The 124,605-nt window shown below is 54.9% G+C and overlaps 1 protein-coding gene across 8 annotated transcripts; it reads left to right on the top strand.

The window, feature by feature from the left end:
• Positions 1 to 40,651: 40,651 nt before the first annotated feature.
• COL13A1 (collagen type XIII alpha 1 chain) lies at positions 40,652 to 124,267 on the top strand. Of its 8 annotated transcripts, none has more exons than XM_059170051.1 (40): positions 40,652 to 40,656; positions 45,107 to 45,133; positions 47,873 to 47,908; positions 50,329 to 50,355; positions 52,672 to 52,722; positions 59,277 to 59,312; positions 60,136 to 60,162; positions 61,190 to 61,216; positions 65,132 to 65,158; positions 65,259 to 65,285; positions 66,114 to 66,140; positions 69,150 to 69,215; positions 72,674 to 72,781; positions 74,896 to 74,922; positions 75,739 to 75,774; positions 84,943 to 84,987; positions 85,833 to 85,865; positions 86,562 to 86,588; positions 89,125 to 89,178; positions 89,956 to 90,042; positions 91,543 to 91,596; positions 92,403 to 92,447; positions 92,847 to 92,915; positions 93,895 to 93,918; positions 96,096 to 96,158; positions 97,187 to 97,231; positions 97,597 to 97,749; positions 98,363 to 98,461; positions 99,726 to 99,770; positions 102,194 to 102,235; positions 103,152 to 103,178; positions 104,127 to 104,207; positions 107,452 to 107,487; positions 110,195 to 110,248; positions 111,351 to 111,404; positions 112,418 to 112,453; positions 118,025 to 118,111; positions 119,034 to 119,111; positions 121,844 to 121,882; positions 123,807 to 124,267. In XM_059170051.1, exons 3-40 carry the CDS (start codon positions 47,894 to 47,896, stop codon positions 123,807 to 123,809), a joined length of 1,881 nt encoding a protein of 626 aa, XP_059026034.1. In that variant the 5' UTR covers positions 40,652 to 40,656; positions 45,107 to 45,133; positions 47,873 to 47,893; the 3' UTR covers positions 123,810 to 124,267. The 8 variants fall into 8 exon arrangements, with proteins under 8 accessions (XP_059026034.1, XP_059026031.1, XP_059026038.1 ...); XM_059170048.1 differs by having other exon boundaries at positions 52,591 to 52,722; XM_059170055.1 differs by lacking the exon at positions 50,329 to 50,355.
• The last annotated feature ends 338 nt before the right edge of the window (positions 124,268 to 124,605 follow it).

The following is a 124,605-nucleotide window of genomic DNA, read 5'->3' as shown; positions in this document are numbered from 1 at the left end:
GGAGGGGTGTCCCGAGTGTTTGAGAATCACCCAAAGGGCAGTTTGGTCCAAATTAGAGGTCAGAGCCAGGTGGGTAGCACCAGGAGAATTTAATCAGAGGACCTAAAATTGAGACAAGATTGGAAGAAGACTAAGATGTTCTCCCAGGTTCTTGGAGAGGCAGCAGGAAGGGACTGGAAGGGCTGCACAGAGAGGCATCTCAGACCGTGGAAGCATGGAGTCAAGTGCATCTGCTGGGATGGCCTAGGTCCCATTGGGTGGATCCCTGCACCTGCCCCTTCTGCCTAAGCTGAGGGTTCTCACTACACCGTGTACTTACCTCCTTCACACGGAAGGCTGCCCACCACGGGGCTGCCGAGCCATCATGAATAATCGTGCTCACCACCATAGCCCCTAACCCAGCTCCTGCTGCATGCCAGAAACAGTACCGCGTACTTCCCGTTGGATGACCTTCTAGAACACTCCAAACAGGCAGAGTGGGTTTTTGATGTTCTAAAATAGTAGCAAATCTCCAAACCCAGGAGTGGAACGCCTTTCTCCCTCTTGGGTCCAAATGATGCCTCTCAGATTATTTCCTTAAGGTCAGAATTTATAAACCACTTTAGAAACCACTTTGAGGTTCCCGATATTTGCAGAAGAACTTATACAACTGGAAAGTGCTACCCACAAAGTCAAAGCATTATCATTTTTGTATTGCCAGCATCTGATTAGACGCCTGCACATAGTAGATGCTCAATGCATCTCGGGTAAAGGATCATCAGCTAACCTTCCTGAGTGATTATATTCTTTCCTGTGTTCCCCCTTCGCCCTCTGGCTGGTTTCTGATACCCTGCCTTCCCATACCACACACCCCACCCCACCCTACCTCAAGCCTGCCCTGCATCTTGCCTGATGTAGATCTTTCACGGCTGCTGGGACACAACACATAAACACGCAATTTTTTTCTGCCTTCTGTGGCCACTGGGATCCGAGCCTAAGATCTTGAGCCCGTGCCTGCCCCAGTCCACCGCTGCGGCTGGCTGGGCTAAGGCTGGGTCGTGGGTGTGTTCTTCCTAGTGGCAGCCTTGGGCCCCTGGATAGCCTCCAGAGGGTTCAGGACACATAATCATGGGCAGAAAACCCACCTCCTTCCCTTCCAACTCTGACCTCGCCAGCATCCTCCCAGGATCCTCCCTGTCCCAAAATAGCCATGCCCTCGCTGAGGTCTGGCTGCTCCTGGGACACATGGCCTGAGTTCCACGGTTGTGCTGGGCCTGCAGGGTGCTGAGGGGTGGCGCTGGGCAGGACAGTCACAGCCTCCACAAGTTCAGAGGAGTAAGCGTTGGCCATTCCTTAAAGCATACAAACTGGTGGGATGGGAGAAGAGCCTTGGGAACCAATACAGGCACCGTGAGACTTCCCAGGCCACTTGAGAAGAAGAATACAAAGATTAGGGAAACTCCCGTTTTGTCCCCGTTCTCAGTAACAAATGGGGAGCAGGACAATAGAGCCTCCAGCCAGCAAGGAAGCAGCTCCTTCAGGCCCGCCACTCTGGGGCTGGCAGTGTGAGGGGTTTCACACGGAAGGAGTCACAGGAGTAGGTGGCTCCGCGGAGTGTCCTCATTTCCGAGCGGAGAGAGGAGCCCGGAGTCCCAGAGGTTCGGACTACAACAGCGGGGGCGAGGGCGTGGCCTGCTGGGGTCTGTGCATTAGCACCTTAGCCGGCTGCGGTGCGGAGGATGGATGAGCGGGAGAGAAGTTGCCCTAGCCTGGCTTGAGGGAGAGACCATGGCCATCCCCTGGCTCACGTGTGCGAATGAGAGGTGTGCGGCGTGACAGGGATCCCAGGGGAGCCTGGGACTCGGGGAGAACTTCACTGAGGAGGTGGCCCTGGAGGCTGGCGGAAGGGCATCCGCTCAGGGTACAGACTCAGCTACCACCGCAACAACAGAGTTCGGACTACAAGGGACTCCAGCGAGGCGGAGGGGACGTCTCTTCCTTAGCGGGTCAGAGGACAGTGGTGTTGCGCTGGGAAGGTGGCCTTGCTATCTCCTTCATGTGGCACGATGGTGGCATTGCTCTGTTCTCGCCATCCCTGGCTAGTGTGGAAGAGGAATGAGACTGGGGGAATATAAGCCCAAACCCTTAAGAGCAAGGGTATGGGTGGGGGGGGAATCCTGACACGCATCACTTCTGCTGGTATCCCAATGGCCAGCACTTAGTCACGTGGTTACCAACCCCCGGGGAGGTGGGGCAGCCATATGCCCTGATATAGGTCTGTCTCTGTTGGAAGCTGAAGAACAGATAACAGAGAAGCAGCTAATAGTCTGCATAGACGTCATGCCCGGCTGAGGCACCTGCGTGGACAGAGGCTCTGAGAAGAAGAAAAAGGCAGCATATTTAGGAATGACCAACAGTTGGAGGAACTTGGAGCATAGAAGCAGTGATCTGAAATGAGGGTGGGAAAAGGTGGCAAGAAGTCAGGCTGAGGAGTTCCAGCTCTCCCCCTTTAAGACAGGGAAACGGTTTCTATCCTGAGGGTGATTGATTGATTAGTAATGGCTGCCCGGGGTGTGCAGAGTCTGATTCAGAGGCTACATCCAGGCTCGGTGGAAGACATGGTAATCGTTTGATGATGTCTGTTGTGGGTGCAGGTCCGGGGAGCTGTTATACCGGTGTCCTCTGGAGGTGATGTGGCATCAGAGAAGGGTTGGGGAGCAGGGATCTGACCTCATCCAGTTCGTATTCTAGAGTAATAACTAACAATAACGTGGAAGTTGGCTTGAGGGCAGAGAAGCCCCTTCCAGCAGCGAAAGTTGGGGATTAGTTTTCAAGTTGGAACTGCCTCTCTGGGCTTGGTTATTTTCCATAGGTGGTAATAGCCGGTGTCCACCTGTCCTGAAGCCCTTTCTTTGTCTAGCCTTGCCTTGTTTGCCCTGGTGGCAGATTCCCCCCTCCCCAACAGCCTCAGGGCATTTTCACAGGCAGGGACTACGGCCAGAATTTCCATCCTAGACTGGGCCGCCCCACCTCTGTTGGACTGCAGCAGAACAGACCCACAGCTGTCCTCCCCTGCGGTTCTCCTCATTTTAGACTCAGCTAACCCAGAAAAGGGAGAATTTAGACCAAAGTGTCCCTGGGTGCCATTAATAAAGCAAAAAACTGCTGAGCTGATGGTCATTAAGCAGAACATTTACACTAAAGAAATACCGTTTTCAGGTAAACTCTGCTTTATAGGCAAATAATTGATGGGTTAATTCTGAGTCATTCCTAGCTAATCCTTAAAGCACATCCCTGAGGGCCAGCCTGATGAGCCCCTCCTATTGGATTCCAACTCACTCTCTTTTCTGCCTTGGCCAGGCTTCTGTGCTGTCCGCTCCCTCCCCCCTCTGTCACCCCACCGCCTCCTCTGCCTTTGCAGTCCCATCTCATGTCCCATGTGACCTCCCAGACTCCCAGGCTCCAACCCAGTGGCAGCATCAATGCCTCCTTCTTCACCCACATACTCCGTCATCGCTGGGTCCTATCAATTCCACTTGACTGCTCAGAAACCATCCATGGCTCCCTAGTGCCCATACACCCCCCTCCCCTCCCCCTTCAAGTAATAAGGTCATTTGTTTCTCAAGCCTGGGCTCTGACCGGTCTCTTATTATGCTGTACTCCTTGTCTTTCAGTAAAACCGACCTGCTCGTCTGCCTGTCCCGTTCACATCTGCTTATGCTGTTCTGACAGCTTTGTTCTGTTTCTACCTGCGGACTCTTAACCCCTCCAGGCCTGCTACCGCATCCCCACAGCTCCTTCCATCCTTCTCTCCTTCCAGATCCTTGCTCCTTCTCTCTGCTGTTTGGCTACATGCTAACAGAATGCCTAATGTGTGCTCAGTGTGGAATCTGGGCGCAACCACCTACTGGGACAAGTAATGTGTCTTCGGATGGGAAGTGAAAACAGACCAGGAGGTATACACCTGTGAAGGTTTCTCTTGGGCTGTGATCACTGATCATTTGATTTAGATTCTACAGGTATTTGACAGCAAAACTCAGCATGAGCCTCTTATACACTGAGAGGAGACTCTGTGGGTTTTCAGGCAGGAAGAACCTTCAAACTCACGTACACACCACACCAGGCAGCCTCCGTGACATCTGCCCCAGGACGTGGCACAGGTCGCCCGTCCTCGAAGCACACACCACTGAAGCCAAAATCTTTCTCCCAAACCTGGCCCATAGCCAACATCCCCAGTCCCATCCCCAGTCCCAGGGAATGGGGCCGCCACCACACAGGCTTGCACTTGGGCTGGAACCCAGGCTTTTCCTTCTATATCCCGCGCACCACCAAGTCCCACTGATCCCACCCCACCCATTGCCTCCAGCCCCCGCAGCAGCCCACCTGTTCCAGCTGCCAGGACCTCTCTCCTCGCTCCCTGCAGGAGCCCGTCACAGCTCCCTGAATGGTCTTTGATAAACGAAATGCACAACTCTACTTAAAGCCTGTCCTTTCATTCACCCTTAGGCTAAAGTTCCCAATTCCTAATGTGGCCTGCGGCCCCCTCAGGCCTCCCTGCCTGCCAGTGTCCCTGCAGCAGGCTCCCTGATGACACCCAGGTGCCAAAGCAGAGGCTGGAGGGAAAGGGAGGCAGGGCCGAACCAGAGCCATGATGTTGTGCCTTAGAAATCAGACAGCCAGTCAATAAAGCTGAGACCCTGGGCTCCAGACACAGGCACTTCCTGTGGCCTTTTGGCTCTGTTTCAGGCAAGCAGCTTGCCCAGTGGGAGGCCGGCTGTTACCTCCGGGAGGTAAGGAAGTCCCCAGCCAGGGGAACCAGCGTGGGAAGGGCCCCTCCTCCCAAGGCTGCCCTCTCAGCACTTGGGAGACGCCTGGGGCATTCTCCAAAGTTCATTTCTTCCCTGTTTCCTCCTGAAAGCACTGCCAGATCCCCAGCCCTCCTGGACAGCACTGATAATGTGTTTCTCCTAGATCGGCTCTGATAAGGCCCGCTGGGTGGTCGCTGGGATTCGCAGCAAAATAAAAATCAGGAAATGGAGGGTTCTGGAAAGGCAGTGTGCTGTGGCTCGAAGAGCCCTGGACTGGGCATCGGTCCCAGACCCTGAGGGACTCTGAGCAGGTCACATCCTCTCTCTGGTCCTCAGTTTCCTCACACGTAAGGAGAGGCAAATAATGGACAGTATCTGATGAACTGTGGGTTGGACCCCACAGAGCTGCCCCTCCTGAGAAACCCTTACTCCCGCATAAGGGAGGAAAGGGCGTTCCCTACAGCCCTGTGTGCACTGCAGGGAAAAGGGAAAAGAAAGCCTAAATATTTGTCAGAAGCATAGTGGAGACACACATTGTGGGATGTGGGACTATGGGACTTTCACCAACAAAATATCATATACAGGGAGCGTGGATGAACTTGACCTCCAGGCCAAGCAATGCCAAGGATGAACCTCATCCTATCGAGGGAAAAAAAGCAAATTACAAGACAGTAGGTACAATGCAACTCATTTATATAAAGTTGAAAAACATATAAAACAATAGGACACATCGTTCAGGGAATATATGCCTACGTCTTAAGGGTATAGGGAAATGCACCCGAACGATAAGCATCCCATTCTGCGGGGAGGAGGGACGGGGGGCGGGGGGGCTGCGGTCCCGCAGGGTTTGGCTATATTGGTAACTCTTTTTTATTTCTTTGTAAATATTTTATTTATTTATTTAGAGAGCATAAATGGGGGAAGGGCAAAGGGAGAGGGAGAGACAGTCTCAAGCAGACTCCACATTGATCACGGAGCCTAACGTGGGCCTCCATCTCACGATCCTGAGATCACCACACAAGCTAAAATCGAGTCGGCCACTTAACCCACGGAACCACCCAGGACCCTCAATATTGGGAACATTTAAGCCGGATGGAGGACATGCCAGGCTCATGTTACTGCTTGGTAACACCTTCATTGAGATACAATTTTTCTATAAAATTTATCCATTCGAAGTGGGTACCGAAGTGTGGTTTTCAGTCCATTCACAGAGCTGTGCAACCCTCACCACAATCATGTTTAGAACATTTCATGACCCCAGAAGAAACCCTGGACCTTTTGTCTGCCATCCTCACATCCCCACTCATCTGCTTCCTAGTTCTATGGATTTAGTGTAATGTTTGCAAGGTTCATCCATGCCGTGACATGTAACACTCCTTCATTCCTTTTTATTGCCCAATAATAGATTATATCATGTTTATAGTTCTTTGTCTGAAATATTTCAAGATAAAACATTATTTATCATAAGGCTGAATGAATAGAGGCTGTGGATAGAGGAAGTGGGAGGAGCCCTTTGGGCTTAACTCTAACTAACTGGCATTCTCCGCTAATAAGGATGCAATGCTGCTTGGGGCTTAGATCCCGTGTGTCGCCAGCCCTACCAGGACCCACGTCCATGGGGCCAAACCCGGCTCAGCTGGACTCTAATACCCAACACCCTCCCCTCCCTAATGCTGTGCTGCCCCCTTTCCCCTCCTCTGCCCCACTCTCTGTCCCCACCTCTCTGACGTCTCCTGTGACTCTCCCAGGCACAGCTGGTGGCCTTTCCTTTTGAGCATCCCCCAGAGTTGTGCTCCCACAGCAATTTGGCCCCACTGCAAAGGGACAGCTGCCAGCCCTGCAGGGTCCTCAGCTTTTCTGGGCATCTGCTTCTGCCATCGTAGCCTTAAGGTGCCCATGCCTGCCTGCTGGGCTGGAGATGCAAGTTCCCTGGAATAAGTCACATGTCCGTTGTGCCTCGTCCTGTCTAGTTCAGGACAGGCTTTCCCCACTCTGACTCCCGCATCATGGGGACTGGTCCTGGCAGTGCTGTGCCATCTGTCAGGAAGAGTGCTCACCGTGTTCAGTGGCCACGGTACCCCCGGGGAGCCGCCCGAGGAGAGGCGGGCTAACCCAGCAGCTACAAGTGTGGGCTCTGACTTCTGGGCAACCTGGGTTCAAATCCCAGTCATCCTCTTCTATTCCTTATGAGTCACGGGAGCCATGGATGAGTTAGCCCTTCACATCACGTAAAGTGGGAGTGAGGCTAGCACCCACCTCGCCAGGATGCACACAGGACCTGACGCATACATGGCTCGAAACGATTGTTAGTTGCCGTGATGGGGATGGTTGTGTTGAGTGGGAAAGGGTTCTGGTGAAATGAGGTCACGAGGAGAAGTTACAGCCTCCACACAGCTGCACCCAGCCACGTGAGGTCCTGGAGGAGAGTGCCACGTCATGCCACTAAATGTGGTGGGGAAACGTGGCTCAGGTTGCCAAAGGCATCAGCTTGCTCCTACTTCCCTCTCTGCCCTGCTGGAGACAAAGTCATTCTAACACGGTGGAAAATTCTGGATGTTTCTATCCACAGGACAGCATGCAGTGCTCTGCAGAGGTTGCAAAATGGGTGAGACACAGGCCTGCCCTCAGAGAGGGCGATGGCAGTCTTTTCCGTGGGGCAGGAGACCCCCGTGTGAACCCCAGCTCCCTGTGCCTCGCTCTTCAGCATTAGACAAGCCATTAACGCTTCTGAGTTTCCATTAGCTCATCTCTTACATATAAATAATGATCTCACAGGGTTACTCCAAGAATGCTCGGTCAACTCTGGAGTCCTACACCATGAAAGATACTGGAGGAGAGCAGCAAAGCTTGCCCACAATGTAGTTACTGAGTGGGATGTAGGCTGTGTGAGGGCTGGGGGACACAGAGAGCCATGGACTGTGGCAGAGGGAGGGGTAGTCGCAAGTCGGGTGACGGTTGGATCCTCGGACAGTGTGTTTGAGATCACTGCCGCTACCATGGGTCAGAGACCTTGCAAATAGAGTTTATGATGAGACTCACGCTCCCAGCACGTCACTGTGTCCAGCCACAGCCTGGAGCGGGAAACAGTGGGCAGTGGGACTTTTCTGAAAGGTCATGTTCCTGCTCCTTATCCATACAGAGGCAGGCTAACAGTTTTACTCTGTGTCCTGAGAGGGAAATGAGCCACATTTGCAGCAGCTGTTGCTTGGGGGTGTGGCTGAATCTGGAATTTTGCAGAAACTCCAAAGAATCAGGGATGGCTGTCTGGCGGGGGAGGGGCGGACTCACAGGTGAGCAGCAGTATCTGCTGTGTGTCCATTTCTCCCTGTCTGTCTACCTCCCTGTGTCCGAGAGGCCAACAGAGGAGAGCAGGAGAAAGAAGAAACTATACTTCCTGGGGTCCAAGAGAGCCATCCATGCCTATGATGATTCCACATGTTTGCAGCAGACACTCAGCTATCAATCTTTCCCTTAGGACCTGCCCTTTGAGAGCAGACACCATGGCCAGAGGTATTAAGTGAACCCCCACCTTCTATCTCCTAACCCCAGCCCAGCAGAGACAGGCCACACCCCAGCGGCCAGACTTCTGGGCTGACTATATACCCATGACGGATCTGGGCTGCCTGTGGGCTACATCAGCAAGTGACCTTGACCCACAGAGGGCTATCAGCTGCTCAGTGCCCTGGGGACACCCAGTGAATCACAGTCCCTCATGTCCAGGGTTGGGTAAATGCTAAACAGGGCTGGAGAGTGCAAGAGAAGGAGAGTGCAAGAGACGACTTTTAAAGGGAGGAATCAAGAAAGGCTTCGCAGAAAAAGCGGCGTTTGAAGCAAGCCCTGAAAGATGAGTAAATCGTCAGTAAATAAAAATGCATATAAAGACATTGTGAGCTGAAGGAACAATGTAGTACAAGTGCAGGGACCTAAGGAAGAGGATTTTCTGCTCCCTGCCCACTCTGGGAAGGGAGGAATGATCCAGAATGACAGTAGCAAGCTTCCACGGAGGGATAGAGTGAGAGATAAGGCTGGAAAGAAAAGTTGGGGCGGGGGAGGTAGCCCCGGAGGGGGTTGAACATCACCCTGAAAAGGCTGTGAGGGTCTCCAGGAAAGGAAGGAACATGATCCACCTGTGCAAAGCTGTAGCTGAGAATGAGCTAGAATCAGGGAAGGAGCCAGGAAGAGGCCGCATGGCCCTACTAAGAGAAGACATGGAGTAGCATGCAGAAGGGGCCAGGGGGCGGAGGGGGGGGGGGTAAAATCGCAGAAGGAAGATGGGCACGTGTTGACTATTTGGTATACTTGGGCAAGGGACAGCATAAGGCAGGGGTGAGCCTATGAGCCCAGGTAACTGTGAATGACCCCGCAGGTATTTACATTAGGAGAAAGCGTCATACAACAGAGAGCAGAGAACGTCTGCAACCCGGTACAGCTTGCAAGCGGTCTGGGGGGTGGGGCTGCCATTCTCTCCCGTTCCAAGCTGAGACCACTGAGCCTCCGATGTCTAGGGATCACACAGGGGCGTTGGCTGGGAAACGGAGCCAGGACTCAAGCCCAAGGCTTCGTGGGCTAGTGCCCTTACCCACAGGGAGAGAGCCGAGGGCCGGCAGGGGCAGAGGAAGGATGCAGAGCTCTATTCTGGAGCATCTGGGGGTGGGGCGGTGGGGGAGGCAGGACATCCCTTGTGGAAGTGCTGAGGGCCCTGGGAGAGCTCATCCCAGGGACAGTGGGGTAGGAAAGCTCTGATCCTTTGGCCTGGAAGAAACGCCGTCTGGCTGGCTGCTGAGGCCGCTGCTCAGGGCACAGAGGGGGCAGGGGCGCAGGGGCTGGAGAGTCACTCCTCCCATGCCAGCTCCGGCCCCATGTGTGCCGAGCCAGGGTCTTGTGCCAGGCTGCTGAGGGCGGAGGAGCTCCCAGCCTCAGACTCCGTCGAGGGTCCCCAAGTCTAGCCTCTGCCCATTCTGCCCTGCCCTGCCCTGCCCTAGTGTCACCAGTAGAATATCAGGGCCACTTTACAGAAAAGGGGCAGTCAACAGGAAAAGCCTGTGGCCCTTAGAAGGAACTAGAAGGTGGGATATGCTGGGCACCTGGCTGCAGCCCCCAATTCCTCGTCCCGATGCTCTCCGGTGCCCACACCGTCCCAGGCTGCCCCCATGCCCGGACACAGCCCAGCCAGCCTCCCACCTCGGAGACTACCTGGCGGGTTCCTGCTCCCCCATTGGGGCGACCTGGGTGGTCTCTGATCCAGCCAGTGTGGTGGCCCTCATCGTGCCTTGTACACCACAAGTCCTCCTCCCCACGCCTCTCTGAGGTACAGGCTCTCGTGGCCATGATTTCCAGAGGAGGGCCCTGAAGAGGGCAGAGTGTTCCCATCAAGGATCCAGGGTCAGGCAGCCACAGGTCTGGGACTGAAAACCAAGTCCCAAGTATCCAAAGATGCGTGCTTCTGACGCATGTCCTCCAGGGTCCGTCCCACCACTGGCGGAGCATTGCCCTGGGCCGCGGCAAGCAGATGAGGACTTGGCAATGGCCAGCACGCTTGTCTCAGAGATTTTGAGTGTCCCCACAAGGGACAGCAGTGCCCGATGAGGCTGGAGGACATTCGTTAATAGAGGCGATGATGCGCGTCTGTGCCTGGCGCCGTTCTAAGTACCGTATCCCATTATCTCGTGGAAGTCTCTTGTACATACGCTACACAGCAGATACAATGGCTATCTTCATTTTACATGGAAGAAGGACCGAGGCCCAGGGAGGTGTGTCAGGCGGCCAAGGCGCCAGAGCTGGTATGTGCTGGAGCCATGGCGATTCTGCACAGAGAGAACCAGAGGTCAGAGGCAGGCTTCCTTTCCCTGCCTCTCTGTCTCCGTGTCTTTCCATCACTCTCTTGACAAACAGCTCTTGAGCACAAGCTCTGTGCCCTACCCTGTCCTCTCCCAGTCCGGCTAGAGAGATGCACAGGTTGAGCAGTGGCTGCAGAGACCTAGGGCACAGATGGGGCAGGTCCGCTGGTGGGGGCAGGTGCGTGCCTTGCGAGCCGCCCAGCTGCTGTCCTGGCCCCAGCCCTGGGGATCCCAGCCCCTGGGAGATGGGCCATGGGCCGGGCAGACACCCACATGGCTGATGGTGGCCTGCACAGCTGGCCTTTCTTCTTAAGGCCCCAGGGCCCTGGGCACTCAGCCCCCAGATGAAAAACAGGGGAGGCCCCCAGCACAGAGGGGAGTTGGCTGGGCATGCAGGGGTGTGGCAGAGGTTGTGGGGGGGTGGGGTACAGGGCAGACAAGAAAGGAGGCGAGGATTACAAAAGGCTCAGACCCTCCAGAAGCTGAGTGACAGCAGGGCTGGCTGTGGGCTTGCCTCTCATTCTTTCCAGCTCGCTTCACAAACTTGTTTTCGGACTTACTGCCATACCCTCCAGCCTCTGCCATCTGTCTGTGTGAGACAGGTAGGACAGGGCCGGGGACTGTGGGTGTATCTCGGGATGGGGGACAGGGACGCAACTGAAAGAGCCACAGGTGGCTTAGCTGGGGACTCCTCCACCCAGCGGAGGCCTAGGGAGGTTCCGGGAGCCGGGGGTGGGGGTCGAGCCAGCCCGCCACCTCAACCGCCCAAGTGGGGAGGAAACGTGATGAGCCCAGCCTGGCGGAGAGCCCTAAGAAAACGCCCAGCAAGAGACGGGTATATAAGTGGCTACTGTCTCTCCGCATAGTTATGCGAGCCGTCACGGCTGCGTGGTGTGGCCGGCTCCCCACAACAAGCCAGCAGGGAGGGCGGGGCAGGCCCCTGACGTCCTAGGAGCAGTGTGGCCATGTGCCTGCGCGTGGGCACGGCGGGCTGAGCTGTCTCCGTCCCCAAGGCTCCGGGCTGCCCGGGGCTCGAGAGCTTTGGCAGCCCAAATTGCTCCCCTTGTTGCCCTTTAGGCCTGGAACCTGGTGCCAGTCCTTCTCAAATGAAGAATTTCCGTTACCGCATGGTGCTCCTGAGTCTGGGCATGACAGCCGTACGCATTCATCACAGCTGGCGTTGGTTTGGGTTGACGGGTCCCGCGTTCTTAGAGTTCCAGACGCTTGACAGCATCACCCCTGGCTCTCTTGTTCTTTGCTCCTTGGCACTCAGAGGCAACGACCAGCACGTGATGCTCTGTTTTTACCTTAAGGAACAGGGGGGTGAGAAAGGGGTTGATGTTTCCCGGGACTAAATGTGCACTGAGTCTGAGACGCCGCACTAGAAGTCCACAGAGATCTTTCTTGCATTGCTATTATGTTATAATATGTTATTATATGTAATATAATATATATAATATGTTGTTATTCTTGCATTGCTATCATGTTATAATATGTTGTATATTATGTTGTTGTTATGAAGTTAGGTGCCCCTTTCTCCTACAAGGGCCATGTTTGGGATAATTGAGTTTCCTTTCTGCTTCATCAAGGTTGTGTGCCTCCATGATGCCCACCATGCCTCATTTTTGATGGGTATAGGTTATTCATTTCCTGTTTCCACTCCAGCCCTCTGTTTCTCCTCCACCGACCGTGCGCGAGGACTTGACTTTGGAGAGTCTGTTCAATTCTAGAAGAATGCAGCTCCCAACATGTACAGTTACAATACTGGTATCTGCTAATGTGCTCCCCAGCTTAGCTGAGAGAGATACGGGGAGACCAAGCCACGGGTTAGGAAACTTTTCTCTGGGGTTAGGATTGGCATCAGTGTGAGGGATACAAAACAGTCCCAGCAAGCCCTCCGACCCAGTATGGAGCGGGTGTGTCCCCCCCCACACTCCTGCCAATGCCCTGTGCCACCCAAGGTGCCCCCTGCCATCCCTCTGGTGAGCGTGGGGTAGCTGTACAAGGGACACGCATTCATCTGTGAATGATGTGACCATCATTCAAATAGGGTGACCATTCGTTCATCTTGCAGTGGGAGAGAAGGAGGCCCCAAGAGGGCAAAAGGAGCTCCCCCTAACCTACACAGCCACCTGGGGACTGGAGACGGCCCCCATTCCTGCTGAACTCATTCCACCGCATCTTGTCCCCCAGATGGTCCCCAGAACCACTGCTGGGGTCACAGGGAGGTGGGAGTTTTACGAAAATGAAGACAAGGCTGAGGGATAGAAAACAGCCCATGGCCAGTATCAGCCAGCACCACAGAGCCTTGCTGCCTCCCAAAGCCAAGAGCTCCAGCCAAGTTGGGTGTCTGGTTCCGGATGCCAGCAGACAGCCTGTTCTTCCTGACAGAACAAAACACACTGCCACAGCCCTGAAACCCACGGGCCCCTGACGCCCCCACCCACCGCACAACTATTTCTAGGAATGAAGTCAGGTCCAGCCTCCTCTGCTGTCCCTGGGGCACTTGCTCACTCATCCTTCTATGGGCTTCTGCGCAGGGTAACGGATCCCACAAGAGTTAGGAATTGGCCTTGGCTCTCAGCTCTCCATCCGCCATGCCCATCCCCCTCGGGGGGTGGACAATCAAGGCTGTGCAATCATGTTTTTGTAGAAAAAACAGACTCAAAATCTCTGAGAAAGGAGGGAGGGAAGGAAGGAAAGAAGGAAGGAAGAAAGGCAGGCAGGCTGGGAGGCTGGGAGCCCATTTCTGATGTTCATTTCCGTGGTTCTGTAACGGCGTGCAATCCTCGTAGCATTTGCCCACTTTAACTACCCCTCGGCCTGCCCCCGTGGATATGATGAGTCACTTTCTTGGTAGCTCCAAGGTCTTCCAGCCCGTGTCCACTCCCGCATGCCCCTGGTCTCTGTCTTCCAGCCAGCACCAGAGGATGGGGCCCTGGGGATGGATTGTTCCTGGAAGCTCCAGAGTACCGTCTGCCCCTGCCCCAAGGCAACCAGGTAGGCCTTTCCTGAGGTTCCGGGGGCCAAAGGACACAGCAGTGGTCACACACCCGTGTGTGTCGACAGGCCTAGACAAGATCTTGTGTGAGCCGGGGCTTTATAGGTAGGCTCTTAAACTCAAAGAGGACAAAAGGCTCTTTCAGGGTCACCCAGCCACTTCTGGAAGTGCCCCAACTAGCCAGTGGCACAACTGTCTGCTGGCTGAGTTGCGGGATCCAACTCTGTGACCACGGGAAAGTGACACAAGCTCTCAGAGCCTCAGCCTTCTCGTCCATGAAATGCGGGCAAGGACAACATTTACCCTGCACTGTTGCGGGCATTTAGGAAATGTGTGCAAAGCACTGGGTACTGTGCCTGGCACAGGGAGGTGCCTAGTAAATGGTCTTGAGCTGCTGTCACCCTGCTCTCCTGAACCCCAGCCCAGCGTCCTTCTAAGTGCTCACATTGCCTCTCTTCCCAAGTGCCCTGAGGATGGGCCCTTGCAGCAGACTGTGAGTAGGAGCCCCTCCAAGGAGCCCCAGGCTAGGTACAGAGCACCCCTGCTCCGGCGGACCCAGCCCTTTGTAAAGGCTTGAGATTGGCGCTGGGAGATGGGGGCAAGTCCTGGCTTCTCACGTGCATACCACCTGGCCGTGACTCCCTGGGCCTCAGCTCCCACATCTGTAAAATGGGGCTCTGAGAGCCTCACTGAGTAGCTGGGAGAGGCCCAGGAATTCACATCGGGGAAGATCCTTTGAAAGCGCGACAGTGGATTGCCATCCACTCTGAACTTATCAGTCGTTGTTTCTGTAGTTATTATGAAGGTGGACAAGACCTGACTCGCTCCTTCAAGAAGCCCAGCCCCTCCCTGGGTCTCCAAGCAGTATCCACAGGAAACATTTCCCACTGAGATCCTGCAATTTGTACATGCCAGCTGTGGGGCTTAGAAAGCACGGTGGTCTTAGAAGCCTCTTGGGGAGAGGGGACCCCTCCATTCATTCCTTCTCACAGCAGACACGGTGCTAGGCTCTAGGGATCTGTCCTCCTGGAGTTTCATTCTATTGGAAGACATAGCCAGTATGCACTTAAAGCAATAAATAAGAAAATACCATTGATGTTATGATGAAAGTGAATTGAGACGTATTTTCTATAGGGTCTGGTTGGCTTGGAACAGCTTATCTGTATTTGATGGTGATCATGAGGAGGGGGCATTTGACCTGACAAGAGGGAACCAGTTGTACAAAGAATTAAGAAAGGAATCCGAACTCAAAATGTGCTGAGAGCAAGCCTGCCATAGAATAAAGCACAATGAAAGTGCCAATTGAATGAACAAACTAAATAGTTAAATCAGAGACTGGGGAGTGAGCATTCTGAGCAGGAACAGCATGGGCAAAGGCCCTGAGGTAGAAATGAGCTTGAAGTGTCTAAAGAAGAAAAAGGTCAGAGTGGCCTGCTGGGATGAGGGAAAAGGAGGGAGAAGTCAGGGAGCTCCAAGGGGTCGTGAGACTAACCCTGTGGCACCTTGCATACCTCTGGCGGTGGGTTTGTAAGTTTTGCCCTCAACGAGCCAGGAAGCTACTAGAGGGTTTTAAGAAGGGGAGTCACACACTCAGGTTTACATTTTACCTTCCTCTTGACCCGCATGGAGAATGGATTACAGAGGTAGAAAAGCAGGGAGAGGAGAGCTCGTTGTGGGTGCCCAGGTGAGAGGCGACAGTGACGTTTTGGATGATGCTGGCCCGCCTTGTTGACGGTTTGCCTGTGGGGATGGGAGAGGGAAGCGTGCAGCTGGGCTGTGAAGGGCAATGAAGAGGGGTTGCAGCCCTGAGGTGTCCTGGAGGGATGGGACAGGACTGGAAGAACAGGAGAGTCTGTGGGATTGAAAGAGTCTGGTTGCCTGGGGGTCCAGTAACAGACATGCCCCTCTGCAGTGGGGTCCACGTGCTAGAGCAAGAAGTCAGCCGAATGGCCTGATTTCACCTCTGGTTCAGCAGGCTGGCCTGGCTTCGAACCCCGCAGAGAGGGCCTGGGCTTGGGGGGCAGGGAGAGCCGGGGGGCCCGTCCTTATCATTGTGGAAGTGCAGCATGTTGGTTGATGAGATGCAGAGGGCTCCAGAGTCAAAGATGTCCTGAGTTCCCCTTCCTGCCTTTCCTCCCCCACTGACTCTCGAAATTCTAGGACATTGGGCCCCCTTTGAAACTTGAGTGAGGTAAGTTTAGGACAAATTAAAGGAAGTCCTGCTTCTCACAGTGACTCAAGAGCTCAGGGGACTGGTTACCCCACAAGGTGGTCCAGGCTGGGAATGTCACCGGATCCCAAAGGGATCTGGATAACAAGACAAATTGAAGCCCTAAGTGGCCGCTTAGAAGAGACCTGGGATCTGTGTGACCTTTACGTTGACGTCAGAGAAGAAACCGGTCCCCTGAGGTTTCTGCTGGCAGTGACTCCAGAGCCTTCCCAACCTAGCCCCATGGGCCTCATACCATGGGCGCCAGAGCTGGAGGTCCCCCAAATTGCCCGCTCAGTCCTCTCCTTTGACGCAGGACCCTCCCCGCTCACTCCTCTGCTTGAAACCCCACGATGGCGCCAGGGCCTTTCCAACAAAGGCTCATTCGGCTGTCTGGCCCCTTCTGTCCCCACGGCCCCCCATCCACTTGTGGCCTCACTGGCGCTCAGGTTCCTTGGGCTCTCTCCCCTCCAGGCCTTTGCCCCTGCTCTGCCCTTGGCCAGAGGGTCCTCCCACAGAAACTTATCTAGGGAAGCCCTCCCCGATTCCCAGTCTCCCCGCCGCCAAATGCCTCTCTTAAATGCTTGTGTGTCTTCTAAGCAAAACCTTACTGTGCTGTGTCATCATGGCTTGTCTGCATGTCTGTCTCCTCTCTAAGCAGTCAGACTGCACCCTTCCCAGCATCTGGCATGGAACAGATTCTCAACAAGTCGTCACTGAAGGTATCAGGCCCAGAGATCAAATTGCCTTGTACCTCCCAATAGCATCCTTCCATCCACGCTTACATCCATGCATTCAAGTCCTGCTCTTGAGCGCCCACCCTGTGCCAGGCCTCGGGTGGGTGCTGGGGACCCAAGGGTGAGCAAGCCATGACACATGCGAGACCTTACGGAACTAATGGTTTCGTGGGGGCGGGGGACTTCCATCAATTGCACCAGCAAATGTAAAATTGCCATGGTAACCAGCCCTACTGAAGGGATATACAGGGTTTCATGAAAAACTAGAAAAAGTCCTTAAGGTCAGAGAGGTGTAGGAAGGCTCCCTTGAGGCAGTGATCCTTAAGGAGTAGAAATTGAGGACACCTGGGTGGCTCAGTCAGTTAAGTGGCTGCCTTCAGCTCAGGTCATGATCGTAAGGTCCTGGGATGGAGTCCTGTCGGGCTCCCTCCTTAGCCAGGAGACTGTTTCTCTCTCTGCCTCTCCCTTCTGTTCTGCTCTCACTTGTTCTCTCTCTCTCTCTCTTTCTCTCTCATAAATAAATGAAATCTTAAAAAAAAAAAAAAAAAGGAGTAGAAATTGAACAGACAAAGAGGAACAGCTTATGCAAGGGCCCTGGGGTGAGAAGGAATATAGCAAGAATGAGGAAAGGAAAGAAGAGCAGGGTGGCCAGAGCAGGGAGTTTGGGAGACAGAGAGGTATGAGACAGGTGCAGAAGGTCAGCGGTAGCTGGAGTGTATGAGGCTTTGTAGGCCATGTTAAAGTTTTGGTCTTTATCTTAAGGGCAACAGGGAGCCAATGAAGTGTAGTGAGCAGAACCATGACTGATCAGGTTGGTGTCATGAAAAGCTCCCCAACTTCTGTGCAGAGCGGGGACGAGAACAGGTATCCTCGTACCCAGCCCCATGTGATGTTCATGTTCTGTAGCACTCCCTTCCCCCCAGGTCATGGCGTCTCTAAAGGATTGCATCCGCCCCCTGTAGCATTCATCTGTCCAGGCTCTCGGGGCACTAACCTGATCCCTAGCCCAAACACTGGCTTTCGATAATGCCATAGTCTTTTCTATGCCCTTGTTTCCAGCAGCCAGCACAGGCTATGGGCGCCAAGATGCTGACCCCCACGCAGTGAGAGTAAAGTGTCTACGATCCCTGGCTTCAGAGCGAGTGACCAAAGTCCTCTTGCAAAACAAAACAAAAACAAAAACAAAAAAACAACCTATGGTTTGTGGGATGTCACCGTGGGAGGATGTGGGATCGTCTCCTCCAGTGCCCAATGTCAGAGCAGGAAGGGGGCCCAGGGAGGTCCAGAATCTCATGGAGGTTGACCACAATACACAATACACAGGAGTCCCCTGGGGACTGCAGAGGTTGCCCCCCTGCATTGGAACTCGTGTGGTGATGCTAACTCTTCCCCACTGCACCCACGGTCTAGGGCAGAGGTGAGAAGATGGAGTTACAGCGCAGGGGTGGGGGGTTCAAGCCTGGGGGACAGAGTCCGACACCCCTGACCATGAGTCCCACCTTTATCATCCATCAGATGCGGGCTCTTAGACGAATTAGCTAACCTCTTGGCTCTTCCTTCATCCACACTGTCAGGTCCATCGTGACTGCCACTAGCTACATGGGAGCCTATATTTAAATTAATTAAAATTAAATAAGATTGACAATTTAGTTCCTGGGTCACACCTGCCCTATTCCAGGTACTCGTGTGGCTCTTGGAAATTGTATGGGACAAGCACAGGTGTAGAGCATTACATTATTTCCTAAGGTTCTGTTGGACAGCTTGGATCTGGAAAGGCAATGAGAAGGCTCGCTCTGGGGATCATGACAAGATTAAATGAGCCAGCGAGTGCACAGCCAGCTGCACGGCCCCAAGCATATAGTAAATGCTCAGCTAATGTTGACTGGGATGGCAAGGTGGTGATGAGGTTGGGAGCGGTGGGGTCACGTCCACGTTCGCTCTCCGCTTCCTGCTGCAGCCAGGGAGAGGTGTCCCCGACTGATAAGAACATGCACCCCGTGAAGGGAGGTGAGTAGGTCCTGCCGTCGAGCTCTGTCCCGCCACAAATACAAGGTCCCTTGGTCCTTGTCTGTAAAACAGAGAAATAACAGTAGCCCCTCCATTGTGGTGTTGTGCGGATCAAGTGGGTTAATGTGTGTGGCGTGCTTAGCACGGTAGAGGGCACAGTGTGAACGCTATGGAAGGGTCAGTGTCATCATGGGCATGGGGATGACAGAGATTGTCATGCTCGTCTTGGAGAAGAGAAGTGTTGGCCAACCTCTTCGATCATTTGAGCAGGACTTGAAGATTCCTAGAATCATGGCTGGCCATGCCTCATCTAGTTTAAAGGCGTTTGAAACCATAAAGTACTCCTGTCAGGTGCAGGCACACAGGACAGAGGAGGGAGCCACCCTGTCAGTTATGGCCATGCTGGGAAAGCATGTGGGACTGATCCCAGTTCCTGAGCTGACATACTGGTTTTGTTCTGAAGGGCCTGGTTCCTTCTGGGGAATCCCAGGGAAGGTGACTTCCTGTGGGTGTTGAGGGATGAGTAGGAGTTTGCTGGAGACAACTGCAAGAGAACCGTGTCACTAATTACTCTCCTAATTAGTCATTCAATTCTCTGTCCCTCAGTTTCTTTATTTGAAAAATAAGATGTTTGGTTAGACAGTGCCAAAAATCCTTTCTGAGTCACATCTTCTGATTTGTTCCGTGGAAGGTTTGGTGCTTCTCTGGAGGTCGTGTCCCAGAAGGTGCCACACTGGAGCAAGCCACAGGCACTCTCCCACTGCCCATAACTAATATATCTAGTGGTGTGCGGGCATCGGGGAGGATGGAAGTCACGGGATGGGCAGTCTGAGCCTGAGTTGCAAAGGATGTGGCTGATGCAGAAGGGGCCATTGGCCAGGTCTTTGGGGCTGGGCAGTCTCTGAGCCAACAACCACCTCCAGTCTCCAGCTCCCCCACTGTACCCCAGAACTACTGTCCTAGAAGGTCTATGGGAAGTGGATGGTGGGCCTCCCCAAGCTCCTGATAGAGTCTTTTCTGTGTCATGGCCAAGCTCACTCCTCCTCACTCCTCGGGCCTTAGTAGACATGTCCCGTGCAAGGAGAGCCATCTCAAACCCTCACCCCAATTAGTTTAGGTGCCCCTAGGTTCTGGGCCTGGCACAGGGTCTGGCACATAGTAGGCCCTCAGCACATGATAAGAGCCTCAGCTGCAGGGACAAAGGCTCTTCCCCCTGAATCAGCTCAGCCCTCTTGTAGCTCCAACCTCGGGGAAAAGCAGCCCTTTCCACCCAGCTCCAAGACTAGAAACTGGGGAATCTCTGCACCTCTTTCCTGGCATCCCCTCCATCTTCCAGGCACCATGTTCTGTGGGCTCAGCCCCCTTGACATTCGCGATGACTGTCCGCTCCTCCCCACCTCCCACCACCACCTTACTGCGCCCTACCATCGGGCCTCACTGAGATTCCTGCCATGGCCTCCTAATGCCTGGCCCCTGCTCCATTCTGGTCCCCTCCACCCATTCAACTTGGCAGCTAGAAAGGTCTCTCTAAACTGCAAACCCAAGCAAGACCTCCTTTGCCAAAGACATGACCCTCCCCTGGGGGTCCTTCGGTGATTTTACCTCTGGCTCAGCCTGGTCTTTTTTCCTGTGTTCCAGCCACACCACCCTCAGCCTCAGCCAGGCTGGTTCACCTTTCCTCTCCCTCAGCCTGCCCCCCACCTCCCCACAATCAGCTCAGGCCACCAGACCTGGAGAGTTCTTCCCGCCTCCTACACCCGCCCCTACATGCCTTCCTGGCACCACCCCCAACCCCTACATGTCAGCGTTCTTCCCGGTCAATACCGACATCTCCTTGCAGCAGAATCACCCATGCTTAAAAATGCAGATGCCCAGGTCCCACACCAGACCTACAGCTTCAGAATCTCCAAGGGTGTGGCCTAGAAATCTGCATTTGGATAAGACTTCCCTAGCGATCCTTTTCCTGTTGAGCTCTGGAAGCCACTGTTCTATACACATTTCATTTGAGCGAATTCTTTATGCTCTTCTCTGCCCACCGCTCCCCCCACCCCACCCCGCCGTGGGATGGCAAGGTCCTGAGGCAGGGATAGACACAGGGCCTCGCTATCCATTTCCCAGTGCCAGGCATAAGCCCTGGCACAGAGCCGTGCCCAAGCAGTTCTGAATGAACCATTCCTGGACGTGGCATGGATCCAACACCCCCCCTCCCGCCAGGCCCCAGCCTGGGCAGGAAGTAACCTTTTATGAAGGCTTTCCTGAGTGGTTTGCAATCTCTCTGGGAGGCCGGGCACGTTTCCCTTGGTTACAGGGGAACCTAGATGAAGAGTGGCCCAGCCCTGGGTGACAAGGGCCCGGAGGGGGTGTCCCCAGGACAGGGAGCCTGGATGAGGAGGGGGTCTGGTCAGGCTGGAGGGGGGGGTTGGGAGAAGGCGTCCTGGTTCCTAATCAACAGGAAGGGCCTTCTTCCTCCAGGATCACTTTTCAGCCCAGCTGCTTGGACATAACCTGAGCTGGGGTTGGGGCAGTGGGGGAGGGGCGACGACAGACAGACAGGCTGATGGGAAGGCCAGCATCTGGACACACAGCCCAGGGCCCCGCACGCCTGCCCGGCTCCCACACACCCCCAGTGCCCAGGAAGGCCTGTCCAGGGAGAAGGCTCAGCTGGTAAACACTTACTGCTCTCCTGTTCCCCTCCCCCAGCGCTCTCCTCCCGTCCTCTGCTCTCTCCAAGCCCAGGGACATTCAATCCTTCCTTTGATGGACAGCCAAGAAAAGACTTCTTCCACATCCTAAATTTGTTAGCACCAGCTAATCATCTTAACCTTCCTCCCTCCTGTGCTCCCAACAGGCGCCTCCTTAAAGACACAGGGAGCTTTTCTGATTCTCAGCAAGGAGCACCCCCCCCGACCCCCACCCCCGGGGTGGAGAGGGGATGGGGGGGCACCAAATTCCCACCCCCTGAGCTCCCTCTGCAATGAGCAAGCTGTGCAGGAATTTGGGGTGGGGGTCATGGTGGCTCAGAACCCTCGAGTTCCCCCTCCATCATGGTGGCTCAGAACCCTCGCGTTCCCCCTCCATAGTTCTTAGCTGGGCCTTCCCAGCAGGAGCTGCCATCTGCCCTCCTCCCTCCACCATCCTCCAGCCCATCCTCCAGCCTTTCGGGGTTTTCTCCCCATGATGCTGGAAAACAGAAGCTGGCCACTCCCAGGTGGAGACAGGCGATGAGCTCTCATGCTCAGACATTCCATCTTACCCTCCTTTCACCTTTTCTACTCCCCCCCCAATCTTTCCTGGCCCCTCTCCCTCCTCCCCATGACGGCCACCATCTCCTGCAGGTGGCTTGACCCCAGCTTCTCTAGAATTCTGGCAACCAGAAATGCTCATACCCATTCTCCAGATGACAAAACAAAGGCTCAGAGAGGTGCAGGAAAGTGTCTGTATATAAGGACATCCTTTAAGAGTCAAGGCTGGTGCTTGGACCACAGCCTGGCTGCAGGGCCACACCGTTGACCAGGACCCCATCCTATCTCCCAGCACACGGCCACCCTGCATATGCAGGCACGCTGATTAGAGACCCACCGACCGCCATCTCTTCAGGGTAAACACCTGCAAACATCTCCTCCAAGACTAGGTGCAGAGAAGGCCCTCTGCTGAGGAGTGCCCCTTCCCCCCATCTGTCCTTTCATCCCTCTGTCTCTCTCTCTGCCCTTTTTCCTTCTCTCCCTGCTTAAAACCCAGGTGAGAAGAGCCAGGACAGAAGAGAATGTGGCCACAATCTCATTCTGGCCCTCAGCCTCCCAATAAATAATGGGTCTGTGTATAAACCACTGGGTCTGCAGCATCTCAGCCTGGGAGGACAGGAGTTTGCAGGGGAGGGATTAGGAGCCCTTCGAGGGAGGGACTGGGACCTTTGGCCAAGGTGGGGGAGGGGCTCTTATTCCCCTTTACCCTCCCCATCTGTGAGCCACCAAAGCCATATGGCAGGCCCCACGAAATCAGCCAAGAATCTGAAAGAACGTTCGATAGATTTTCCCCATCAAGGTCCTCAGCGGGGGCAGGGCTGGCCCAGGGGGAGAGGAGGAGGGCAGGGAGGGGGGCCCTGTCCTTGCACAAGGCTAGAGCCTCACCCAGAGGGATGAGCGTCAGCGGGCTCCGGAGTCAGCGTTCAGGAAACACCGCCCTTCACCCTCCTTCCTCTGCCCACTTGTCTGGATCCTGTAGTGGGTTTGGGTCCCTTGCTCAAGCCCTCTAGGTCAAGGCTGGGGAGGGACTGGAACAGCTGAGATGAGGGGCTCTGGAGGGGCATGTTCCCAAGCAGATGGGATCAGACAGCTGCCCGAGTGTCCACGGCTACTGACAAAGCAGGAGCAGACCATGCCTGAGATACATCAAAAGCACCCACGGCAGATATCTTCAACCCCCGGGATGGCTCCCTAGCAAAAGGCAAAGCTGGAGTTGATTGAGTGTTTATGAAGTGCAAGGCCTTTCTGTCCCTCTCCCCGACCCTCTCCGGCCCTCTCTCTGGCCCACTCAGTAACCTTGCAAGCTGGTACTATTCGCTCCATTTTATAGATAATGAGAGGGAGGCTCAGAGACAAGAAATTTGCCGGGGGCTCCACAGGTACTGAGAGGTCCTGGGATTTGAACCCAGGTCTGTTGGGCTCCAAAGCTCAGGGAGCCCCAGGGAAAGGTCCAATCTGGTGTTGTCAGGACATCAGGAGTATAAACAGATCAGGCTCCGTGAAGGAGAGTTCAGCCCGCAGGCGTACACTGACCTTCCGTGTCCCCTAGATGCCGTCTGCCTCACCTGTCTTCTCTGCTCCAGAATTCTGTTGTGTCTTTCTGGAGACATGCGGACGAGGACGTTGCATTGGACCAGAAAGGGACACCCCCCATCCCCTTATGAAAACAGAACACAGCATCGCCCACAGAAGAAACAGCATGGGATTTCCTGCTGTCCAAGATACCCTGACCCCCCTTCTCCGTCTGAGCCATGAGGGGGGTTGTCTCCATGTCCCCTTCCAGCCGAGATGAACTGCAATTGCCAGAACAGTTTTACCAAAAACAAAGAGAAATACCCCAGATGGGTTTTGTTTGTTTGACCGTATCTTAGAATTTTAGACGTATTTTGAATCACCGTGCTTATAAGCAATATGTTCTCGCATCCAGGTACTAACCAGGCCACACCCTGCTTAGCTCATCAGATCAGGTGTGTTCCAGGTGATATGACCATAGACTCGAGCAATAGGCTTCTAGCCCTGAACCAAAGGAAGGTCTTTTCCAGGCGTCAGCCACATTCTCTGGTCTCGCCAGAGACAAGATAAGAGTTTCTCTCCCCGTGGAATCCCTTTCCCACTTCCTCCAGGAGGGCAGCTGGTCGCTGGCAGAGATGTCCGGGTGCCCTAGCTGGGCCCCTTGCCCTGTCCCATGGAGGTCCACAGTGGGGATCAGACTCAGTGGCCAGGTCAGCCCTCCTCTCTGTTCTTGGGATTATTCCCTCCTGTTAACAACTTTCTATTCTTATTTCTTTATAATGAGAGGAGAAGCTGTTGTTTCTTTTTTTCTTTTTTTTTTTTTCCACATCTCCATTTGATCCAGGCCCCAACCCTCCCCAACCCTGGCCCCCCCATCCGGAGGAACTTTCTGGCCCTAGTAACATAGGGGAACTGGCTTTTCAGAAGCCTTATGTAGCCTTGTATTGTCTTGTGCCATGTTCAGGGGCTGGCAACAAGAAGGGTATCTCCTGACATCTTCCCAGGCTGCCTCAGCTTGTCCCCAGAGAGGGTCACCGCTGTCATCCCCAAGTGACTCTTTTATGGGTGTTTTTTCCCATCTGCTGAAGTCAAAATGTTCCTGGCCTCCTTCCAGGCCTTGCCCACTGTGGGCTGCCTAGCGGACTGCAGCTTCCCTGAATTGTCCTGCCTCCATGCCTGGGATACACACAGGTCCCACAGCCAGCCTCGTCAGGAGACGAGGTCAGAGGTCAGGAGAGCAGCCTGGCTTGACCATCCTGGGTTCCACTGAATGATTTATAGCCACTGTCTCCATTAGGGGCAGTTAGCACATCAAAGCCATGTTTGTAGAGCCTGGAAAAGTAGAGAGACCATGACAGATGACAGACAGTAGCTGTGGCCACACCATCAAGCGCACTCGGTGAGCAGGGGGTGGAGGGAGAGGGGGTCACTTTGGTTCTTGACTCCAGCACAGGTGAGATGAGAGCCAAATCTCCATGCTCCTTAACATGGATTTGTCCTGAGATGCACGAATACTTGGGTGGGGAACTCTAGGGGTCCAGGCTACACGGTGCAGTGCAGGCAAAAAGAGTGGATTCTGGAATCTAAGACCAGAGCTCAAATCCCAGCTCTGGCCTCTGGGAACTGTGGGAAATGGGGCTCATCATGGACTCTCTCAGAGCCTAGGCCTTGCTTCCAGCAGGATGCTGATTACAACACTGCTCTTGGAGGCCTGGGGAGAGGCCTGGGGAGGGGACATGGGCCCACATGTGTGAACTATGTGGCTGGGGGAGCTTGGCAGATAGGCTCTCTCAACACAGGGCTCTGTGGCGACCTCCCAGTGGCCACCCTCACTCAGGGGAGGACACTGCCTCTGGTCAGGGCTGTGTTGTCTGGCTTCTCAGCTGTCTACCCCCACCCCCACCCCCACCCCCATGCGCTAACAGACAGGCCGTTCTCCTGTGAGCCGAGGGGCTGAGGCGGAGTGTGGGCTCCAGGAAGCTGATGTCCAACATGGGAGGGGAAGAAAGGAAGCAGGAGTGGGCGAAAGGAAGGGGAACTGTGGCATGGTCTCAAGGAGGGCCTCGGCCCCCTCAGGTAGCTCTGGAGCTGGGAATCCCTTCAGTGCTATCCCACGTCAGGCGTGGGGGCCAGGCCCCTGAGGGGCCCTAAGACAAGGTGGTGCTCGTCAGCCAAGGCAGCTCCAGAAGAGAACTCATGACGGCAGCGTTTTCAGCATCTGGGGGACAGTCCTTCAGCCTCTGAAGGGGAACCAGGGTGCACAGTGCAGGACCCACGCTTGGGGCCTTTGTCTAGGACCAGAAGCTCCTCCCCGGCCTTCAGGACAAGGAGCCACGCATCCCTTGGGAAAGTGCCAGGTCCCTGGAGGTTTCTGTGGCATTCCTGTTTACTCTTCAGAACTGGGAGGTTTATCAGACTCAGTGAGCCCATCTGTTCCCCTTCAGCTCTGACTATTGAGGACTCCTCTGCCTCAGATGAGTGGAAGAATCTGAAGGTTCTCCTTCTCTACCCTTAAGCCAAAGTCTGGACACCCCAAAGTTCTCCTAGTGCACTGGGGACAATACCAAACTCCTCAGCATGGCCTCCTAGATCCTTTGAGGTCTGGCCTCTGCCTGGTCTTCCTGCCAAATCTTGTGTCAATCTCTTCTTTTCTCCCAAAGCTCTAAGATAGAGCCTCTCATTGGAACTTTCTACAATGTGAAAATATTTTATACCTGTGATGTCCGTTAGTCACATGTGGCTAATTAATTTTTTTTTTTTTAGAGATTTTATTTATTTATTTGACAGAGAGAGATGACAAGCAGGCAGAGAGGCAGGCAGAGAGAGAGAGAGAGGAGGAAGCAGGCTGCCCGCTGAGCAGAGAGCCCTATGCGGGGCTCGATCCCAGGACCCTGAGATCATGACCTTAGCCGAAGGCAGCGGCTTAACCCACTGAGCCACCCAGGCGCCCCCACAAGTGGCTCATTAATACTTGAAGTGGAGTTAGTGCGACTGAGGAACTGAAATTTAATTTTATTTAACTTTAACATAAATGGTCACAGGTAGCTACTGGCTATTTCCCAGAGACATAAGCTAGTTCCTACCTCAGGGCCTTTATACTTATTACAGTTTGTGTGGCGTGATCAGACCTTGGATCCTCTCACACCGGCTTCTTTTCATTTTTTAAGTTTCAACTCAAGTCACTTCCTCAGAAAAGCGTTTTTCTACCCCTGAGGATGAAGCATTTTCCCCAGTCCCAGCCTCCTCCGGTGTGTTACCATGTACCTCTTCGCAGCCATTATCAATGTCTGAATTTTCTCGCTTAATTATTTCTGTTCAATGTTTGTTGCTTGCAACAAGAAAGAATAGTAACAATGCAAAATGTAATAATTTATGTGGACGCCCCGTGTGTTGGGTCCTAGTTTGAGCACCTCACACACGTTGTCTCGTGGAATTCTCACAGGTACCCCTGCGAGGTAGGTGCTGCTTCATCCCCATTTTACAGATGAGACCACCAGGTTCAGAGGTTGACTTACCCAAGGTCACACGCCAGGACTCACTCTTTTTTTTGGTTCTGTAAACCCAGCAGCACCTTTGGACAGTGCTGGACACGGAGGGCAAGGTCTCCAGAAGTGACTGTTGACTCTGGGCTGGCTAGCACTCAGCTGGATGAGGAGGCTGGGCCTACGTGGCCCCAGGAAGGCCCTGGCCCTAGGTGTGGGCACTGGCTCTGCAGCTCTGAGGAGCCCCAGGCTGCAACAGCGAGCTAGGGGCAAGGTCCCGAGGTGGCACTGAGTATGACCTAGAGTCACACCCATTCAATCCTATGAGACTCCAGTGGGCTGAGTGTGGAGAAGGGTGGGCCTGGCTAGGCTAAACGGACAGATCCTTCTCCTGGGCAGTGAGGCATGTTCTCAGCCAAGGTGGGCTCTCAGTAGCTAAGGCTTGGCTGGGGTTGGGGCTGGGGCAGAGGGAGGCCTGGGGCAGGGCTAGGGCTGGGGCTGGGGCAGAGGCTGGGGCTGGGCTGAGGCTGGGCTGGGGAAGAGGTTGTTCAGTCTGTGTTTATTGTGCTTTCCTGGTGCCTCGGGCAGAAAAGGACCAGAACTCTGGAGACCACCCAGCTTTTTCCTCTGCAGAGAGCTCTCCCACTCTCCTGCTCTCCCCACCAGAGCCCAAGCCTGGGGCTGTCCAGCTGCAGGAAGGTGGAGTGGAGGGCTCTGTGCAAAGGCTCAGTGGGGAGATGCTTCCCTGCTGTGAGCTCCTTCATGGGAATCAGTGCCCGGTAACACAACCTGGTGTCCTGGGGGACCTGCCTGCCCCACCCGCCCATGCCCAAATGGCATCTTCTCATTTTTAAAGAGTCGGACAGGGCCTCCTGTGGGGAAGGGACATTCCACAAGGAGGGGAAGCTGGTGGGCACAATTGAGGGAGACTTCACCCTCCTCTTGATGCTGTGGTTCTGTCCCCATTTCCTGTGTCCCCTCCCCCTGAACAGCCCCCTACCTCCACCCCCGCCACTGCACATGTCCCTCAGGTGTGCAGGAACTTTGGACAAAGAGCCTGAGCGACATGAGCTGGTTCCAGTGGAGCCTCTTTTCTGCTGGGCGACCTGGAGTAAGAAGCTTGAAGTACAATGCTACAAACACTCTCGGGAGTTTATACCTGTGATGTCAGAAACAAGCGCAAAAGTCGTAACGATGTCCATGCAAAATTTCTGTGTTGACCCAACAATCCCACTTCCTTAGCCTACGAAAAAATCAAGGGTGCTAAATGCACAAAGGTATTCACTGTAGCATAAAATAGGAAAAAAAAAAAAAATAGAAACTTCCAGATCTAGCAGCCAACAAATCTAGGTAAATCATGATCTATCATCCAGCTCTTTGAAAAACGGCATTTGGAAGGCTGTGCGATGTGGGAATGTGTTTACCTTGTCACTTTCAGGGAAAGAGGCAGTGAGCCGCGGTCCATGCACTCCCCTTCCCACTCTGCAAACGTAGGGCTGCATGTGGGGGAGGATCAGAGGCAAGAAGAGAAACTGGAAACAGTTGTGGGAGAGCAGGGGTCTGGGGGGTGAGGGATGATGCTTTTCTTTCACAAAATGTCCTTTAATGTTCTTAAAGAGCTGTTTTAACAATAAATAAATGTCAGAAAAACAAACCAAACTTTTTTTAGAAAGCAAAGCCAAATGTAAGATCCAAAGTGCTTTCACTCTTTTCAGCTCAGATGTCTCCAGTTCCTTGGCTCCTCCTTCACCCCCAGCACCCTATGGCCCCGCCATGTACTTGCAAGGTCCCCTGCCAGCCCTGCCCCCAGCCTGTCCAGCCTGGCTCACAGCCCACGGGACCTCACCTCATCTTCTCCTTTTCCTCCTGTCCCTTCTCCTGTCACAAGGCTAAGATAGTGGTTTCCACTATCTCTGCTGGCCGCCAGACTGGCTAGCGCTTCTACAACCTCTGCTATGGAAGTTCTTTGACTTGCAGCTGCACTGAGACGCTGGTCAAGGAAGGCAGCTCTGTTTTCTCACAGGTGCCAGCTGCAATGGATTGATCGTGCCTGCCAGAAGTGCATGAAGCTGCTCTGAAATCAACTAGTTATGTCTGCCATGGGCCCTGGCTAGAGCATAACAGTATATGTCTCAGGTATTTGCTTTCCCAGAGTCACCTGGTACTAAAAATAGGGCTCTGACTTCTGGGTTTCATCTCAACCCTGCCAGTGGTTCCTTGGAGAATGTTGGCAGCTGTACCCCTTTGTCGTGTGTAAGGAAGAGTGGATGCACACAGTGCTCCAGGCAGTGCAATGGTATGGAAAGAGGAAGGGCTTTGCAGTCTGAGAGACCCAGGTGAGAATCCCAGCCCTGTTGTTTATTAGCTATTTGATCTTAGACAATCAAGTCAACTTCATAGAACTATCCTGTTTCTGCCTGGAAGTGAACATATTTGCAGAAAAGTTGTGTTATGAAAATTAGAAGTCATGACTGGAACATGCTCGGTCTGCTGTCTGGCACAGACAGTTTTCATGGCCATCCTGGGGTTCAGGAGGGTAGTGTGACAGCAGGCTCCCATGCAGGGGCTCCAGACATTTGCCTGTGCGTCCACATATTTCTTTCTGGTTCCCTGGCCCACAGCTATACCCACGAGCCTTCACCACGGCCTTGTGGGCAAAAAACACAGCTGCTTGAGACATAACTAATTGAAAGACAGAGACAAGCAAATTTTTCACTTGATCATGCCATTATTAATGAAAACACTCTGTACTCTGACCATGACTTAACATTTATTCATTACTGATCACGGTGTATGGTTTTAATTGTGTAAAAATTAAAGTAAAATTTAAGAAAAATAGATAGCTGGAGGCAGTTAAGTACCTCACAGACTATTAATTTATCCCGGTCACTGCTCCATGTAACCCTGCTTCCCGTCCAGGCCTGAGTAAAGCTCTCCTTTCTTACCCACCTGACATCCTGAGGTTTGGGCCTTAATCACTGCTAGGCCCCGACTCTGGGCTTCCATGCCTCGTGGAAGGAGGGAGGCAAGTGGAAGAGATGTAAGGACTCCGGAAGGCAGCAAAACCAAATAATTCCATGCTGGGAGAGAGCTCCCTCTCCAACACAAGTCAGTTTCCAAACGCTGTGATGACATTGTTCCTTCATAGATCCTTAGTTCAGGTGCTAGACGGTGACCTGCCACATACGCATCGCGAATTCGGCAGGGATTTATCCAGCACACGTTCCGGGCCGGCAGCTCCGGGCTGTAGAATTGGAACACATCATGCCTAGAAGGCGCCCCAGAGACCGCGAATTGCAAATTGGTGACTTGCGCTCCAAATGTAGCTTCTCTTTCGGCTTGCAGAGTCGTTTTTTATATTTTCGTCAATTAATTTCAACTTTAGAAACGGGAAGGTTTTGTGTAGAATATCCATTTTTCTTGAGTATTTTCAAGATCCAACAACCATGAGCTAGCAGTATTTGGTTGGGACTGATGAGTGGTCATTCCATTGTAGACTCACAAGCTAGCCCTTAGCACTTTGCCCCAGTCTCTCTCCCACCCTATTGCCTGGCCTGCTTCATTCATCTGTTACTTATCTGACTCCCTGCAGGCATTGGGGTGTGCAACATCTGAGCTCCCTAACCTCCTCTTGGACTAGTGACTAAAAAGTAAATGCGCACACCCATCAGAAAGCTTACATTCTAACAGAAAAGCTGAGGAAGGAAAACAGGGAATTAGCATCCCTATGAGAAGAAACTGAATATTTGGAGGACTTGGAAGAGAATCGAGCATGGTACCCTGTGGTTGTGGTAAATCAAGGCCAGCTGCTTGGAAGAGGTGGTGTGCAGCAGCTGTATTTATACTGTGACCTTTGCTGGAGAACCTTTTACACATTTTAGATGTGGCAAAGTCCAGTTTGCTGGACTGCTTGAGTGCCTCCCTGGCTTACTTCCTGGGAAGGACCTGAGGGGAGGGGTAGGGGTTGGGTACTTACTCTCCTTGCAAGCTATCTCCAGGTCACATGGGAGGACCTCACTGTTCTCGGAGATTCAGCCTAAGGTGACAAGATCAGGTGAGACTCCAGATCCATATGAAAATAGAGTTGGGGGTCAGACCCAGCAGAGCTTGATGGGTGCCCTATCCTTTTTTTATTTTTTTTTAAAGATTTTATTTATTTATTTGTCAGAGACAGAGGGAGAGAGAGCGAGCGAGCACAGGCAGACAGAGAGGCAGGCAGAGGCAAAGGAAGAAGCAGGCTCCCTGCCAAGCAAGGAGCCCGATGTGGGACTCAATCCCAGGACCCTGGGATCATGACCCGAGCCAAAGGCAGCTGCTTAACCAACTGAGCCACCCAGGCATCCCGATGAGTGCCCCATCCTTGATGGGTCTCCACTCCGACTATACAGGGGGATGACTTGATAGAGAACTTCTCCCCAGCCCCCCAGCCCACTGCCCTCCTCTGTGCTCCGGCAGCCCAGCCCCTCTGACCTGAACCTGAGGCTGTTCCGGGAAGCCCGGCTGCCGGAGAACAATGCCAACTGTCCTTGGCCTGGATCTACAGAATTGGGCCTGTAATCTCCACCAGCAAGACATACCCCCCACCCCAGACTTCCTCACTCGGGACTTCTGATTCTGACCCCAACAGGGAAGTGTCAGGGGCCCAAGGAAGCAAGAAAATGCGTAATCTGTCCCACTGGTTCAAAGCTGAAAACTTTAATCTGTACTATTTTAGTCAAATGTTCACCCGGCCCCATCCTGTTCTGCTGATCTCCGCTCACTCTGACCCCTGTCTGTATGGTCTCCGGGCTTTCAGGGGCTCATCTGAGAGTCAGTACAGTGGAGAGATTAATACCAGGGGCCTTGGAGTCAGCCTGTCCCACCCTGGGACCCCAAGCAGGGACGTACCACCTCACTGTGCCTCTGTTTCCTTGTCTGTAGAATGTGAGTGGTAAAGACCACCATCCTATAAGGCTTAGGAAGGGCTGACTACAGTAATATTCCTAAAATGTGAAGAACGATGCTTGATGCATGGAAATAGCTGAGAGTTAGCCATCCTTCTGGTTAGAACACAAAGGAAGGTAGCAAACCCTTCCGGGAGAGAACATCATCATTCAGAACCAGAAGAACTGTCAGAGCTCTCATCTACCGAGGGCTTCCTCTAAGCCAGGAACTGAGCTAAAACACTTTGCCTGTATTCTCGCATTTAATCCTTGAAATTCAATGAGGTTGATACTATCATTACCCCATTTCACAGAAGAGGACCCTGGACCTCAGAGAAGAGAAGTGACAGGCTCAGTGTCACACAGCTAGCAAGTCACAAAACTCTGATTTGACCCAGTGGCTTATTGTCTCCCAAACCAATGCTCTTACCCACAGTTCTGGGCAGGAGCCCAGTGTGATAAGCAAAAGACCCACGTGGTGGAGTCACGTGTCGTATTCCAGTTTTTTTCCGTAAAGGAGGGAACAACGAAACCCCGCATCCATGGGGCAGGTGGCTGGCTGGGGTTCCTGCTCAGACGTGCAATGTCTGCATGGGGTTAGCAGCAGGCCTCAGTGGGGGCCGCTCAGAGCACTGGCTTTAAGAGAGGGATGACGGAGGTCTAAAGTAAGCCTGTGGATGAGATCGCGCCGCCCTCAGAGGAACCAGAAAGGGCTTGCTGTGGATTTTCTCTTCTCCACCATCTGACCCTCTCACCCCCCCATCTACGTTTTATGGACTCTTCTTTGCTTCCACGGTTGAAGCCATATGTGCAGGTATTAAAAAGAAGAGCTTTAGGGTGTAGCTAGTTCCAGATGTCAGCTCGGCCACTTACCAGCTGTGTGGCCTTGGATCCATTCTGTAACTTTTCCATGCCTCGAGAGCCCCATCTGTAAAATGGAACAAGTATTCCATGCCTGTCGGGGTGGTTGTGGCTCTTTGGTGAGGTACCGCATAACTCTGGGGCTACAGATACACTTGGGTGCCCCTGTCTGACTGTGGGCTGTAACTTGGCCTGTGTGCCTCAGTTCCTTATCTGTTAGGTGTGGATAATCAGAGTGTTACCCGTAAGACTAGCATTAGTGAGATGATGTATGACACACTTGGCTCATGTTGGGAGTTGGTAAGTACTCAGGACCTATTAGTGTTGATGGCAACTCTGAGGTAGAAGATTCGGGATGCCAGCCCCTACTGGGTCATCAATAAATGTGACTTGAAAATAAAAAAGCCCTTCCTCAGGAGGTAGAGGCTTGTGTCTAAAGATATGACTCCAAAGCCTCTGGTCTGGCCCGGGCCTCTGAGGGAGAATGTCCTGTGTGGGTCTGACCCGGGCCACAACCTCTGGCTGGCTGACCCCACCTCTCTCCTTCTAGCAGTTGCCCCTTGGGACTCTGCCCACGGGGCAGTGACGTGTGAGCTGCCCCAAGCAGGGCCTTCCACAGGAACATCAGATACGGGCGTCCAGATCCGGCGTCAGGAAGAAAGACCAGGGTCAGAGGTGTGGTCCTCCTGCAGGGACCGATGTGACAGTCCAGGGAAGAAAGGAAAGCCTGGCTGGGGGTCTGAGAGTGGCAGTGGAGGGTCTCGTGAGGACCACCTGTCCCTAAGGGCGCAGTCCCTGTCAGTGAGCTCCGGTCTGCAGGTAGGAGCTGCCCAGAGGGCTGGAGCCAGAGGAGAGGCTCTCTGGCTGGGCAGTCCCCAAGAGGCGGTGGGCAGCATGTCCCCAACCCCTGTCATGGTTCTCCCCCCATAAGTACTCCCAGCACTAACTCCCTTTCAGGGTTTTTTTTGGTGGCTCAAATGAGGAAAGGTGAAACAAAATCCTCGAGAGGGCCAAATCCAGCCACGGGCACCCCAGGCAGGAGCGCCCTGGGGAGTGGGCACCCAGGTGGCTGAGGGCCCCGAAAAAGAGGAGAGAGCAAGACTCACAGCAGATCTGGCCCAGATGACACTCGGGTCTGGGGCTGAGCCAGGGGGGCATGTGGGGGTCCTGGGCTCATTCGGGGGTCTGGGAGTTCCCAGCTGGATGGAGAAGCTGGCCGGAAGCTCAGGCTCAGGGACAGAGTGTCAGGGTGGGGGTCACTTGGGGTGGGGAGGCATCTCCTGACCTGGAGAAGAAGCGTCCAAGAACAGCAACAGTGGGTGATTTTCACCATCTGGCATAGCTGGCCATTGGGCTGGCATTGAACGGACGTTCACGGTAAGAAACATGTGCCGGGAGCATGGTGGGAACTCAGCTCAAGTGTGCCAAGACACACTTCTTCACCATCCTAAACCTGCACCCAGCACTGCCTTCAAGCCCCAGCCTCCGCTGAGGGTGAGCAGGCTAGACTGGGCTAACCCAGACACTTCCTGCCCACCACTTAGCCCTCCAGGCCCCCTTGCTCCCAGGGCTGCTATGGCTAAGGGGACATGGGCGACTGGTGACCATCCCTGGTCTGAACTGTTATCCATCCTGCCTGGGCCTGGGCAGGTCCCCACGCTCCTCTCCTCCCTGCCTATAGGAGCCCTCCCAGCACCCTCCAGCTACTTCCCGGGGCCTGAGGACTGCTGCCCCGGGGGATAGAGCCTATGGGGGTTTGGGGTGGAGGCAACTGCAGTTCTTCCTTGGGAAACAGATCCCCCATCCCTTGGTGTCTTCATCTGTGGGCTTTCCCCCTTGGTCTGCTCAACCCTCACCCCTTCTTAGCTGGGCCTGGGGTGGGTTCCTATGTAGAACTGGAGCCATCTGGAGAATGGTGGAGACCCAAGGAAACTGGGGGTCACATTAGGAAGGAGACGGGGAGAAGAAGCACTGGGGAGGCAGCCGACAGAGAGCCCAAGTGGCAGGCAAGGCATGGATCCTGTTCTCGTCCCTCTACCCTCTGCCTGTCCCCAGGCACTCACCGAAGAAGATGGGTCCCCGAAAAGGGACAGGCTCCAGACTGGAGGGAAGGGTTTGCCAAGGGAAGAATGCTCTAGAAACCCCTGGAGCTGGCCTGAGGCCCCTCCAGGGATGAAGTCCACCTCTGTGGTGTCTGCAGGAACTTAAGACTCCATCTCTGCTGTGCCCTAAGTTTAGACTAGTTCACCCGATAAGTCAGAAAAGGACCCTCATGCTTCTCCTACTTGCTTCCCCATGTCTTGGCCCCCAAGTAGCTCTAGTTCCAAGATGACTAATAGGTTCCATCTCACTTGCCATTTCCTGCTGATTTATAGTGGCTGTGTTGGAAAGAATGATGAAACCTTGTCAAGTCTCATTGGGGAAAGACTAGCTGTGATTGATTAGCAATGTCTGCAATGAGTGCAGAATGAGAGCATGTGGTGTGTGTGATTTTAACTGCTGCCCACTCCTCTCAGGACGTGTTACTCTCCACCAGTCACACTGGAAAGGTCTGTGGATGTCTTGCGGCCAAGAGACATCATCATGGGACAGATCTAAGCTGCACTGTGTTGGGAAATGATTAACAGATGGCTCTTGGCGGGGGGTGGGGCAGGTCTACTTTGTAGCTTTTGCCAATTTCTGTGGTGTGAGTACTCTCATAATGGCCAATTTCCAGCTGCCAATGCAGAGTCACTGAACATGGAGCTGGAAAGAGATGCGTACAGTTGGCTTTCTCAAGACTATAGGATGAGCTGGCTTCTGGCATACCACTGTCTGAGTAGTTGTGTATTTATTCCTCAGAAATGTAAAACCCCCTCCCCACTTTAGCACTCTGCCAATGATAGCCTACTCTGGGAAGAGGACTAGACTAGGATTCAGGATCACTTACCCGCCATGAACCATAGGCAAGTACATCCCTTCCGAGCTCATTGTCCTCATCTGCAAAATGGGAGTTGGGTTGTGGTGAAGCTCAATGAATATTCTGTAGGTCATAAAGTAGGATTTGTCAGGCACGCTCCCAGAGCATCACGTCTAGGGGGCCTGCCCAGAAATCGGCCTTGGCCCTCCCTTGAAAGCCAGTGCTCCTGCCATGGGGCTGGAAGGGAGAAGGGCTTCTTTTTCTCTTGGATGTCAACCTCAAAAGACCGAGGCTGCCTGGGAGCTCCTTCAGTTTCCCTTAACAGGCCATATCACACTTGTCACTGATGAGTTTCTTAAGATTTTTGTTTGTTTGTTTGTTTGTTTTGGTTTTTAAAAATTTATTTATTTATTTGACAGACAGAGATCACAAGATCATAAGCAGGCAGAGAGGCAGGCAGAGAGAGAGGAAGGGAAGCAGGCTCTCTGCTGAGCAGAGAGCCAGATGCGGGGCTTGATCCCAGGACCCTGAGATCATGACCTGAGCCGAAGGCAGAGGCTTAACCCACTGAGCCACCCAGGCGCCCCTCTTAAGATTGTTTTTGAAGCTACTTGTGTTTCTGTCCTTTATCATTCCTTAAGTCAGAAGTGGTTCCATGTACTTCCCATGTACGCACATTCTTCAAACTTCAGGGAGCCCACAGTCCCAGAAGGCTGGGCCACGCTGCATTCATACTCCGTGGCATCAGGCAGATCTGGGTTCAAGTGCCAGCTCGGGCATGCGTGAGCTGTGGACTGTGAACATATGTCTTAAACTCTTCCTGGGCCAGAGCATTTTCATCCGTAGAATGGGAATAATAATAATGAATAATAATAATAATAAAGCTACTTCACTGGGTTGTTGGGTGGATGGAGTGACATAAAATACCTAAAGTTCTTTGCATCATTCCAGGCACAGAATAAATGCTCAATATAAGAATTATTATTTTTCCTAACAAGGACTTGAGTGGAGGTAGAACAGGCCAACCTATAGAAGAATGGGATCCCCAAAGCTGGCGAACTACAAGGTTGAGTGAAGACTGGGGCTTCAATGTAGGGACCCAGGACTGTAGGCGCACAGGGAACTCCCAGGAAGGACTGGTCCTATTAGTCTGGGGCAGGGTTTCTCACCCTCATCAGGGTGAACATTTGGGGTCACCTCATTTTTTTTGTAAGAAGCTGCCTGTGCTTCTTGGGACATTCAGCAGCGTCCCTGATCTCTACCTACCGGAAACTGGAAGAAGCCTCCCTGTTGTAATAATCAAGAAGTTTTCTAAAGATTGCCAACGAACTATCCCCTAGAGTGCAAAATTGCCTCTGCTTGAGAAACCCGGCTCCAGCAGACACAGTGACCAGCACTGTTGGTCTCCCCAGCTCCAAGGAGAGCCTGGAAGCAAAGTATTTGTCCTGGCAGAATGGGTGGGTCGGCACGTGGCAGAGGCAAGGGCAGGTGGTCAGCTGCGGGTGGCTGGCAACAGGCAGCAGGAGGCGTGGGTTGAGGCTAGGACCCCAGCTGCCAGGAGATCTGCTGTCAAGAAGGGTCAGATCTTGGCTCATATGACGTGGAACCTGGGCACACCCTGTGGCTCTCTGCTTCCCCCTCCAGGACCAGGAGAGGATCCAGGGTCAGGGCAGAGCCAAACCCTCAGAGGAGGGGGAAGATCCTTACCTGTCCCCATTAGAAGCATATGAGGTTGAAGGCCAGGCCTCCCCTCCCATCCCTCATGACTTTCATGACCTCTAGCTCAAGAGCACAGGCTTCTCGGTAAGAGAGACCCGGTTCAAGTCCAGGCTGTGCTGTGTGGAAATTCAGCCTAAAAAAAACCACACACGCACACATAAAAGCCAGACACCACCACTTAAGACAAGGAGATCACCTTAGGCTGGTCGCTTAGCCTCTAAGCCTCAGGTTCCTCGTGTATGTCGTGAGGATGTCAGTGGCCGCCTCACATAGCTGTTGTAAGCATTAAGTGTGTATTCTAAGTGTGCTCAGCAGGATGCATGGCACATAGTAGGCACTCAGTAAATGTTGTTGATTGAATGGATACGTCCTCCTGCGGCAAACCTGTCTCCCTAAACCCTTTTGTTCATTTCAGTTCTCTTCTCTGGAATGTCTCCAGCTTTCTAAGTAGGAGACTACTGCCTTACCAAGGGGAGGAGATGAATTATTTATCTCTGTATCACTAGAGCTTAGCCTGGGGCCTGGTAGGTATTAGGTGCTTAAATAATAAAGTTTTGCCTCCTCGAAGGGCAACGATTGTGCCTTATCCCTCTCCACATAGCCACAGTCCAGCACAGTGAATGACACATGGCAGGCAATTGTCAAATGTTTGTTGAATGAATGAATGAATGAATGAATAAATGAACATACAAAAAATGGTTGAAGAAAGGCACATCCCAGAACACTACCTCAGGATTCTTCTTAGAAGCCCATTCCTACATATCCATTCAAGAGGAATGTTGCCGTTTACCTGAAGGAGGTCAGCCAGACCCTGAAGAGGATAGTGGCATCCTCACTGAGGTAGTAGGTGACAGATATCCGGCAGAACCTCTGCTGTGGACCCTGCCCCGGGGGCCTCACTGCAGATGCTCTGCTCATCCCCAGGGCACTGCCACAGTTGGTCAGGCCCAGGGGTGGAGTCAGGTGTCTTCCTCCTCCCTCTGGCTATGACAGTATGGGTGTGGGCTTGGTAGGAAGACCCAGAGCTTGGTAGGAAGACCCAGAGCTAGGAAGACCAATCAGGAGCCCTGGGTTCTGCTCCCGTCCCTATGCCCACCTACAGAGTGACTGTATGTCACTCTCCAGGCTCTGTCACTCTCCGTACAATCAGGACTTGGTATTGCCTTGTTGTGCGCCTATCCTTCGGTGTCTGGTTGTGGGATAGGTCAGTCAGTGGCCACGTTACTGAGGATGGCCAAGTGGCCACACAGGAGACCCAGCTGTAACTTCAAGGCCCTCGTGGACTTCACAAGCCACCTTTCAGCTGCTGGGCATGGAATAGGTATGCTTCTAATGGGGAAGCATAGGTAATGGGAACAGCATTAGGTGATGTCCAGTGCTGGAGAGGGGACAGGACAGCAGTTAGGTTTTCCAAGGGCCTGACGATTTTCCAGGGGAACACTTAAAGTCTGGGTAGGGGGTGTGGTGGCCTGGAAGAGACTGACACAGCCAAATTATAACCAAGAGATGGAAGGATCTAGAGAGAGAAGACAGGTTGAAAAACTGGGCATGCAGGTGAGGAAGAAGTGTGGAGAGGGGGCAGATCTGTGAGCAGCTTGGGGGTAGGTGTGGAGAGAGGCACTGTAGTGAAGGGCCTAGGGACCGTAGCTCAGATTTTCTGTGCCTTGGTGTCTTCATCTACAAAGTGGGTATATAACAGAACCTTTCCCCAAATGCGAAACACATCGAATCATGCCGAGCATCTAATAAGGACCATGGATGATAGAAAAACCCTTGAAATCTCCAGTAGAAGTTCTGTTCTGCCCACTCTGGGGTGGACCCAACAAAGAGCTCTCTTGGGAGCCGGCTAAGTGCCAGAGTCCCGGGTCAGCGGCCTGGCTGCTTCCAGCATACACACACACAGCAGTGGGGGCTAACAGCAGGCTGGGCCATTGCCGAAGCAAGGCTCTGTCACCAGAGATTCCTCCAGAGCCTGCGGTCCTGGCAGCTGGGGTCCCGGCAGGCGCGGACGGTGCAGGATGCCTGCTCTCCATGTGGCTCAACCATCCCAAACACGCCGCGCACTGAACTTTGGCACCAGCCTGCTTCCCACGAGATCGCTTCCCTTAGCCAGGAGGTCCGGACTTTCTGGTCGGACTGGCCCCTCCGGCAAGCTGCACTCAGGGGATATTTTCGGATTCTGGGTGACACCGCCTTGCCCCTCCATCTAATAGGTCCCAGATGCTCCCCTCTTCCCGCCATCCCCCTCCCTCTGGCTGTTCGGCAACCATGCCGAGCTGCCCCGGGGCCTCCCCACCCAGTCACTACTCCTCTTGACTTATTATTTTTGTAATTTAAAACATTTTGTTCCCCCTTAACGTGACAGCTTGACAGGGGCCAGCATGAAAGAGGCTGTTTCCTCCTGGCTGGACAGGAGAAGCAGGCAGATGGAGGCAGAGAGAAGGAGGCCGGCTTGGGGAATGCGAGGGGGGAACAGAAGGAGCCTTTCTTGGCGGAGCATGAAAGAAACAACAGGAGTAGCAGCTGTGTTAACGTAGCCAGGTCCCTAGGGCCCCCCCCCCCTCCCCGGCAGACACACCAGGCAGGCCCAGCTGGGAATCCCACTGGCCCTGGGGGTTTCATGACTCACGTTGGTGCCGAAATGCCTTCAGTTCACCGTCCGGCAGCGGCTCCTTCTCCCCCTTCCCTCCGCACCCATCCTCCTGCCCCCTTCCTGGAACACAGGAATTTGTGATTCTTGGCTGTCAGGGTCAATGAGATGGGGCTAATGCTGAAGGCTTCCAGGGGACGGGGGATGGGGGCAGGGTGGACAGAAGCAGGAGAGAAGAAAGAGAGAGGCACAGAGGGAGGGGACCACTGGGCACAGGAGGCCAGGGAGGAGGAGGGTGTGGGCAGCAGACCCAGGAGGGGAGAAACGCCCGACTCATGGTTTAACAGAAACCAGGACAGGCCAGATAGACATGAGGCGGGGAAGCCAGTGAGGAATGTTCTCCCGAGCTGCTTGCTTCCTGCTCGTTCTCCGGGCACTTGACGGAAGCATGGAGAGGACAGCAAGCAAGCTCGTAACCCTCGTCTCCTGAGGTTCTGTCACACCCTCGATGTTTTGCAATGTCGCCTCGGTTTCCAGGGCCCTGTGTTCTGCAAAGCAACTGTGTCCCCGGGGTTGAGGCGGGCCCCAAGGAGCCCATCTTCTGGGATGGGAAGTTAGGGCCCCGCTGGGGCCCAGACCTCTGGATTTCTCATCCAATAATGAAAATATGGAGATGAAATAGAGGGGGAGAGATTATATTGGGGAAGGCGGGCCAGGAAAATACAAACGTCGCAGACCAGATGGAAACCCCCAGCCAAAGGCTTTTTGGACACTGCTTCTGAGGCGGCTCTGCCTGTCCTCCCAGTGTGACACTGACCCTGGCATTTTCTCTGTCTCTTTCAGGACCTCCTGTAAGTAACTCCGGCCACATTCCAGGCTTGCACATCTCAAAGGCCTCGCTCCCTGCTGGTAACCGGGCCCTGGGAGGGGGGACTGACAGCTGGGCCCACCGTCTTCCAGGGGAGCCCCTGTACTGTCCGTATGCACCGGAGTGTGCAGGATCCCTTGATGGAGATGGAGGCCTCCATTTCGCTTTTTAACCACCACCACTGCACCTCTCCAGGGCCCTACAATGGCTGCCCCCAGGCCCAGCTGGTCCCAATTTCAATCTGAAAGGCAGGCTTGCCCCATTGTTAGGCCGCTCCTTGGTCCCCAGAGGAAGCAATTGGACTCAAAGAAGCTCCAGGTATGAGAAAGAAGAAAGATAATCTGTACTCAGCCCTGGTCCTGAGAGGTCTCCTGGTCTTTCAGGAAACAGGTCAGCGCGTGGCTCTGCGTGGACTGCTTCCTAGGACCTGCTGTGCACGCTGCCTTGTATGTGGGCCGCTCCCTTCTGGCCAACTTAGGTGGTTAGCAGGTGGTCGTTGTCGGTGGTGGTGGTATTTTGATGGGACAGATCAGTTTCAGTGGGCAGACAGTGCGAGACAGCACAGATCACTGCGGGTCTGGCTCCTTCCCCTGGCGTCACCCTAAGGCCCAGGGCGGGGCCAGGAGCCCAGTTGCTTCCAGAGAACCTGAGAAGAGCCCAAGGAGACTGTCTCCCTGAAGTAATAGATCCAGAGAATAGGAGCACGTCTTCTTTGAGGACTGCATTTGATACCCCAACAAAAGGCCCAGAGGTTTCTGGGGTAGCTGGGGATTGGAGCTGAAAGGGAGGAGACCCCACCCCAGATCTTTGTCAAGTTTCCTGGCCTTGCTCAGAGCCGCCTGTGCACGGTCGGTCCTCTCTCCCTCTGTCCTTCGAGAACAGCCAGCCCTGTTTGCTGTCAGACCATTATTTACTATCCCGTCTAGTCCTGAAAAGGCACGCTGAGCCCACACCGCCCATCCTGCCCAGCTCTCTGACTGCCGGCTTACGGAGAGAGGAAAATTGTGTCAGTCCCCACAAGCGGGGGCGTGATTCATCATGGCGTGTTGTAGATGTCAGATCTCAATTCCTGTCATCAATCTTCCAAAATAAACTCTGCCATAGGAAATTTCAACAGACCACCTGCTGGAAATGGGCCGCTTTTCCCCTTCTTTCTTGACAAAGCCCAAAAGAGTCCTCAGTTCCCCACTCCTAGAAGCTCCCCCAGAATACCCCACCCCCCCGGCACCCCACCTCCACCCCTGCAACCAGGCTGGGGCCAACCTGCCAGCATCAGGTCAGCTTGGGGTCCCTGCCTTGCCAGGAATGTAGCTTTCTGAGAGCATCAGCAAGCCTCACCTCCAGACAGCTTCTGGCCAGAGAAGGTGCTGCTGGCCCTAGGGGCTATGCAGTGGGGAAGGATATGGGCATCCCTCAGTCCCTGTCTGCCTGGTCCCCACCTGAACTGGGAGCAAGGGGCAGGAGCCGAGGTAGCTTCCGGACACAGCCTTTGGGTGTGACCTGCACCTTCACCCTATCCTGGTTGAAGCCACATGGAGGAAATGGGAAGCTGGCCAGGGTGGGGGTCACCTCCTAGCCCTGTTCTATCTGCTTCATATCATGCTGTTGGAGGGAAGGAAGAATGCTGTTGAGGAGGCAGCTGTTGAGGAATAGAGAGATGGCAGCTGGTGGCAGTTCCTGTCACCACCCTCTGAGTGTCTCTTGGGAGAACCCCTCCTGGCGTAACTCTGTACTCCAGTTGGAAGACCCAGGTCCCCAAGGACACAGGATGGCCACTGCCTAGAGAACACAACCAAGGAGGATGGATTTAAGTAGCTACAGGAATCATTTAGACAGTAGAAAAATCATAGGCACCACCTCCCGGTGCACCACCTCGTGCCCATGGCACACATTGCTAATGAATCAGGAGGCTTCTTAACATAATGCTTTGCTCAGTCGCTCCCAGTCCGTTGGAGTCGGCACATTGGAGCTGACATCTGCAGGCCACGCCTGCTATAGATTTCAGAGAACTTCTTAGTGGGAGCTGTGAGGCTGAAACAGAGGGTAGTGGGAAGTAGGGAGGTCTCTTTCCCTGGAGGAATACAGGGAAATATATGATCTCCAGCTGCCACCCTGGCTGAAGGTGGTCCTTGCTGAAATCCTAGCTAGCACTTACAAAGTGTCAGGCACTGTTGTGTTTGCATAGTGATTGCAAGCATGGGCTGTGCAGCCAGATGCCTGCGTCCAAATCCTGGTTCTGCCACTTCGAGCTAGGCCCTATGTCACCTAGGGCAAGTTGCTTTACCTTTCTGTGCCTCAGTTTCCTCATCTGTAAAATGGGGTGAGTTATAGTGTTTGCCTCTTCTAGGAGTTGTGAGGAATATATATGCATGTATATATGTATATTTACATATACACACACAAGTGTGTGTTAGAACGTATTTCCAGTTACAATATGCTAACTCATTTAAATCCTAGATGATCCACAAAGATTCTGGTAAGCCTTTTAATTTTAAGGAGGGAATGATTATTCTGCAGGTTTTTATTAATTCATTTATTATTTCATCTATTTCTACCCAACTTATTCTAAAAAAAATACTCTGGGTGATTTACAAATGAGATATGGAAACAATGGAGGAGGGTGGAGAGCAGAGGCAGAAAAGCAAAGGGATTCAGAGCTGATGACATGACAACATCTTATGCAAAACAAACCACTAACCGGGCTCCGAGCTCCCTGGTGGCCAGAGCAAAGAGGAAAGCAGAGTTGTTCAAGTCAGGCTGTAGGAAATTAGGAGCATCCTTGGCACTTGAGTGAAACACAGATGTTCCTGATACTGACACCTGAGAGAAGTCCCTCCCATGTACAGATGAGGTAGGACGAGTAGGTGGTGGGTGCACAGGAGCAGTAGTAACCTGTCCCTTTGGTCCCTATTCAGGGTAGACCCACTGCGTGGGGTTGGAAACCCTCAGTAGGCCCGTTCCCTTCCCTGGGATGTGAAGGAGGTGGCTGGCCCACGTCTCGACCACTCCCTGGTGGCATCAGGATCAGGCAGCGTAAAAGTGGCAGGAAGTGGGTACTGGCTCAGTGCTAAAGCTCTGGGTTAAAGAGTCTCTTTGGTGTCTGAGCGGTCTTCCCCGGGGGCCTAGCAGAAAAGGAGGCTGACTTCCCAGATCCAGAGCATCTGCCCTCAAGTTCATTCATTCACAAATAGGAACAAAGAACCGACCAAGAGCTCAGCACTCTGCAGGCACCGGAGACACACTCATGAACAATGCAGAAAAAATCCCTGCCTTGGGAGGTTACGTTTTAGTGCCGTGGGGGCAAAATCAAGCAGAGTGAAGAGATGGGGACGTGTCCTGTGCCCGTAAGAGCCATTCCCCAGCAACCTCCAAGGACTCCCTGGCAGGGCCTGACCTCAGTTCTCTGTGGGTGAAGCACTGCACCACCTCCTCCGGGATGCCCTCAGGAACAAGGGCCAGAGTGGGTGACTTATTCCTGGTGCTTCCTGGGTCTGCCTGAGCAGCCCAACAGCACATGGACTTACCTTCCAGGGAGCACCCCGGGGCTCATGCTTGGTCCTGCCTTGGCTTCGCAGGAAGAGCAGGATATCTGGAAGGAGAAAAACCACATCTGGTAGCAAAATCTCCGCAGGGAGAAACCAAGGCCAGCTGCACACGCCTCCTGCCAAGGCTCTTCTCCAGTAACCATAATAGCTAGCATTTATTTAGCACTTGCTGTATGCCAGCCATTTTGTGGCCACCCTCTTGTAGCAGATCCATCTGGAAATTGAGTGCTGGAACGAAAAAGCCCCGAGTCTCTTGGGATTTGCTTGGTTCCTGAGTCACCCGCTCTGCATGTTGGTCCGGTAATGATTATTAGCTCTGAGACACATTTTGTGGAAGGTCTTCTTCTTTCCAATGGGATTTCAGATCATTACATGGAGCGTTTAGTCTGTGCCCAGGGTTGGGCTGGGCAGGAGAACTAGAGTAATGGGGGAAGGGCTGAAAGGCACTGCGTGGTCAGGGAAGACAGATTTCTAGAGCCACGGGGCCAGGAAAGAGTGGTAGGATACCACCCTGGCCAAGGCAGAAAGGCTTAAAGAGAAGAGGCGTCAGTAAGCCCCACAGCCTTAATGATCCTTGAATCATGAGGGACAGAGACACGAGAGGGGACATTCTTGTCTTTGTTTTGCTTGCACCTTCCCTGGGGTGCAAGGGAATGGAGGAGACCCCCATTAACTGCTTTTCTGAATGAATGAATGAATAAATGAACGAATGCTAAAACTGAAAGGAAGCTTAGTGATCAAGGTCCTGCCTTCATTTTGTTCATAAAATAACAGAGGCTTCTAGAGCACAAGGGACTTCAGGCCACACAGCTGATTGGGCAATGTGGAATGCTCAAGTCTTACTACCTTGACCTTCATAAACCCCGCTCTTTCCTCCCTTTATTTCAGGGTCCCGCTGGAAGACCTGGCATCCCGGTAAGTAGCTTTCATTTCTTCCTTCCTTTGTATCTCTCTCTTCTGCTCTCCTCACACCAAAGGGCTGGCTAGGCTTGGTGGCTGCTTTCCTTCAAGTGTGTCTGGGTGAGAGGGCTCTCTCCAGCACCTCTAACCTACAGCCAAGGGTGAAGCTCCTGGGTAGCCCTCCCGGGGTCCCTGGCAGGTGGATGACCACATGCGGGCCCTTCTGAGTCTGGATGGACTTGACCTCTAGACTGAAGGCTCTCTAATGGGGGCTGTAAGGGGAGGCAGCCCACTGGCCTTAATGGCTATTCTCCTGCATACAGGCATAGCTTAAGACCACTTCCCCTCTTTTGTCCTATGACCTCCAGTAGAAGGAGACTCAAAAACTTTGTCCCGTCCCCCCCCCCCCCCAGTTACCATTTCTGAATGCTAGACAGGCTGAGCCAAGTAACTGTGGGGATTTTGGATTCAAAGTAGAAGTAATACTGACAGCCAACCCTTACTGACCCTTGTCCAGGCTAGGCACTCTGCCCCTCACTCTTCATGTTTTTGATTTGTTCGACAACTCAGTGAAATGGCCATTAAAACTCATACCCATTTTATAGATGAGGATACTGAGACTCAGAGAGGTAGAATACCTCGTCCAACTGTCCAAGCTTCCGATGAGACCTGTGGGGGCCATGTTGTCACATAAATTTCATACCTCTGTTTCCTGCAGTCCATGCTTGATGTTTGAGAAGTCTTTTAAGTCTTCAGAGACATGGCTCTGTGGGATGTAGCCTAGGGCATAGATGCCTTGAGTGCTGGATACCACCGTCTCTGGGATGGCTTGGGGAGTCGGGCGAGATGCAGTAGGCAACCCGAGGGCAGAGGCGAGCTGCCCTCCCTGCGCCAACCATCGGCTTCCAGATCCTTCTATGCATCCCAGTTCCTCTTCTTTTCGACATGAATCACACTGTGACCCCTTGACTAATCTAGCAGCTTCTAGAATTCATGTCCAACAGTGACTTTCTTAATGAAATGCATGTGGGAGGGTGTTTAGCTTTGAAATTGGAAACTCTCCCAGTAAGCACCAAGCCCCGGAGCAAAGGAAGACGGGCGGTTCGGTCCCATGAAATCCAAGGAGGGGAAAGATCAGATGACTGGGGAGAACGTGGGCAGACTTTGTTTTTTCTGACAACGTCCACCTTTAAAAAGCATTTGGGGGCAATTCACTGAGCCGGGGCTGCCGCGCAGAGTTCCCAGTCTCTGGCCCTTCCATGCCTGTCCCTAACCAGAGCATTTTATGGCCAGGACTGCAAAGACCATTAGTTTTTTAAAAAGAGATGGACAGAAAGCAAAACGCACATCCTGCAATATCATTCAAAAGCTCCAGAGTGAGTGGGCCGAGGGGGAGTCACAGCCAGCGCGCGGCAGGCCTGGTGTCCTCAGCAGGAAGGGTGGACAGCCGCTTGTGCTTCCACATGGGGGAACCTCGGAGGGACCCACAAAAAGACCTGCTGCTGCCGGCCCCTTGTGAAATGCAAAAAGGATGAAGTACAAACACGCTTGCACATTTCACTTGCCCACAGCTAGGCTGGGCTCACGGCATGTAGACCTCGATTATGCAACATGGCCCAGGTGCCAAGCCCTGAGAGAAGGCCTTCTAGGGGCACCATCGCCTGCCATCCTCCCAGCAGCCCCTTGAGAGAGACACAGGTGCTCAGGGAGGTACAGAAGGAGAACCAGTCTTCTCACCAACGCTGCCCCCCCCCACTCTTGGGCGAAGGGTAAACGATCTACTAGAGACACCACACACCTGTGTGCCTAAGACCCTAATTTCAGAGTGCTTGCTGTTCTCGGGTATACCCACATACATGCTGAGATGCTAAACTGTCCCTCAAGGTGTGTTGTCTCAGTTGGGGGGGTCAGCAGACGCAGAATTGCCCAGAAGCGCCCACACCCTTCAGGGGAACTGACAAGCCCAGCTCTCTCCTGCCCAGGAAGCCGTGACAGACACCATCTGATTTGGGGCCCCCATTACTTTATGTCCTTCTAGACTCCTAGCAAACCCCACGCCCCACCCCAGCTTTTATGATGTCTGCACACTTATGATTGCAAAAAAATGTTTTCTACCAAAAGGGAGAGGAACAAAACTTACTAAGCAGATTTCCAGAGTGAGAAGAGGTAACTCCTGGCTATGAAACAAAGTACGTCCCTCCAAGCAGCTGAAACTTGGGGTGTGGCTCTATCCACGTGGCTCACTGCCCTTCTGGTCGGTGCCGGGGTGGCCGAGAGGAGGGCAGGGAGAAGGACTCTGTCGCAGCCTTCTCAGACAGAGGGCCTGGGGACACGGCCCTGCTCCTCAGCTCTGGCCAAATAGACCACTCCCCTGTCACATGGGTCAACCACTCATTCTGCTCTGTGCCTTGGAGTTGAGCGGGACAAAGATATAGCACATCCTGCCCATAGCCAGACTCAACTGTGACAGCAGAAGTGTAAAAGAGAAAGGGCCTTGGACGAATCAGGAAACACATAGGTAAACGGAGGTTCAGGCTGGGGACCAGACTCCTACGTTAGTGCACTTTCCACAGCACTGTTCTGAGTGTGGACGGTGATAGGGGTGGCTGCTTGCCTAACTGTCCTTAGGGACTGAGTAGGCATCATCTTAAGTGCTCATGCAAAGCAGGTCTTGAGTGCACAGCTAGCCCATGGGGTCCTTCACATGCTGGCCTGTCTCCAGCCACATCTAACTGTTTCTGCCTCCTTCATCAGGGGGACAAAGGTGCCATTGGGATGCCTGGACGTGTGGTGAGTTGGCGCATTTCTCTCCGCTTGCTTCTTCGTGCCGGCCTGTCTTCCGATCCATAGCAACCTCCCCGGCCCCAAGGAGGGGGTCAGACCTCTGTCTTCCCCCACCCAAGTCAGCTTCAGAGAGGGGCAGGAGGAAAGAAGGGAAGAAATTTTTTTCCCCATCCTTTGGCTCCTGCTGTATGACTTCACTCTCCAGATAGCTGCCACAGCAGAGGAAAAACGCAGGCAGTAGTACTGATAAAGTTCTTTGTCGATCACCCAAGCCCAAGCCCCTCCTGACATCAGCAGGACTCCCCCCTGACTCTGCCCCCCACCCCATCCCCAGGCTGGCAGCTCACCCTTAGATTTCCAGCTGCTCTGCCACTAACCACCCCAGCAGGAGCGGCACCAGATGGTAAGAAATGTAGCCTCAAGTTGCCCTACGGAAGCCGCAACGGGGCCGCCTTCCAGAGGCGCCTTCCCTTGGACAGAGAAGAGAAGCTGGTGGGGACAGGGCTGGCTCCCAGATGGTGCCCCCAAGTCCTCCCCAGGTGGCTGGGAGTGAGCCACTGAATGTTTCCTACTGAAAACTCAAGATGAAGAAAGGGAAGCAGGAATGTTCTACAGGGAGGGTAGAGCTCAGAAATGGGAAGGCTGACCGTAGGCCTCGGGGTCCCAGCGCCAGGTTTGTCCCCGGTGGCTGCTAACCTCCAAGGGGCTAGAAGGGGCAGCTCCGGCACTGAGGGCAGCCCAGGTGGGTGGTGGCCACACGCCAGCCTCACCAGTCCCGAGCGAGTCTAGGATGTGCCCAAGCTACGCTTCCCATCTACCCCCACCTCCCCACCAGCCTCAACCTCCACCCTGGCTCCCTCAGGCACCCCCGCACCCGACTCCCTTCCCATGCCCCCATGCCATCCTTCTGTGCCACTCACATACCTTGCCTCATGACCTCGCCTCCTCACGGGTCGGCCTTAGGCCTGGGTCTGGCATCCTTGCGGGAGTTTGCTTGCCTGGTGTGAGCTGGTGCTTGGAGGAAAAGCCTCCAAATCACAGCTAACGCCCAAGAGTGCTCACTCTGCACTGGGCCTTGTGTCGAGAGCCCCACTTGCGTCAGCTCATTTGGTCCCAAGAGATGCCTGAGGCAGGCACAATCTCCGCCCCCATTGTTCAGATGAGAAAACTGAGGCTCAGGTGTAAAGAGTCTTTCCCAGGGTCCTGCCTGACCCTGTCCCTCTGCTTCAGTTCTCTCATGCCATGCGTGGGCCTGAGGCAGGCCAGTTCTCTGCCGGAGCCCTTCAGGAGCACATTGAGACTCAGTTTACCTACATTGTGGGGGGTGGAGTTGGGACTTGAACCCAAGCCAACTGTCTGATGCCGAGATCCTGGCTCCCAACAGGTGGGCTTCAGGACCTTACACTCTGAGTTCTGCAGCCAGCCCTCCCCGCTCCTGCCCTCCTTCTTGGGCCCTTGTGGACCTGTGTCCCCAGGAAGCGCCCACCTGAGTTCTGAGCCTCAGGGGTAGGGGCAAGAGGGAAGGCCACAGGAGGCTGTTTTCCAACCACTTGGGGGTTTCCATGTGCCAATGGACCCATTTGGCTACCCAGTAGGAGTCCTGGCCTGAGCCACCTGATAAGGAGAGGGGGTTGGGGGTGTGAAGTGCCTGATTTCCCCCCAGCACAGCCAGGCGCTTCGGTGGGTTAGGGTAGATCGGAGCTGTCTCTCCACTCCTCACTATGGTTACAGGGGTTCTTAGCGACTGCCCAGTTTCCTCTGCATCCCAGACCCATCCTCCCTCCTCCCAGATGTCTGTGTCCTGCCATCTGTCTTCTATATTCCTTTATTCCCTCTCCCGACATCTTGCCTGGCCAGCCCTGATGGCTTCTTGCACGTGTAGTTTGGCAAAATTGTATGCTTGGTGCCCATTAGGACCTTCAAACCAACTAAACTCCATGTCACAACACAGTCCTTGGGCAAGGTCCCCCTCATGCCCACTCCCCCCAAACCACTGCCTCCTCAAGTGACCCCATCAGCAGGGGACGTGGCTTCTCATGGCTTCTCAGGGTGACTTTCTGACCTGGATAGGTCAGTCTCTCTCTCTCTTTCTCTGTCTCTCTCTCTCTCTCTCTCTCTCACACACACACACACACACACACACACAGAGACAAGTCTCCTGCCACTGTTTCTCTCTGCCATCTGGAACGACTGGCTGGGGCCAGACCCCGGGGGTGAGGCAGAAGCGATCCATGCACTGTGCCTGTCGGACGCCAGACTTGTCATGTGTCAGCATCGATGTTTTGTTTTGTTTCTTACTTTTCAGCGATTCCTTTTGTTTGGTCGTTGTGCCTTTAACACAGATTCCTGCGTGTGCCTCTCTCTCACCCCTTCTCTTTTCTCTCCCCTCTCTCTCCTCCACCCTGTGTTGCATGCCGCTGCCCCAGGGAGTAAAGGGCCAACCAGGCGAGAAGGTGAGTCCTCACTTTGTCCTCCATCCTTCCGCCCCAGTCTCTTCCCCTTGGACCCCTGGGGGGGGGCTTCCAGAGGCCCCCATCTCAGTCCCCCTCTCCCCAGCATGCAGGCCCTAGCCCTCTGCCCTCACGGGCTCTCCCAGCCCGGCATCCAGGCCCCTGACTCCCAGCTAAGGACCCAGCTTCCCTCCGGCATGGGTCTCCCCACACGCCAAGGCTAACTGTGGCCTCGCCGTCCCCCTTCCCCAAGGCAAGGGGATCTCGACGGCTGTTTGGGGCAGCTGGCTCTAGTCCTTCCCCAGCCCACGGCTGGTGCCCTCAGACATAGAGATTCTCTTCGTGCTACCCCAGAGAGTCTCCCAGGGGCATAGAGCACAGCCCCCTCCAAAGCCAGAAGCCCAAGGGACCGTTCTGGAACATTAGCCCTGGTGGATCCTGAGGGATCAGGGAGCAACACATCTAACCAGTTCACTTTACAGAGAAGGAAACTGAGGCCCAGAGTAGGGATGGGGCTTGCTGAAGGTCCCACAACAATAATGACAAGCAGGGGTGGGAAGCCAGACCTCTTGATGCCCAGCTCAGTACTTCTTTGTCTGTCCCTTGCAGTGTGTGTTTTCGAGAGTCTGTCCGTCTCCAAAATAATGACAATGGCAGCAAAACATTAGCAGCTACGATGCACTAAGCACAAACCTCCAAGTGCAGAGGTATTTTGCCTCTGTTCTCCCAGCTAACCCGGACACAGCCCTTCCAAGGAGGCTTTAATATTCTCATTCACATGAGAGCACAGAGAGGCAGCTTCACAGACCCAAGATCACACAGCAGCAAGTGACAGAGCTGGAGATGAGCCCCAGCCTCACAGGGTCCCCTCCTGGGGTTCCACGCTGCCGGGAGAAAGATGAGGACCATGGTCAATGGTGTAGAGAGTGTAGAGACGTAGGGACAATTGCAAACACTTCCAGCCCCTTCATGCCTCAGGCGTTCTTTTAAGCACTTTACAACATTATCTCATGAAACTTTCACACCGGTCCCAGGAGACAGGTTCTATTCTCCCTCTCGCCTGCATTACAGATAAGAAACCAAGGCAGAAGGAAGTTAAGCAGCCCAAGGTGAAAAGCTGGGAGAGAGCAGAGCCAGGCTTCAAACCCGGGGTTCTGGCTCCTAACATGACACTACTCTGCCTTGTGTAACAATTACTGTATCCTTGCCGCGGTCTGAACAGTTAGGATCTGAGCTCACTGCTCACCTGGGCGTGAGGCATGACAGTCACGAATGCATTTAGGTCCTTTGCTTGGAAAGGTAGCAGAACAGAGGATGGATGTGGACTGGGAAAGGTTCTGTGACTTGTCTGCCAGAGCAGGGCCTGGGAGGGAGGCCCTGGGCATTTCCTCTCCCAGGAAGGGGCGGTTCCTGGTGTGGAGAAGCAGCCGGCCGTCCCTGCAGCAGGGCACAGCCTGGATCCTTCTGCCAGGGCATCATCTCTGCCCCGCTCTGCATCCCCTATACCTTCATCTTTCTGTCACCCTCCCTGCCCCCAGCTCCCATGCATGTGCGTGTGTGCACACGCGTGCGCACATGCGCGCACACACACACACGGGTGTTACATCCTCTTGGGGCTGAAAATTCTGGCTCTCTGTGTCACATCAGGACTAGGAGCTCCGAGGCCACTTCCATCTGCGGGCTCAGGGCCGTGGGACCCACACAGCAAGCGTGGACTTATCCCCACCTCTGTTATCAGCAACACCACCCATGGGGCAGCCACGCTCACCTGTTGCAGGGGCGGGCGCCACAATGGGCATCCGGGGGCTGGGGTGCGGACAAAGGCTTCAGGGGCTCTGAGGCTAGGGTGGGGCTGGGCAATTGGGAAGGAGCGGGGCAGGGCCTGGGGGAGGCCTCTGGGGTCTGAGCGGCATAGCTGAGCTGTGTGCCCTTCCCCTCCCCGTGCTGCCTCCCGTGCTGCCTTTGCTCATCCCTGTGCTGAATTCCTTCTTCCCTCTTCTGCCGGGGTCCTACCTGCCCTCTGTCTTCTGTCCCACATCTCATGCTACCACTCACCTCTCCTCCCTCTTCCTCCGGCCTCTCGCTGCCCTTCTCACTCCCTCCTGGATGCTCCGTTTGCCCCTGTGTCTCCTCTGGTCCTCCACTTCCCTCCACACCTCCCCCCTCCTGGCCCCCTCTGACTTCCTGGCCCCTGGCTGGGCACCCCATCCCACCCCGCTCCCCTTCCCCACCTGCCAGCTCCTTTCTTTCCCTCCTCCTTTGCCCAACGCCCACTCCGGGCCCCTGTCCCTCTCCCTCTCCCCTCTCTGGCTCCCACAGGGGGCCCCAGGAGATGCCGGCGTGTCCATCATCGGCCCCCGAGGCCCCCCAGTAAGTGGCTTTTGCTCTTCTTCAGGGTGGGGGTGCTGGGCCAGGGAATGACAAGGGTTTGGGTGGAGGGGGAACGAGTCCCAGCTCTGCCTCTGGGCCTGCTGGCCACCGCCTGTGATGTGGTCAACCAGGCCAGGCCTGCCTAAATATACCTAAATTACAACCTCTCGGGAGGGCTCGCAAGGGCCACCCTTTGGCCAGGAAGCCACAGCTGTGAGGTGACCCTATTGCTTACAGGCAGTGGAGAAAATGCTCACTGCTCCCCAGACGGCTGCTCCAGCTTTCTAGGGGGATGGGCCTTGTTTTCAGAAGCCCGTGGAGCAGACGCCCAGCAGATACCCAGTGTTCAGATCCACTGCCCCAAATGCCCACTCCTGGTCTCAGCAGAGGCCTCACCCACCACTCATCCTGAAAGGCCCCTTTCTGTGCAACCTGCTGAGTCCTGGTTCTTACTCGCTTCTACCCACTGGCCGAGGGCTCAGGGACATCGGAGGCTTCCCCTCTGACATGTTTCCTCAGGGACCAAAGGGGGACAGGGTGATGATGTGGGAAGACACTGTGACTGTGGGAAGGAAAGCCCAAAGCACAGGGCATCGGGGCAATCACCGAATGTCAGGGTAAAAAAACCCTCAGCAATGGTCTAGCACAACCCCCTCAGAAGGCAAAATAGGCCCAGCGAGGGGCCAGGGGCCCACACATAGAGGCTGAGACAGGAATCGAACCCAAGACGCTTGGCACCCAGGGCTTCCCCCATAGATCAGGCCACCATCTCCATGCTCCACTGTGCACTTTTCCTGTCCTGCCTGCACAGTGAGAGGGTGAGGGAAGCAGAGGGCTAGCCTCTGGGAGTCTGAGGCTAACCCAGCCTGCCCCTTCCCCTGCCTTCACCAGAGGGAGCCGGTGGCAAGCCAGAGCATCTCCTACCCATGGTCTAGGGAGCGGGGTCGGAGAGCAGATTGCTAAATCCTGTCCACAGGAGGCTTGGCCAACCAGGGCTGCTGGGAGGTGGGGGGCAGGTCAGAGAGGGGAGCCAAAGGGCAGAGCTAGGAAGCAGGGCTGGCAGACTGGGCAGGGGCCGAGGCTGGAGGCAGAGTTGGAAAGGTCCTGGGCTGCAGAGACCTGGCTTCCTGGGCAAGATTCCCTCTGGCTTGGACCCCAGCGATGATGTTCAAGGACTGACCCTTGGCATAGAATTTGTGGCAGGCAGCATCCCAAGACGGCTGCACACTGTAACTTACCCGATTCTCCCAAGAAGCCCACCGGTATGTACTGTTATCACCTGAGAAAATCTGGGCGCAGAGAGGCCGAGGAGCTAGCCCAGGGTCACTCCCTTGAGGGTGGCCGCCTGGGGATTAAGGTGCTCAGCCTGGGCCTCGGGGCTCCCTGCTATGACACATGGGCAGGCTTTGGGGTAACCGGCATCATCCGGGCCTCTGGGCTCATGTGGCCATTGCTCGGATGGGCTGTAAGCTTCCGTGTGCATCAGAGGAGCTGCCACGCGCACGCCCTGGGCCCAGCAGCTCCTGCCAAAGGTGGCACTCAGCCCGGGGGCCCCTAGGAGGTGAGAAGGTCACCGAGAAAGCCAGTCCCCAGGTTCTGATGGCCGGGACCAAGCCAGGGCAGGCCTGTGAGGTGGACCGAAGAGTAACAGAATACGGGCCCTACCCCTTGGCCAGCACCCCGGCCTGCCTCCCAGTCTCATCTCAGATCCCCCTGGGTCAGTCACTCCAGTCCTCTGACACCCTTTTGGCAGTGTCACGCCAACGAGTTACAGAAACGTTGTTGAAAAGGCCCCCCTTCTGAGAACACGCTCGGGGGCAGGGGTCTGCTTCAGATCCCCTGGCTTCTAGATCAGTGCACGTGATGAGGAACCGTACCCTGCCCAGGATTTGCCTCTAGTGGCGAAAAGTAGCTTCTCTTCAGGTAACACAGATAAATTCCATCCCGTGGGCACCTACCCTGTCCTAGGGCCTGTGCTGAGAGAGCCCGCCTATGCCGAGATCCCGCCTATGCCCAGGCCTCTGTCAGTCCTCCCGACAAGGTGATGGGGCAGGCCTGCCAGCCCATCTCCCAGAGAAGGAGACAGAGTTTCACAACGCACCTGAGACCGCTCAGCAGCTCAGGGCTAGACCCTGGGCTGGGCCAGCTTTGCTTCCTGCCGCTCTCGAGGCAACCCTTTCTTCCATGTTTCAAGCTCTACTCTTTTAAAGGGATATTTACCTTCAGGAGAAGAAACGGTTCTCCGTGTGGGTGCAGCCTTGGTGGTAGGTACCAGGAGGTATAGTACCAGGAGGCTTAACCATGCCCGCCCCCTTCCCCTTTCACCTGTGTGGGTGCCCACACCCAGATGACTGGACCTTTCTGAGTCCTCACTGGAGACCAGAGCAAGCACGTCAGCTCCTCCCGGGAAGCCATCCAGAGCTGGTGAGAGCAGGGGGGCAGGGGAAGACAAAGGGAACGTTCATCATAAAGGGGAGACGCCAAGTAGGCAAGCCCTCTGTAGGGCCGAGGATTATGGGGAACGTGTGGCTTTCCACTCAGCTAGAAAGGGCTCAGAATAAATGCTCCTAATAAGAACCAGCCTTGTCACCCTCAAGGGCCACCTGCCTCCTCTCTTGGAGCTTCTTCCTAAATAGTCGGACCCAAGGGGGAGCCAGCTGGGAACTTTGGAAAAGGACGGTTTACATTCCAATGAGCAAGATGCTGGAATGGGGTGCCCCATTACAGCGAGGGGGAGGCCGGGACTCTGGCTGGCCCAGCGGACACCGAGCAGGTCATCTGCCAGGCTAGGAGATACCCTCCCCATCTCAAGGGGAGCCCACTCCCTCCCTGAGCCCCTCAGCTTGTCTTCAGGGGCCAGGAGGGAGCTCTCAGGGCTCTGAGGAACTCTCAGCCCTCACTCACAAGGAGATACCCCAGGCTGGATCCATACACCCACTGAGGGTTTCTTTGCTTATTCAGATCATTAATATTTATTAGGCACCAACTGGAGGCTAGGTGCTGAGTAGACAGTGAAAATCTGACCCACCCTGCTTGTCCCTGCTCAGAGAGACCAGGAAGCCCATCTTGATTAGGGTACAGACCGTGCTCAGCCATGATGGCTAGGGAGCAGTGCCCACGTGGCGGAGGCACCTGCCTTAGGGTGGGGGCAGACAGAGAAGGCTTCCAGGAAAGGGAGGATTAAGTAAATGGTGATCAGGGAAGAACAGAGGTTCCCAGGTTATTTGAGGCCGGGGAGGAGCCCCCCATCCCCACCCCCCAGGGAAAACAGGTTCTTATAAACTGCCAGGAAACAGGGAAAGTGCTTTGCATAGTAGAGCAAGGGCAGGCTAGCGAGGGGAGCAGGGCCTGGTGGAGAAAGACCAGGACAGGGTCTTCAGGAGTCGGGACTCTATCCTGAGGGCCGCGGAGAGCCTTGCAGTGTTCAGCTGAGGATGGACGTGATCAGATGTGCAGTCTGAAAAGATGTCCTGTCCCTCCCTGCTCCGGCATGGAACGTGTTTAGAAGCAGCTGCAGGTGGGGGGCTGGCTGGGAGACGTTTGCAATAATCAAGGGCTGGGCTGGTGGCACCTTTTGGAGGTGGAATTGGCTGATTCACTAACGACAGAAGTGAGGATTGAGAAAGAAGGAGTTCAAGGTGACTCCACGTTTCTGACTTGAGTAACCAAGTGGACGGTGGTAGCATTCTCCAGATAGGGGAGAGGATTTTGCTGGGGAAGATGAGTTTAACCAGAAAGTGAGTGATGAACTTGAGATGTCCTTGTCACGTCCAAAGGGAGATGTTGCCCCTCCACCCCGTTTGTTGCTGGAGGTCAGAGCTGGAGCTGGCTCACCGGGTTCGTAAGAGCAGATCACACACACCCCCTCCCAACTCTGTGCTCAGTGGCATCACGTTGATAGCTTAAAATCAGCCATGGTGGGAGGTATATTTACACCACAGAGATTAGCAAATGCTGTACAAAGCAGGGCTCTTCTCTTCCACTCCCTGTCACCTCAGCCAACAATTAAATACTGACCAGCACGGGGTTTTGTTTGAAAGATAGTCAGCCTTGACGTGGAGTGGGAGGCCTGCTCTGGGCAGATACAGGACTGACCCTCTTTCAGGGGTCAGAAAGAAGGAAAGGGAGACTTAAGCTTCTGTCTGCCTATGTGGATTTACCCCACACAAATCGCAAGTAGGAGTAGACATTGGGGTTCACTTCCAAAAAGCAGGGATCCACGTGGCTCCCTCTCCGCCCTGGCCTTGAATTAAGGGAAGAGATTTGGAAAGAAATGTAAAGTTTGTGTCCCTTGTTCTTACATGGAAGGACATAGTATTAATCCATTACTAATTTACAAATAAATTTATAATCCATAATTTTAATACGATCCTAATTCCAGTGAAATTTTTATGGGGGTTGGGAGTCCAACAGAATAATGTTCATTTCGTTTGGGGAGAAAAAAGTAAACTTTCATAAGGATGTTAGGAAAATTCTGAAAAAAAGAGTAAGGGGAATAGGGCAGGAGAGGACTGGTTGTTCTACTAGATATCCAGTGTATTATAAAAACAGAGCAGTTAAATAGAACAAAATGGGGAGGCCAGAAATACAGCCAAATGCATCTGGGAAGTTAGTCCCTGGTAAAAGTTTCATTTCACAGTAGGAAGAGGAAAATAGATTGTTTAGGAGATGATGCTGGGCTAGGGGACAAGTCATTTACTAAAAGGTAAAGCGAAAGAAAAAAAAAAAAAAGATGAATCTGTACCTCACTTGTTATACCAGAATAAATACCAAATGGATGAAATACTTAGAAGTAAAACACGATGGGACGCCTGGGTGGTTCAGTTGGTTAAGCGGCTGCCTTTGACTCAGGTCATGATCCTAGGGCCCTGGGATCGAGTCCCACATTGGGCTCCTTGCTCAGCAGGAAGCCTGCTTCTGCCTCTGCCTGCTACTCTGTCTGCCTGTGCTCACTCTCTCTGACAAAAGAAAAAAAAAAATGTTTTAGAAGTAAAACACGAAACTAAAATACAAGGACAAAGTGTGAGCAGACATTTATGAAGTCCGCACTGGGGAGGTCCCCTAGAAACATGGCCATAGAGAAAGATTGATAAGTTTGTCCGCCCAAATGCAAAACTTCCATCGGGCGGGAAATACAGCTTGAAAAAGACAAATGCCGGGTTGGAAGGAATATTGGCGATGCACGTGGTCTCAAAGAGTTAGCGTCCTTGACGAAGAGCTGCCCTTGGGTCAATGGGAAACAAACAAGTGAGGGGAAATTGACAGGAACACAAGCGGGCAGTTCACCGATAAATGACCCGCCTGTAAACACTGCGAGAGAGGTCCAGCTTCAGCGTGTAATTGAAGAGATGTAGATTAAAATCCAGTTCCAGGCCTCCCCGGGTGCCTTACCCAGCCCAGCATCTCCATAAAGTAGAGCCCCGGTTTCCATTTGGTCAATGACAACATTTTTCCCAAGGTCCCGAAAAAGCCTTGGTTAGCCCCGGATTTGGCTCTGAGCTGGGGAGATGGAGCCTGCTCCCGGGCAGGCTCTGTAATTAGCAAACCATGTGATTATCCTTACCGTGTAAACATCTTCCCGAGTGGAACTTGAAGATGTTTCTGGAATCCTCTCCTCCTGACCTTTTTCCTCGGGCCTCTCGGCATGCAGAGTAGTTGAAAGTTTACACTGTGAGGTTCCAGAGGCCACAGCGCAGGGTTTCCGGGTTTTCTCCTTAGTGCTATTCTTAGCATCACTCACCCTTGACAGGAGCGAAGCCTGGGGCCCTCTGACATGTGAGCGGTATCTCCTCCCTCCTGCCCTTGGGCCGCCTGCCACAAGCGCATCCCGACCCTGTAGGACGCGGCTCACTCCCCACTTGACCGACGCTTCCACCCTGATGGCAGGGTCCCTTTCCCACTGAGCTGTGTCCCCTGAGCAGAGGTCTTTGGGCATTCCTGTCCTGGGCTATGACCGGTGGCTTCTAGTCTCCAGCCCAAACGCCTACCTGTGTGGCACCCTGCACCTACAGGATAATGGGCCTGAATGGATACAATGACCGGGGGGCCCCGAGATTGCCCAACAGCAGGTGGTGGGGTCTGCTGGCCAGGGCGAGAGAAAAACGAGCAGTCTGACCCATGTGGCCTAAAAACACCCCTTCTGAAGGTTGGCTTCTGCTATCCAAACCACCCTCATGTACATGGCCCGGGGCAATGACTGTGTAAATAAAATGGACTCAGAAGATCACAGCTGGGGTGTTCAGGGTATGGTGGGCCGGTCCGTGCCCTCCAGCTCCCTGTTCACATGTCGGGGTTCAGGGCATGGAGGCCCTGAGGAGCTCTCAGCTCTGCTTCCCAGGGAGACCTGAAGGAGGCTGGACCCCTCCTTTTCCCCATACCCTGGGGAAGGCTTCCTCTGGTATTCCTTTCCATCTTTCTCCAGCCTCCCTGGTAGACAGCTCACTGTGGGGAGGATCTCCCCCCAGAAGAGTGGGAGGGAACCCGCAGGCACTCTGGGAGCAAAGGGGACTCAGTCTAACTTCCTGGGCCCATCCTCACTCTTCTGCTCTTTCCAGGGTCAGCCGGGCACTCGAGGTTTCCCTGGATTTCCGGTAAGTAGGGAGGGCTGAGATGGGCTGTGTCCCCGGTGACCCCTGGGCCTGGCTGGGTTAAACTTCATGTGGGGCCAGCCCTCAAGCTGCTCTTGACCCTCCAAACTCTGGTCAGTAAGGACCCTTTCCTGCAGCCTCTCCCGGAGAGCCACTGAGGAGAGTAGCTGGCATTTGGCCCAGATCGCAAGAGAGGACAGGGACAGTCATGGGGGAAGGAAGTGACAATGGACAGGGACAGGCGAGGCAAGTCACAGGCTGGGTAAACCCCAGCAGGACACGGGAACATGGAACAGATGACAAACCTCAGGAAGCAACCGCTGACCTGGCTTGGAGAGGAGACCTGCCTGCACGAAGTGGTCATGGGGCCATCCAGGTGCCTGTGAACCCTGCCCCAGGGGTCCAAGACAGGTTCTACGGTGGAGGACAGGGGAGCAGCTAGCTCTTCCTTTTCCCCGGGCAGGCGTTGGTGTTAGCCAGCCCCCAGCTCTCTAGCAAGGTATAGTTCACTTTGCAGTCGAGGTCAGGAGGAGGAACTAGGTCTGTGATCGCCCTGGTGACTGTCATCCACCAGGCTGTCCCTCGTGCCTGGTAGAGGACAGTGGCACTTCGCTCACTCCTCACAGAGACCCCTCTGTTAACCCCACTGTAGAACAAGAAACTGAGGCTTAAGCTTACCCACGGTCATATAACCAGTGAGTGGTCAGGCAGACACTTGAACTCCAACTTGGAGTCCAGAACCCGTGCCCTTAACCACAGCCCGGGCAGCCTCTTTGGCAGGAAACCTGCGCTGCTGTCTTGACACGTGGCCTCTTTCCTCTTTCAGGGTCCCATTGGGCTCGATGGCAAACCGGTGAGTGGACCCTCTCAGGCTGTGAGCTCCTCTCCCTCGCTCAATCAGGGTCAATAGACCCAGGTCCTCAATCCTTCGGCAAGACCCAAACTCCATGGGAGAAGCTCCAGAACGAATGCTCGTTCTGGGGTGGGAAATCGTTGCCTGTGGGAGGCACGAAGGGGCTATTAGAATGAGTCGCCCCTGACCCCCGTGGGTCTCCCATAGACAAAAGTCCATGGCCACCAAGCTGGTCTCTCGGCATCTGGGGCAAGAGCTGCCCCGAGAAGTTGGTGTTTCTGAGGCACCCTTGGAAGGGGTTGAGGTAGGGAGTGAGGCGGGGTGGCAGCAGGGAGGGAAGAGGAGCAGAGAGCTCAAGCGTGGAACCCCCTCCCCACCACTCCCCAGCACTGCCGGAGGGCTGCCTTCGCCTCCCTGTCTCCATGGGTCCCCCACCCCAGTGGAGGTCCCCTGACACCCTTGTCCACATGGACCCTGTGTCCCCATCCATAGCTCTCCCTCTGTCCATTTTAATCCTTTGGGCTTGGGCCCCAGACCCAAATATTCATGGGGGAAAGAGACCCCTCCCCACTCCTCGGAGGGGGTGAGCTAGGGGAGTGCTCTGGCCCTCTGACCCTCAGAGATGACCAGGGAAGGCAGTGAGAGCCTCGCCCTCACCTCAACCCTGAGCCACTGGCGGCCCCCTGATGAGGGTCTGGCCGCCCGCCTGGCCGTCCCCCACTGCAGGCCAGAGCTGAGCACAGCGAGGGGTCTGGTGGCCTTTCCCACTCAGCTCCCAGGACCCGGCCTGCCTCCAAGCGGCCCGGGGTGTGTGCACGGAGCAGGGTTCTTGGGGGGCTGGCGGCTGTTAAGTAAGATCCAGCGAAGGGTGGCGGGCAGGTGCCCAAGCCTGAGCCAGTGGGTCCAGGGGAGCGAGAGGACAGGTGAGGAAGAGAGACGTGGGCAAATGAGCAGTGGGTGATGGAGAGAGGGCATGGCAGGGGCTTTGGGGTGCAGTGAACCTGCGCTCACACTCTTCTCCTTCCAGGGCCACCCCGGACCCAAAGGGGAGATGGTAAGACCTCAGCTTTCCTGCTTTCCCTTTGGGGGTGGTGGGGGGGGGGGTGGCCAGCCTAGCCCTCATGGTCTGCAGCCAAGCGCCACTCAGCGAAGGAGACCCCCAGGGACCATCCAGCGGCTGCCCCCACAGTCACTCCCAGCTGTGTACAACATATCCCCCAGGTCCTCACGTGAACACGGTGGGGAGAGGCAGGCAGGGGGCTTCTCTGCCTGAAAAAGGAGGAAGAGATGGTCCAGAGAGGTCCAAGGTCGCCAGTGTCCCACAGTGGAGGCAGGTGCTCCCAAAGTGCCACGCCTTTGCCTCAGAGCTGAATGTAAACTCAGCATGGGGGGAGCATCTAGCACTTTCTCTGCAACCGGATTTCCTCTTAGCCAGACCCTGCCCTGCTTGGGGCTGCCCCAGGACTCTCCGTGCTCCTGCCCCAGCTAGGCACAAAGCCGACTTGCCCCCACCTTCCTTCCCACCCTTTCCACTTTCAGCAAAGCCTTGTATAGGGATTTCCTGTCTCTCTGATCTCCCCAGGCCCCTCCTTCCAGAAGGGAGAGCCGCCCCTTGTCAGGAGCCGCCCACTCCAGGGGAGGAGGCCAGTTCTCAGTGGAAGGGATGGCCCATTAAGAGTAGATGAGCCAGTCCCAGGCTGGGATGCTATCCAGCCTCGCCGGGTGGTCACCTCTACATTGGGAGGACCCTCCCTCCTGCGGAAGGGCCTGGAATGTGCAGCATGGCAAGGTTCCCCGCCTCCCTGCCCAGCGCGGTTCTGGTGTGTGTCTTGCTCCAAGTGCAGACATGAGGACACTCTCCACTCACAACCGGGGTGCAGCCATGGCACGGGAGGCAGAAACTCTGCCCGTCGAAAGAGGTGGCTAACTTTGTGGATGGGAAAGGAGACCTGGCCTTTCCCCCAGCTCCCCCTACATTGCATGGGACTCTTGGCAGGCAACTCATCTCCCTCTGGGCTTTAGCTTGTCTGGTTAACTCGGACCCAGTTCACACTCACTGAGGGTTTTCTATGAGGTGGGCACAGAGCTAAGTACTATGCGTGCCTCATCTCCCTCATCCTCAGCATAAGTCTTGTGCTCCAGGTCCTACGAGTAGCCCCCTGAGAGCAGTGGGAACTGAAGCTCAGAGACGCTAAGGAACTTGCCTTAAGTCACACAGCTAGGGAGCCTCGGAAACAGGATCCAAACCCAATTCTCTAATTCCTTCCCTCCTTCCACGTTTTATGGCCTCTCTTCCTCTTTCTTTCCTTTTCTCCTTCCCTATCCCCCTGCCTCCTGCCTTCCCTGGACACATTCTTATTGAGTATCCGCACTACTCTGGGCACTGTGCCAGGTCCCAGGTATAAGGGAAACACTGTCCTTGCCATCCTGGAGCTCACCGTCAAGAGGGGAAGCATGCATTTGAACAATCTGATGCATAATTGACAAATTACCTTGGCACAGTGCTATAAAAAGGCGATGCCTGGTAGCCTGAGAAACCTCCATGTTACAGCATGTCACCGGGGGTTAAGAGTCAGAGAGACTTTCTGATAAAGACATGAACTGCGGCCCAAGGGATGAGGGTTTAACTAAAAGAAAAAGGAAGGGAAAGAGCATCTGGACATGGGAGAACAGCATATGCAAAGGCCCTGAGGCAGGCAAGCCCTTAAAATATCCACAGAGCTGGAAAAAGGGCAGTGAGGTTCTGGGGGCCATGGATGGAAGAGCGGGCTTTGGAACCCAGGTGTCCATCCAGCTTTCCTGTCCATCACGGCCACCCCCACTGCAGGTACATGACGTGTTGCCCCTCCCCTGTCTCAAGCATTGCTCTGTGCATGTGTGAAGCAGTGGAGACCAAGGCAGGAACCTTCCCATGCTGCCATTGTTCCAGAGGCGCTAGGGTTCAGATGTCAGGAGTTTGGGGCGCTTTTCCCTCTACCCCTCCCTGCCACCTTCTTCCCTTTCCTTGTGGCCCGACGCTAACCATAGCACAATCTGTGGCAACCCAGAAGTCATAATGATAGTCAACTAGGCCCTGCTCTGTAATCCTTGTGATAGCTTATCATCCCCACTCTACAAAAGGGGAGACTGAGGCGCCGAGAGGTTGAGTATATTGCCCAAGCTTCCACAGCTTTTAAATAACCGAGCTGGGGCTGAGACCCATGGGGTGGGACCTTACCACCTTCCTTTCTGCGGCCAGAGCCCTTTGTCTTGAGGGACAGGAACCATTCTATGGGGGCACTTCCTTTGCCATCCCGCCACCCCACCCCACTGAACCACCCATGCGTCTCCCCTGTCTTTGGAGGTCTGAGCTAACTTCGGGGGGAAAGGCTGAGGACACCCCATCTCCCATGAGCCCACACCAGTGTGATAGATCTCCTGTCTGCCTCTTAGTCATCCATCAACATCTGACAGACCCCAGAGCCATTAGGCTTCTGTTTGGCTTGGCACAGGGACTCCTCGCTATTAATTCAACACACCATCTAGTGTAATTATCTTGGCCTGCTTATCATCCGCCTGTCTCCCACTCACCTCCATCCCCCGATGGCTTCCCCTCTGCTAGGCATGCAGCACAGGGGCCTGGGCCTTATTCACATGCTGAACCTGTGTCCTCACCTCAAAAGGGGATCGCCCCTGCCCCATCCACCCCAGAGGAGCCCCCAGAACCAAATGGAAGGTGTAGACAGGCCTTGTGCTGAATACCTGGCCAACCACATGGGTCACAGTGCCGCATGGGTGGCCCCAAAGTCCACTTGTCCCCTCCCGCGAACCTGCTGGGAATTTCCCGATTTGGTGGTTGGTCCAGTTGACAAGTCGGGGCCCCTCCAGGGAGATCCTGAAGAGATGGGTCCAGCAGATGGAGCCTCACGGGCCCTCGGGATGGTGGCTGAAAGGGACCTCAGGGCCCCAGGGGCTGAGGCACTGCCTGTGGCTCCAGCCAAGTCTAGAAGCCCTGCCTTCTGAGCCCCAGCCCAGTTTGGAGAGCGTGGCAGAGTGGAAACAGCTGGACATTTGCCGTCAGAAGACCCGGGCTCTCGTCCCAGCATCCCCGCTCACTGAGCCTCAGGGCCCCTCTCCATTACCTCGTCTGGGAGGTGGAGCAGACATGAGCGTCTTCTCGGGGGGCCAGTGCGGGTATGAGTTCAGCACATCCTGAAAGCCTGCCTCAGAGCAGGTCTTCAAAGCATGAGGCACATGTCCTCCCCTCTTCCCTCCACACCAGCCTCAGGTCAGCTCCTGAGACAACCAGCTGAACCCTGCATCCTCCTCAAAGAACAGGGGTCCACCCTGAACCCAGGCTTCTTTCTCAACCCTGCAAACCTGACAAGACACCCCAGAAGGAGCCCCAAGACTACTTAGGTTCCTCTGAGGGGTCCAACCTCCTGGGTCCTCTCTTCACCAAAAGCTTCTCCAAAGCGCCCCCCACTGCCAACCATGTACCCCAAAGCCTTTCTGACTCAGTGGGTTTCATGCTGAGGCAGTGCTGGGTGGAAGACAGAATGTGCCGGCAGGGTCTCCTAGTGGCTTTGGACCTCAGCTTCTTGGCCCCATGAGAAGATGGGCACGCGTGAGGCAAGGCAGCCCATAGCAAAGAGAACCACCTGAGGTCTCCATGCACCCCCCTTCATGGCTGGCCCATGAGGGGGCCATGGAGGGACAGAGGAGGGATGGCGTCTGCTCTTCATCATGGCCACGTGTGGGCGCAAGTCACCGAGTCATACCCACTGATGGAGGAGGAAGCTGAGCCGTCCTGGACAGGCCACAACCCTTAAAAGGTCTCGGGCACTGGAGGACCAGGCCGTGGGTGGAGGCCAGCCTTCATGACTCCATGTGTTTGCGCCGGTCCCAGCATGAGCCCCAGCGGGGCCCCCACCTCTGAGCCTGCCCAGCCTCGGTGTGCCCACTGACCCATGTGTGCTTCCTCCCGCAGGGCCTGACGGGTCCCCGAGGACAGCCGGTGGGTACCGCACCCTCACATTCCCCCCACCCCAGGAAGGCTTTGGGGCCCTGTGGCCTTAGCTTCACATTCTGACTCTGCTATTTCTGTCTCTTCACAGGGACCTCAAGGACAAAAAGGAGAAAAGGTAAGCTTGGTGGAGGTTTTCTAGAATTTTCATAGCAGGAAGCAGCTCCCCTAAAGAAGAAAGCGGTCCGGAGTGGTTATGTTCAAATGTTCATGTTTATCCACAGAACCGGGGGCCTTAGGGGGTGGTGCAGTGGATGAGAAAGAAGAGGGAGGGTGCTCTGGAGCTTGTTCCGTGCTTGGGGAGGAGCGGTGGCCAGGAGCTCGGCCTCCCTGGACTCCTTCTCTACCCCAGGTGCTTCCTGATGCGCCGCCATAAGACTCTAAGGTTTTGAGGTATCTGTTTGTAAACCACTGGCCTGGCTCCCTCTCTGGCCTCATACATTCTCCATTTCCTTAAATTTCTGATGGAGACACTGCTGGGCTGGCCTTAAGAGAAAAGTACAGAGACCTGGCACCCCCATCTCGGAGAAGGCATCTCCCAGGGCCCCCAGAGCCCATAGCTCACCTCTGTGTCTGCACTTCCCATCCAGTGGTTCCTGCTCAGGGCTGCTGGGGCAGGGACGGGGTACCCAGAGGGCCGACCTTTCTGCTATCTCCAGCCAGGCATGGAGCATGGCTCCTGACTGCAGTCATGGCAAGTGGGATAGGACAGCAGAATCCTGCCCTACGTTGCGCGGGGCCATGTCCAAGCAGGCCTTCAGGGTTTCTTCTCTGCTGCCAGCTATGGGTGAGGGAGAGGTTTAGCTCTCCTGCCTCCAGGAGTTACGGCCCCGAACAGCACAGGGCTGGTGAGCAGAGAGGACGTGTGCTCCTGGGGATGTCCCTGAGGCACAATTTCCCCCGAGTGCCTAATGCCCTCTTCTCCTTCCCTCCCTTTCTTCCCCAGGGTCAGTGTGGAGAGTACCCACATCGGGTAAGTGAACCCCTAAAACAGATCCATTACTGGAGCATCACCCCCAGTTCAGCCTCATCCACCTGGGGGCCCCTGAACCCCCAGAGTTTGGAAACTAGAGGCATCCAGGCCCCCCCTGCACTCAGCAGCCAGAGCAGTGGCCATGGGGGCAGGTAGCCCCCAGAAGTGTGCCTGATGGTCTGTAGCGTGCTTGACCGGAGCTGGTCTCCAGTGGGCACGTGTTTGCCTACACGTGTCTCCGTGTGTTTGCCCCTGCAAGGCAGCCTTCAGGACTGTTTGCTTACAAGCCTTCCAACGTGTGCGTGCACCTGAACTCCAGGTTTCTGGCCCGATGTCCCCTCTGCGTGTTGCCTTCTCTGTAAGGCCATGTAGCTTGTGTGAGTCCATGAGTCTGACTCCCTGCCAGGTGTGTGTGTATGTGTGTGTGTGTGTGTGAGTGAGAGAGAGAGAGAGAGAGAGAGAGAGAGAGAGAGAGTCTGGGTGTGCGTGTCTGGCAGCCTGCCCCGGCTGAATCAGAGGGACTTTTGGGTTAGTCACTGTTGCAGATGACCCAGACCTCAATGGTGGGAGATAGCTGAGGGCCAACTGTGTTGATTCAAGGCTAGAGCCTCTGCTTTGCCTCCCTAGGACTGGAGGAGGTCTTCTCCAAACAGGGTGGGGGTTTCTGAGCTAGGATGGTCTCCCAGTACCCCCTGCCCCGCCCCGCCCAGGCCCCAGCTCCTTCCTTTGCCTTGTTTTGCCCCTGGATGTAGAGCCCAAAGCCTGCAGCAGTCCTGTTAGGAAGCTGCAGACGTGAGCACTGGGAGCCAGGGGTTATTCTTGGGACAGGGAGGGTGAAGATGTGGGCCCCCCGGTGAAAGCCCCAGTGAGCTGGGACCAGAAACACGTCACTCTCAGACCCTAGTGTCTTTGGGTGCCCATCCCTATGCCACGGGCCTCACTGTGCCCAGAAGCATACACACGGTGTGGCCTCCCTGGCTGCTGCCCCTGTCAGGCAAGGAGACCAGGGAAAGAGGAGAGACAAGCACCAGTCAGGCCCAGAGTCACGCGAATCCAGAAGGTCACGGGGAAGTGTCTCACCACCCACACTCTGACCCCTGGGTTTCCCAGGCCAGCGAGAGGCTGCAGGGGTCTTCCCCATAAACAGCTGGGGCAGGGGTTGAAGCCAAAGGAGGGCTGGGCCCCGGGAAGGGGGTACCAGCCGGTAGCTGTGCAGACAGAGCCTGTCGGCAGCCTGTGCTCTGGGGCCCTGGGGTTCCGGCTGGCCTGATCCTGGTATAATAACAGAAGGTCAGCTGTGCTGATTTGAAACGATGGGCTCACGGAATTGTTATGCTATCTGAAAGAAAGACAGTGTCCCCAGCACAAAAGACAACACAACGGCAGACATGTTGGCAGTATGTCATCACTGGTCCTTAGTGAATGTAGGGGGAGGTGGGGGCAGCAGGAGGAGGGGGAGGAAGAGAGAGAGAGCAGCAATAGAAGGCTCTAGGAGCACCTCGGCCATGGAGTGCAGCAAAGTTATGGCCCTGGCAGGGGAGGGAATGAATCTGGCAGGGGTGACCTCAGATTTGGGTGCTCAGCTGTTGGGCGGGGCAAAGCAGTGGGCACCCCATGTTGATCCGGAAGAGGGTAGGAAGAGGGCATCTAGGAAGAGGGCCCTATTGGTTTCCCAAAGGGTCTGTAGGAATGGTGGAGGGGTAGGCGTCCTCCAGGCCCACAGGATAACGAGAGATCCAGGCCTGCAGCATCCCAGAGAGGGGAGGGAGGGCAGATGGACCCTGGGGCAGGCGTCAAGCAGGTGATGTCTGTGGGCTCCCGCACTCACGCCCTGGTCGCCCTGTCTCCCACCTCGGTCCTCTCCCGCGCCAGGAGCACCTGAGCAGCACTCTCTCGGCTCTGCGCTCCAACCAGATCATTACCCTGAAGGTTGGTGGATTCTGGAAGGTCTCCGGGCCCCTCTCTGCTGAGAGACTCCCCAGACCACAGCCCAACATTGCACGTCCCCGAGCCCCACAGTGGGAGGTAGCCAGGCTCTCAGGGCAGCCATGGCCCCTAAAGGTGGCAGGGACCTGGAAAGACCATGGGTGGGCTCCCAGTTCTCAGCCCAGGCGGCCCCTGGTCCTTAACACTCATCCCAGGGGCTCTGTGGGAGTTAAAATGCTTTCAGAAACCAGAGGTCAATTATACACCATCTTTGTTTTCACATGGGCTCTAACCATTTCCTAAAGGCTTGGGGCTCTCAGCTGTCATTGGTAGAAAAACTGGAAGCAAGGAGAATTTCCAGAAATGAAAATCACATTAGATAATGCAATTGAACGTGGCCTCTCCCCCAAAAGTGGTTGAACATGCCGGAGACATCCTTGCCTGGCCTTTATTTTCCAAACCCACCGGCCCCAGGGGCAGACCTTGGTAGCATTTAGCTTGTGCCCACACAGGCCACACCCTCGGCCAGCTCAGCCCCCGGGGAGCCCAGCTTGGCACTGCCCTTGACCATCCTCCCAGATCTGCTGACGCTAGCCTTTCTTGTTCAACCAGAAGAAGAGCCCAGAGGTTGCCACACACCCCCGCCTAGCTTCGAGTACCAATTTAGCTGGTCCTGTGGCTCTGCCCAGAGCCTCTGTATCTGCCCCCCCCCCGCCCCCGCAGCCCAGCAGCCCCCGTCCTCCACCAGGCACAGGCAGGGCCGGCGGTGCAATGTTGGGCTGTGTGTCAGGGCACCACTCTCCCCGTCGGGGGTGCTGATGGCCGATTCCCCAAGGGCCACACTCCTCCTTCCGGGATGGCATGCCCTCCAAGGACAAGCTCGGAGCTATGCCCCTCAAACCGCGAGAGGGTGCCCTCCACGCCTTCCATCCCCAAGCCTCATGCCTGCTAATCACTCTTCTCTCTTCCTCTCCTCGCCTCCCACTTGGCCACCCTGCCTTCCTGGCGACATTCGGCATCCTTCTGAACACCTGCGATCTCTGGCCTTTGCCCTCTGGCCTTCCAACTCATCTTTCTCCTCAGCTGCTGCCTCTCCTCAATTCAGTGCGTCTGGCTCCGCCCCCAGTCATAAAAAGACGGACCTTCCAGGTAGACACCTTCCCTTTGTCCAGACCATGCGTGGCGTCCCCAGGGGCTGGGCAGGTCTCTGGGCCCCCGAGGGCCAGCTGGGACTGTAGACAAGGGCAGAGCCTCGCTCTGCTTCAGTTCAAGTCAATTAGACAAAACCAGACCCGTGAGTGTCATAGATGTGGAAGTACACAAGCCCAGGACACCCCCCCAACACCACACACCACACGCCACGGCTCCTCGAAACACCCCGCTACAAGAGCCAGCCCTGGGTTCCGGCCCCCGCGCTGCACATCTGACAGGTCTGATTTCCTTTCATTCTCTGGCTCGCTTTGCGACGTGGGCACGATCGTGCTTATTTCAGAGATGAGGAATCAAGGCTTTGGGGACATGAAGGCCGTTGCCTGAGGTCACGCACCCAGGATATAGCAGAGCACCGAGCTTCTCTGACTCTTCTGAGCGGTGGGATTGGGGACAAAAGCCTTAACCTCTCTGGGCCTCTGCTTTTTCACTTGTAAAACGAGGACATGAACGGTTTCTACTGCATAGGGCTGTTCGCAGAGCGCTTATTCCGGGCATTGTTTCAGTGCTGTTCTCAGATTGAGGCCCAGAGGGGTGAATTTGTGCCCAAAGTCACACAAACAGCGAGACGGGCAGAACTGGAAGCTGGGGAACCAAGACTTTAGACCCCACACTCAGGGCTCTGTCAGTTGGACCTATACCCTTTATATTTAGAAAAGGATGGCTTACCACCCGATCCCTTATAACCTGGGTTTGAGGAGTGAGGGCATTTGCAGAGGGAATGTAGCCCACGACCAGGGGTGTCATCGTTATAAGCAACTGCTTCCTTCTTCCTGCCTTACGAACCCAGGAGGCTGCGATAAGACTAGGTTACAAAGAACAGAACACAAGAGAGCTAGGGAGCCAGCATAGGTGTTGGACCTGGATTCTAGGCTGGGCAGCCCAAAGCTGTCCTTATGCCCCCAGCCCTCCTTACACTGTGCAGGAGTTACCCCTAAGGCCGAGGGGATGCTGGAAGGGGCAGGGCTCAGAGATGCTCTCTGAAAGCTGGACAGCAGGGCCCAGAGCCACCATCTGGCCACACTCAAGAGTCAGGAGCCCAGAGTCCAGCAGTTCAGGCATCTGACTGAACAAGGCTGAAAAATCCCTCCAATTAACAGCTAAAAATACAGAGGGACACATGACACGTGTGCTACCCAAGCCCGCATATCCCATTACAAAAGCCAAATCCTCGAGAGCCTTTATGGGCTCCCAGCTCTTACTCCAAGCACGGCCCTTTGGGGGGCCCCCTGGCAGCTCAGAGAAGCACCAACCCCCCCAGTCACCCAACCCTCCCGTGTCAGACCCCATTCCAGAAGAGCTGTCCTTGCTCTCAGACTTGTCGCTCGCCTCAGCCCCCAGCAGCCATCTCCTGGCCTTAGTTGCATTAGGCACCCATCATGCCCACCTTATGGACAGAAAAACTGAGGAGGTGCCCAGAACTCCATCCAGGCCCCTGCACATTATGGCCTCCCTTTTCAAGAGCAAGGCATGGGCTAGCCAGAACTTTCTGTGCCGCTCTGAGCTGGTTTCCAAAGTAGAGAGGGAAGCGTGGGGGCCCGTGCTCGGCCCGCCATAGAGTCTGCCTGGAGAACAGTGCTTTTCTGCCCCCAGCCATCATGGGACGTAAAAAGGTCTGTCCGTTTCCTATCAATAAACCAATATTGATTTTACAGGCTCTGTAAGACACTTAAATATTGAGTCTAACATTTGCCAAAAGAGGAAATTATATGAAATATGATGTACTTAGCAGATGGTGTTGGAGGTCATTTCCAAAGTGCAGAAAGTTGGACAGTGAGCAGGTTTTTTTCTGGGGGCTTATTTGGAATGACTAAGAACAGTCTGGAGTTCTAGGTGTGGGTCCCAGCTCCCCACGGGATTCTCAGCCAGGGAGTTCAACCTCTCTGAGCCTATTTTCTCTTCCGTGCGATGGGCCTCATGACCCATTTCTACCCCGGGCCTCTCCCCCACAGACACTCTGTGCCTTTGAGTGTCTTCTCAGAGGGTAGAGGGGATGGAGCCCGGGCCCCAGCCTGACCGAGCTGTGTGCCCTCTGCACTAGGACACCCCATCCCAGCGAGGGACCGCAGGTGCTGCTGGAATCTCCCAGTTCTTGCCCTGAGGTTGCTCACCCCGTTCTACTCATCTTTTCCTCCAGCAGGAAACTGCAGCCCCCTGTTCCTGCCCCAGAGGGCTGCAGAGAGCTCACCAAGAAGGCTGGCCAGCCTGCGGTTCTGGCCACCCTTGTTTCCCAGCAGCCCAGCCTGGAGCTTGCACACCTGTCAGGCTCTTCTGCTTTAGTCTGTCTGCAGGGATGGACCCCTTCTCACAGGAGCTGAGCCCAGATGGCCCCTGGAGTGCTCACTTAGAAAACAACACGACAGCTTTGGGCTAGATCTAGGATGACCCCGGTTGGTCCCCAGCCCCAGGAGGTGCATCACATGGACCAGGCTCTCTCCTCCTCCTCCTGAGGGAACACGATGCCACCCCCAGCTCCCTGAGTCTCCAGCCCCTCCTGGACACAGGCACAGTGGGTGACGGGGGCTGGGCTCAGACCAGCTGACTGACGAGTGGGGACAGGACGAAAGAACTCTCCTGAAGACCCACGCAGGCATACGGTGCTTTACAGTGACAAAGTCAACCAAGCTCAGGGTTGCAAACCCAACTGTCCTGTGAGGCTGGGCATGGATGACGGAAGAGACCAAAGCAGGCCGCAGGCAGAAAGGATGGGGGAGGGTGACTGAGGCACCTGGGGAACCCAGGCCACACCTGAAGGGTATGACTGCCCTCGGGAATGTGGGCCTCCTGTGCCAGGGCTTCCGGTGTGACATCAGAAGCCCCCAGTCCAAATGTATACACCACATCTTTTGTCCAACTGTTTAGTGAGCCAAACCAACTTCCATGGCCTCTAACCTAAGGACCCCCTTGGACACTGGGGTTAGAGAATCAGACAGCAGAAACAAAGAACTGCTGCCGTCATTTGATGCCTGGGAGGCCCAGCGTAGCCAGAGGATGTCACCGTCACATGGAGGGAGGGGCTGAGGCAGGCCGGGCTGAGGACCCCCTGAGCTAGATCCGGGCATCTGAGTGGGCCCGGAGCGTGCCCACTATTGGGCAGGGACACCTTGCTCACGCCTCTGTCTCTGCCCCCAGCAGGGCTCTTGCTCCGGGGCTGTTTGTGCAGCCGGTCCTCTCTGGACTCTCCCCACACCCCACTCTTGGGGACCTAATGTCTTGACCATCTCCTTGCTACCACGGGTCCCTGCATGCAGTCGCCACCACAGCCTCACCACCATCACGCCACACCGCCTGCCCACCAGAGCCCACCACGGGCCCTTCACCGGGTGCATGGCACTGGGACGGGAGGCGGTCCCTGGGCCCAGGGCTCTCCCTCTAACTCTTGTTTCCACCAACATCAGGGGGAACAGGGCCAGGCCGGCATCCAAGGCCCACCAGGGCCACCAGGCCCCCCTGGACCGAGCGGACCCCTGGGGCCCCCAGGACTGCCAGGGCCCATGGGGCCATCAGTAAGTATCTCCTTCCTCTCTCCTTTACCCCCCTCCCAAGATTTGTCCCAAGCATTCTCTGGAAGCATCCAAACCTTACATCGTTGACAAAAACCTAGGTCCCCATCCAATGGGCAGAACACCTTGGCAAGGTCAATGGCTGTGGGGGGCTGGTGCAAAAAGCTGCCCACCCTGACATACTCACCCATCACACTCCGGTTCTGACCCAGCTGCTGGGGCCAGACCCCAATGGCAGTCATTGCCTTCCAGGGAAGGAATCCTCCAGAGGCTGCCCCTTTCACTGTTTTAGATTCCCAGAGGTAGAATTGCTGGGTCGTGCTGTGCCAACAGGTGCCTCCCTTCCTCCAGGCAAGACCACGCTCAGGCAGGAGTAGGTCAAGCCCAGGGTCTACCAAGTCCCCCTTTTCCAAGTGCTAGCCAAGACCCTGCTCTCTTGACCTAGTTGGTACAGCAGAGCAGCTGGGCCGGCACCTGGCCTCCTTGGCAGAGAACAGGTTCTCTTGGTCTTAGAGCCAAGACAAATGTCCTATGTCACTGAAGGGACAGGATTAAGGACAAAGTCTGTCTCATAACGTTTCTTTCATGTGATTGAAAAAGAACCCGGTTATGTTTCTTATGACAAAAGCATCATGCATGCGGTGTGAAAAATTGGGAACACGGACAGAGAAAACGATTTGAATTGTTTATTTTGCCATATCCCGAGTTCACCGTCATTAACATCTCGGAGGGGCCTGGCATGTTTCTCCTTAGACTTGTCTGCCCCTAAACACTTTCCGGGTTGCTCACGTTCTGAGTAATATAACAGTTTGTGCCCCGTTATGTTTTTCATTTAACACCGCAAACCACACCCTTACTTTGGGCTGGAGTCTCCCGTGATCTGGATTTTGGGGCTGCTGGGCTGATTTCCGAGCAGTTAATGAGTTCCCTTCTGTGATATAGATCCTGAATGTAAATGTTTGTGTCCCTCTCTGGTGCTCCCCATATAATAGATGCCCAGCATTGGAATGGCTAGGTTGGCCGTGTCCCTGCCACTGGTCCCCGTCATTCATGGAGCATGGCCGCTTCCCCTGTTGCTGGGCCCCGTGGAGGCTCTAGCTGTCAGTGCTGAGGCTCCGTGGAGGGCCCCTCTGGGCCGGGCAGCAGCTCTGGCCACCCAGGGCACCCAGCTTGGCAGCTCCGCTCAGCGTGAAAGCCTAATTTCCCCCACTCTCCTTGCTGCAGCTTGACCCCCACAGTGGATTTTAAATATTTCTGTGTTTTGGGACCCCGGGAAGGAAGATTAGTCCCAATTCCCTGGGTTTGTAGATGGAAAAACGGGAAACCCGAAAGGAAGTGAAATGTAGGGAGCTAAACCCAACCATGCTGAGAGAACCCCCAAGAAATACTCAAAATCCGCTCCTTTGCTGACCGCTACACCCTGCCCCCAGACATGTGGAGTTCCCACTTGTTGAATGAACCCAAGCCCAGTGGTTTTCTTCGTTAGGTTGTTTGTAAAGAAAAAAAACCCAGGAAGCATGTTTTGAAACCCAAGGACACAGACCAGACTTGGCCATCTTGCTTTTCTCCAGCCCATGTGTGCTGCCCAAACCTCGGCCCCAGACCGCAGCGGAGCCAGCCGGCTCTCACCGCTCCCGCAGGCCCGGGGCCCACACCACCTCCCCACGGCTGAGTGCTGTGGTTACAGCGCCCCGGGCCAAAGGAGACAGAAGCCTCCCCTGAAAGCTGGCAGGGCCAAAGGCAAAACCAAGGCTCTGTTGGGCAAGGTCGGCGCCCCAGGGAGGGGACCCAATTAGGAGGCGGGAGGGCAGGGGCGCAGACCAAACCACACTGTCATTTTAACCGGCTGCCGCTGACCTATTTTCCAGTGGGCGAGCACAGCCGAGATGCCCACGGCGCCCACGTTGGCTCCAAAGGGAGCTGTGAGCCTGTCATCCCCAAGCGCCCTCCACAGGTTTCTGACACCGTTCCAGGATTCTCGAGCTCTATTCTCTAGCACATCCAGAGCTCAGAACCCCTGGAGCGCTCCTCTGTCCCGAGCCCCCGCGGTGGACATGCTGACATGCCCTGTTCGCCACTAGATTCCATCTCCACTCACCTTGTTCTTGCTTCCACAGGGCTTACCCGGGCCTCCTGGACCAAAGGTGAGGGCCCTTCCTGATGCGGTGTGGGTGGGAGCGCTCTCTGCCGGTGGGGGAGGGTAGACGGCCCTGCCAGCTTCCTAGTGCGGAGCTGAGCGTGACCTCCATGAGCGCTGGGTCCCACCTGGCTCCCTTCACAGTGCCACCCTCCTCTTGGGAACTGCTTGGGTCCCACAGAGCTTGCATTCGTGTGTGCCTGGCCATATCAGGCACTGTGACTGGTACAGAGGCTGCAGTCCCCATCTCCGAGGAGCTGAGTCTGGTTGGAAACTCTAGCTTGAATACTCTAGCTTGTGACAGGCCAGGGCGCTGTCACAACATCCCAATAAGAGAGGCTTTCCTATGGATTCAGAACTAGAAGGGACATACGGGATCATCGGGCCTCTTAGGCGTCCTTTCTGGAAACCCACCACATCAAACCAGCTCTCCCTCTGAAGCGGGGGACCCTAGGGTTCTGGGGACCAGAAGCTGCAAAGCACTGAGCCTGTCCAACCATTTGTATGTGTGGCGGCTGAGAGCCCTTGCTAGGGAAGGGACTGGTCCAGGTTTGGCAGAGAGTCGATGGTGAAATCAAAACCAGAATCTAGGTCTCCTGGCCCCTGCCAGGTGGACCCTTTCCACCATGCATCTGCAGGTGGAGATGTGTTCTGAAGAAAAGAGTCCCTGTTGGTTTCCAAGGATGCAGAGCTCTTATACCAGGGAGGGCTGAAGGACTGGCAGTCATTGAGAAGACAAGAAACAGCAATGTGAGGGTAAGAGTGAAGCCAGAATGGAGCATCTGGGGAAATCCCACTGATGGTTTTCTCTTTGTTCCCCCAGGGAGACCCAGGAGTCCAGGGCTACCACGGCCGGAAGGTAAGGAGGAAGGGGAGGGAAGGACCCTTGCCTTCCATGGTAACCCACGTTGGGCTCCACCATAGCGTCCACAAGGGCAGGACTTGGTCTTGTTCACGCATGTTTGCACATGCGCTTGCCTGGGGTGAACCTCACCTTCGTAAGGTGGGCTGGACAGGAGTTCGTGTCTCCAGTTGTGGGGGAGGAGGGGAGGCTCAGAGGGGCAGGGCCTCAGGCCATCAGTGGCCTGGCCCGACCTCGGACCCCGGTGGGACTCCTACCACCAACCTGCATCCCTGTGTCTCCACCAAGGCAGGCCAGGTGGCAGATGACCAGGGCCCGCTCTGCACAGAGCTCCACACTGAGGCTGGTGGGGCTCTGGGGCTGAGGGTCCCAGCCCTGCTTTCTGGAAACTCCCAGTCTAGAGAGACAGAAGGACTCCTGTACAAATAACGCAGCGAAGGCAGATTGTGCTAATCGATCATCACAAAGCATTGTGTGAATATGGGTGGGCAGGCGAGTACAGAGGTCAGGTCCAGGTTGGGAGGAGTCTGGCAAGTCTTCTGGGAGAAGACAGCCTGCGAGCTCCATCCTGGTGCCTGGGTGGGTGTATGTTACAGAAACCATCCCAAACGTCCCGGCTTCACATTCTGGGTCTGTGGGCGCACATCTGGGAGCTCTGCCACTGTCCTCTGGGCTCACTCATTCAGTTGCACTGGATGATGGAAGGAGGGGCCAGCCGGGCCAAGCAGTCTAATCCGCATGTTGGGTGGCTGGTGCGGGCCATTGTCTGGGGGGGCTGTTCTCCCCGCCAACACCCTCTCGGCCCCCAGTAGGCTACACAGATTGTCTTCTGGCGTAGTAGGCCCAGGGCAGTGTTCAAACCTGCCAAGTCTGAGTACACGAGAGCTTCCCCAAAGCATCTACAGACATCACACTTTCTGGGGTCCTGCAAGTCACATAGCCAAGTCGTGCGGCGATGGTGCGGTGAGGGAGAGGGATAGCAAAGCATTTGTGGCCATTTTTAACCCACCTCTGTGGTCCTTCAACCACCAAATCTGAAGGCACATGGCATTTTAGACAGGAAACAATTTGAGCAAAAGCCCAGAGGTGGTCATTACATTAACAATAATAAAAATAATCTTAGCCAGAGTCACCACTTACTAAATGCCTACCATGGGCCCAGGCTGTCCTACCCTGGGACCGCCCTGTGAGGCTGCTACTCTTCTCCCATCTAACAAACGAGGCACCAGAGGCTTGCCCAAAGGTTCCTGCCTCGCCAGGGGCAGAGCAGCAACTCAAGCCCAGGCGTGGGTCCTTCCCGGGGGCACCAACCGCAGGGAGCCCCACGCAGCACTCCGGACCCTGGACCCGGGCTCCAGGAGAAGACAGGAGGACAAAGAATTGGGGGGTATGGATTTGGGAAAAGGATGGATTGCACGGGAGAGCACATTTCTCTCACTCTGTAATCGGGCAGCTGCCCTCACCTCATTGGTTTATGGGTGCTTGGGGGTCGGGGGAGGGATGAAATGGCAAAACCTGGGGACCGTTCATTAGCCCTACATACACTGAGAAGTTTGTATTGTGTCAGGAAGTGGAAACGATAGCCTCTGTGGTTGCTTCCATCCACACACACAGACTCTCAAGGTTTGCTGCCTCCTGGTGCAGGCAGAGGTCCCCCCAGGGTCAGGGGGATGCCAGTGGCTGGCGGTCATCTGCATTTGTGGGCCAACTGGAAATCTGGTTCATCCGGAAAGGAGCTGGGTTGGGGGGTGTCTACTGTCCTGAGGATAGAGAGGCCTGAATTTAAGGTTGTGGTGTCAGGTGACTCGCACAGGCTACAGGTGCCCGTCCCACAGTCCCGGCCCCACTGGGGCCTCAGGTGTCTTGAGTCAATGACCACTATCTCCAGGCAGAAGTTTGCTTCCCGTCAGAGCTCTGAGATAAAGAGGCGAATGCCCAGGGCCAAGTGCGGCGATATTTGTCCTCTCTGGTTCAGCCCAACTTCACTCAGTCCCCATCCCACCTGGTCCTTTCCATGGCCCGTTAGAGCTCATCATCCCCCCTGCCCCCACGCCCAGTGTCGATGAGAAGTTGCTGCTCTAGCCACGGTGGTACAGCTGCTAAGGGGTCATGCTGGAACTGGAAGCCAGGTCTCACACAGCCAAGCCCAGAGGCTAGTCTTGTTCAGGCACAGAAGTGAGTGCTTCTGCAGAGGGTCTCAGCTAGGCTGAGCTAACCGTGCAGCAACCCTCCTCCCTATGCCTTCTCCGGAGCACGGAGGCTTATCTCCCGAGCTCCTTCTTTGTCCGTCGGTTTTCTCTTTTTCTCTCTCCTCCTCTCTCGGCTTAGAATGGGGCATGGAGGTGTGGGGAGACAGCTGGCTCCTGGGAAGATGAGTTTGCCCTCACCCCACCATCCAGGGAGGAAGGAATGAGTGCTGGGGGTGGGGGGCAGGTATTGCCTAGCTGGACAGAAGCATGGAACCACCCCTGTGTTTGGGGTATAAGGGGAGCCCATGAGGAAAGGGAAGGACACTCCGCACCTGCTTCATTGCCCTGTCCTGGAGACTCAGTCCGCTTGCAGGTATCCCTTTCTTTCAGCAAAGGTAGACTTTAACTCTTAGCAAAGATGTTTCCTGGCCTGTGGAGTTTGCTAATGAGAGTTCCAGCCATCATCATGGCTGCTGCTACTGTCGCTGCCCCCAGGGCAGCTGGACAGCGTAGCATCCTCCCAAAGGCCAGCCAGGCCAGCAGAGCAGGCTTCCTTTCTAGCTCCTTCGGATCAAAGGCCAGTGGGGCCAGCAGACCCTGCGCTGCCCCCAGCTCTGCTTGGGACCAGCCCTTCCACCCAAATACCCAAGGGGGGGCTGCTCACTCACCCACGTGGTACCAATGTGATCCGAATTAATGACCGCTCATCTACTTGAAGTAAGTTGTAAGACACAAAGTGTGTTTCAAACATTACTCCTTGGCTCTCTATCAAGGGGAATGGTGGGTATGGTCCGACTGTATGTGGGTCACAAAACCTGCTGGGAGCTTATGTATAAGGGTGTTGGTGCTGGTCCGGCTGACTCTGACTGCCCTACTGGGCTTTCTCGCCTCTCCTCAATCCATCTGCAAAAGGCCTGATCATTCCACTCTGCCGCGCAGAGCAAGGGGCTACATGGGTGGACACGTGTTTGCAGAACAACAGCTAGCATTGTTACAACTGCCTCACTGGCCTTTTGGACAGGTCAGCTGTGGGCGTGCCACTGGCCCCACATCATATTACTGAATCCTTAGAACAACCTGGAGAGGAAGGCTTTATTTTTGGTCCTGTTTCACAGATGAGCAAACTGAGGCCCACAGAGGTCTGGAAGGTCCACAGCCAGGAAGTAGTAAAACCAGTTGCGTCTTATCCCAAATCCTTGCCCCGAATGACTTTACTACGTGGGCCTTCTGAGCCAGAAAAGGGAGCAGGCGTCGCAATTTCCACTTTCCCGTAGGGTCTCCTCTCCTAGAAGGAAAGAAGGTGGGAGCTGGGCTGATCTCTTTCCTGAGGGAAAAGGCTAGGGCTGGATTCAGGCTTTTCTCTGAGCTTCCTAGGCTCTCTGTGAGCCAACCTTGGGGTCCTTGATGCGTTTCAGTCAAAGAACCCAGGAAGTGGAGTGTCGGGCATGGGCACTGATCCCCCAGATGATTTCCATAAGGACTTAGCAAGGTCCTGAGACTCCCATTAAAGGCAGGAAAAGGCAGCTTGTCTCAGCTTGTCCCCCAGCACTGGACCCCTCTTGCTCTCAGAGGGCCTGAGGAACCCCAGGCCTCACACGGCATTCGTGCGCAGCAGAGCGCTCCAGGCGAAGGACGCCGTAGATGGCCGGGTCTCCTAGGATGGGGACAGCACTTTCTTTCACAACCATGAAATCCCCCTGGGGACATCCAGACCATTTAAAATAAAGCCGACCAGAGATCTGAGGCATGGGCCTCAGAAATGAGGCCTCTCGGGGGCTGAGAGTCTCAACCCGCAGGCCTCCAGCCCCCAGCGTGTGCTCTCTGGGCCCTGTTTCTCCCACACTCCAAAACCCACAGATTAATTAGAGCTGACTTTTCTTTTTGGAGCTAACTACAAAATCAACCGATCTCAAATCGAGATTACAAACCAGCTGCCCTTCCAAAGCCCTGGCCTTCGATGGGGCGCCTGACCCCGGTAATTCCCCAGATTACTTCCTGCCGGTCCTAATTACCAGAGGAGCTGGCATCTCCCCCGTCCCAGTCCTCTCCTGTCTGGAGCTGGCCAGGGCGGCGAAGAAGGAAATGAGCTGCCTTTTCCTGGAAGGGAGGCCTAGGAACCCTTTAGGGCAGAAAGAGACATGAGCCCGCCTCACGGGCTTTCCCAGCTCAGGAAAGGGCCCTGGTCCAGCCCCAGGCCTGAGCCCCCTGCTGGCCTCCCCCCACAACCCCCAACAGCCCTCACACAGGCCTTCCTCCTCCCTATAGAGAACAAAGGGTCTGTGTGTGAAGCGGCTTCATCCCGGCCCTCCCCAGGGCGCTGGGCTACTAGGGAGACTCACCGGAGCGAGGTCCATTCATCTCCCTGCACTCCTCCAGCCTGGCCTCTGCGTGGCTGGGGAGCTGACCTTGAAGCCCCCCACCTCCCTCCAGACTGTGTCGTCTTGCCAAGTCCCTGCCCTGCTTTTTCAACAAACAGTAAATCACCAATTAAGAGGCCACTCCCACAGGTCAGGAGCGTGGCCATTTGGGGCTTCAAGGAGCTGGCTTTCATCCCGTCTCAGTAACCAGGGGGTCCCTCCACCTGGAAGCTGGGACCGGAATAGAAAACCTACTGATGGTGCAAGGCGCTCTCTGCCCAGCTGGAGAGTCAGTGGCATCGTGAAAGGCAGGGCTGGGACGGCCTTCAAGGTCATTCCAGGCAGCCCCCTCTCTACCCACCCGTGCTCACCCAGAACTTTCTTAGCCACAGTAACTGGAATCTACCCCTTTCTGGCCAGGAATCAGGCATGGGTTCTTGGCAGCCAGGCTCCTCGGTGGTAGGGTGTTCTGGCCTGGGGGTCTCCGACCTGGTTTGCCAGCAGCCTCTGCCATCCATGCTTCAGGCCCCTGGGCAATGGGCAGAGTGCCCAGCTCCCCAGCTGCAGAGTGGACAGATGGGGTCTCTAGGAGCCCACCGGGGGAGCTCCCGGGGTCCTTTTGGGAGGATAGAGAAGGCAAAGATAGAGGGGATAAACTGGGGACCTTGGACTTGGGCAGACTATGAGAATTCTCTCTGTACTTAAGAAGAAGACACTTGCAAGTTAGTGAATCTAAATTCAGCCCAATTCCAAACTTAAACCTTTTAAACAGGAACGTTCTTAAGAAGGGAAATGGGGGAAAGGACCCTCACAAATACATATCAAGGGGGAAAACTGTGCGAACAGAAGTCATGGTCCCCCTTTTAGCCATAGCTGCCAGAAACCCCCTTCTCACCCCCTGCAGACAGGTGCCCTTGTCCACAGGCACCCCGAAGTCCTTGACAATGACACAGTCCTGTCTCACCTCACAGATCCAAGAACCAGTGCTTCCTGGTGTCAGACTGGGCCAGTCCCTGGGGCAGAGGTCAGGCTGGGGTAAGCCCCTCCTGATGAGAGTGGAATGAGCCTGCCGGGCAGGGTCAGCTGGGGGCACCCCTGCTTCCTGCCTGACGCAAGGGTGGGAGTGAGGGAGGCCCGAGATGGGATCAAGACATCCTGGGTCATCCGTAGAATTAAGAGACTTGACCCAGAGGGGAGGGAAGGGGCGAAGGTCAGCCCTGCTAACGAGGAGGGCTGCCTCCTTACAAGGCTCCAGGGGGCCCGGATTTCCCTGGAGAGGGTGGTTTTGTCTTTGCCTACAAGCCCACAAAGGCTGAGGACAACCCCAATTAGCAGGAAACCCTCACTCCCCTGGGCTTACTCTACACTGCTCCTGCTGAGATTGGAGACAGAAGCCCAGAGATGGGGCTCGAGCAGAACCCACCCCCGCCCCGCCTTTGCTGAAGCATTTACAGCTGTCCCTCTGAGTAGGAGGCAGGGAAAGCAGAGACCCACTGAGACCCGTCCTAGACCAGCATTTTCCCCCACAGCTAAACTCCCATCTCCACAGCCTTGCTCTGCAGCCACCAACAGACCCAACGTCCCCTCCCCCAACTCCAACCTCTCTCCCAGCGAAAGGCCTCAGGTAGGCAGGGCTGGAGGTGGCTGGAGAAAGGGGTAGAGCCGTGGTGGGTAGATGGTCTGGAGTCTAACTCACTTCGCAGAGGAGAATCCTGGCCCCGAGAGGGAGAGAGGCGTACCCAAGGTCACACAGCCTCCCTGACTCCCGGCCAGTTGCCCCAGATGGAAGCGAGAGGAGGGGGACAGCGGCATTGAGGAAAGGCTGAGGGAAAGAGGAAGGGCCAAGCTCCCACTTGTACCTCCCCAACCATGGGAACTCTGTCTCCCGGGTGTCTTCAGGGCTAAGTCAACCTGGTTGGGCCAGCTGGAATGTTAGCAGGAGAGCCTGTTCCTCTGAAGGAGAGAGTGACAGAGCCCCTCAGCTGGGGCTCCCAAAGAGGGGGCTCTGACTCCTTCGTGTTCTGACAAGGTCCTGTGGCGCCCTCTGCTGGCCACAGAGCAGATCTCTGCAGGCTGGCAGGGCCCTGCTCAGCTCCTTCCTCCTGCCCTCCTATGTTGACCCCTTCACCCTGATGCAGCACGGACCTGAGGGCCCTCCAGCTGAGAGAGGCTTGAGAATCTGCCCATCGGATGCTTGGCGTTGGCTTAGTGGGATGAGTACCTGGGCTTTAACAAAGACCTACGTTCCAGTCCCTGCTCGGCATGACCTTGGCGGTCATACGTGGCCTCCCTGAGCCAGTTTGTTCACCTGTGAAACAGGAGTAAAATCCATCGTCACATTGGAGAGGAGTCTTGGAGATTGAATAGAGGAAAAATTGAAAGTTTTAGCCTCGTACCAGGCCCATGGCAGACACAGTTAATGGCCTGCAAGAGGGATTTCCCAGAATATGGAGCCTGCGGCAGTGACTCCTCTGTGTTTACTTCCTGAGGACGGCTCCACTCACCTTGCCTGTGGCGCCAAGGTCCTAGTGGGCCAGGGTGAGGAAGGGCTCCTGTGTTGGGAGCTAAAGATTCTGGGCGTTTTGCAGAATTCAGAGACTTAGCCCAAGGAGGACTGGGGTGAACCATCCCAGGCAGACATGAATTTGTACACGTCGATCACAAATGCCAAGTGGTCCCTCACTGCACCCAGGAACCAGCTCTGGGTGACGGGCATAGTGAAAAGCTTCATAGAGGAGATATTTTACCACGACCCCTAACAATGAACAGGGGGTCCAGTTGAGGGAACAACAGAGAGACATAGAGTCCTGGGTGGCTCAGGTGGTTAAGCATCTGACTCTTGACTTCAGCTCAGGTCATGATATCAGGATCGTGAGATCGAGTCCCACCTCAGCTCCATGCCTGACATCAGAGTGTAGAGCCTGACTTGCTGGGCAAGCAAGGAGCTTATTTGAGATTCTCCCTCTCTCTCAAAAAAAAAAAAAAAAAAAAAAGGCATAGAGTCCTGAAAATGGGTGATTTTTTTCCAGGGAGACAGGTGGTAGGTATTAGGACGTCAGGTGATGAGGCTGGGAAGGAAGCAGAGGATGGAAAACCTGGCCCCTCTTCTAAGGTCAAGGCCAGGCAGCGGCTGTTTCGCAATAAAGGGGTGTTAACTGTCCTGGGAAGCTTCCCGGCACGCCAGCACCAAGGCCCAGTCATGGAGGAGAGAGGTCGGAAGAAGTGCTAGCTTTGGCAAGCAGGAGGGTGCATAGGACTTCCCAGAAGATGGCAGAGAAGGGATGAGGGCAGCGGAAAAGCTGGAGGCCAGGTAGGACCAGTCTCCCCTTCTGCTGGTAAGCCTGTGGGAACTGCGGCCTGGCCTGAAGGCCACAGCTCTTGAGACCTGAGCGGGGAGGCTGAGCTGGGATGCAGTCTGTCAGGACCCCGTGGTGCCGTGCCCAGCCTTCAGATGCCTTCAGACGCAGGCAGCTGCTGCAGAGGGCTCGCCCTGTCCTGTCACTGCTGGCATTTGGAGCCCCGGCTGGCACTTCATCTGGGGCTCAACTCACAGAGACAGGGGATGCCCTCCTTCCTTTCCTGAGTGCCACTCCCTTCTCTGACACAGTGGATTAGTCTTGACTCCTCTACTATTTTTTTTTCTTAAAGATTTTATTTATTTATTTATTTGAAAGAAAAAGAGAGAGAGAGCACAAGCAGGGGGAGTGGCAGGCAGAAGGAGAGAGAGAAGCAAGCTCTTTGCTGAGCAGAGCCCGATGCGGGGCTCGATCCCAGGACACTGAGATCATGACCTGAGCTGAAGGCAGACGCCTAACCCACTGAGCCACCCAGGCACCCACTGACTCATCTGCCCTTGACCTCCATTTGTCACTGACTGTCATCTCCAACCCCATCTCCTTCCTGTCCATCCTGAATTCGCATCCCTGCCCCATAGGTTTGGCATTTTCATGGGGAGGGAAAAGAGGTTGAAGAGAAAGACAGGACACCGCTGAGATCATAGAGCAAACCCCACGATGTCCCGAAGCCACAGCTCTCTCCTGGTGTCCCCAGGGTTCCAGACGGCACCCTGCCTCCACGCCCCAAACCACAGACTGGCCCTCCGCCGTGCCGGGCCAGGACCCATGAGCCCCCGGGAGGCCTTAGACTTAGCTGGGAGGAAGGGGAGCCCCAGATGGAGCGGAGAGGCAGAAGCCTGTGTGGCTCAGCCAGCAGGTACCACGAGAGCAAAGCTTCTGGTGTGAGAATGGTGCAGGAAGCGCTAGGCGGCGGTGAGAGGGAGGGCTGCTCAGGTGAGCGGTCAAGTGCACGGAGCGCTGACCCAGCTGCGCCTCCAGGCTGGTAGTAGGACCTTCACAACTCTTCCTGCATCCGCTCCGGGACTCGGACTCTGCTGGCGAGACTGTCTGTCTCGGGGGCCCTTCTGTGAGTTCACGGAGCTCAGAGGAGCGGCCTGCAGGGGCTGCGGGATCCTCGGAGCTCATCGTGAGCTGGACGGCAGTCCCGACCCTCCAGACCAGCCAGCAGGGAGATCTGGACACCCCCACAGGCCGCGCTTCAAGGGCCGAGGCCTCGGGCAAGTCCGGGCCTCTTCTCAGCGCTTCTTTTATTTCTTCCTTCAGGGAGAACGGGGCATGCCAGGGATGCCCGGCAAACACGGAGCGAAGGTACCTGACCTTCCCTGCCCAGCCCTCCCCCCACCAGCCCCTCCCTGAGCTCCAGCCCTCTCTCCTAAGTTCTGGGACACCTGGGAGGCCCAGCTCCTTCTCCTTCCCAGGTCCACTGGGGAGACATGAAGACAGGGTACATGTTTCCTCCCAGCCCTCTCTCCCTGCGGTGCCAGCCTGCTCCGGGCGGGAGCTTCCGTTTGGCCCAGGAGCCAGCACTCCCCAGTGCCCTCCTGATGTGGCCGGGCCTCCTCTCGGGCGTCTTGGTTAAGCTCAGCTCCAGCTGAGGAGTGGGGAGCATACTCACCCACATGGGGAGTAGGGACTCCCTAAAAATCACCTGCCCTTGGGATTGACTAAGTGGCACATTGGGCAGCCTATTTACCTCAGAGTGGCTGGTCATGGGCTGATGTGGAAATGGGGCTCACTCCCAGCTGCTCTGGGAGAATCCTACCCGCACACCCTCTCTCGTTCTCCCCTTCCACACGGCGTTCCCTCTACCCCTTTCCCTTCCCACTGAAGCCCTCCCCACGTGGCACCCCAGAGAGACCCCGACCTGGACACTCCTGGGTTCCCTGATGCAAGGGCCTGGGAGCTGAGCAGGTGGGTGGGAAGCTTGGGGGACTCAGCGGTGCAGCTCAGAACCTCTGCCTTCCTGGGGACCCACGCTCCCGGTGCCAGACTCTGCCACCCACCTTTGCCGTGGGTCTGGGCAGCAGGCAGAAGCAAGCCGTCTGCCTCCGTATCCCCTCCCCACCCCGCCCCAGGGGAGGCTGGGAGGCTGGCCACTCCTTCCCTTGCCTCAGCTGTGGAAAGTCGCCATGCCCTTTTCTTCTCTCCACCAGGGAGCTCCTGGAATTGCTGTGGCTGGGATGAAGGTCAGTGGAAGGGTATCACTCCACATATGAAGGGCACGGTGGGAGGGAAGGAGAGAGGAAGACATGGCCGGGGCTTCAAGGACTCCGTGGGGTGGCCGCTGGGCCAAGGAGGGTGCAGACGGGATCCAGAAATATCTCTCTTAAGGCAACGTCTACGCCATTATGCACAACTTGACCAAGAGATGTTTAACTGAGCCCTGCAAAGTACATTGCAAAGGTTTGCTGGCCTCAGGGAAAACAGCGCCCTGCCCGTAAGCAAGGGAGCCCAGCGCTTTCCTTTATACCTCGGAATCCAGCAGCTGCGTGCCTGCAGAGCTCCCGAGAGGAGAGCAGGAGTCCTTCCCCTGAACCCCACCTGAACCGCATCTGGTCAGCAGGCAGACGGATGGGGACCCCCAGAAGCACAAAGGTGGATCTCCCAGCAGGTCCACGGACAGGGGGCACTGTGTCCAAAGCCAATGCCCTTTCCTTCTCTCTGCCTGCTCTCACTCTTGTCACATCCCTTACTTGGGGTATGAATCGGGAAGAGTCCAAGAGGCCTCCCTTGTCCTGAGACCTGAAGCCTAGGCAGAGGAAAGTCCTGGGCAGGCCAGATGCTTCACACACCCCATGAAGACCTTTGCTCGTTTACTCCTGCGCCAGCTCTCGCTCTTTCTCCTTCATCTCTTTACTGGAGTCTTCTTTGTTTCCACACAGGGTGAGCCAGGGACCCCAGGAGCCAAGGTACTGATTCAGAGGGAATGTTCTGGGCTGCATGAAGCATCAAGCATGGGGGGAGGCGGCAGTGGCTGCTATTATTATGCTCCTGGTTCCCCTGAAGCCGGCCTGGAGCTGGGGACCTGACTGAGCAGAGGAGGGCCCACCCAGGAGGGGCCTGCTGGCCAGGAATGCCTTCCCCTCCCTGGATTCTGGCCTAGAGCTCGGTTAGTTTGCCTGCACACCAGCTCCAGCAGGCAGTAACTCCTGTGCCCTGTGCCTGCAGGGCTCTGTGTCTCTTCTCTCGTTCTACAAGGGATGTAACATGAAAAAAGTTTCCATGCCAAATAAGTTTGGGAAATACAGACTTAAAAGTATTTCAGTTTTCGTTTTGTTTTGTTTTACTGCAGACCTTCTCAGAGCCTTTAGGAGGCTATATATATACTGGGGACCTCTAAAACTATAATCTCTGATGGTGCGGCATTTCCAAACATTTTGACTAGAGCTTCCTTTTTTAAAGAGGAACGTCATATGGGACTAGTATTCTGGAAATGCTAGTTTACCATCACTGTCCACCCTACCCCTCAACACCTCCCCCCAGTCCTCTTATCAGTGACTTTCTCTTCTTACCACAAAAGGAGACCCAGGAGCAGTAGGAAAGCCAGGGCCCCCAGATTTGCCAGGAAAGAGGGGGCAGAGGGTAGGATATTGTGTCTCTGAGCGTGTGTCCGCTTCAGACTGGCCTCTGCTGGTCCCACACTTCGTGCTCCAACCCCATGGTTCACGTGCTACCTGCAGTATGTTCAGGGTGCATGTGTCCCCTGGAAGAGGGGAGTGCCCGGATGGCCTGGGAAAACTTTAGAAATCCTACACTCGGGAGCACACTGTCCCTCCTCCAAAGCATTGGTTCCCAGGAGGAAAGACCAGCAGGAGAAGGCTTTCCCTCCATCCGTCCCCTCTCCCCCAGGGTCTCTGAAGGGCAACACCTGCATCCTTCCCCTTTAGACTCAGCCTGTTTCGGGCTAGGCCCCAGCTCCGGCATACCCCAGGCACAGCGCTGGTGGAGCTGCGGGGAAGGGGGGGGTCAGGACTTCCTGCCCATCAAAGGGGACCACACTTGGCTCCCTCCCTTTCCTTGATGGGCTTCAGGCTCTTTTGTCATTCAGCTTCTACCCAAGGGCAGGTGGCAAGGGGATGACAGTCAAAGACTTGGTGTGGCATCCTCTGTGGCTTCAGCTGGAAAATTCACTGAGACACCTGTCAAATTATGACCCCAGGGCCCTCCGTTTCTATTATTAGCTACAAGAATGGGCAGCCATCCAGCTATGGAGAGGGGTGCCCTCGGGTGTTGACCTGGTGGGGTACTCTTGGGGTGCTCTCCCCAATACGGGCCACTCTGGGAGTGCCAAGTGCTGTCCTCATGGTATAGAAGAGGGAGCTTTGGAAGAATTGAGGAGACAGGCTGCTTCTGTCCCTTGAGACTGGGAAGGGGTCACGCACAGCCCTGGAGCCTCTTTATTTGTGCAGTGAGAGCAGGGCTCTGAGATGCGTGTCCTGGGGAAGAAAGTTCTTCTTGGTGGAAAAAGATGCTTAGGGCAGGGTGTCAGCTTGCAAGGGATGCCTGAACCAAGGACCACAGGCTGTGTGAATCAAACAACAGAAGCTTATTGTCCCACAATAAGGCCAGGAGCCCAAGGTCAAGGTGCCAGCAGGGCTGGCTCCTTCTGCAGGCTGGGAGGGAGAATCTGTTCCCTGCCTCTCTCCTTGATTCTGGCCATTTGCATCCCTGGTGTTCCTTGCATCTGGCATCCCTGGTGTTCCTTGGTTTGTAGAATTACCACTCCGATCTCTGCCTTCATTTTAACCTGGTGTTTTCCTGGTGTGCCAATCCCCCCATCCAAATGTCCCTTTTATAAGGACACCAGTCATACTGGATTAGGGGCCCACCCTACTCTAGTGTGACCTCATAACTTCGCCAGTTATGTCTGTAATGACCCTATTTCCCACAAAGGTCACATTCTAAGCTACAGGAAGTAGCTGCAACACACGAACTTGGGGAGGACAGAAGCCAACCCATCACAGGAAGCAAACTTCTCAAAATGGTCCTCCAAAGGAGAAGTCTAGTGAGATGAAGTTTGTGTTCCCTGGAGGCAGGGAGGGGTCAGCAGAGACCGTGGGCCTCTACGCACTGGACATTTAAAAAATGAAAAGAACAGAGTGGTTAAAAGGAATTGTATCCCCAACTGCTGGCCTTCTATACCACTCAGGTCTCCCAGGAGATGCCCCGAAAAGGAGCTAAGCGCTCTTGGTGCCTCTTGATTGTAAATGATGAGGGCCCAGCCCATATGGGAGCAGGAGAACAATGACCCAGGCCCTCACCAGTGTGAAGTGGTTCAGGAAAGGAATCCGGTGCGGATGGGGGTCTCGGGGGGAAATGGCCCACGGAGGAGGGGCAGGGAGGCAAGCAGAGAAAGCCAAGGTTCTCTGCAGGAGGGGCTGGGGCCTTCCCAGTTGGCCTGGAGAAACCGTTCCTAACCCTGTACTGTCTGCATTCCCTCCACAGGGTGAAAAGGGGGCGGCAGGCTCCCCTGGGCTACTCGGCCTCCTGGGGCAGAAGGTGGGTATCGGAAAGCCCAGAATGGTGGGTTTTATGTAAAGGCATTGGGGTTCATCCGCGCCTACATTCCCAGCTCTGGCCATCCAGGGGCCCCAGTATCAGAGGTGTCCTTGGAAGACAGAAAGATTCTTGCGTGCTATACCACGTGGGAGGCCCCAATTGACAAAAATGTCTGTATTCAAAGACCAGGAGCTGTGACCTTGTCCCATGTCCTTGCACCGGCTCTGAAAATTGCTCCCTAGTACACGAGCTCCATGACATTCCACTAAAAAGAAAAGAAGACTTGAGGTCAAATGAGTGTGGAGAGAGCTGCATGAGACAGGCCCCCTTGGAAAGTCACAGGACACTCTCCTGTCACACTCAGAGCACCTGGTGGGCAAAGAGCCTGAGCTGCTTCCTTTCCCTCTGCCTTCCCTGACATTCTTCGGCCACCAGACCCTTTATTCCACATTTCAAATATTTCCCATCCCCAGAAGGAGGGTTCCATGGACACACTCTGAGAAACAGTCTAGACCCAAGGCGTGACGGGTCTCTTGCTCAGCTTCATACCTGTTCCCCTGCAATAGCCAGGTCCTGTCTCTCCTTACATCCCATGGCCAGTGAGACCAGGCCAGGCTTCTGAGGGCCTCTGTGCCCAGCCTGGACCAAGGCGTTGTCTGCTGCCCCCACTCCTTGGAACTGGAAGGGGAGAAAAGACAGGGATGGGCCACCTCCCTCTGGAGCTGGGCAGGCCTACTCATGGTTACATTCCCACTCTCCCCCTCCTTCTGCCTCCAGGGAGAAAAAGGCGATGCCGGCAACTCCATTGGAGGGGGCAGAGGGGAGCCCGGCCCCCCAGGGCTGCCCGGGCCCCCTGGGCCAAAGGTGAGTTTCCCTGGGATCCACGCTCGAGGGAGACACTGCCTGTGTGGCCTTTATCTTCAGCCTGTTCTTGGGGACTCCATCCTGGGTGCCTTGCCTTCTCTCCTGCTCCAGATGTCTGATTTTTCCAGTGGATTCTAGAAAGACAATTTGGACTGAGCTCCTGATTTTCCGTGGTGACTGACTATCCAAGAGAAGCAGTCCGAGGGCAGATGGCTGGTCCCAATGATTCAAACAGCTACAGTGTAACTGAGTCAGGGATGGACGGCTGCAGGGCTTAGGAGAGCCGGAAGGGCCCCCTACCCAGGCTCTGAATATGAGATCAGTGATCCGTTGAGCCCCACCGGGTGCTGGCACGCACGGGGTGGGCGGGGGGAGGGGGTCCGCAGGGGGGTCAGCTGCAAATGGGACCACTGTCACTTTCCTTACACCAGGTGGAAGCTACAGTGGTGAGATTTGGGTTTCCCGAAGCAGAGGCCTCCTGCGCTGCTTGGTTTGCTCCAGCAACCCAGGGAGTGAGGAGGGCCTCTTTAAGGCGAGGACCCGTTGCATGATTTTTGGAAGATACACACATTCGTTCCACCAACATGTATTGTGGGGCTGCTGTGGCGGGGCTCTGCCTGGCCTGTCAGGCTGCAGAGCGCTGCCGTTGCCTTGCTCGTGGCCCAGCAGGAGAAGCAAACCCAGTTCCCAAGGAAATCGTGGCAGGGGCAAGAAGGAAGCCCACAGATGGGCAAGATGAAGTGGCAGGAAGGGTCTTGGGCAACCGCCCACGGGCCCATCGGACCAGCTTTGCCAATGGTGGCCCTGGAAGCAGGGCTCTGGGACATCCCCAGGGTCGGATTCTGTCTCCATGGGACATGGATCCCTGGCAGGTCTTGGGTTTTGATTTGGGGTTGGGGAAGCCTGGTCAGTACTGTCCCTGCATCCTGGGACACAAGAGGGGAAAGCTTAGAAGGCCGTGTCCTCCTTCAGGGAACGGGCAAAGTGCTGAGTGAGGGACGTATGCGCGGGGGACCTCCTCTCGTCTCTCTTTGCGCCTCCCATCCTAGGCCTCCTGTTTCCCCTCCCTACGCATACCCAGAGCCTTCATGGTCCCTTCCGTCTCCTGGGCAGGACCTGCTGAGGTGGTCTTCCCAAGTGTTCCAGGTTCTAAAATGACCTGCCTCCCTATAGTTAGGACCGGATGGCAGTCTACACCGGGGGTCGGGGAGAGGTGTGCCGACGGCAGTCCGCACCCCGGGGCTGAAACAGAGCTGGACTGTGTGTTAACCAAGAACTGAGGAGCTTCTGGCACTGCGGGCTGGGCCCCAGAAAGTGGTGCAGAACTCCGAGGAGGAAAGAGGCAGACAGGGAAGGCTGCCTGGAGGAGGTGAGACCGAGGCTGGGCCCACAGAGTGGGTGGAAGTCAGATGAGTAGAATGAAGTGAGTTAGTAGAAGCCAGCGCAGACAAAGACTGAGATCCGGAAACACCCAGCACCCATGTCTCTCCTCTTCCCCAGGGAGAAGCTGGCATTGATGGCCCGGCCGGCCCCCCAGGACGGCAAGGAGACAAGGTACAGAGGCTCACAGTTCTGAGATGAGGGTTGGCTTGCGAGTTCAAGACCTAGCTCAGGAAGAGAAAGCGCGGTGGCTGTCCCTGCAGCTGGACCCCTGGGCACAAAGCTGCCATCAGGGTCTTGAGGAGTCAAGTTCTATTGTCTTTTTATGTTTACTTTCCATCTTGATTTTTTAAAAAATTGTATTTAATGTTAACATTGTCTCAGAACCATCGGGACTGTGGTTTGTTATCATGTATTCCCCACAGTCCCATCCTGTTTCCAACCGGGACCACCCCCCACCCCACCCGGCGGGCGGAGGAAGGGGTGGAGTGCTCTGCGTGCCTTCTGCCAAACCCCCTTTCTCTGTCCTATGTGGGGCTGTCACACGCAGAGAGGCCCCTGAAAGAACCCACAGCCCCTCCAGTGGCAATTACGGACCCCTCAGGCGATGGGCAAAAAGTTGCTGAGCTCTCAGGCCCTGAGCCAACTGGAAATAAAGGGAAGCAAAGGGCGTGGTCCTTCAAAGCAGGGGCGTGGGGGAGGCGGGGGGGGGCGGTCCCTAACAACTAGCCCAGGCCAGGAAAAAGGTTATCCAGTGAGAAGCCGGGTGAGAAGCCAGAGGAGCTGGGAGGCCCAGAGGAGGGCAGGCTGGGGAAGATGCTCTGTGAGTGGGCGGAGACTGCACTTTCCTGCACGGGAAGGTCAGCGGCTTCCTGGCCTGAGCAAAGATGAGCCTCCCAACCCTTCCATGGCTCTCTGGGGACAGTAGATGCTCTTGTACCCAGCCTTGTCGCCATTTCACTCAAATTGTCATGCAACAGGGGGAGCCTGGAGCACCTGGAAACCAGGGACCAGCCGGCCCCAAGGTACGTGCATCTCCCCCCCCACCAGAGTCAGAGCCTGCACCTCGCTTCCCTGGGGTCATGGCGTGAGCAGCTGGACTCTGGGTCTTGAGGGGGAGGGAGGGAGAGAGACTTCTTTCTGCAGTCGTGGCCGCCATGATGGGACTCAGTCTTCTCTAAGTCTGTCTAGTCCAGAGTTGTCGGACAGAGACGTCTGTGTTGGTTCTAGACCCTCTGGGCATCCTCGGTCAGTGTGGGAAACCCCCTGACAGGCTCCCCGGCCTGCTGCTCTGGGTCCTCCTGTGGGCAGCCAGACTCAGGCCGCCTCGGCTATGACCCTGTCTGGTGAAGAGCAGGCAGCCGTGCCCCGCAGCCTGTCCCTCCTGGCCCTGGCCAGCGGTTGAAACTGCATTTGTCTCGCAGGGCACCAAAGGGGAACCAGGGAAAGGAGAGATGGTGGACTACAACGGAAATATCAACGAGGCTCTCCAGGTACGTGGGAGCTGGCGTAGAGACTAGAGATTGGGAGGCGCTCAGGGGTGCCAGGCGCTGTGCCATGGCCCAGTGAGGGGGCGCTTCGATGCCCCAACTAGTGTCCTTGACATCAGACTATTGACAGAGCTTCCAGAAGAGCAGCCCCCTTGCTCTCTCTCTCTCGGCCTTTGCCTCCAGCCTCCAGGCAAACGCACCCCCTCATTTGGCCGCCAGGTGGCTGGCTCTGGGTCTGGCCCCGCTGGCTGTCTATCCGGGCTCCGGAAACTGAGCATGATAGTGGGTGGACCGGGGTTCTGGGGCCCCACATCTTCAATACCTGTGGGTCATTTTGTGGGGAGTTGTGGGGGAGGGGTGCCCTGTGTTTTGTAGGTTGCTTCACAATATCCCTGGTCTCAAGCCACTAGATACCTGGTCTTTCGCCACCCCTGGCTGACAGCAAAAATATGCCTCCAAACATCACTAAATGTCCCCTGGGAGCCAAACCCCACCCCCGGTTGGAGAACCAGTCCTCTAAAGGAAACACTGCCCCACTGGGGATCTGTTTACTTGGGGTACGATCCTGTCTACATGCCAACTCTTATCCCCCGTTTCTTGAGTGGCTCTGTATCTTCTTATTCTGCATTCGATGTTTACAAGGAAGTATGTTGGAGTCTTGAAGTCTGGTTCTGGGGGGAGATGTGGAGAACAGGGGAGGGTCCCAGTCAGCAATCAGGGAGAAGCAGAGATGTTGCCCCCCCCCTGAAGTGAAGGCGAGTTTGCAGGGCCTGAGTCTGGGGTAAGACAGCCTCAGAGGCTCTGCAAACCTTGGGGAAATGTGGGGGCGGCATGGGGAGAGGCATGGAGCCCACCAAGAGGGCCTATCCCTACTGTGCTCCTAAGGGAGGCCCAGCTCTCATGTTTCCGTGCCTGGGCCAAGGGGACCCTCCAGACGACCCTTGACTTGTTCTTGAACTGATCGCATGGCATTGATTTTTAGGAGATCCGAACGCTGGCGTTGATGGTAAGTCTTCCTCCTTCCCTTGGGCACTGGGCTGAGGGCTGGGGCAGGAGGGCGGGGGCTGTGGGAGGGCAAGGACTTGAGGTCTCACCTCCAGAAAGTAGGTGCGGGGCTTCTAGGTCAGGGCTGACCCTGAAGTGGCAGGGCAGAGGGTGATCCGAGCCTGAGCGGGGGCTCTCCGGAACCTCCCCAACCCGGGTCCCAGCTGTCCTCTGGAGCAGCTCTTCACCCATTCCACGGCGCACTCTTATCTCGGTGTAGACACTGGGGCACTGTGCAGCCGTGTCAAGGAGATGGAAGTAGAGAAGAGGATGCGTGTATGTTTCTCCTTGAACCCAACCTTCAGCTCATAAAATCCATAACCCCCAAAATCAGGAGAAACTCAACCTCCACTTTTTCACCTTTCCTAGAAGTCGGTTTCATTTTCTGCACTTGGAAAACCAGTGAATTTCAAGCCCTGATTTTGCGTGTGTGCCTACTACCACCAACAGGCCTGTGGATTTTTGTAGTGAACATTTCTAGTTAAAACAATTGCCATGAGGTTTAACTTTCAGGTGCAGAGAAGAAAGGAGATCCCAAAGTTCTCAAACTATCAGAATTTCATTTAACTTAGTATTTTTATTTTTTTAAGGAAGTTATTTATTTGCAAGAGAGAGAGAGAGTGCACATGAATGGAGGGAGGAACAGAGGGAGAAGCAGACTCCCCACTGGGCAGGGAGCCTGATGTGGGGCTCGTTCCCAAGACCCTTGTATCATGACGTAGCTGGAGGCAGATGCTTAGCTCTATTTTTAACTCTATTTCTATTCTATAACTATTTTTTTAAGATTTTATTTATTTATTTGACAGAGAGAAATCACAAGTAGATGGAGAGGCAGGCAGAGAGAGAGAGGGAAGCAGGCTCCCTGCTGAGCAGAGAGCCCGATGCAGGACTCGATCCCAGGACCCTGAGATCATGACCTGAGCCAAAGGCAGCGGCTTAACCCACTGAGCCACCCAGGCGCCCTCTATAACTATTTTTAATCCAGACTCAAACACCAATCATATCATGTCCCAACCCCAGAGGTTGGTATAAACATCACATGATTCTAGAATCAGTGAGCTTCATTTGAGGACATTAAAATATATTATTTGAAATAGCTATCCAAAGCAAAACTTTCATGGAATCTTTTTCTCTTTTAAAGTTAACCTCAATGGGCACCTGGGTGGTTCAGTTGGTTGAGCGACTGCCTTCAGCTCAGGTCATGAACCTGGAATCCCTGGATGGAGTCCCACATCAGGAACCCTGCTTGGCAGGGGATCTGCTTCTCCCGCTGACCGTCCTCCTCTCAAGCTTGCTCTCTCTCTCTCTCTCTCTTTTCAAATAAATAAATGAAATCTTTAAAAGTAAATAAATAGAGTCAAACTCAGGCGTAATTTACATACAATAAAGTAGACCCACTTTCGCTGTGAAGTTTGATGAGCTTCAACCAATGTATATATCCCTGTAGCCACGCCTGGTGGGTTGGGTTTACCCATGGGAGTTATTCATGTAACCCCCAGGGCACTCCAGAAAGTTCTTTCTTGTGCCTCGGGAGTCAGTCCCGCACCTACCCGCAGGCCCCGGACACCACTAAGCTGCTTTCTGTCCTGGTGGATGAGATCTGTCTCTTCTGGAGTGCCATCTGAGTGGAGTCGCGCAGTGTAGCCATCTGCGCCTGGTTCTCCAGCTCAGCATGGGAGGTCTGGGTCGCATCTGTGGCATGGCCGGCACCCATGCTTGCTACATTGTTCGCTGCGGAGGAGTGTTCCAGGGCATGGGTGTCACACGCCTGCACCTGTTGATGGATATCTGCACTGTTTCCAAGAGGCATTTTAAAGTCCCGGGGTGGGGGGGGGTGAAACGTATCTTCTCGGAGCCCCCGGGGCCCTCAGAGGGAGGAGGAGGGAGAGGCTGGTAGGCGTGGCTCCAGGGATCCCCGCCCCTCAACCCCGCCACTCTAAGCCAGACATACTCAGTGCTTATCCACTTAAACTGTGGAGTCCCCGTGCTCTTCCCTTTGCTGAAAGATGTTTCGGCCACTGAGGAGACGTTTGAAAACGATCGATCCCCATAAACCAGCCTCCACATACCCCCCTCTGGCAACAGGCCACTCCTTCTTGGTTGGAAAGTTCTTCCACAGGTCTTTCTTTTATTTCCTAGGGACCCCCCGGTCTTCCCGGACAAATCGGCCCACCCGGAGCCCCAGGGGTCCCAGGCCAGAAGGTAACGCTCAGTCTTGACAACGCAGAGACCCCACAGAGGGACTGCGTGTGTCCCTGAGTGCGGGCGCCAGTGGGTGATCCTCCCATCTTCCCTCAGAGCTATCGCTGCTCCCAGGCAGCCCAGGCCCTGCTTGTCCCCATCGCAGCCACCCCCTCTCCTGCCGCCTCACTCTGCCGTTCCTCCCCTGCTGTCTGACTTGGGTTCCCGTCATTCTCAGGCTCCTCGGAGAGCTGGGTGGAGCTTGGGTCTAGACAAGCCACTGCTCCAGGCAGAACCATGGGGGGGACCCCAACCCACTTATCAGGGAACATGACACTTGAGTGCCTCCCGGATCTCCCCGCTCCTTCGCTCCCCACCTTTGCTCCCCTCTGCCCCACCCCTGTGATTTTCTCAGAAGGTCCTGCGTGTTTGCACCTCTGTCCCCTGCTCACGAGGGCCCCTGCCCTGACGTACCCTCCCCTCTTCCCTACCTTTCCAAGTCCTCATATTTCAAGTCCAACGCAAAGCCACCTCCTCCTTGAAGCCTCCCCTGCTCTACCAGGCAAAATTCACTGCCCTGTCTTGTCTGCTCCTCTCTTAGCATCATTTTGCTTGGTGATGTGGGTCATTCTTTACTGGCCTCAAAAACAGAGGCCAGGCCTCCCTTATCTCCCTCCCTGACCTAAAGAAGAGGATTGGGTTGATGCGAAGATTCAGGGAGTTTTACCTGTGGGGCAGGCAGGATAGGAGGGCTGGGCTGGGGGTGAGGGGAGTGGGGCACTGGGAGGCAACACCCCTCCCAGCCAGTACCCAGGGTCCTCAGAGACAGCATGTGAGGCCATGGCTAAAATGTGGACTGCGGAGCCAGGATCTAGCTGCCCGCCGCCCACACCGCAGGCCTCGTGCGTGCGCACGGCTCTGCCCTGGGGGCCTCACCGTGAAGCGGAGGCCGTGTAAGTTCATAGCTCCGGGCTGACCCCGGCACAGAGGCAGTGCCATAAATGACAGCTCCTCTGCTCTGACGCTGACCTTCGTTGTTCTGGCCCCAGGGGGAGATCGGACTGCCAGGCCCTCCAGGACACGATGGAGAAAAGGTAAGAGCAGATACTCCCAGATGAGCCTCCAAAGATGGACTTTGACCTGGGCTAATGGGGGATGGTGGAGCTTGGGGACCAAAGGCTCTGGAACAGGCCCATATGTGAGCCTGTGGGGAAGGGAGTGGGAGCGTGGGGCCAACCCTGCAGGAGCCTGAACCCCACACTGCTGGCCCCAGAGGAGCCGGGCAGACCCCGCTGGGACGGGCTGGGGCTGGTGCTGAGTCTCCCCCGATTCCAAGGGAGGTGGACAGAGCCATGTCCTTTGGACTTCCCATTCTTTTGTGCACGTGCTCACTCTCTCTCTCTCTCTCTCTCTCTCCTCCATCATTGTATATAGTAACAATTGCTCATATTTTCTAAAGGGACCTCGAGGCAAGCCAGGAGACGTGGGCCCTCCTGGTCCCCCAGGCCCCCCAGGAAAGTCTGGGCCTGCAGGAATGAAGGGAGAAGACGGACACGCAGGAAGCCCGGGAGAGAAGGGGGAGAAAGGGGAGATGGGACAGGCGGGCCCACCGGTGAGTGCCAGGGCGGGCCGGCCAGAATTCCGCCCTGGGACGCCTGCCTGCCCGCGTGGTATGCCGCCCCAGCACAGCTTCTGCACGGTGCCTGCTGCAGCCTGGGCTGGAAACCTGGGGCCGGGAGTTGGGGGCCGGGGACTCCCCTGGGTTTCCCTCAAACCCCTGGCTTTATGAAGGCCAGCGGTCCCCCTCAAGAGACCGGGGCCTGTTCAGTCCTGTGTCCTTGGGAAAGTCCCTGAGCCTTGCAGGACCTCTATTTTCTCATCTCTAAAATGGGGCTAATCATTCCCTCCCTGGATACTTCACTGGGTTGTTGGGGAGGAGGTGAGGTCACAGGGGTAATCCCGCCTCTTTGGCAAGTATGCAGAAGCCCGACACCCCTGGGGGGGAGGCTGCCTGTACAAAGAAAGCACCTTACCCGGTCTTATGAGGCTGCTGACTTGACCTGGGCATCTTCCGGGGTCTTCAGTGGCTTTTCATCTGTGAAATGAGCACCTTCTCGAACCCCTGCCCTTGGAGGAAGGGAGCCATGCCTGCATGCTGCAGTTGGTCACAGACGCTCAGCCAACACCCTCGCTCTCGACTAACAGAGATCTTTGTCGATCTGTAGGGTCTAGACGGCCCAACTGGGGAGAAAGGAGAACCAGGTGGCCAAGGGAGGCCTGGAGCAACAGGAGTCCCCGGCCCTATCGGGCTCCCGGGATTTACAGTAAGGCGAGAGGGTGGGGTATTGAGGTTGTCCGCGGGCCGCTGTGGATGTGGGCACGCAAGCGAGGGGGCCCCTCATGGGGTCACCAGCCTGGCGGATGCCTGGCCCTGTATCGAGGCTGCACTAACCCCCGCCTGCCTGGCCTTTTGCGGGGGAGGGGGAGGGTCAGAGGGGTGGATGGGGTCCTCTTGAAGAATAGCTACCCCGTGCGGAGCACCAGAGTGTGAATACTGGTTCCTGCTTCTCAGCTCACAGCATGGTGGCCTCTGCCTTCAGGCACCAGCCTGGCTCAAAGGTGCTAGAGTCTTGGGCTCAGAATTCTCTTATTTGAAGTATAGAGACCCTCAGAGGTCAGTGGGTCCCACCTAGGACCCAGGGCAGATGTCCCTCTGGCAGATGTCCTGCTCCCCGGGGCTGCCCCACTCAGCTGGGACAGGGAGGCAGCTCCCAGCCTCCTGACATGGCCCTCCACCATGGAGCAGATCCGGGCTAGAAAGAGCATGTGCAGAAGCTTCCTCCTCAACCTCGCAGCCCTGGCCCTCGCCCTGTTCCTAGAGCCACAGAGTAGTTTCTGTGACCACGTAACGAATCTCGTATTCGGCAGCTGAAAGCAATGCGCTCTTCTGATCTCAGGGTCTATGGACCCAGAGCCCAGCTCGTCTCCGCCAGGCCTTCTGCCCCGGGGAGGCTCACGGGGCTTCAGTCAAGCTGCTGGTCTACATTCTCACCCGGCTGCTCCTCCCGGCTCGCCGCAGTTGGCGTAAGCAGGCAGTTCACATTGGAGCAGCTTGCTTGTTCAAGGCCAAGGCCAGCAGGAGTCTTTGAGTGCCTGCTGCCAACACAGGGTCATGTGCACATGCGTGTGTAACATAATCTGAATGTATGCGTGTTATAATCTGTAACATAAGCGTGGAACATAATCACAGGAGTGACATCCTGTCATTTTGGCCAGGTACCATATTCTATTGGTTAGAAACAGGTCACGGGTCCCCCCAGGATCTGTGCACCCCAGGGTCCACACATGGTATCAGCCTCTTCTCCCACATGCTGGGACCTCAGATCCCCGAAGATGGTGATCTTGGGCCTCTTGTCCCGTCTTCTTTACTGCAAGCTGACTGTCCCCTCAGCCTCCCAGGTGGCCCTTGATGACACCTTGACCTCATCTAGTCCCGGTCTGGTTTGTCACAGATGTGAAGGTGTCCCTGTGCCACCCCACCCCCACCCCGAGTGCCAGCACCCACAGCTTGGTGTTTTGTGCCCACAGGGAGAGAAAGGAGAGCCCGGGGAGAAGGGGGAGCCAGGAGTGGAGGTATGTTGCGCCACTTGGTCTTCTGTGTCATGGGGTATTTGACAGGGATCTCATCAGCCCCCAGTCCCTCTAGGACACACGGCATTTCCATGCTCTAGAAGGAAACACACAGCTGCCTGACATAGGGAGTGAGCAAGAAGCCGGACATTCACTGAGGACCATAACCCAGCCCTGGCGTCCCAGGTCATGGTGTCCCCACCAGTGTTCACAGAGCACCTGCCATATTTCCTTCCCGTGCTAGAGTCTGGAGTTAGGAAAAGGAACAGAACCACCTCTGCCAATGGTCCCCAGTAGCATGTTCTAGGATGGTTAGCCGCTCAAGGAGTTGATGAACATCCTAGAAGATGGGTCTTTTGAGCAGGATCTTGAAGACTCTAGGATTTTGCCTAGAAGCTCAAGAAGTAAGCTTTCCTGAGAAGCACATTCTACTCTGAGAGGTGTGGTGGTGAAGGCAAGAGGAGAAACAGTGGGGACAGAGGTGCTAGGGACGGAGGCCAGGGTCTCATAAGATGAGAGAGAATTGGCTTATTTGTAGGCTCAGGGAAAGAGCCAAGAAAACAGCAGAGCTCAGCCACATGTGAGGGAGACCATGTTTGATGGGAGAGCCTGTGCCACCCAGACAGAGCCAACAGAGGGACCAATGAGCCTTCTCAGCCCCTGGAGAGGTCCCCCAGCCCCTGTCACCGTCAGTGTCACCAGGGCCCGTTCCCCATTCAGGGAAGTAAACTTGATGAGGAGGTATGTTCCTGGGTTAGAGACGGGTGGCCTCCTGATGAAATGCTCCGAGATTCAGGAAAAGCATCACACACAGAAATGTTCCTTCCAGAAGTATTTAAAGTAACAATTGGAAACAGCCGACATTTCTAACAAGAAGAAAATGATTCAATAACTTATGGTAATAATATTAATGGTATAATAGTCCCCATGTTTGGGAGCGTTCCTTGTGCCAAGCCCGGCTCCAGGCCCTAGCCAGGGAGTAACTCATTTCACGCTGCTCAGTAGAGACATGGAAAGGAGGCTTGTAGGGAACATACAAAAAAAAAAGAAAGAAAGAAAGAAAGAAAACCAGGTTTCAGGTTAAATGAAAAACAACAGAGAATCAAATTATATATATAAAATCATTGTTAAACATGAACATATATTCAGATACATTTTATGCATTAAAAAAAGAGTGGAAGGAAATCAAGCAAAATATTAGGAGTAGCCAGATTACTTACTCTTTCCGTTCTTTCAATTCCCTCTAATTTACAAAATATTTTAGTGGGTCTGTTATTACTTTATTTGTTTGTTTGTTTGTTTTCAGATCATCGTACAGTAAAATTGACTTTTGGGTTGAGTGTGTATAGGTCTGTGAATTTTTTTAAAACATTCATAGGTCTGTGTAGCTACCGTCACAATCAGGATACATGAATCACCGGTTTATAATAAGGGAAAAAAGCAGTGAACTTTTTAAGAAAAGATTCTAGAGTTTCCAGAGATTGAGCTGAGAAATCCACGGATCCGAGAGACATGAGAGGCACCCGGTCTGCCCAAGTTCGGGGGCTTCTCTTTGGTGGCCTGACAGAGCGTTCCCTCTGGCCACACTCCATGGGATTTGAACCCTGGGAAGGCAAGAAGAGCCTCAAAGCTGAGATGGTGTGACCAGCTTAGAAAGGAGCAGGCAGGCCTCCCTCCTGCGTCTTGGGTGGCCGAGGGTTGGTAAATGGTTGGCCGTCCTTATCAGAAACAGAATCTGTAATGAGCACCATCTTCCGTAGAAAGAAAGACTCCCGGAGTCCCTCCACCTTCCCCGTCCAGCATGAATCTGTCCTACTTCACTCTGCCTTTAACTAAAGGGAAGAAGAGACCAGCAGTCTCTGTTACAAACCCTGCGGGACTTGAGGGGCATTCTTCCAAAACTGCTCTGCCCCCTCCCACATAACCAATCTCTGCTCCTGTAAGCCAGAGGTCTCAGATTCAAATGCCTACAGGCGCCAGGCACACAACAAATGAATGCCAAGTTCCAGATCAAAGACAATAGAGAGTGGTGGGGACTGGGGTTATCTGAAGATTTCATGCCCCACCTGGAGGGCAAAGCTTTTATTCAGCTCCAGGCAATGTTGCCATGCTTGAACGAGAGCCTATGCTGCCAGGCTTTTCTTTTCTCTTTCTTTTTTTTCCAAGAAAATCTGGACGTCTAGATGTTTTGACAGGATTTCCTGGCAATCTGTGGGTTTGTTTTTGTTTTTTTTCCTCCAACAATGTGCAGGTTCACATGTTGCTATGCGTTTCTGCCCTGTTCTCAGCCTTCTTTTGGGAAACCGACAAGCTGGGCACTTTTGACCTCGTCTAGCAGTCCCCAGCTAGACCTTGAACCATGGTAAAAGGGGAGGCCACTCGGAGGGTAACAGAGGGTGGGCTAACCATCTCCCTTTGGATTCTAGGTTCCTGGGCCTCCAGGGCCAGAGGGGCCCCCGGGACCTCCGGTAAGTGTGGTGGACTCGTCAGCATTTCAGTCCACAGCTCCTGGATCCCTAATATCCCTTCCCCCTGGCAGTCACTGGGATCCATATCAGCCTCGGGTCACTGTCACCTCCTCCTCCTCCCTGGGTGGGATTTTTCTCATCCACAAACCTCTCCCTACTCCTTTGCACCCCTCCCCACATCATGTTAAACCGGCCCCGTCTCAGTTACCCCAAGTAGCGTGGGCATCACCAGCCGTCTTAGAGACAGCTGACTGGAGTGCCAGCCATGGGGTCTGGTCCCACCGCCCCACAGAAGTCCCTCTGTCACTAAACTCTGCCCTTTGCTATTAGGTGCCCACTGTCCCCCTTCCTCCTTCCGACTAACCTGCAGCAAAAACATCGGGATTAAGATGGAAAGTGGTGTAAAACCAGCCCCACTGGATTAGCCTTTCCGGGTGACAGGGGACAAGATGAGGCCTTTCTAGGACCCCCCAGCATCCTAAACCAGTAGATGCTGGTCCTTCCGCTGCGGGGTTCCCAGTCCCCACAGCACCGTGTCACCCATTGTCATTGGCACAAGTAGGAGTAATAACAATGGTGTTTACCGCGACTTCTTACGTGCCAGACGCTATGCCCAGCACTTCACATGTATTAATCTAACCAACATTTGCTGTCTGTACTCCTTCTGCATCTTCCCTTCAGGAGGCTCGAGGCCTACTGTGAGGGTCACAGAGAGATGCTCTGTCAGTCCCTGGTTGGAGAGGCCTGCCTCAGACTCCACCCCAGGGAGCCCCAAACACGAACCCCCTTAGCACTCTCTCCACCATCCCTGGGTGGGGACCCCAGGCCCTTGCTCTTTTGTGGTCCGATGGACAAGGTGTTTTTGACTTACTTAAAAATGCAGCTCTCAGGTGCCTTGTTTTGATTCCAAATACAGGGGCTCCAAGGTGTTCCCGGACCAAAGGTAAGAAGAGGTCATGTGAGAGGTGCTGAGCGGGGAGGGGAGGGAACGTGTCAGAGAGGGCCAAAAAGCAGGAAAGTCCTTGAGAGACTGGTGGCCCATCTGGTCCCTTCCTAAAGTAGAATCATGTGACAATGGCCAGGGGCGACAACCAGGAGAGAATGACGTCCTTTTAATACCCGGCATTGACCCTAGATAGGCTTCCGATTTACAATTTCCCCATCCATTAATCACCCTACGAGTGACGAGTGACGGGTTGGATTCTTAGCATAGAATGAAATGCGTAGACCTTTCTGCCCCAGACCTTTCACGCACCCTGAAGTATAGGTGGAGACAGAGAGGGGTGTAGTGCAGGCCCCCTCTCCCCAGGTCCAAGCCCACTGGTCTCTGGCCTGGGGGGGGTCTCCTAATCTCCCCCCTCAAAAGCATATCAACTGGATAAGAGGGGCTGGGAGCTGATGGCAAATTGTCCTGTGCCCCCCCACCCCCACCCCCACCCCCACCCCAATATTCTTCAGGAGACTGTTGGGCAATTTCTTGTCCCAAAGTTCCAGAGCCTTGGAGCTCCCATGGTGATATTCCGGACACCTGCCAGTCAGTTTCTGCAAGGCCCCAGTTTTCCTGCTCTGCAAAAGGTCACTTACGCCCAAGCCTGACCTGGAAATGCCCTTTGGGTCTGCCTCCACTCCACTCATCCCCTTTTCCTTTGGGGACCTCTCAGTTACTACAGGGATACCAAGGAGTCTAATGGAGGTAGAGCCAGGCTAGGAATTCAAGAATTTTTGGAGTCTCCTGCCTGCCATCCGTGGGCCAGCCACCTCTGCCCCTCCCTCCTCCGTCCTCTACCTGCCCTCGTGTCCCCAACCCACCCCTATCTCCAGGACCCCAGGATGCAAGAACGAGTTGTCTGAGACATGCCTTTCTGTGATCTCCCCCTTCCCTTTCCTTCAGGGGGAAGCAGGACTAGATGGAGCAAAAGGAGAGAAGGGTGTCCAGGGAGAGAAAGGAGATCGCGGGCCGCTGGGATTACCCGTAAGTATCTCAGAGCCAGCAAACCTGGAAGGATCCCAGCTGGGTGGTCCTGAGGAGGCTGGGGCAGCATGCACAACCATGGGAGAAGGCTGCTGCAAAACTGGGGGTTCTAAAATTCCATTGCAGAACACTCTGTTTGGTTTTGCTTTCCCACGTGGGCAAGACCGTAGACTCTAATTCCCTTCCCGAGGGCTTCCTCTGGGCCAGCTCCAGGCCTGGGCATGGGGGGACGATGCAGAGCTAAAGAAGACAGGGCCCCCCACCCAAGAAGCCCCAAGCTGGAGAGCCCCAAGAGGCCTGAGAACAGCCTCAGGCCCTACATGTGACTGATTCAGAGGCAATAAAAATCTGCCCTTAATGGGAGTCAAGCTTGGAGGACCCGGGAGCAGCGAGTCAGTGAAACGCTCAACATCTCTCTATTTCCCTACCTTCAGCACCGGCCACAGCAGAAGAGCTTGTACAAAAGCAGATTCTCTGCTCCCAGCATGCTAAGACCACTCAGTCTCTTGTCTCAGGCTGCCCTGAGATCAGACCCCAGGTCGGGGCGAGGGGCTCCCTAGGAGGCAACTACATTTGCAGATGTGGGTGACTGGCCTGGGAGAATCTTTTGCTCCAAGCTCCAGTGGATTCATGGCCCCGTCACTGCCTCCCCTGTGTCCAGGGCCGAGCTTTCTACCCCCCACCTCCCAGAGCCCTGGGTTTCCTTCTCCCTCATCCCTCAGTGGGGCTGGCACCGCTTGCTTTCCGAGAGCTGGAACAGATGTCAGGGATCCCTCTGCTCATTTTACTGAGGGTCCCAGAGAAGAGAGAGTCACTTGAGGTCACATATGAAGTCAGTGGTCAGGCCACGCCAGAGGCTGCTCCTTCACTGAGGCCACTGCCTCACAAAGGGGCTCATTCCAGCCACTGGGGCTTCCTCTGTCCTGGGCACAAGGCCAGTTCCCACCCTGGGAAGCCATAAGGAGCAGGAGAACAAAGAGCAGCCCAATTACTCCAGCCTGGCAGAGCTTGAAGGTCTGGTTACAATAGTCACAGCAACCAAACAGCAAGAGCAAAAGGTACGATCACATCCTCATTAGTGCATCAAATGTAGGACATTTAAGGAGCTGATGTGCCTGGCAGACTGTAAGGAACTGATGACTTTAACAGACATTTTCCCATGTCTTAAGCTGTGTCCAGAATATTTAAGTACTCCTTACTAGAGAAGAGCCTTCCTGCCCTGACTCCACCACAGATCTCTCATCCGCCTTCACGGCCCCAAGGCCCTAGTGAACGTGGGAGAATTTAGTCAAGGCTCGAAATGCAGATGGCACAGAGATCAAACAGGTTATATAAACAGAGAAAGTGCCCGGTGTGTCTTTAAGTTGTCAACTTTCAGTAGAGGCATGGGTGCAGAAAAATATTTTTGCTAGCTTCAGAAAACAACCGAGCGAGCATCTCCACAAACGGCAACGAACAGGGACGTCAGGGATGCAAGAGGGAGTGGTGGGGACTGGGGCGCACTGGAAGCCAGGCATTCCTTCTTAAGGAGAGAAACTGTTCAGCTGCCTGTCGTCTCAGGGGAATGTGGGGCCAGTATTTCCAGATGGTCTCATGTTTCCAAGGAAGTTGGACATCTGGCATTTTATGTGAAATCTCCCCATTTTCGAACATTAAATCAAAATTACTTGCAACCCCGCAGACCATGCAAAATATGTCAGTGACCCACATATGGCCTGAAAACAGCCAGTCCGTGTCCTCTGCCCCAGATCTCTTGAGAAAACTCAGAATTGGTACGGCATAGGCCAAGTTTGTGACTATTTAGTTAAAGTTCTGATTTTCAGCTTCACCTCCGTAGTTTATGCCATAAAGTAGCAGCCTGTTTTTCTAGAACATTCTATGGAGTCCTTTCTAATGGCCCTACAGAAGTGGTTCTCAGTGCTGGCTACCTACTGGAGTTGCCTGGAGCTTGTCAAATATGCCATTACTCTGACCTCCCTGTTGGAGACTTGGGTTGAATTGGGGTGGGAGAGGGCCCAAACATCTCTATTATTTCATGTGCCTCCCCAGCCAGGAAATGCTGATCTTGCCCTAGAGTGGAGAACCTGGGTTCCCTAGGCCAGAAGTCAGGATTATCCCAGAGCTTCGTGATCCTAAAACTGAGAAGGAAGTCCCTAGAGGATCCTACTACCTCTTCCCTGTCCTCCCTTGCCTGGGGCATTCCCCTACCTTTAAAACCCCGAGGCTCATTTTTAAAACCTAGGCTCATTTCGGAGGCTCAGCTAGATGCCCTTTGATAAGAACTCAGTTCTCACTGGTCTAGACTGTCCCCACTGCCTTCTTTCTGGTTTGTCACATTGGAATCATTAGACAAATTTCCCTCTGAGTCTCCTAGGTGGGTCTTGGGGACAGTATCCCAGCCCAGCATTGGAGCGAGAGTTCCTATTGGCACCTCACAGATCATTGGGTGCTTCGTGGCGAGTGGGTCCCCTGTCAGCCGGTTTACTCCAGAGCATACGTGGCTTTAGACCTCTGTCCCAGTCAGCTGCCCCCAAAGTGTTTTTCTCCAAACGGGCCCTTGTCTGGGAGAACAGGAATGGACTGTGTTTGCCCTGAGCTTTGCAAACCACACAGTGCCAGCAAAAGGTCAGGCATCGTGAGGATTCACATCCCAGCCCCCTGCCCACCCCCGAGCAGAAGCAGGCCAGCGTCTACCCACATTCCCAAGCCAGGTGCTGTAACTCAGTACTGATTTCCTCAGGGTTCTGCAGCCTTGGCCTGGTCTCCACAGCAGTGCAAAAAAAGGCCAGGAAGACAGCCCACCCTCCACATAGGCTTGTCCCCCTGCAGGGAGACGGGTCCTGGGAAGGAGGCGATCCCTCTGTCTCCAGACATCTTTCCATGAATTCTCTTTCTGCGTCCCTTTTCCCGGAGCGCGTCAACCCCCCTGGCAGAGGGATTTCTGAGAGGGGCTACCGGGAGAGAGGGGGTCAGAGGGCACAGAGGATGAGATGGGCTGTCTGCACTGCTCCCCGCCAGCCTGTACGGTGGCCGGCCACACTGCCGCTCGGTGTCCGTTTTTGTCGGTTTCCGTGTGAATATCATCACCTGTCCGCCCAAGCTTATTTCTCCCGTTTTGTTTGATGACCAGCATTTGTGTCTGTCCAGAGTCACTGCTTCACTCACCTCTTCCCTCCCCGGTCCCTTTTTCTCCCTCCCGTCCCTTCCCTCCCCTTCTTTCGGCCAAACTGTCCCCTTCGTCCAGGGAGCTGCAGGTTTGGACGGCAGGCCTGGGCCACCGGTGAGTGTCACTGCTCCGCTACCCCTCAGCCCGCCCCGCCCCCCCCGCCTGTGGCCCCTCTCGTCTGTCCCTGTCCCGCTGTCGCCTCGTTTTCCCAGTGAGTCCTGCCTTATCCCACCACCAACACCAGAAAGGTACCGTCTATGCCCAGGTCAGACATGCTTCATCAGGCCTCTTGACCAAAGATGGGTGGCCTTCCTCCGAATTCCCCAGGCCATCGTCTGGACCCAGGGTCCTCAAGTCTGGGTCTCCGGACCACTGGATGTGGGATGGAGGTCTGCTCCCGCTGCACGGTCTCTGTTTCCAACAGAAGGCTGAGTACGGCCCGGGAGCCCAGCCCCAGGGGCTGGGACCACGACTCGTGCCCACCAAGCGTATCTGTATGTGCCCGTTGTGCTGTGTTGTCTCCATGCTGTGAGCTCTGTCCATCTCCTGTCTGCCCACGAGGGCTTCCTAGTCCTGTGCAGTCCCCTCTAGTGTGTACTAGGGTGAAGCCGGGTATAATTTCTAGGATCCAATGGGACGGTCCCAGCTTGGTGCTCTGCGGGCATGGGATCCTGCTTCCTGTGCTGCCCCAACCGCCCCGCAATTCAACGAAGGCTTTATGCAGAGCAAAAGAGGAACACATGGGCCCCCTCTTTCTCCATTCTTTCTGATTCCAGAAAACAGGCATCATCTACTCAGGACTAGAAAGCACCTGGCCCTTCTTCTTGGGACAAACAACAGAAGCATCAGGAAAAATCTCTCCTCTCCTCTCCACCTTGCAGAGCACCCCATGATGGCTTTAGGGATGTGGTGTTCCCACTAAAGCCTGGCACTTTCCCAGGGTCTAGGGAACCACTGACCATCAAGGGCCCGGAGGCTGGACTTCCCTGCCCGGGGGACATAACCAGACCTATGTGTGTGCCCAGCCCCTTCCAGCCAGAGAGTCCCAGCTTGGCCATCGTGGGACAATTTTGAGGCCCGGAAGACAAGGTTCTAATGAGCTGGCTGGGATGATAGTCGAGTGACGTTGAATTTGCAGGGTTTCATTTATGGAGGGGAGGACAGGCCTGGAGGTGGACCTTACGACTGATGTGGGGGAGGACCGGGAGTAGCTGCACTCAGAGCCTCATCGTGTGGCCCGTGCCCTCACAAAGCTGAGGAGTAGACAGGCCTCACCCAGGACCACATCCTCTCCAGAGCCCCTCCCCACCACGCCTTTGCGGAGGCCACACTGGAGATTCTCCCATTCAGAGACTAGACCTCTTTTCCGGGCATCATTAGGGCTGTGCTCCCCTGCCCCCAAGCCCCTCCCTTTGCACCCTCCTCACATCTAGCGTGCCTTCCCCAGGGGACCAGTCAGGGCTATGGGGCCGATCTGTGGCTGGAATCAAAGAAGCCAAAACAGTCCCCCATTCGTGCTGGACAGAGGGGAGCAGTGCAAATTTGTAGATTCTGTCCCTTTTGGACTCCAGGTTTTATTTTTCTCCTTAAATCAACATCACAACCTTAAAGGAAAAGTTTTATAGGAAGAATAACCCCCTGCTATGCCAATCCTAACATTTATAGGGGCCAAATGCATGATGTGCATTCATCCGTTTCAACCAGGCAGCGGCCTCGAAAGCAAACACTCGTGTCATCATCCCCCTTTTACAGAAGGGGAAACGGACCCTCGGAGAGCCAAGAAGCTTCTCCAATATCTCCACATTCATAGGCTTTCGAGGCTGGACTTGAAGTTGCCCAGTGACTCTATGGTGCTGTTCTCAGCCATGACCCTGATCAGGCTGCTCTCATTTCTGACGTGTCCATCGTCTTCCCTCGTAGCTGGAGAGGGGCCATGGAGCACTTCTTACGGTTCTTTTTCTCCCCCTTATAACATAAATCAGCGTTTCCCCACTTGCTCACTGCCCACCAAGCAGCCCCATATCCTCAGGGCCTCGTCTGAGCAGGAAGCTTAAACACAGAGGCAGATCCATATAGACCTGAAGTCTAGACCTCCATCTAGTTGGGTGGAAATCAGAAACCTGGGGAAGGTGTTTAATTGCCAAGCCAGCCCGGCCCTGCCTCCAAGCCCAAGGTTCCAGCTGTCCCGACTCCCCTGGAACCCTGAGTCCGGAGCGGGTGGGACCCACCTCCCTGCCAGGCCCACACTCATCCCTCTCAGGTCCAGCCTGCCCTGTAAGGCCGGGGAGCAGGGACAGAGGCTGAAGGCCAGGGCGGCCGGCAGTGGGGCAGGTAGGGTGAGCAGTGGCAAAATGACCCCCCCACCCCGCACCTGCCTCTGTGTGTGCGCACGTCTGCATTGGTCTCCATGGCATGAGCCCTCCCCACCCCCGCATGTGAAGCTGCAACAGCAACAGGTGCCGGCCCCACCCCCACCCCCCAAGGCCTCCCACCCCTGCCAATCCCCCCCCAAGCGCTTCAGGGAGCAAACAGAAGCAGCACTTCTCCTACCATTTTCAGCCTTGGCAAGCTTGGTGGTGAAGCAAAAGGGTTTCCCTCCTCAAATCTGGCTCTGAGCAAGGGGAGGCCTCTCTGCCCGAGGCAGCCACCCCAAACAGGGAGACACCCCAATCCAATGACTGCCCTGAATGAGCCTGGCCTCGCCAACCCTGAAAATGGGCCTTTGGACCTTGCTCATCATCTCCAGCGCCGGGCGGGGCCCCCGGGGCTCCCCACTCTCCCGACATCGAGCCTCTCACTCTGCTTTCTTTCTTTTCCCCAGGGTACTCCAGGACCAATCGGAGTCCCAGGCCCAGCGGGACCAAAGGGCGAGAGGGTGAGCGCTCAGGGGCCAGAGCCTGTGTCCTGGGAGGGGTCCAGTACCCCGGCCCCGCTGCTGGTCCTTGGCCCCCACCTTTCCCCTAGACCAGCACACCCCTCACCTGTGGCTCACCTGGTGATCCTCACAGAAGCCCATCGGGGATCCAGCCAGCCTGGTTTGCTCACTTTATCTCTACGAGTGTACAGGCAGACAGCTGCCTATGCCCAGTCCCTGGCCACCCAGCGTCGGTCATGGGCTCTGTCCGGCCAGGTCCCAGGTGCTGCTGCGAGCAGACACACCTAAGCCTTGTGATGATTTAGGAGACAGCTTGGAATGGAGCGCTGGGTAGTATGAGAAAATCCTGGGCAACATCAAGAAATCAGGAGGCCGGGGCATTAGACCTGCTCCCACAGTCATGGTCTCCCATGGCATGAGTGCCTGTGCGGTGCTGCTGGGGCGCTGGGCTCGGGGGAGAAGGCCTGCAAGGCCTGCCCGTCCAGTCCAAGTCTGCTTTTCCCGGCTAGCCCCAGGTTTCCGCACATCTGGGGTGGGAGATCACCAGAGGGCTGTGGGGGGCGCTAGATGCTTGCGGGGCATCTGTGGCCCTTCTGTCCCCAGGGAGGCTCCATCCCCCTCACTCACCCGCTCACGGACCATACCGCTGAGGGTGCGGAGGGTGGAGAGCTTCTGAAGAGGGGCACAGGGGTCCCTCCCCGAGATCACAACCGCTTTGGGGACAGAGATGGCTGCTCTCAGGATGACAGAAGAAAGCAAAGCTCTCTTTCACTCTTCCCCGACCTTCTGGGTCCGTGCTCAGCTCCTGCTCCTTGCTTCCCCCCTTGGCTTCTGCTTGAGGCCAGCTAGGACATTCAGGGCACCGTCCAGCCTTTCCAGAGGGCCTTGGGGGATGGGCTTTGCTGGAGGGAGGGTGAGGGGGGCCTCAAAACCCCCCACTGTGGGGGAGTCCACACCAGTCACACCCTCTGCTGAGCCCTTGCTCCACAGAGGGCTCTTTGAAGGGGCCAGAGAGGTTTCCCAGGTTTCCTACAAAAATAGAGGCCATGGAAGGTTGTTCCCACATCAGGGAGGGCTCATGGGTTTCTTTCTCCGGTTTCAGGGCAGCAAAGGCGACCTGGGGATGACAGGACCAACAGGAGCGGCTGGGCTTCCTGTAAGTGTCATGCGACTGGGGCTTTCTGTCCTTCATCCCTACCCCATCCCCACCCCCCCAACAGAAGCCCTGTCAGCAAACATCCAGAGCCAAGGACGAATGTGATTTCTGTGACAGAGGAAGCTGTCCCAAAGCCATGTGGTTGTGGAACTTCCTTGCTGGGCATGGCTCGGGGCAAACCTGGGGACACAGGGTGGGGGTACCAGATCCTCAGCCATGTGGCCCATCTGACGGGATGTAGCGAACACGTGTGAGCCCCTCCCACCACAAGTATCTGTGTTTGATGCAACGGGGGTCCCATAGATGAACATGCCACGGCACCCCAATGCTGTCGAGGAGAGGCCGAAGCAAAGCTGAATCATTATAATGCAAGGAGATGTCTCGTGACAGGGGAAGCCTTCCCAAGAGACTGTCTTCCCAGTTTGCAGCAGATTTCCTGCTGCGTCATTATGAAAGCGGACAGCCTGAGAGAGCCAGGACCTCTGTTTCCTATCTGCCTAAAGGTTGTACATCTGTTCACCAGCTCCACGTCTGGCTGCCCAAGCAGTTTTCTCTGGCCAGCCCCGGGCGGTCTTTGCCTTGTGCTGCTCCCCTAGCTGAAGTCATGGACAATAGCCTGTACCTTGAAAGGGGGTATGAGCAGCTTTGGGGTCACTTTTCTAGCAAGAGCCTTTCAGAAGAGTTACAGATACACTTCTGCCAGGAAAGTGCTCTGTGCCCACACAGAGTTCTCAGCACCTGCCACCCTTTGGAAGGAGCGGGCTAAAAGAGAAGGGTCACCAGCCAGGGCCTCCACTGCAGAGCAAAAAACATGGAACTGCGTTCTTGGCTTCACCCAGAACTCAATATATGTCTCGAGGTCCAGTCCCTTTGTCCCCCTTTTGTAAAATGGGGATAATTAAGCCTGTCTCTGATGAATTAGGTATCAGACCTTTCTGAGCCTGGAAGGAAGGCCAGGATGGCCATCCTGTCTTTTCTCATGAACGTGTCTTCATTTCTATGATTTATTGCAGGGTTTACATGGACCACCCGGGGACAAAGGAAACCGGGTGAGTCTGAGCCCTTGCACTTCGGCTCTGGTTACTAATGTCTTCATGATGTGGTGGAATGATCAATTGGGGATTCCTGACCCAACATTGGCAAATATGGTTCTTCATGGTAAATGATCCTAGATTAAAAGGCTCTGTAGTGAGTGGCTTACTCTGTAGTGCAGGGGCAGCCTGAGGCCTCATCGTGAAACGGAAGCCTGTTTCTTTTCCACGTGGCAAGGGGAGACCGAATCCCATGGTGGCCATCAGATTAGCATTGCCCTCCAGCAACAGGAGCCGTGTGCCCACTCTCTACAGCGCCCTGCTAATGGACTCCTCAATGGTATTTTTAGACCCATCATTGCCTAGTCGTAGCCTTCTGAGACTTCATTTTGCCAGGCATCCCAGGCCATTGGTGAGAGACAAATACATTTTGGTTCCAAGCAAAAAGCACACAGCTGTTGTAAGCAGCCAACCCTTAAAAAAGGATCACAGCCATTATTTATCTTGGAAAGAGTCCACGGGACCATGAAATGAATTCTGCCTCCCAAGGTCCTTTGCTGTCCCTTTGGTTTCTGCCATTGTCCCCAGCACAGAGCTGTTGAATGTCCACAGCACCCACAGCCATGTGGTAAGATGAGACACATGCCACATATCGGACACAGGCTACATATGGGCCCAGCAAGGACCATTTAACTGCCTCTGACCCAGAGATGAGCTGTGGGTCCATTCACAGAATTTCTTATTCACTGCTTCATCACAGCACTCCCCAGAGTGTGACCCACAGCGCCTAGAGGACCCAACGCATCTTTCAGTGGGTCATGTTGTCCAAGGGAGTAGGGACAGAGCAGATGGCTCCTAGATCCCAGGTCCTCCAGCTGATCTTTGCACACTGATAACCATGTTCATGGATAGGAAGTGCCAGAATCTGTATGCTTATATCTTGCACCAGATCCAGTCTTCTCCATTTAAGGTATTTATTGAACCCTTCTCTGTTATTTATTGAACTATCTTCTCCGCGATCAAAAGATACAAAGTGAAGGCCAAGCAAAGCTTTATTTCGTGCCAAGCATCGAGAATCAGACTGACTGGGCAGGGCCACCTCTTACAGAGAGGGCGACGACTCAGAGCCTCACAGACTAACTTTTATAGAGCAAAAGGCCATGTGGTTGAGCCTGGCCACACACAGGTGGCCAATGAGATTGCAACACACAGAGAAAGCTGCACAGTCATGCTAGGTCACACACAGGTGGCCAATTGAATTACAATCCACCCCATAGTAGCTATTTGAACTAGCCTATAACCTTGGTCAGAATTGGCGCACAAAAGACGGGGCCCATACTCCTTGGTAGCTAGGGAGGCAGTATGCGCGCTCCACTGATTTGGATGTCTCCACCTGGCCTGACTCATCCCTGCATTCCAGCTCTGTTATCTCCACCTGACCTGACCCACCCTTGTATTTGGGCTCTGTCATCAGGGACTGGCTGACCACATTTTACTGGTTTCCCAGACTTGCTTCTAAGTAAGTTTCTTGGGGGGAGGGGCAGGGTCAGTTTAAGTTTTATTGCATAAACAACAAAATCACTGTTTAACCGAGATGAAATCACTCTGGCTAAGTAGGCCCTTACATTCTCTAGAGTTCAGTTCCTCTCAAGAAGAATTGAAATTCTTCTTCCTGGGAGCTGGTCAAAAGTAACTTGATTTTGTCCATATATTCTATAAAAGCAAGCAGAGTGACACCTGTCAAACTGTCCATGGGAGACCAAGTCTAGAAACCACTGGAATTATCAGACCTACTTCCAGAAATGTGCTGGCTGGGAAGGCAGATTGGGAAGCCCACCTTCCTTCCTGTGCCATCAAAGAATTTAGGAGAAAAAAAAAAATTGATCATTCCACCTCTTAGCTGACATACTAATCCCCTTTCTAACTTATTTCTAAAGTGTTTTGGTTCTCTTTATCCTATTTAGTTAATACTTTTTAACTATTTCTTAAGACTTTCTCAGTTGGCTTGTGGCTGTGAGACATTTGAAGGCCTCAAATCTGGCAATGACCACGGTGCCCCTGAACGTGGGGCAGGCAGGTGCCCTTGTCACAGGTGGAGGGGTAGCTGGCAGTAGGAGATGCTGATGCCAGGCTCTGGGGTTGTTGAATGAGCCAGTGAGGCCATAGGAATCAGCGGGAGAATATTTCTTCTCGACTTCTCCTTCCTAAGGCTTTACGAACCTTCCCCTGCCCCACCTGTCAATTAGAAATATGTCACTTAGTTAAAAGTCAAGTCCAGAAAACACTCAACTTGTGGAACCTGCTCTCCGGTAAACTGTAAGAATAACTGACTTATTCCAAAGAGCAGGTTTGAGAATCAGGGAACAGTTTGTGTCCTCCATTTGAGAGATCTGACTCTCAGGACACCAGAATGTCTTAGAAGAGTGCCCCCTGTGTCTCAGCTCCTCGAACAGACCTCTTTATGCCACTGTCCCTTGCAGACCTCTTGAGGGGAGATGTGAGGGTTTCGTAATAAAGCCTTCAAAATGAAGGAAGTCCTAAGCAGAATCATTGCTTGCCACAGACAGGTCTTTTTCCTGAGGACTGGGAGATCAGAATAGTGACACTTTGGTCAAGGGAAAAGGCCAGAGGGGCTATGATGACATTCTAGGTAGAAGCCTGCTCGTGAAGGCCAAGCTGCAGGTGTTCCAAGCCCTAGGCCCCACAGGGTGTGAGAAGGAGGCTGCCTAAGGCCCCTCTCAAACTCCACTCCACCTGCCGCCAGGGCCCGTTGGAGAGGCCCAGGTGGGTGCACCATAACCCATTGCTCCATCTTCCAGTGAAAGGGGACATGGTCTTAAAACAATGCTTCTCTATGACCCACCATGCAACGGTCTTGGAGCCTCTTCCCCATTCCTGAGAGGAAGAAGTTCCTGGTCCTTGTAGTAGCACACAAGTCCCAGAGCCCAGAATAGGCCATTTTCTAAGGAAACACACATGACCATGGAAAGACTGTCCTGGTCTTGTCACAAGGGACGCCATTCCCGGCCTCTAACAGCCCCAGGAATTTGGCCCAGGAGCCACATTTAGGATGAAAGAGTTCATCCCAAGATAAAGGGTGCCCCAGGGGCACCTGGGTGGCTCAGTCGGTTAGGCGTTGACTCTTGATCTCCACTCGGGTCTCTTGTGTCTGGGTGGTGAGTTCAAGTCCGACGTGGAACCCACTTAATCAAAAGGGGAAGGGGGAGAAAAAAAGATAAAGGGTGGCATGGATTTGGCATTGGCATCAGGAAAATTGGGTGGAGCAGCGGTAGCGCTCCTGCAAGCCGGCCAACTGGAAGGTCTGCGTGCGTGCGTGCTGGCAGGGAGGGGGCGGTGGCTCTGCCTGACGCCCCGCCCAGGGGGGGTGTGTGCACGCATGTGAGTGTGAACTGCCTGCGCTGCCTGCTCCCCCTTGCCTCCTTACCTCTCCGTCCTCCCTTATCTCTTTTGGCCTAGGCCGGACTCTTCCTTCCTTCTCTCCTTCAACACTTCTCTGCGCAGACGCACTCGCCCCATCACCAGACCCCACCCCCTCGTCTTTCCCTGCCATTCTCCCAGCCTCCACTCAGTTCCTCTGAAATCAAGTTATGTATCTGTATTTATAAAGAAACCTCCGCTGCTTACTTTTATTTGCCCTTTCCCCTCCTAGAATCCCCTCGTTGCCTGGGCCTCTTCTGCCTCACTCTCTGGAGTGGGATGTACCTAAGGCTAGTACTCTAGCACCTTCGAAGGATGCCCAGGAAAGCCATTTCCTGGGCCCTTAGGACCTGGCTCCCTGTAGTGCAAGCTACACAGCCTGGAAGTCAGGACCACCACTGCCGACCCTGTGTTGCAGGCAAATCATCAGGGACCTGGAACCCCACTCCCAGCAGCTCCTGGGGAGCTTTGCCCACCCTCCAGACATAGGCAACTGCATTCACTTTGACACGGGCCTGACCCAAGGAGAAAGAGGAGCCCCTTTGGTGAGAAAGCTTACACTGGGGCTTCCCTTCCGAAGAGCTAACAGACTTACTGGCCCTCTGCTCAAGGATCATTCACGCTCTGTCCTGTTCTCCCTGGTGGGCGTGGTTCAGAGCCAAAACTACAGCAGGTAACAGGCTTACACAGTGTCCTCCCGATCACATCCGTTTCCAAGGAAGCATCTGCACTTTAGAAAACTCACTCGGAACAATCCACTGGCAATTACAGGGAACCTCTGGAATCACGAAATCTGAGGCGTTTCCAAGGACTCCGATACGTAAGAAACGTTCTTGTCCTTGCCCCGCCCCCCAGGAACCTGCCGCCTTCCGCTACTGGGATGTGGTAGCTGGCAGCAGGCTCGGCTCCAGGACGGGCTCGCAAGAACTCACCACCGTCACCACTGTAACCGTTGTGAAGCAGCTATCATTGCTGAGCACGGACTCTAGGCCACTATTAAATGGCACCATTAAATGTGCACAAAGACATCACTACAAAGTTCTGAGGCAGGTGTTACCATCCGCATGGTGCAAGTGAAGAAAAATGAGGGTCGGAGAGGTTGAGTGATTCCCAAAGGCACACTGCTGGTCACAGGCAGGACTTGCTCTGGCTCCAAGCCTTTCTTCTGATGCTGTGCTGCCTGCCTTCAAGGCCTTGTCCACCTCTAGGAGCACAGTGGAAGGCCCCCACCATGAGACAGTCAGCCTTCTCTAGCAGCGGAGAACCATCCCCAGGAAGACTCCCCACAGACACCCTTGGCCTCTTTATAAGGAGACCCAACATGGGAAAATCCAAACTCAAGTCCATGAGGAAGCATTCCCCATAGCCTTTCTTGAAATGGAGAGTGATCCTAACACATACAAAAGGGGGTTCGATTTAGAAAGATGATGCTTACTGAAGTTTTTCGGAAACAAAGGAGTTCCTTGAACCAAATTGTCTATATACAACTTAGCTGCCTCTGATTCAGACCAGAGACCAGAGACCCACATACAGTGGGAGGACCTAGCTGAGAGCCAGGGGCCGCCCAGGAGCCCTGGACACATATGTACACATGTGTGCTGTACACTCACACACAAGCACACACTTTGCACAGGCACACACTGTAAACACACACCCAAGCACATATATACACACATATGTGCAGACATTCACACACACACATGTACACACGCATACACACACACCCCAAGGCTCTAAATAAAATCATCTCGCCTCCTAATACAAATGTCAAAGGGATGAAAACCAACAGGGACCAAAGTTGGCAGGTCAAAGTCTTTAAAAAATGTGCCCTCCAAGAGAAAATTGGCCCTGAGTAGCCTCCTCTTGCCTTTCCTTCCACCTCCAGCCCTGAGCCCTACTGCTCCCGGCCCCCAGGTCTTGACTTCCTCCCCTGCCCCCCTGCCCACCAGTGTTAGCCACCGGTCCCAGTTTCTAGAAGGGTTGGGGGTGGCTGCTGACCTCAAATCCTATTGGAAAGAATATCTTCATTAAGTGATGCTATTTTTCCCCTCTTTAATTTTTTTTTCCTTTTCTGTTTTTAACCTTAACACATGAAGGATCCTAAAGTTTTGATGTTATTTTTTTTCTCTCGGACTAAACCATTATTTACAGGGGGAGAGGGGGAAGAAAGGCTCTAGAGGGCCTAAAGGGGATAAGGGAGACCAAGGAGCGCCTGGATTAGATGCCCCCTGCCCGTTGGTATGTCTTCATTTATCACTTGCATTGTTCTGGGTTTTTCCTTGAGGTTTGCAAGCCGAAAACCAAGAAGGCAAATAAGCTAGGATGAGAAGGGGATGTCTGCACTGATGTTACCACATCTGTCCGTGCACTTGGCCGGGGGAATTCTGACTGCGGGTGCTGGTGCCCTCAAACTCCGGCTGCAAGCCATTCTGGCAAAATCCCTTTCCTTTGAAGATGCTGGACAATCGATGTGTGGAAAGAACTCCCCCCAACCCCACCTTTCCCCCCCTTAGGCAGGGGATTTGGAGCAGGCCTCGGCTGTTTGCTCCAGGAGAGCTCTGGAACCCACTGTAGCATTTGTAAGCTACACATTTGCCTTCTTTGTTTCATGGCCACTTCTGTGGCCAGCAGTCCATGCTGTTGGAATCCTCTGTCAGGATGCAGGACACCGGGATCCGTGTCTCCCCGGGGTCATCCAGGCCCCCAGATGGGGTAGAACCAGACCAGAAATTGGGCTTTTAAAATAGAGCCTCCCTGTGCCCACATAGACCCCCCCGCCGCCCAGGAAACCCCCAAACAAGCTTATAAGGAATAATTTGTGGCATTAGCTGGGCTTCCCAAGTGCCCTCACAAATCCGCGTGAAGGCTCTGAAAATTATGATACGCTAAATTTGAAGTTCATCTGTGTTCGTTCCAAGTGAGTCTTGAAACAGAGAGGGGGCTGGCTGTACGCGAGCCAAAGCTCGGCTCTCGCGGGAGCCAGAGAGAGCACCACCACAGCTGAACCTGGCAAGTGGGGGTCCGCTGGGACTGGGCCCCTGCTTGCAGCTGCCTCAGGGGTCCTGCATCCTGGCTGGGGTGGGACTTGGGCCTCTCCGCTCCACAGTCGGAGCTGGCCAGCCTTGACCTAAATAATCATCGTGGTTGGTTTTGTGAACAGGGACACCGAGGTTTTAAAGGAGAAAAAGGGGAGCCGGGGTTACCAGGGCTGGACGGACTGGATGCCCCATGCCCATTGGTATGGCGTCACCCTCCCCGCCTGCATGGCCGGTTCCGGCTTCCCCACGTGTGTGGTTCTCGCCCGCATGCCTCTCTGGCTGCGCCCCCCCTTTTCCCCACATCACCAGCCCTTTCTCCTTGTAGACCCTGAGGGTCACCCTGCCATAGCCGGTCCTCAGGGGTTCCCACATGCCCCTTGCGCATCCCAAGTTTGCCGAGATGTTTTCTTGGCCTCCTCCTGCAGCTGCTTCAAAAGCACCCTCCCCTTCATGCGAGCCGTCCCACCCGCCCCCCTAAGCCAGCTTTGGCTGCAACTTAGCCTCCTTTCACAGCTGCTTCTAGCCATCCTGCCCCCAGAAAGAAAGCTAGGGAAGTAGCGTCTCTGGATGGATTCTTAGCAACCGTGACTTCTCTTCCTTCACACACTGCAGTTGCTTCGGCAATAGCTCCCGCTGAGCACCCGGCAAAACTGAGGTGCTGAGCCGGTCCCACAGGCCTTCCTGCTCCATCTCGCGAGGCGGCAGGGGACCGCTGGGCATGCTCCTAAACACGGGAGACTGAGAGGTTCTAGAACGGACGTAGAGGAGGCCGTGGGGTCGCTGCTCCGGGGATACCACCAGAACCAGGGAATGGTCCAAGAGCAGGATTATAGATGCTAAAGGCCTCATCCCTTTTGCTGAAACCCTGGAAAACACGAAGAGATCCTCCCTTAGACTCCTCTCCTTCCATCTTTAGAAGGTTCCCCTCCAGCAAGGGTGGAAGAGAATGGAAAGGTTGGGAATGTCGTTGAGGAACAGAAGAGAGGAAATGAATGGGGAGGCACTTGGGAACCCTTTCCAAGAGTGTCCCAGCGGAGTGTTCACCGCGCAGTTGCGCTGCCCCGGGTCCCGGCCTCTTCGGGCAGGGACACTCTCCCCCCCACTGTCATCCTTTCACTGCCCTGCAAGGAGAGCACGCGATGCTGCCTCATTGCAAGGCCATGGGCTTAAATGGTTCCTGCCCTCCTAAATGTCCCCAGGAGGCCTGGAGTTCTTGGAGCTCTTTTCATACAAGTAACAGTCAGATGAGGACTCCCGGTCCCACATCCCGCCCCAGCATCCCACGATAGAGACTTTTTAGGACCGGTATATGCAACAAAAGAAGAGCGCAGAGTAGATTGCTTGCTGTTTCCCTGCCGCTGAAACCCCCGCTCACTGCCCCCACGTCCCCACTGCCCTGCCTGATGAACCCGAGCAACCATGGGACTCCCGGGTCCCTCCCGAGCACCTGCATCAACCCCCAGTCAGATCTCCCCCTGCCTCGTGCCTCCCACGGTCTGACACCTCGAGTTCTGCCAGCTGCAGCCCCAGCCACCGGCTCCTCTCTCCCATGCTCCCACTTCCCACCTCGCTCTCCTGCGCACCCCACCCCCCCCCCCGCCACCGTCATGTGCCAATGGGAATGCCGCTGTGGCCCGCGGAGGCTCCTCTCCCTTCCAGAGTCCTTATGAAAGGATGCACCGTGATGGGCTGGGGAAAGGGGCAGAAGGTCTTCATGAGGCCTCGGAATGTACCACCTCCCCCTGCAGGCTCTCCACGATCCTGGGGGACAATGAAGGTCATCTTTATTTGATCCTTAATGCAAACCGTGTTTCTCACCATTGCTCCCATGCTGTGTTTTTGTGGACGTAGGGTCAGGGGGAGCTAGTTTAGTATAAGATAAGTAGACTTGTTCGGCCCTCCATGTCGGGCCAGCTGCCTGCTGAACGCCCGGTGAGCGGTTTAGGCACCTGTCATGGTGCTGAAATTGGTCTGGGGCGCAGAGGGCTCCTCTTCAGCTGCCTCTCAACTGACCACTGGCTCTGGTGGCTGAAACCTTGTGTCCATCCCTGCTGTGCCCTGGAGTGTGAATTCTAGAAACTGGGCTGCAATTCTAGTAGACACAGATTGAGAACCAGATCTTTGACCCACTTCGGCCCCAGCCTCCCCACTTTGTCTCACGGAAGTTCCGGGCTCCCCAAAGGGTGTGCCAGTGAGCCCGGGACATCAGGGCCCCAAGAAGACTCAGGTGTTCCAATAGGGGCTGCCAGCAAAGAAGACAAACGGCACACAGTGTGATTCCCATCCTCCACTCCAAACCCCCCACCACCACCCCAAATTCCCAGCAATGGCTAGGGCCGTGCCAGGGGCCAGCGTCACTTCGCTGAAGGCACCTCAGAGCCACATGGCAATACCTGTGAGTGAGGTGGCTTGCCCCTTTGTGTCCCGTCCTCTGCCTTATTGATGATCACACTGGGCCGCCTAGACTTCCTCTTTCTACAGGTAGGGAAAAGAGGAACTAAGAGAGTAGGAGAGCTGGGGGCCCCCTAGTGGCCATTTCACACAGCCATGCCTTACCAGGTTTTACAGAGGAAGATGCAGGCCACCAAGCGCTGAGCAACTTATCCAAAAGGGCCTAGCACTCAGTCCAGCCAGAGCAGAAACCCGAGGGGCCTAGGGCTGTTCTTAACATGTTAGGGCTGACCTCACAGCCTAGGGCAGCCCCTCTTGGCGATGCACTAAAACTCATGGGGCACTAGTCAATGGGAAGTTTGCCTCCTTTGCTTCCCAGCCCCTTCTGAGGCTCTGCCCTGTGGCAGAGAAGAGAAATAGACCAGAGGTGGGCTGTATCCTGATACGCTGCCGCAGGGTGTGTGGCCCTTGTCCCCCCCATCCCGCCTGCTTGGGGGGCTGTCTCAGAGTCTGAGCCATCTGCCTTCCTTCCTCACTGCAGGGCGAAGATGGGTTGCCAGTCCAGGGCTGTTGGAACAAGGTAAGGCTGCCCGGCAGTTTGCGGTGCCCCCGGGGGCACAGGCATACTTGTGGCCTCCTTCTCAGGGGCGTTTAAACATGCGCGGTTTCCATCCAGGGCCTCTCTGCAAATGGCGTGGGTCGAGAAAGGAACGCTCCTCAAGGCAGGGTGCCCACGAAGCGTCCCACACACTGCATGCACTTAGAGAACTTTTTCAAAATGCTTTATAAGGCGTCCGCAGACCCCAGCGTCTGGAATTTCCATGTAGCCACACAGCTGACCTCTTTATGCTTTGTGTGCATAATTTCCACAGCACCTTTCCTCCAAGGACTGCTAGACCACGTTTTTATTATTTATTTTTAAGATTTATTTATTTATTTATTTGACGGACAGAGATCACAAGCAGGCAGAGAGGGGGAGAGGAGGAAGCAGGCTCCCTGCTGAGCAGAGAGCCCGATGCGGGGCTCGATCCCAGGACCCTGGGATCATGACCCGAGCCGAAGGCAGAGGCTTTAACCCACTGAGCCACCCAGGTGCCCCAAGGCCACATTTTTAAAATTAGTTATCAGTAGCTGTTCTCCCAGTAGCTGTTCACACGAGGTCATTTAAGCCATCAAGCCACATGATGACATTTATCCAGATGTAGGAAATCTGCCAGAAGGAAGGAAAATATAGGGAAAATGCCAGAAGTCTGAGGCATCTTATAGATTATTTAAAAGGAAAAAAGGAAAACCTGCGTATTTTGTACAGAAAACACCGACCTCCTTCCCTTTACTTAGACTATACACTCACGTGGCTTCCCTACTTCCTCATGGAGACTGGCAGGTTCACCACTCTGCCCTTCCCCTTGAACTGAAGCGGCCAGAGCCTCACGCTAGCACACAGCAGTCCTGCAGCCCAGCCCCTCCCGGGGTCCCAGAATTCCTACCAGCCGTGAGTTTTCCTTCAATCACCCCACTTGGTCAGGGCCCCTGGGGCACGGGGCTCCTCCACCTGACAAAGGCCATCGGCTTGCTAATCCAGTTTGCTGGCGAGTCCGGCAAAGGTACAGCTGCCGTGCTGCTCACCTTCCGTCCGCAGCCCCCCCGCAGCTTGCTCCCACTGACATGTCTCACGGCCCTCACCCCTGGTCTCCAGGTGTTGGGTTGTCCTCAGAAAAGGGCCGAAGACCCCAGCATATCCAAGAGCTGGTGCTTAGCTCATTGAGCCCTGTCTCAGTGACAGCAGACGCACACTTAGAGTCAGACAGGGCTCCTCGTGCTAAATGGCCAGCATCTCATTAGTTCACAGGACTGAGTTAAAAGTAGTGAACCCACCAAGACCCCAGGCCCAGGGCGGAGTCCCTGCACACCCAGGCACCCAAGGCGTCCCTGACCACAAAGAGGGAGAGCTCGGTCAGGGAAGAGGCCACCCCGAGAATCTGCCCCTCATCCCCTCGCTAAGTTCCCCTAGTCCTGGTTAAAACTCCACAGACGCAGGAAAGAGGCAAGAGGAAGGATGTTTGCAAGATTTCCTTCTTCGCGGTTTCGGCTGATGGTTAGGAGATGGGAGTGGTTGAGCTCAGCAGGGGAGGAACAGCTATACTATGGAGGGCTAGAGCTACGGTGTCTTGGGGAAGCAGCCCCAGAGCCTCCTGTCTTTTGGTTCACGCCATAAATTCAGTCTGGGAAGATGCGGTAATTCATTCTGCAGCCGGGCCCCGCCAGGCTACATGGAGAACAGGTGCCCTCTAGTGTCCGCAGAGGGGCTGACAGGAGGACGAAAGTGATTTTTTGCCTTTAGGGTGCAGACAGCAACAGGGCTTTCCACCCAGGGGGCCATGGCAAACTTATCCAGAGCTGCCCGGCACCCCGGCCCTCCAAAGAGCCACCACTTTCCCACAATGGAAGGAGACATCCACAAACCCACCGACACTAACACTACTTTGTGTGTTTTTGTTTTGCAGTGATGCCTCTAACCTGGGATGGCCTGTGTGTGTGTTTGTGCATAGAATATTTATTTTTATACAGTTTTCACTTTTTGAAAATGCCAGAAGTATGATGCATCTTACAGATTATTAAAAAAAAAAAGAAAAAAGAAAAACCTGCATATTTTGTACAGAAAATGCCAGCCTCCTTCCGTTTGTTTACAAGATGTTTTGTATAAGTCTACGACTCTAATACACTTTTTGTTTATGAGTATGGGCATACGTTTGCATGATATTTGTGCACACTTATTAAGTCCTGAAGCTTAATAAATTATTGTGTTCTGGTGCCAAAGGGGGCCAACCCAGCACCGAGGTGCTCGCTAGTTTACGTGTGAATTCACAGGGACGTGGGGGTCAGTGGTGTTTGCCAACCAGGTGTGTCTAAGAATTTTTTAAACTCTTACGGATTTTCACCATTAAAAAAAAATGAAACATGGCAATTTATGATCCCGATCAATCATTAAATTAAATACATTCTTTCTTGCAAAAGCAGCAAGTCCCCGAGGTCCTCAGAAACGTATAATGTGTAGAAATGTGAGGTCCAACGTGAGAGGGGAGGAGGGGTCGCTTAAGCAAGGTCCTTTGTATGTAACATATCCCGAGTTCCTTGGGGTGCCCTTTGAGCGTTTCAAGTTCAAGTTCAGGTCCGCCGCAAGGCCCTGGGTCCCCAAGGTTCCAAAGGCTATTTGTTATGGCTTTCAGTATTGGGGGGGATTTTGTTTGTCTTCCTTTTGAGCGGCAGTGAGTAGTGACAGCCACTGCTGCTGCTGGTAGTGGT

Source organism: Mustela lutreola, chromosome 4 (genome assembly GCF_030435805.1).
Source record: "Mustela lutreola isolate mMusLut2 chromosome 4, mMusLut2.pri, whole genome shotgun sequence".
NCBI lineage: Eukaryota > Metazoa > Chordata > Mammalia > Carnivora > Mustelidae > Mustela > Mustela lutreola.
This window is presented reverse-complemented; position numbering and strand designations above follow the sequence as displayed.

What these genes read in the sequence shown, in the direction of transcription:
- COL13A1 (XM_059170048.1), top strand. An exon ending in CAGGGGTCCCAGGCCAGAAG is followed by an intron (nt 96,159 to 97,186) that starts GTAACGCTCAGT and finishes TTCTGGCCCCAG; the next exon opens with GGGGAGATCGGACTGCCAGG. An exon ending in AGGGGCCCCCGGGACCTCCG is followed by an intron (nt 102,236 to 103,151) that starts GTAAGTGTGGTG and finishes TTCCAAATACAG; the next exon opens with GGGCTCCAAGGTGTTCCCGG.